The following is a 144179-nucleotide window of genomic DNA, read 5'->3' as shown; positions in this document are numbered from 1 at the left end:
TCCTCTTCAACCTATTGTTCCTGTAAGTTTTCTTGTAATTGTCCTATTTATAGTTAACTACCCCCTCTTATAATACTGTAAAGCGCTGCGGAATCTGTTGGCGCTATATAAGTGGCGATAATAATAATAATAATAATTGAATTTCACGTGGGAGAGCTGCTCGGCATTTGGAGTTTGTACAGCCTTGTGGATAGGCTTAGTCTGATAAACAAATGATATAGGTCCTCTTTGTAATGATACATATGAGGTAATATATGAGATCACGTAGAAAATAACTGTAGATCGAGCTACATAATGTTTCTTCTGTTATTTCCAAAAGGAGCACAAATTAGGGGAATTTCTACAGTCACACTGCATCATGTATTTATCTTATGTTTATTCAAATTTTTATTGAAGTCTTAGTGAGAAATTCTCAGAGGATTGGATAGACCCATAATCACCTCTATTTATTATGTTTTATTGTCCTTCAACATTATCATAAAGGCTTTTACGATTTCTCTGACTCACATTAACCCCTTAACGACGAGTGACGGACGAGGTCCGTCACTCAGGGGAATGCGTTAATGACGAGTGACGGACCTCGTCCGTCACCCGTTAAAATTAACCCCAGATCGCCGCAATCGCCCCAGAGCACCGGATCGGGCTGTCAGAGTACATGTGCCCGCTCTGACAGCATGTCTGAGCGGGCACATGTGCTCTCTATACTCACCTCCGCCTCCCTGCACTTCCTGGTTCTGTGTGAAGTGCAGGGGGACGGATCTTCAGTGATCCTGCCCCCTGGTGTTAAAAAAATAAAGTAAAATTAAAATCCCACCCCCCTTTACCCCCCCTTTACCCATTTTAATAAAAAATTAACCCCTTCCCTGCCAATTGATCACTGACTACAGTGATCAATTGGCAGGGATTACATTTTACTAAGATCTGATTTTTTTTTTAACCCCTGAGGGTTAATTCTTTTTTTTTTTAACCCTCAGGGGTTCAATTTATTTTATTAATTAATTTAAATATTTTAAAATTATAAATTTAGCTAGCTGGGGAGGGTGGAAGTTAGTGGGGAATTGGGGGATTTAGTATTACGCTAACTAGGGGTTAACGTTAAAAAAAGTTTAAAAATAAGCTTTAAAAAGTTAAAAAATTAAGTAAAAAAAAAAGTTTTAATAACATTTAAGTAAAAAATTTAAAAAAATAAACCCTTTACCCAGTCCAAATAAAAACTAACCCCTTCCCTGCCAGTCGATCACTGCCTACAGTGATCAAAATACAGATCACAGTATTATACTGTTCTAATTTTTTTTTTAACCCCTGACGATTAACTTTTATTTATTTTTTAACCCTCAGGGGTTAAATGTATTTAATTAACTAATTTAAATATTGTATAATTAAATATTTTGCTAGCTGGGGTGGGTGGGAGTTATGGGAAAATGGGGAATTTACTGTTAGTGCTGCTTACTGCTAGTTAGGGGTTAACGTAAAAAAAAAAGCTTAGAAAAATGTTAAATCTGTAAAAAAAAGTTTTACGAAAGTTTAGGAAACTTTAAAAAAATGAATAATCAAAACAAAAGTTTAAAAAATAGTTTTAAAAAGTAAAAAAAGGTTTAAAAAGTAAAAAAAGACATTTAATAACGCTCATTACCACTACACCTGGTACAAGCTAGCGGAAAAATGATCCCACGCTAAGGTTCAAAATATGCATTTTGAAATACCCTGGGATGTCTTCTTTAAGAAATGGTATGGCTTTATGGGGTATTTGGTTTATATAGCCTGGTAAAATACTCTAAAATGTGACATGGGCACAGCGTAAAAATTCAAAATTTGAAAAAAAATGGAATGGCTGTGTCCCAAATGTGCCCCTCCGATGTCCACATATACCTGGCAAAGGTACATACGGGGGTATTTTTGTACTCAGCAGACATAGCTGAGCAACATATGAAGTATTATACAGTGGTAGTACACATAAGGTTTGCAAAATATACTGTGCAAACTCACTTTGTGTGCCAAAAAGGCAGAAAAAACGCTTATTACCACTACACCTGGTACAAGCTAGCGGAAAAATGATCCCACGCTAAGGTTCAAAATATGCCTTTTGAAATACCCTGTGATGTCTTCTTTAAGAAATGGTATGGCTTTATGGGGTATTTGGATTATATAGCCTGGTAAAATACTCTAAAATGTGACATGGGCACAGCGTAAAAATTAAAAATTTGAAAAAAAATGGAATGGCTGTGTCCCAAATGTGCCCCTCCGATGTCCACATATACCTGGCAAAGGTACATACGGGGGTATTTTTGTACTCAGCAGACATAGCTGAGCAACATATGAAGTATTATACAGTGGTAGTACACATAAGGTTTGCAAAATATACTGTGCAAACTCACTTTGTGTGCCAAAAAGGCAGAAAAAACGCTTATTACCACTACACCTGGTACAAGCTAGCGGAAAAATGATCCCACGCTAAGGTTCAAAATATGCCTTTTGAAATACCCTGGGGTGTCTACTTTAAGAAATGGTAGGCCTTTGTGGGGTAGTTTGAATTTAAAACCTGCAAATATGCTTGGAAATTGCACATAGGCCCGGCGTCAAAATTCAAAGTTCGGTCAAAACTGATATGGCTTGGTCTCCTATATGGCACTGTAGCTTCACAAAATAGTGCCATAGACATACAATGGGGGTGTCCTTTTACTCAGAAGACTTAGCTGAGCATAATTTGGGGGTTTGAACTTAGTGGCACACATGAAATATACAAAATGCCCAGCAAAAATGCAATCCGTATGTAAAAAATGCACAAAATTATTTTTTACCACATACTTTGGCATGTAATGGTAAAAAAATGGGGGCATGTTAAGGCACAATATGCACCTTATGAGATACCCTGGAGTGTCTTCTTTTACAAATGGTAGGCCTTTGTGGGGTATTTTGAACAGTCAAACTGTTATAATACCCCAAATGGAAGCATAGGCTCATTAAATCCGTCTCTCAAAATTCTACTGTGAATACTGAAAAGGACAGGTCTCCTGTATGGCACTGTAGCTTCACGAAATAGTGCCATAGACATACAATGGGGGTGTCCTTTTACTCGGAAGACTTAGCTGAGCATAATTTGGGGGGTTTGAACTTAGTGGCACACATGAAATATACAAAATGCCCAGCAAAAATGCAATCCGTATGTAAAATATGCACAAAATTATTTTTTACCACATACTTTGGCATGTAATGGTAAAAAAATGGGGGCATGTTAAGGCACAATATGCACCTTATGAGATACCCTGGAGTGTCTACTTTTACAAATGGTAGGCCTTTGTGGTTTTTTTTTGAACAGTCAAACTACTATAATACCCCAAATGGAAGCATAGGCTCATTAAATCCGTCTCTCAAAATTCTACTGTGAATACTGAAAATGACAGGTCTCCTATATGGCACTGTAGCTTCACAAAATAGGGCCAAAGACATACAATGGGGGTACCGTTGTACTCAGCAGAAGTAAATGAACACATAATAAAACTTTGTACAGGAATAGCACACACCAACTTTACAAAATACACATGAGAAGTTCTTTGTTATAAGTTTGTGTGCGAAAACCACCAAAAAACAAAATTTTACTCCAATATTTAGCAGAGGTTGGCGGTAAAATGGCTACGTAGAAAGTGTCAAAACAACCTTAGGTAAATAGCCTGTGGTGTCTACTTTATATAAATATATACTTTTGTGTGGCAATTTTGTTTTCTTTTATGGTTACAAGACAAACATACCAAATTCTAAAATCGCTCCACATAAAAAGTTTATTTTACTCCTTGTGCTTTGTGACCTGTAACTACCAAAAAAAACTTAAAATCCCAGACACATTATATATTCTGTAATTCAGAACAACTAAATGAATTTATTTTTAATTACTTTCCTTAACCTGCAAGCTTGAAAAAGACCTTTGTTGGTCGAAACGTTGCTTGGCGTTGCATTTTTTCCTAATAAATCTGCATACGGTTTCAATTTGGAGTGCCTGTGGTCCTTTCTTCTTTCGTGTATAATTCTGGGATTGCTGGTCCTGATCCGGAGCACCCTTGGCCGCTGGGATTGAGTGCGGTTCCCACCATCTACTTTGCGTAGTAGTTCTATATAAATAATCACAATGATAGCAATAAATTATAATAAGGTCATATTGTTTGATGTCCTTGTGAAGTGGAGAAATAAGAATCACTATTTTACGATCAATAGTATGATTTTTAGAATTAGACTTGGATTAGAATTTATTCTGGAAAGTATCTCGAACATTCGGTATCGGTAATTGGCAGATTCAGATTAATTTCCTTCTATACTTGGTAATAAGACTTTCTTCATTTCCTCTGATTTTAAGACCCTGGGAATAGGAAAAAAAAAAAGATTTTCATGGTTTTAAACTGTACAAACAATGACTCCCTATGGTTGAATTTATAAAAAGTCCTACACAACCATTGATTAGTCTTAGAATGTATCAAACTGCAAAGTATGTCGATCCTTTACTAATAAAGTATTTAGAATAGATTTATCCACATTTCATAAAAGAACAATGAATGAAATACAATGAATTATTATTTTAGCCTGTCTTTATTAAAGCCACCATAAATAACCATTTAACATTTTGGCTCCAACAGAGCCTTTATCACTGAAAATTACTTCTGCTATTGTGAGTGCTGATTTTGCCCAATGTTTAGATGTGCATTGCACTGATAATTGGGACTGTTCTGATATTTATATTATTTCCTTTGTTATTGCCATTTATTGCACAGTCCTGTTACAGAAGAGGTCAGCAGAGAATTCTTTGCATTGACCATATATATATATATATATATATACCGTATATACACTTCGAAATAGTATTCTATGCAGTGTAAAATGTCCGCTACCTAGAGCACGTTATATTCTTCCTTTTTCGTTCATCTCGTAGAATATTATAAAACATATGGGCAAAAATGATCTTAACGACACAGTGTCTAGATTCATATATATATATATATATATATATAGTTTCTGCCCATTTACCATCTGAATATGCCCGTCAAACCCAAGAATCTGGCTAGGCTTGGGGCAATGCATAAACTGCTTTTTTTATTCATTTTTTTTATGCAAGTTTTTTCTTCTGAAGGCTTTTTGGTTATTGTTCATTGGTTACATGTTTATCTTATTTTGATATGAAACTAAAACTTGGGTTAACGTAACATTGAGTAAACTCGTATCTAACGGGGCCTTAAACTGGTTCCCTAATAAATTTATAGAATAACGGGTTGCTCCTCTTGAAAGCCTGAGACGTTGGCCGGCTATCCAGGAAAATATGATATGAGTGAGTCAAGTAAGAGACTCTAGAGTGGAATGCCCAGTACGAAAATAAACAATTGTTTATTTTGTGGCGATTTTCATACATCGGGCTTCACGATTTCATAATAAAGTGTGTTTTTCTAATGAAATTAATAAAGTAAGCATTTTATCTGAACCTGATCTTTCAACTCTTCCTTAATTCTTTTTTTTTGTTAGATCCCATGATGCCCCTCATATTATTAGTTTATCATATTCTCCTGTCCCAACCCAGATTATGTCCTTTAGATTGCAAGCTCATTTTGTGTAATAGTGCTACAGGATTCCTTATGTCCTCACCAGCATGTCAAATGATGTCTCACTTTATAGCTGGTAGACTATGTAACATGCTCTGGATAACAACAGTACACAAGAACTATTGGATAACAAATAATAACTAAATATGAAGAAATGGAATAGTAAAAGATCCAACACTCAACGGATGAACATTACAACCCAGTTCCTTTGAATTACCTTAGATAAAGGCTCATCTTAGAATTTTTGCACACGGAGTCTCTGGACCTTTCACCACAGCAGCTGTAGGATCCATTCAGATAGGCACGATCATGATTCATGTACTCTGCAAACGCTGACTCGATACAGTAATTTGTACGGGGCAGTAGTTTTCGATGAGTAAACTGTTTTTCCATTCTGCTTCCCATGGTCTCTTTAACTGTGTGCATGTATCCGAGGAAGTGGGAGACTTCATGAATTATTGTTACTAGACAAGAGTCAATTTTCAGAGATTCACTTCTCTCCCAAAAAGGCGGGCATAGATAAATTATTCTATCACCTAATCTTGGATGAACATAAGCGATTGTACCTTTCTGATCTTTGCCTCTCATGAAGGACACTTTCTGGAGTTCACTAATTAGATCTTCTACTAGACTTGGGTTAATTAATGGAATTAAGGGATTGCTATTGAGGTCTTCTGGTTTCTCCACCAGCAGATGGTCCTTTTTCTTCAGAGTATCATTCAGGATATTCAGGGTTCTCTGTTTTGCTTCCTCTGCCAGTATCTGCTCATCCTCACTCAAAGGAGATGGCTTGTTTCTATTAAGAAAATAAAGTTTCATAATGATCTTACTGTTTGTAGCAAAATGAATGCCCTAACTACACTTTTATTCCCTTTTGTTTGGCTGTCCGTGCACCAAATCGTTTACCAAATCAACCAATGCATGGGTCCCCAGATTCCTTTTGTGTTTTGGGCACCCTGTGCCCATTATTGTTGCAAGGTATGTGGAATGTATTGCTTGTCTGTGCCTTTTCCCCTCCCCCTTTTTCATGTCCTATTGTTTTCCCAGCAGGGAGATGATCCAGGGACATTGCCAGACCAGTTTAATCTAGTTGCCCTGTCCCTCCTCAATCTCCCACCAGTCCTTGCTATTCTCTGACCGCACCCTTCCATAAACTTTAGTGCTCTATGTACCCTATTGTATGTAAATGAGGCTGTTGGGGGCTTAAATATGTGTGCTATGTATATTAAAGTGAATTGCTGTTTGAACCTTCACCAAGTGTCGTCTGGTGATTGGTCCAGCGTGGAAAAGGCCCTCAGTGATCCCAGTCAAGCCTCGTGACTGGGTCTGAAGTGCTCCAGGATCCCTGATAGCTCCGAGGAAGCAGACTTGGTGCCGGTACTTGGTCAGAGTACTGGAGCTCTGTCACACTGTTCATTGAATACATCCCGAGAGTCTAACACAAAATAAGATTAATTTAATTTAAATATTTAGCAAATGATATAATAATTCAGTTCAAACATTGCAGATAAAAATAAAAAAAATAGAAGCGTTGTTTAATTCTCAATGTAATCCAAAAAAGTGGAAAAGCATCAATCTGTGCATGTGTCTATATACATTCCAAATGATTGCTATAGTGAACAGTGCCACTTAAACTGAATATCAACAATCTGTGTTTCTATACTCTATAAATAATGTCAAGAGTGAACAGTGCCACTCAATCTGATTAACAATCCGTGTTTCTATACACTATAAATATTGTCAATAGTGAACAGCGCCACTGCAAATCAATATCAATAATATGTGCAAGTGTATAGTACCAGCAGCAAGCACACCAAAGTGACACATAATATCATAATAAATACCAGAATTAACAGTGGCGGACTTAGCATTAACTTAAATACTTAGACCAATAATTCTTCATAAATACAAATCTAATAATGATAATACAGATATATAATAATCGATAATAGTACTTTAATGTGATAAAATTAGTGAACATCTGGAGGTCCAGCTCATATTTACCAGAGCCCTGTCGCCCTGGCTCTGGGTATCCACAGCTCCACTGGAGAAGAATATAATCTATGGGTGTAAGAGTATTATGGGAGATGTAGTCCACAACATCTGGAGTGCCCATGGACGTATCAGCTGAGCTAGATTAAGGGTAGACTTGACTACGTTTTGAGGTGTGATTCAGTAAATGCACATTTTGTCACTCCTGTTAATTATAGGAACATAGTATTTTATAAAGGAAATCACACAAGTCACACATCAGCTCTGAACTCACCATGGTCACTTATTGCAGCTGGCATTAGTTTGCATTAGAGTAAGCACCACCGGTGATTGATATGATATCAAAGTTTAAAGATGGAGGGGCACTTGGCTCTACTCCTGGAATTTGGATCTGTCCTGTGACTTGTTGGGCTCTTCCCATTTAACCCCATGTACTACAAGTGGGGCACCCCGAGCTGCCTCCTGATACCCCATGAAAAAGGAACTTTGAAGGTCAATGAGGCCTCAGAAGTAGTCTGAAACGTGGGCTGCCTACCACCACTGAGGAGCTGCAACATCCGGTGCACTCACCACAGTCAACTACTTGGGACCCAACGGGGAAACTCTGCATCCACAGCTATAACTTGAACTGCTAACCTACACCTAAACCAGTTATTATATTGTTTAGTTTATAATTTGTATATCTTGTAGTTTATGTTTTAGTTTCACTAGAAAAATGCATGACGATGAATTTACCTACGGACACGTTCCATTCCATTACCTCCTGGGGGCATTGGGGGTTTAGTTCCCTATAATCTCCTTCACACCCCTCACCCCCCACCCATGTACGCTATACCTAAATCTCTCAACTTGATCTAGCGAAGTAGGCGATAGCCTCTTGTTGTGCTTATTGGAAGTGTACACTGTACAACATCCATATCTTGGTACAAGGCACATAGCCTTTTCCACCCCTGTGCAGCTTTAAATTTTGCTTTTTCCTTTCCCTTTCGGGGTGACAGGCTCAGTTAAACTTTATTACAACTACATATATATATTTTATTTTTATTGTATTTAAACAAAAAACTCTTAATTAAACCACTCTAGCCATTGATGCTCTTGGCATAACACAGCGGTTTTGTTTTTTTGTCTGTATTTTATGTGGATTGAAAATAAAAAAAGACTAACAAAATATAAATATATATAAATTACCTTTTGTAATTATCCCACATTCATTAAAGAAAAAAAGAACCCATTACATTATAAAAACATTCTTTAACTATTTACAGTAACAATGCACTACCTAGCTCAACAAAACACTGAACACAATTACCTTAAATAAATGCTCATCTCAGAGTTATCACAGACGGAGTCTCTGGATCTCTCTCCGCAGCAGCTGTAGAAACCCTTTGTATAAATCCCTTTATGATTCATATAGAGGGCAAACGCTGACTCGATACAGTAATTTGTGAGGGGCAGTAGTTTTCGTTGATTAAAATGTTTTTCCGCTCTGTTTTCCATGGTCTCAGTAATGGTGTGTTCGTACCCTAGGAAGTGGGAGACTTCATGGATTATCGCAGCTGGCCGAGATTCAGTACCTAAAAATGTACTTCTAAACCAAAAAGGTGGGCAGAGAAAAATGATTCTTCCATCTGATCTTGGATAAACATAAGTGATCCAGTTATCACGTACATCACGACAGCCTCTCACGAAGGTCACTTTCTGGAGTTCACTAATGAGATCTTGTACCAGACTAATTAATGGAATAGACTTATCCGAGGAATGGCCAGTGAAGTCTTCTGGTTTCTCCACCAACAGACGGTCCTTTTTCTTCAGAGTATCAGTCAGGATATTCAGGGTTCTCTGTTTTGCTTCTTCTGCCAGTATTTGCTCATCTTCACTCAAAGGAGATACATTTTTTCTTTTATGTTTAAAGAAAAGTGCTGTGGCCATTGTAAGACACTATTACTGGAGATCCAAGGTATTGTCTGTGTAGTCTGTAGGAAGTCATTCTATATAATGGGTGCATGTGTCATGGGATAGTCCCAAAAATACTTATTATATACAGACTGATCTATCAATCCAGTGAATTCCATTTTAAAACCATACTTTCACTTTCATTATCAAGTGTTTTCAAGAAAATTAGTGTCTTAATCATAAATTAATGTGGGGAAAAAACTCTTCGGTATATGAAAAGCCAAATTTTAAAGAGAAACTATAGGCAATTAGACCGCTTCAGCTCATTGAGGTGGTCTGGGTGCAGTGTCCCTATTGCACTTAGTGCTGCAATGTAAAACACTGAGTTGCAGAGTATCTGCAATGTTTATACTGCAGCACTGAGTCTGTCGCTGCTGGATGAAGACTTGGGGGGGAAAAACATGTATAGGAGTTGGTTTGGGAGAGAAATTTGGGGGGGGAAAGAGTGTAAGAGAAAGAGAGTGGGGAGAAAGTAATGAAGCCCATGGAACAACGCAGTAGGAGGAGTGTGCCTTGACAGAGCCAGGAAGTGGGCAGGTGCTAGTGTTTGGGGGTTGGATTAGTTTAATGGAGCTTGGGGGCGGAGACAGGGAGTATAAAGAGCAGCCATTTTAGAATAGGGGCCATTTTAACCAGAGCCTTTCTTACCTGTAAATTGTGTCAGGTCGGCGAGGTTCTTTTTCTTTGTCGTTTCTGCAGGATTATGGCGTCGCTAGATGAGATCCTGGATGGTGTTCGGGCAGCTGTGAAGGATAGAGGACTGGATTGGCTTCACCAGCAGTTGGGGACTGCCGGGCCTGCTCCTGCGGTACCGGCCCGTCGACCGGCGAGGAGGACGAGACCACCTCAGTGTTTGAGCCCGGGCGCTGGGCCCGCAGCGCGGCGGAGGAGGAGCCCTTCGGCGGGATGTGGTGTGACCGACGGTCCGGGTGAGGCCCGGTCAACAGAGCCAGGCAGGCGCACGGCTCGCTCCGGTGGGCGCGGCAGCGGCCTTGCGAGGACGGCCGCAAAGCGCATGGTGGCGGAAGGATCCAAGCCTCGCGGTTCCGCGGCTGGCTGGAGGAACGGTCCGGGCGGATCTCAGAAGATGGCCGGGACGGAGGCCAGGCCGGCTGGGAGTCATGTGAGCGGCGGCACGAAGCGGACATGTCCCGGTGAGTCAGCCACTAGTGCGAATGCTGGAGGGCAGGGGAGTGATGGTGATGGCGGATGTATGACGGCCCCTCAGGCCGTGGGGGGAGGCCAGGACAGCGGAGTGATGGCAGGGACGTCTCAGGCTGAGGCAGGTCAGGGAGACAGATGCAGGGACAAGGGGACCTCACAAGAAGCGAGTGGGTCTGGGCACACGGCAGGCTGCCAGGATAGCGATGATGAATCTGGCTTGGGGCAGACGGCCGAGGAGAGGCCAGGCTCGGCACTGACAGTTGAGGGACAGGGTGCTCATACTGTTAAGCTGGTTCGGGATGTCAGCGGTAGGCGAGAGGGCCCATCTGGCCGCTCCCAGGGTCAGCTTCATGACAGGGAGGCCGCAGGGAGTGAGTGGAGAGCAGAACGACGCTTCTCTGGCGTCAGGCGCAGCTTTTCGAGGAGCAGAACAAGGAGTTCAGGGAGCAGGGAAAGATCACCTGCGCGGAGCGGGTGCAGCGTAGCAGGCTCCTGTTGCAGGAGGCGTGATTCCAGGGATAGCAGGAGGAGGAGTCAGCGGAGAAGATCAGGTTCGCCGGGAGAGAGGCTCAGTGATCGGTGGAGGGGACCACCTCGTGAGGGCAGTCGCCCTGCGAGACGCAGCGTTGCTGAGGAGGATTGGGAGGAACGTAGGGAGGAAAGGCGGGTGAGGAAGGTTCAGGACAGACTACCCAGATTTCCTTCTCCCTACAGGTCTCGGAGCAATACCCCTACGGTCTCGAGGCGAGTCCAGGCGGATGGGAGTCGGCGACAACGGGATTCTCCGGTGCCTGAAAAGGTGGACGGAAGGACGGCGCCTCTGCAGCCAGCTGCGGCCAGAGGTTCGAGTGGTGAGTTCCCACACACACGACACCCAGGACAGTTGTTAAATGATTTAAGAACATTTTTAGATTCTTGGTATGGGACAGAGGGGTCGCCTGCGCAATTCGGGAAGGTGTGGGCGCGAGAGAGTAGTCGGGACACGGCTGCAGGGCTCGGGGGGACACAGCTGTCCGCGCACGGCGGAGGTGAGTCAGGAACGGGGGCTGAGTTGTCTGGGTTGGAAGGAGGGGGCGGGGAGCGTGAGGTAGGTGATGTCCCGGATGCGGCGCGGCAGAATGTGCACGTGTCCTTCGCGGGCCCCCTCGGATGTCATTTAAAAGTGGAAGTGAAAGAGAAGATATGGAAAGGTGAGTTTGTGGAGATATTTTCCCTCCTTCCCCTAGAGGAGTTCTTAGACTTGAAGGAGGAGGATAAGAAGGATGCCAAAAAGGAGGAGGAGGAGAAAAGGCGGAGGTATCGCAAGATACCTAAGACCTTTGGGAATTGGTTGAGGGCCTTCTCCATTCTAGCTAGTGTAATCGGGGAGAAGGCTCCGGGGCGTTGCTCAGAACTATTTTGTTATTTGGATGGGATAGGTGATGCGTACCGAACCTACGGAGGTTTGGCTTGGTGGAGGTACGACGAACAATTTCGTCAGCGGCTGGCAGCGAATGCGAGCATGCGGTGGGACCAAATGGACCTGCCGTTATGGATGCGCCTTATGATGGCCCAGAAGACGGCGCCCTTTCCTGGGGCAGCCGGCACGGCCTCAGGGGCCGGGTCGGCTGGGCAAAAAAAAGGTTTCTGTTGGATGTTCAACGAGGGACATTGCAAATGGGGAAATAATTGCAGGTTCCGGCACGAATGCTCAGGCTGCGGGGGGACCCACGGTGTCAACCGTTGTTTCAAAAAGGGTAAGTCTGGCGGGGGAAGTGGGCCCGCAGGGGCGGCAGCTACCGCAGCTTCCGTTGGGAGTGTCTCCGGTGAAAATAGACGTGATGTTGCCTTGGCTAAGGCGATACGTTAACAGGGAAGATGCTATTTTCTTGTGGCGGGGTTTTCGGGAGGGGTTCTTTATTCCCTACGTAGTTAGGGGACCTGGTACGTTATGTGGGAATCTTAAGTCAGTGCGGGAACACCCAGAGGTAGTGAAGGACAAGCTAAGTAAGGAAGTGCAACTGGGGAGGATGGCGGGACCGTTCTCGGCACCGCCATTGCCCGATTTGCGAATATCCCCGCTGGGCGTGGTCCCCAAGAAGGAGGCAGGCAAATTCAGGTTGATTCACCATTTATCGTACCCGAAAGGGGCTTCGGTGAATGATGACATCGACACGGCTCTTAGCTCCGTCTCTTATACGTCATTTGACAAGGCAGTCGAGTTGGTTCGGAGGCTGGGGCATGGTGCGCTGATGGCAAAGGTAGATGTGGAAGCAGCATTTCGACTGCTCCCGATACACCCGGACTGCCATCATCTGCTCGGTTGCTGTTTTGAAGGGGAATATTTTGTTGATCTGTGCCTGCCTATGGGGTGTTCGATCTCGTGCGCCTATTTCGAGAGGTTTAGTACCTTCTTGGAGTGGGTTGTGCGGACGGAATCGGCAGGGGGTGCGGTGGTGCATTACCTCGACGATTTTCTTTGCGTGGGCCCGCGGGACTCGGACCGCTGTAAACAGATATTGGACGTGTTTCAGTGGGTGGCGCACAAAGTAGGGGTTCCCCTGGCGGAGGACAAGACGGTAGGGCCTACGACGTGCCTTAGTTTTTTGGGTTTAGAAATTGACTCCAAGTAAATGGGAATGCAGGTTACCGGGGGACAAATTATCACGGCTACGGGAGCTGGTGGCCACGGTAGGGAGGGCCAAGAAGGTGACACTGCGTGGGCTCCAATCGCTGGTAGGGAGCCTTAATTTCGCGTGCCGGGTCATACCCATGGGGAGGGTTTTCTGTAGGCGCCTTGCGCAAGCTACGAGTAAGGTGCGTCTGCCGTCACATTACATTAGGGTTTCGGCGGATATGAAGGCGGATTTAATGGTGTGGGACCGGTTCTTGCAGGATTTTAATGGGACGGTGATTTTTCGAGAGCCGGCGGCATCAGGGGAGGTTGTTGGTCTATACACCGACGCTTCTGGTAGCATAGGCTTTGGGGCTTACCTGGGGGGTCACTGGTGCGCTGAGCCATGGCCCGAGGCCTGGAGGCAGAGCTCGCTGATTAAAAACCTAGCGTTTCTGGAGCTATTCCCGGTGGTGGTAGCGGTGAGTTTGTGGGGGCGGGTGTTGTCCAACAAGCATATTATATTTCACTCGGATAACATGGCGGTAGTACAGGCGATCAATAGTTTGTCGGCGTCGTCTCCCCCTGTTTTGTGTTTGCTGCGGCGTTTTGTCCTTCTTTGTATGTCTTTTAATTTGGTGTTTAGGGCTAGGCACATCCCTGGTATGTTGAATGTGGTAGCTGATGCGCTTTCTCGTTTTCAGTGGGAACGATTTCGGGAAGCGGCGCCGGAAGCTATGGCACAGGGGCAGGCTTGCCCTGGCGAGATGTGGCAGCTCGGGACCGCATGCTTGGGGAGTGTATAAAGAATTCTCTGGCGCCGAGCACTTGGTCAGGCTACGTCAAGGTTTGGAAAGAATGGGACGAGGCGGTACAGCAGGTAGGAGGTGACAGTTCGCAGGGGCAGAGGGTGGACGTGCTGTTGTGGGTACTGTGTCGCTTGTTTTCTAAACAGGCGTCACCGGCCGTGATAGATAGGTGCATGTCTGCCATGGCGTTTTTGTTCAAGTTCAACGGGTGGGAGGACATTACGAAGAATTTTCTAATACGCCAGGCTTTGAAGGGCTTTAAGAAGGGTAAGAAGCTCGCGGACCCGAGGCGACCGGTGTCGTTTTCGGTCTTGCAAAACCTGTTAGGGGTGTTGATCGATCTGTGTAATTCCCCTTTCGAAGTAGCACTATTTTCTGGGGCGTTTGTCTGGGCGTTTTTTGGTGCTTTTCGCATTAGTGAGCTGGTGAGTGCCAACAAGTTGGGGAACGGCGGTTTGATGTTCGAGGACGTGGTCATAGGTAATGATCAGGTGCAGATATGGCTGCGCCGGTCTAAAACGGACGTTTACGGCAAGGGACGTGCGGTGGTACTGTATGAGTTGCCAGGATCAGAGGCTTGCCCGGTGGCTTGTGGCACAAGGTACTGTGAGGTTCGGCCGGAAGGTAAGGGTTGTTTCTTTTTACACGCCGATGGTTCAGCGTTGTCGCGATTTCAGTTTCTGCGGGTCTTTCGAATGGGTTTGCAGAAAATGGGCCTGGAGCCGAGTCAATTTGGGACGCACTCCTTTCGCATTGGGGCAGCGACGGAGGCTGCGCGTTTAGGTTTGGGGGACGAGAAGATCAAACAAATAGGGAGGTGGGAGTCCATGCGATTCCGCTCGTATGTAAGGCCAGATAAGTTGGTGTAATTGCTAGGGTGCAAGAATATGGGATGGGGACGTTGCCTTTTTTCTGCCACTAATTTTGTCTCTTTTCAGGTTTGGAAGTTTGGTTGCTGGGCCACTCGTATGTGTACTGGGCGGAGAAGAGAGCCGCAGTTCGCAGAAGCGGATCACAGCTGGGCTTTCCTTTGGAACGAGTGACTCTATGTTGGTTTGGTTTCAGGGGCGCTAGTTGGCAGAGTTTGTGTAATTTCTTGTTTCAGAAAGTGGTTGGTGGGTCGGTCCCGGATGTGGTATTGATTCATGGAGGGGGGAACGACTTAGGTGGGATTCCGCAAAGGGAATTGGTGAGAAGGATGAAAAGGGATGTGGATCGGCTGAGGGAGCTGGTTCCTGGTGTGGTGGTGGTGTGGTCTGAGATGGTTCTGCGCTTTGCGTGGCGGCACGCCAGGGATCCGGCTGCAATAGCTCGATCGAGGGGTAAGGTTAATAAGATTATGTCAGTTTTTATTAGGCGTTCTGGGGGCGTAGTGGTGCGTCACAGAGAGTTGGAGGGCATGTTACCTGGGTATTTCAGGAGGGACGGTGTACACCTGTCAGACGTGGGGAACGATTTGTTGAACCTTGGGTTCCACGAAGGTATTGAGCAGGCCCTGTTTAGGTGTGGTGGGGGTCGCACATGCGCTTAAGGAGGTCAAGCCATGTGCTGTGGCGGAACAGGGCATAGTAGAAATTGGAATTTGGCGTAGAGTTTGGACTGGACAGGCCGAGGTGTAGGCCTGATGGAATTAAGGACTGGTTGGTTCTAGCTCTTCGGTGGCGACGAACCTGTGGGTGTAGGGGTGTCTGAGGTACACCCCTACAGTTAACAATATGATGTGGGGCCTCTTTGGTAGGCCGTGTTTCAAGTGAATTGTTATTTGTTATATATTGTTCAATTGGTAGGGTCATTGTCAGGGGTACTGTGTGGGGGGTATAGTAATTTAATGTATAGTTGGACAATGACCCTAAATTATGTTAATTATGTTAATTTATGATAATTTAATTAATAATTTAATTAATAAAAGCTGTGGACTTTATACTCCAACAGAATTAACTGTGTCCGTGTCTTATTTAGTTTAAGGTTATAGTGCATGACGAATATCGTCTGTACAAAGGTTTATATAAAAGTTTTAGCACATGCCGAATAACGTCTGTGCAAATGTCATGAAGCCCATGGAACAACGCAGTAGGAGGAGTGGGCCTTGACAGAGCCAGGAAGTGGGCAGGTGCTAGTGTTTGGGGGTTGGATTAGTTTAATGGAGCTTGGGGGCGGAGACAGGGAGTATAAAGAGCAGCCATTTTAGAATAGGGGCCATTTTAACCAGAGCCTTTCTTACCTGTAAATTGTCCCACCCACCCTCCCTAGGTTTAGCAGTTCCGTTTCAGTCACAGCGGCGGAACAGGGCATAGTAGAAATTGGAATTTGGCGTAGAGTTTGGACTGGACAGGCCGAGGTGTAGGCCTGATGGAATTAAGGACTGGTTGGTTCTAGCTCTTCGGTGGCGACGAACCTGTGGGTGTAGGGGTGTCTGAGGTACACCCCTACAGTTAACAATATGATGTGGGGCCTCTTTGGTAGGCCGTGTTTCAAGTGAATTGTTATTTGTTATATATTGTTCAATTGGTAGGGTCATTGTCAGGGGTACTGTGTGGGGGGTATAGTAATTTAATGTATAGTTGGACAATGACCCTAAATTATGTTAATTATGTTAATTTATGATAATTTAATTAATAATTTAATTAATAAAAGCTGTGGACTTTATACTCCAACAGAATTAACTGTGTCCGTGTCTTATTTAGTTTAAGGTTATAGTGCATGACGAATATCGTCTGTACAAAGGTTTATATAAAAGTTTTAGCACATGCCGAATAACGTCTGTGCAAATGTCAGGTGCTGTTAAAGAGAGATTAGTAAAGAGACAGTGATTTTATGTTGCTGGAGAGAGGGTAACATGTAAGTGACAGACAGTAACACAGAGACGGAATGAGAGAATTCATTAAGACTTAATTGGGGAACAGGAGTTGGAGAGTATTCAGAGAACAGAACATACAAAAAAATCAAACAGTGTCCTAAGCAAATTACAGGATTTATTGAGTAAATCGTGAATTACAGTAGAAAAATAAATCTTTGCTCAGAATTGATCCTGTATTTTCAAAAAACATACAAAAAATTAAATTAGAATGATGAAACAATTTACAGCACTTGAAAGACCGAAAGGATCCCAGTATGGAGGCATTCTGATATCACGGTTATAGCGGGGCAATATATTGATTAAAGGACCACAAATAACACAAATAAGTATGCCTAATGCTATTGTGTCCTCGTGCTCCCCCCACCATTTCACCTGTAAAATAGAAAAAATAAAAAAGAAGGTTGTATTTATCTTTGTCCAGCGCCGAGGCTCAGTCATTGAGTTGAAGTGGTCTAGGTGACTCTAGTGGTCCTTTAAGGAGAGTATGAATAAACACCCCACCCCTGCATTGTGCTGTGAGGAATGTTTCATTAGTCGTATTCGCGTTGGATTGTAAATTAATGATTCATTGTAGAAAGTTTTCGTAACAGTCTGTATCAGCCATCAGCTATTCTATTTTCACTTCCGGAATGTTGTAAGCATTGCCGAACAATGTTTTCTTCGATTCAGCGGTTTGAAGGGCGATTTCAAGTTCCTGTTAAAATAAAATAAAAAGTATGCTCCTGGTTTTATCCTGGCATACTGTAATTACATGAGATTAGAAATCCAGCACCATTTACTGTGTTAATGCCCCTGTCCCCTATTCAGTGTTAAATTATTTTCAAGTAGTTTACCACTGAATGAGGGTCCTTGGCTCCTCACAGGCCAGCCACCACTATACACTTCCTCCTAGTCATACCAATTCATACTAGCAATGGGCGCTGTGATAGGCTGAATACAGTCAGCTGACACTCAGCCAATCAGACCACCCACTACTGCTCACGTTAATGCTACTTCATTACCCCAAACAGCACAGAGGGGGGTGAGCTGCTGTGGACCCTCATTTAGAATTAAAACATTAAAAATGGCTTGACACTAAATGGAAGGATGGCACTACTGAACTCCAGACACTATAACCACAAGATTGTGACCACTAATATCTGCACAAACATTTCACTTTTATTTGTAATTGCAGGTTAAATAAAACATAGTATTTCAGGTAGAGACGAAAACTGAAGTCCTTCAATGATCATAATCTTTTTTTTTTTTTTTTTTTTTAATTTGTTTGCAAATTTTTGGAACTTTTATTATTCAAAAATAGTAAACATAATCTATTTGCGTCTTTACCTCAAAAAGGAAAGACATCTCTTCATATCTCTAAAATGTCAGATTTCTCTCTAGATCAACAGGTGATTCATCAGAATGTCCATAATAACTATTATAGCATCCAGTAGCTATTATCCATAAATCAGTACTATACATCGGAAAAACAACCCATTTCCCTTTTACCTTAGATAAACGCTCATCTCAGAGTTATCGCACACAGAGTCTCTGGATCTCTCACCGCAGCAGCTGTAGGAACCAATCGTGTAAGTTCCCTTGTGATTCATATAGCGGGCAAACGCTGACTCCATGCTGTTATTTGTAAGAGGCAATATTTTTTGTTGGTTTAAATGATTTCTCTTTACGTTTTCCATGGTCTCCTCAACAGTGTGCGCGTACCCCAGGAAGTGGGCGACTTCATGGATAATAGTTGTTGGACGTGAATCATTTCCCAGAAATACACTTCTATTCCAAAAAGGTGGGCAGAGATAAATTACTCTTTCATTGGATGGGTAATGAACGTAAGCGACCCAATCTTTAGGAACATTATCACTGCTTTTCATGAAGGTCACTTTCTGGAGTTCACTAATGAGATCTTGTACCAGACTTGGACTAATTAATGGAATGGACTCGTCTGAGGAATGGCCAGTGAAGTCTTCTGGTTTCTCCACCAACAGACAGTCCTTTTTCTTCAGAGCATCAGTCAGGATATTTAGAGTGCTCTGTTTTGCTTCCATTGTCTGTTTCAGCTCATCCTCACTCAAACGACTTGGATTCATTCTTTCACTTAAGAAAACGTAATTCTTTGTACAATGTAAGTACCTTAGCGACCCAGTCTACTGTCTGTATAGAATTTAGGAATTCCCACAATATATTAGTCATAGTCAGGGGCAAGTCCCTAAATGTCATGGACCTATCAATCTATATGTATTCATAATATAAAACTGTTTTGCTTTCATTGTTTGTCTGCCCCCTTCCCAATCCCCAGACAATGTGTGTTTTGGCTAAAAAAAAAAAGCAAACAGAAAAAAAATGTTGATTTATAGAAACTTTCCAAATTAGTTATTTTGGGCTAAAATAAATCATTTTTCTTTAGATAAATACTCCCGAATATATCAGCTTTTGTTTTGTACCTCCAGGAGTCTCTTTATTGAATTGCCATAAATAAACAACAAATAAACACAAAAAAACCAAAAACAACAAATAGAATTGCCATAAATAAACAACAAATAAACACTGTTTTATTAAAATTAATTTGTAACATTTGCAAATATCTGAATTCTGAAAATATGTTCTGGGATTCTTGACACAATTACCTTGATCATAATGTCTCAGTGTTCATTCACTAAACAAAGTGGTGATGAGTAAAGTGTTGTTCCACTTGGTATATTGATCAAATAAACAGCAAACAATATATTATGCCTGCATATGGACGGTATTATGCTCGATGCCCCTGAGGAAGTTCAATTTTGAAGGAAACGCGTAGGGCTTGTTCATTACAGTGCTTAGAGTATTTTATTGCTGATTTTATTTTATTTTATTTCATTTGTACATCTGGTTTTCCTGCTCCATTGGATTCTTCCATTGGGATTCGCTATTCCACCTGAGCTTGATGTGCCTGTTTGACACTTCTATTTTGTAAGTGTATTTGTGAATAAAGCGTGTAACTTTTTTATTTTGATACTCTGCACTATTATTTCTCTTTTTCCTCCTATGCATGAAATTGATGTCCCACAAGTCCTGAAGTTTCCACATCATTATATTTGATATGCCTTCAATCAAACTATGTTTGTGAGTGCAATTATCTATATCACTTATTTTCATTTTCTGCGACAATATTGCGCTATGTCCGTCTCTATTATTTCTGTATTGTAGATTGCCAATTTTTGGTGTTTTGTTGTTATCCACTTGGTATATTGGCCTGTATTTAGCATATCTGACATACGTCACCCAAATCTAGAAGAAGAAGAAAAAAAAAAAGATGCTTCACAGAAATATTTAAATTTCACCAAAAACCTCTTTATAATGACTGACGAAAATGTGGCTAATTTGTCTTTAAATCCACGCAAGCTTTTATTCAGACAACTTTTTGGCCAGTGCATTTGCATAACCAGTAAAAGAAAGATTTTTTTTTTCCTTCCTCGTCATCCTTATTTGAGTAGAGATTGTAGCCGTATTAGTCCGATGATGTAGATGTAAAAAAACGATAAAATGTGTGTCTTGTAATACGTTTTGTATTGGACTAACATAAAAAAAGCTCTGTTAGTCCAATGAAAAGGTATTACATGATACGAATTTTATCTGTTTTTTTATTTTATAGTTTTGCAGTGCATAGTTATACAGTCAGGCTTTTCATGCCCCAACAGTAAGTAACAAGCATAATAGGTCACATAAGTGTTTTGTAGGGCAGTAGAGAAAACATGCACAATTTTATATTTTAACATAGGCAAGCAGAATATGTCAGCATTAAGCAGTGACAGAATTCAGGCTAAGATAACGGAGTATACAAAATTCTATAGATGAAGTATTATGCTTTGTCTAACGTGAAGTATACTTGTTATCTATCTGCAAATATACAGCAATGCATCACAAAATTATGTTGGCACGTTAAGACGTCTTTCTCTGTGGTCAGGGTGAAGCAAGGCTTTTAAAACAAAACAAACTGAGGGTTCGCAAATAAAACGAAGGCAATGTTTCTAGAATGATACGTAGACATTAGAGCTGTGCACAAGAGTGCTGAGGACAGTTAGTGTCCATGTTTCAGCGGATACCAAAATTGAAGGTTAAGTGGGCTCCATTTCTGCTGTCTGGTAGGGAATACTGGGTTGGTTTTACCACAACCACCGGACCGTGCATTAAAAACACCCAAGGCATAAGGCTCCTGATGTCAGTGTGCCAGGGCCCTTAAGTAAGCCGATGCCTTCACACCACATAGCCCACCATCTCCAGTGGTAAGGCTAAATTCCTGCAGGTCAGTATTCCCACAGGGATGTGGGCAGCTTATAGGCAAAGCGTCCATCTTGGTTCTGAGCCCAGAAGACGAGCAGGTTGTCGGGAGGGATTCACTGTGCAGAGCAGTGTGTCAGTATACAGAGGGATTCACTGTGCAGAGCGTGTGTCAGTATACAGAGGGATTCACTGTGCAGATCAGTGTGTCAGTATACAGAGGGATTAACTGTGCAGAGCAGTGTGTCAGTATACAGAGGGATTCACTGTGCAGAGCAGTGTGTCAGTATACAGAGGGATTCACTGTGCAGAGCAATGTGTCGGTATAAAGAGGGATTCACTATGCAGAGCAGTGTCAGTATACAGAGGGATTCACTGTGCAGAGCAATGTGTTGCTATACAGAGGGATTCACTGTGCAGAGCAGTGTGTCAGTATGCAGAGGGATTCACTGTGCAGAGCAATGTGTTGGTATACAGAGGGATTCACTGTGCAGAGCAATGTGTTGGTATACAGAGGGATTCACTGTGCAGAGCAATGTGTTGGTATACAGAGGGATTCACTGTGCAGAGCAATGTGTCGGTATACAGAGGGATTCACTATGCAGAGCAGTGTCAGTATACAGAGGGATTCACTCTGCAGAGCAGTGTGTCAGTATACAGAGGGATTCACTGTGCAGAGCAGTGTGTCAGTATACAGAGGGATTCACTGTGCAGAGCAATGTGTCGGTATAAAGAGGGATTCACTATGCAGAGCAGTGTCAGTATACAGAGGGATTCACTGTGCAGAGCAATGTGTTGCTATACAGAGGGATTCACTGTGCAGAGCAGTGTGTCAGTATGCAGAGGGATTCACTGTGCAGAGCAATGTGTTGGTATACAGAGGGATTCACTGTGCAGAGCAATGTGTTGGTATACAGAGGGATTCACTGTGCAGAGCAATGTGTTGGTATACAGAGGGATTCACTATGCAGAGCAGTGTCAGTATACAGAGGGATTCACTGTGCAGAGCAATGTGTTGCTATACAGAGGGATTCACTGTGCAGAGCAATGTGTTGGTATACAGAGGGATTCACTGTGCAGAGCAATGTGTTGGTATACAGAGGGATTCACTGTGCAGAGCAATGTGTCGGTATACAGAGGGATTCACTATGCAGAGCAGTGTCAGTATACAGAGGGATTCACTCTGCAGAGCAATGTGTCGGTATACAGAGGGATTCACTATGCAGAGCAGTGTCAGTATACAGAGGGATTCACTGTGCAGAGCAGTGTGTCAGTATACAGAGGGATTCACTGTGCAGAGCAGTGTGTCAGTATACAGAGGGATTCACTGTGCAGAGCAATGTGTCGGTATAAAGAGGGATTCACTATGCAGAGCAGTGTCAGTATACAGAGGGATTCACTGTGCAGAGCAATGTGTTGCTATACCGAGGGATTCACTGTGCAGAGCAATGTGTTGGTATACAGAGGGATTCACTGTGCAGAGCAATGTGTTGGTATACAGAGGGATTCACTATGCAGAGCAGTGTCAGTATACAGAGGGATTCACTGTGCAGAGCAATGTGTTGCTATACAGAGGGATTCACTGTGCAGAGCAGTGTGTCAGTATGCAGAGGGATTCACTGTGCAGAGCAATGTGTTGGTAAACAGAGGGATTCACTGTGCAGAGCAGTGTGTCAGTATGCAGAGGTATTCACTGTGCAGAGCAGTGTGTCAGTATGCAGAGGGATTCACTGTGCAGAGCAGTGTGTCAGTATACAGAGGGATTAACTGTGCAGAGCAGTGTGTCAGTATACAGAGGGATTCACTGTGCAGAGCAGTGTGTCAGTATGCAGAGGTATTCACTGTGCAGAGCAGTGTGTCAGTATGCAGAGGGATTCACTGTGCAGAGCAGTGTGTCAGTATACAGAGGGATTAACTGTGCAGAGCAGTGTGTCAGTATACAGAGGGATTCACTGTGCAGAGCAGTGTGTCAGTATACAGAGGGATTCACTGTGCAGAGCAGTGTGTCAGTATACAGAGGGATTCACTGTGCAGAGCAGTATGTCAGTATATAGAGGGATTCACTATGCAGAGCAGTGTGTCAGTATACAGAGGGATTCACTGTGCAGAGCAGTATGTCAGTATACAGAGGGATTCACTATGCAGAGCAGTGTGTCAGTATACAGAGGGATTCACTGTGCAGAGCAGTGTGTCAGTATACAGAGGGATTCACTGTGCAGAGCAGTGTGTCAGTATATAGAGGGATTCACTATGCAGAGCAGTGTCAGTATACAGAGGGATTCACTATGCAGAGCAGTGTCAGTATACAGAGGGATTCACTGTGCAGAGCAGTGTGTCAGTATACAGAGGGATTCACTGTGCAGAGCAGTGTGTCAGTATACAGAGGGAGTCACTGTGCAGAGCAGTATGTCAGTATATAGAGGGATTCACTATGCAGAGCAGTGTGTCAGTATACAGAGGGATTCACTGTGCAGAGCAGTGTGTCAGTATACAGAGGGATTCACTGTGCAGAGCAGTGTGTCAGTATACAGAGGGATTCACTGTGCAGAGCAGTGTGTCAGTATACAGAGGGATTCACTGTGCAGAGCAGTGTGTCAGTATACAGAGGGATTCACTGTGCAGAGCAGTGTGTCAGTATACAGAGGGATTCACTATGCAGAGCAGTGTGTCAGTATACAGAGGGATTCACTGTGCAGAGCAGTGTGTCAGTATATAGAGGGATTCACTATGCAGAGCAGTGTGTCAGTATACAGAGGGATTCACTGTGCAGAGCAGTGTGTCAGTATACAGAGGGATTCACTGTGCAGAGCAGTGTGTCAGTATGCAGAGGGATTCACTATGCAGAGCAGTGTGTCAGTATACAGAGGGATTCACTGTGCAGAGCAGTATGTCAGTATACAGAGGGATTCACTATGCAGAGCAGTGTGTCAGTATACAGAGGGATTCACTGTGCAGAGCAGTGTGTCAGTATACAGAGGGATTCACTGTGCAGAGCAGTGTGTCAGTATACAGAGGGATTCACTGTGCAGAGCAGTGTGTCAGTATACAGAGGGATTCACTATGCAGAGCAGTGTCAGTATACAGAGGGATTCACTATGCAGAGCAGTGTGTCAGTATATAGAGGGATTCACTATGCAGAGCAGTGTCAGTATACAGAGGGATTCACTGTGCAGAGCAGTGTGTCAGTATGCAGAGGGATTCACTGTGCAGAGCAATGTGTTGGTAAACAGAGGGATTCACTGTGCAGAGCAGTGTGTCAGTATGCAGAGGTATTCACTGTGCAGAGCAGTGTGTCAGTATGCAGAGGGATTCACTGTGCAGAGCAGTGTGTCAGTATACAGAGGGATTAACTGTGCAGAGCAGTGTGTCAGTATACAGAGGGATTCACTGTGCAGAGCAGTGTGTCAGTATGCAGAGGTATTCACTGTGCAGAGCAGTGTGTCAGTATGCAGAGGGATTCACTGTGCAGAGCAGTGTGTCAGTATACAGAGGGATTAACTGTGCAGAGCAGTGTGTCAGTATACAGAGGGATTCACTGTGCAGAGCAGTGTGTCAGTATACAGAGGGATTCACTGTGCAGAGCAGTGTGTCAGTATACAGAGGGATTCACTGTGCAGAGCAGTATGTCAGTATATAGAGGGATTCACTATGCAGAGCAGTGTGTCAGTATACAGAGGGATTCACTGTGCAGAGCAGTATGTCAGTATACAGAGGGATTCACTATGCAGAGCAGTGTGTCAGTATACAGAGGGATTCACTGTGCAGAGCAGTGTGTCAGTATACAGAGGGATTCACTGTGCAGAGCAGTGTGTCAGTATATAGAGGGATTCACTATGCAGAGCAGTGTCAGTATACAGAGGGATTCACTATGCAGAGCAGTGTCAGTATACAGAGGGATTCACTGTGCAGAGCAGTGTGTCAGTATACAGAGGGATTCACTGTGCAGAGCAGTGTGTCAGTATACAGAGGGAGTCACTGTGCAGAGCAGTATGTCAGTATATAGAGGGATTCACTATGCAGAGCAGTGTGTCAGTATACAGAGGGATTCACTGTGCAGAGCAGTGTGTCAGTATACAGAGGGATTCACTGTGCAGAGCAGTGTGTCAGTATACAGAGGGATTCACTGTGCAGAGCAGTGTGTCAGTATACAGAGGGATTCACTGTGCAGAGCAGTGTGTCAGTATACAGAGGGATTCACTGTGCAGAGCAGTGTGTCAGTATACAGAGGGATTCACTATGCAGAGCAGTGTGTCAGTATACAGAGGGATTCACTGTGCAGAGCAGTGTGTCAGTATACAGAGGGAGTCACTGTGCAGAGCAGTATGTCAGTATATAGAGGGATTCACTATGCAGAGCAGTGTGTCAGTATACAGAGGGATTCACTGTGCAGAGCAGTGTGTCAGTATACAGAGGGATTCACTGTGCAGAGCAGTGTGTCAGTATGCAGAGGGATTCACTATGCAGAGCAGTGTGTCAGTATACAGAGGGATTCACTGTGCAGAGCAGTATGTCAGTATACAGAGGGATTCACTATGCAGAGCAGTGTGTCAGTATACAGAGGGATTCACTGTGCAGAGCAGTGTGTCAGTATACAGAGGGATTCACTGTGCAGAGCAGTGTGTCAGTATACAGAGGGATTCACTGTGCAGAGCAGTGTGTCAGTATACAGAGGGATTCACTATGCAGAGCAGTGTCAGTATACAGAGGGATTCACTATGCAGAGCAGTGTGTCAGTATATAGAGGGATTCACTATGCAGAGCAGTGTCAGTATACAGAGGGATTCACTATGCAGAGCAGTGTGTCAGTATATAGAGGGATTCACTATGCAGAGCAGTGTCAGTATACAGAGGGATTCACTATGCAGAGCAGTGTGTCAGTATATAGAGGGATTCACTGTGCAGAGCAGTGTGTCAGTATACAGAGGGATTCACTGTGCAGAGCAGTGTGTCAGTATACAGAGGGATTCACTGTGCAGAGCAGTGTGTCAGTATACAGAGGGATTCACTATGCAGAGCAGTGTGTCAGTATACAGAGGGATTCACTGTGCAGAGCAGTGTGTCAGTATACAGAGGGATTCACTGTGCAGAGCAGTGTGTCAGTATATAGAGGGATTCACTATGCAGAGCAGTGTCAGTATACAGAGGGATTCACTGTGCAGAGCAGTGTGTCAGTATATAGAGGGATTCACTGTGCAGAGCAGTGTGTCAGTATACAGAGGGATTCACTATGCAGAGCAGTGTGTCAGTATACAGAGGGATTCACTGTGCAGAGCAGTATGTCAGTATACAGAGGGATTCACTGTGCAGAGCAGTGTGTCAGTATACAGAGGGATTCACTATGCAGAGCAGTGTCAGTATACAGAGGGATTCACTATGCAGAGCAGTGTCAGTATACAGAGGGATTCACTATGCAGAGCAGTGTCAGTATACAGAGGGATTCACTATGCAGAGCAGTGTCAGTATACAGAGGGATTCACTATGCAGAGCAGTGTCAGTATATCATTCTTTTAATTTTGTTTGTCAATCCTTTGGTACAGCTTACTATCCATATTCTTAGTGACACATGCCACTGAGCTCATGCTACCTTTATTAGATATCTGCTTACCCCATCATGCAGTGTTCTAAAACACGCATCGCGTGCTGCATCAAGTGGAAAGGAGTGGCTGGCATTTTACTGATAAACCCAGACATTTCAGGTGCTTTCTACCAAATTACAAACGTTTAAAATAGTTTATCATATCTCGAATACTATTTACTGATGTCCTAGTTAGGAAAGTCCAATGACAACACCACCTCTCTTGTTATCACGTGTTATTGTTTTTTCGACCTTGTCTTTAACAAGAGGTGTTTTGCTGGTTTGTACATTATTTTAGGAATTCCACGATCACACATCTGGTTTCACTTTTCACGGAGCGGAGATTGTTAAATAATAAACTTTTTTTTTTCTACTTCTCATCTGCAATAGAAGCGAGAGTTCTAAAATACACGGTTTATATTATAATATTTATTTGGATTTCATGAATCAACATATAAAACCAAAAGGTGTGATCTCTGATTTGGTTCATAAACATTATTAAAAAGAAAAATGAAAAAATGGCAAAGAACATGGGTGGGGAGAAGGACAAAGGACAACAATATTAAAAAGTGGTACAAATAAAAGTATGCGCAATACCTCAATATAATAGACATAAAAGATAGTTCCCCAGATCTTGGATTAGAGTACGATAATAGGCTAATAGAGATCACACCCCATCGTTGGTTAAGTACTAGTTTTACATGTCATGTGCCCCATCTGCTTTGCGTGGGCTGGGATAATACACACATCTTCTGTGTTACTGTCATTTTGTTGTTGCTCTGGTAACTTTCACAGATATAAAAATATAGAAAATAAATTACACAAGGTTTTTTTGTCATGAACAGAGGATATAATTAGAACATTTTCGTTTCTATATTGAAAGTAGATACAAATGCAATGTACTTTTATAGAGGTCATAGCATTGAAAGAGAGAGAGGTTAAAAAAAATAAAAAATTAAATATATATATATATATATATATATACACACACAAAATAAATATTTTTGTAAAAAAATAATTCTATAAAGATTTAGAGCAATGATAAGGGAAACGGATGTAAATTATCCTTTAACCCAGCACTGGTCCATAGTTGTAGATCAGAACTGTCTCAGCTGATGGCTTGGCTTGGCTTGGCTTGCCCCAAACTAGATGATTGTAAAACCGAAATTATCAGCAGCCAAAACATGTTCTTACACGGTTTTAATTAGAAAGAGAAAGATAGAGAGAGTATGTCAGACTGCTGAAGCAAAAAGGGGGGTAACCCCTACTGAACAACTGAAAAGGAAAGAAAAAATACAGAATAACCCCGAGGGTACACTAATATCAGAAAGCACACCTACAGGGTATTCTTATCGTAACAGCAGACCATAAATGATAAAATATAACTTTTAATAGTCAATTTAAAAGCAAACAGGTCTGTAGACTAATAATAGGACAGAAATAATAAATGAGTAGAAAGAGTTGAAGTCAAGAGATGGCTCAAATAGGAGAAAATGGAGATAATTAAATAAACTGTCTGTGCAGAAAACCCCAGCGTGTCCACTCCCATACCGGATCCCAGCATAGCCATATTGACAAAAAACACCCCACTTCCCTGTATCACACGGCAAGAAGCTACCTCAGACGATAATCACTACTCAAACGTTATTGTATTCTGTCCTAGCTAAAATCCAATATAATAAAAGAAAAAGTTAATGGTCTAGAAGAGGGTGACTATCTGTACGATTTCCATGCAGCATCATTGCTATCTGTCCCTTTTCCCTCTCCTATACTAGTCCCCAGTCCCGACACGCGTTTCGCCGACTAACGACTCATCAAGGGGAACCGAATGCGGACGTGGTCTTTGTTTAAATATCCCGCCCTCTCTCCTAATTGGCTATGTATCTTGCCAGTGTGAGAGAGGGGGGTGGAGCCTAGCCTCCTCCACAGTTAAACCGAAGGGGTCCGTGATACGGTGAAGGAGGATCGGCTGATTACCATATTAACCATTTGTACTCATATAGAGTGTTAGTCACATACTTGTATGTAAAAATTCAAACGGGCTGACAGTACAATTTTGTCGATAGTACCAAATACAAATAAATGAACAATATAGTGTTACTTCTCTAATGTTGAGAAGTTGATACATGTTAGTTTATCTTCAAAAGAAACAAAATAAGAAGATGATTGCAACAGATTAAATTACATTGTTATGTCCAATAACGAGCTTCTCACAATAATAAATGAAAGAATGAAAAGAAGCAGTATTTTCTATTGCCATATTTTTCTGGAATATCACATAATGACAAGTTTTACACTTGATGAAAATGCCCATCTCAAACAGGAAAAATCCAAAAAAGGGGGATAGTAACATAGAATGTGACGGCAGATAAGAACCATTTGATCCATCTAGTCTGCCCAGTTTTCTAAATACTTTCATTAGTCCCTGGCATTATCTTATAGTTAGGATAGCCTTATGCCTATCCCACGCATGCTTAAACTCTTTTACTGTGTTAACCTCTACCACTTCAGCTGAAAGGCTATTCCATGCATCCACTACCCTCTCAGTAAAGTAATACTTCCTGGTATTATTTTTAAACCTTTGCCCCTCTAATTTAAGACTATGTCCTCTTGTTGTGGTAGTTTTTCTTCTTTTAAATATAGTCTCCTCCTTTACGGTGTTGATTCCCTTTATGTATTTAAATGTTTCTATCATATCCCCCCTGTCTCGTCTTTCCTCCAAGCTATACATGTTAAGATCCTTTAACCTTTCCTGGTAAGTTTTATCCTGCAATCCATGAACCAGTTTAGTAGCCCTTCTCTGAACTCTCTCTAAAGTATCAATATCCTTCTGAAGATATGGTCTCCAGTACTGTGTACAGTACTCCAAGTGAGGTCTCACCAGTGTTCTGTACAATGGCATGAGCACTTCCCTCTTTCTACTGCTAATACCTCTCCCTATACAACCAAGCATTCTGCTAGCATTTCCTGCTGCTCTATTACATTGTCTGCCTACCTTTAAGTCCTCAGAAATAATCACCCCTAAGTCCCTTTCCTCAGATGTTGAGGTTAGGACTCTATCAAATATTCTGTACTCTGCCCTTGGGTTTTTACGTCCAAGATGCATTATCTTGCACTTATCCACATTAAATGTCAGTTGCCACAACTCTGACCATTTTTCTAGTTTACCTAAATCATTTGCCATTTGGCTTATCCCTCCTGGAACATCAACCCTGTTACATATCTTAGTATCATCCGCAAAAAGACACACCTTACCATCAAGACCTTCTGCAATATCACTAATAAAAATATAAAGAGAATGGGTCCAAGTACAGATCCCTGAGGTACCCCACTGGTGACAAACCCAAGCTTCGAATATACTCCATTGACTACAACCCTCTGTTGCCTGTCACTCAGCCACTGCCTTACCCATTCAACAATATTGGAATCCAAACTCAAAGATTGCAGTTTATTGATAAGCCTTCTATGTGCAACAGTGTCAAAAGCCTTACTGAAATCTAGGTAAGCAATGTCTACTGCACCACCCTTATCTATAATTTTAGTTACCCAATCAAAAAAATCAATGATTAGTTTGGCATGATCTCCCTGAAGTAAACCCATGTTGTCTCTGATCTTGAAATCCAGTTTTTAGATGTTCAACAATCCTATCCTTTAACATGGTTTCCATCACTTTCCCCACTACTGAAGTAAGGCTTACTGGCCTATAGTTGCCCGACTCCTCCCTATTACCTTTCTTGTGAATGGGCACAACATTCGCTAACTTCCAATCTTCTGGGACTACTCCTGTTAACAATGATTGGTTAAATAAATCTGTTAATGGTTTTGCTAGTACACCACTAAGCTCTTTTAATAGCTTTGGGTGTATTCCATCAGGTCCCATTGACTTATTTGTCTTTACTTTTGACAGTTGAAATAGAACCTCTTCCTCTGTAAACTCACGTGTAATAAATGACTCATTTATCCTTTTTTTTAACAGAGGCCCCTTTCCTTCATTTTCAGCTGTAAATACCGAACAAAAATATTCATTGAGGCAGTCAGCTAGACCTTTATCCTCATCTACATACCTTCCTTCTTTTGTTTTTAATCTAACTAATCCTTGTTTTACTTTTCTTTTCTCATTTATGTATCTAAAAAAGTTTTGTCCCCCTTTTTTACTGACTGTGCTATTTTCTCTTCTGTGTGTGATTTGGAAGCTCTTATAACTTGCTTAGCCTCTTTCTGCCTAATCTTATAGGTCATTCTGTCTTCCTCACTCTGGGTTTTTTTATAATTACTAAATGCTAACTTTTTGTTTTTTACTATTTTGGCCACATCTGCGGAGTACCACAGTGGTTTCTTGAATTTTTTGCTTTTACTGATAAGCCTAATGCAATTTTCTGTTGCCTTCAGTAGTGCAGCTTTTAAATAATCCCATTTATTTTGGACTCCATTTAAGTTGCTCCAGTCTGATAATGACTCCTTTACACATATTCTAATTTTAGAAAAGTCTGTTTTTCTAAAGTCTAAAACTTTTGTTTTTGTGTGGTGTGACTCAGTCACTGTTCTTATATTAAACCACACTGACTGATGATCACTGGATCCTAAACTTTCACCTACAGTAATATCTGATACCAAATCTCCATTTGTTAACACTAAATCTAGTATGGCCTCTTTACGAGTTGGCTCCTCAACGACTTGTTTTAGAGACAATCCCAGTAGGGAGTTTAGAATATGTGTGCTTCTGGCACAAGTAGCTATTTTTGTTTTCCAATTCACATCAGGAAGACTAAAGTCACCCATGGTGATAACTTCCCCCTTCATTGTCATTTTAGCTATTTCTTCAACTAGTAGATTATCTAACTCTTCAATTTGTCCTGGGGGCCTATAAATCACACCTACACGAACTACTGTGTGATTACCAAATTCTAACGTAACCCAAATGGACTCTATGTTCGTCTCACTAACCTTTATTAGGCTAGATTTTATGCTATCCTTCACATACAGGGCCACCCCTCCCCCTTTCTTGCCTTCCCTGTCTTTTCTATATAAAAAGTAGTAAGCCTCAGAGTAATGTATAATCATTAGTCAGAAAAGTGTGTCTAGGTATTTTGATATACGGTATACATTACGAACTAGTTCCTTGCTGTATAAGTAGTGGCTTAATGTATAAGGACAACTCTTGAAGTGTTCCTGGGGGTTGTTAAAGTAATACATTATTCCAATATGTACCCAGAATGTTGGAAAAATAGTAGTAATCCATATGTATTTAGGAGTGAATAAAAGGAGTAAAGTTAAACTCCTCATTTAATCCTTTTGGATATAATGTTTGGATTGAATAAATCCAACGGGACTCAGCCTTTAGTAAGGAGACATTGATATCTCCCTTCCGGTGATTCTGAAAGATTTTTTGAATTACTTGGAACTTTAGTACATTTGTTTTTGAAGCATGGTTTAGTAGTCTCTGTAGTTTGTGCCGGTTTAAAGTGGCTATGAGTTAGATGGTCTGCCAGATTTTTTGCTCTTCGATACGTCATAGAAGGCTGATTTGAAATTGTATTTTTAAGGCACGTATCGTATTGTAATACCGGACAATTCCTACTTAACACCTGTAATGCCTGGTTCCAGTTTTTGTCGTATGTGCCTATGAATCTCGTTACCCCTGGGGAGGTAGAGGCATTCCTAGGGGGTCTGTGTAAGCTTTCTGCTCTGTCCACAGCCCTAGTTTTTTGATAGGCTTTCTTAAGAATTCTGTTGGGGTAGCCTAGATTTTTAAATCTAATTTTTAGTTCCTTTGCTTCCTTCTCATAGTCTTCTTGGTTAGAGCAGTTCCTTTTGGCTCTTAAATATTGGCCATAGGGTATATGGGCCTTGACATGATGAGGGTGGAAACTTTGCCAGTGAAGTAAACTGTTGGTTGCCGTAGGTTTCCTAAAGAGTGATGTGGTGATTTGCCCATCATCCTGAATATTAATCATCAAATCCAAGAAGACCAGTTGTTTCTCATGTATAACATGGGTCAATTGGAGGTTGATATGGTTGCTATTGAGGGTGTCTACCATTTCTTTAAACAATGAGAAAGAGCCCAGCCAAGAAACCATTGTAATACAGATGAAGTGTAAATTGTATTGGAATTGGTGAATACCATAGTTTCTTCCCACCATCCCAGGTAGAGATTGGCGTAACTGGGTGCACATGAAGACCCCATGGCAGTGCCCCTTAGTTGTAAATAATATTTGCCATTGAATGTAAAGTAATTGTGTGTTAACACAAATTTTAACAATGACAAAATGAACCGTTGTTCCTGTTCATTGAAAAACTCAGTCTTTTCGAGAAAATAAGCCACCCCTGCTAGGCCTTTGTCGTGTGGGATATTATTGTACAGTGCCACCACGTCCAAGCTCGCCAGGGACGTATAAGGTGGCACCGTAAGGTGTTCTAGAACCAATAAAGTCTGTTTAGTATCCCGTATATGGGACTTAAGGCCCTGTACTAGAGGTTGTAACAACTTGTCTAGAAATTGACTTGCTCTCTCTGTTAGGCTGTGATTGCCAGAAACAATAGGTCTCTCCGGGGGATTACACAAATCCTTGTGCACCTTGGGGAGACAATAAAATGTAGCTATAGTGATTTTGGACTGAGACACAATGTATCTGTATTCATTTTGTGTAACCTCCAGCGTCGCTCAAATCCCCATAGGAAAGCATTGAAATTCGTTTTCAATGCTTTCCTATGGGGAGACGTAATGCGCATGCGCATTAGGTCTCCTCGGCCGGTGGGTGGGATCAGTCTCGCCCACCGGCTGACGGAAGAACAGGGAGGAGGAGACAGCGGCGAGGGACATCACCGCTGCCTCAGGTAAGTGACTAAAGGGGTTTTCACCCCTTCAGTAACCGGGGATTGGTGGGTGGGAGGGAGAGGGACCCTCCAGTGCCAGGAAAACGGATCGTTTTCCTGGCACTGGAGTTTCCCTTTAAGGAGTGATTTGAGGTATGTGGACGGAATTTTGGTCAAAATAGTGAAGCATGAATGAATCTTGAACTCAATGCCAAATCGATAGCTTTCAGACTGAACTTTGTTCTACATTTTTAAATAAATTGTCAACTATCCACCACAGCATATTGATTAGTAAATAGACCAAACAACTTGCACAAAATCCAATTAAAACCCCAGGTCAGCATGGATCGCAGAATAGTGTGCTTGGAGAACCGCTGTGTTTATATAAATGTCTGAAACATGTAATAATCCACCTGGGGCTACACAGGCTTGTCTTTATATATCAAATATTCTTCAGTGCAGTGATAAACAAATTATGCAGGGATCAAACCCACCTGAGCTGTCCTGACTATCGGAAAATGTCAAAACATACAATTTGTCTAGCAAATGCTAAACTACAGGGACCCGAGAACGATTTACATAAAAAAATTAAATAGTAACTAAAAGAGTTATGAACGTGACCCTTTTGTAAAACAAGCGAGAAATGAGCGAAAACAGATGGGGTACGCATTTACATTCATAATTTATTTGGTTGTTATAAATTAAAATAAGATAGCAGCTGGAAACGCAGTGTTCAGTTATAGTCAGGAAAAGCAAGGAGAGAAAGCCAGTTTTTCCAACTTTTACACAAGTTGATAATCACAGCATCAATGGAACATGTCATTGTAAACAGATTTCTGTCCTTCTGCATCATTAAATAAAAATAGAATAATATGCATATCATTTATACAGAGTTTGCAGGCTTTATAATGCATGTGGGGTACTTCAGCAGTATAAGACTGGATACAGAATAATCCTATATGGAAAGCATTGTTAGTTATAGTGGCCAGAAGTCAGAGTATCAGTGTGCTACACAGGGACAAGCGACTTTCTGCCCTCAAGCAGCTGGTGGAATCCAACTCCCAGTGCCCTTAGTCTGCTAATGTGGTTGCTGCATTTCCACTACACACAAGAGTTTTATAACTGATCGATCTAAATGTGCGTATTCAATATTACAACTCCTAGAACTCTTCATACCATCCCTACCAACACTCAATTCTGATTTCATACCCGCCAGAAATTAAGCCGTTCTAATGCTTGGTCATATGACATAAAACCAGTAACAATATATATATATTTTTTTTTAAAGTGTAACAGTGCTGCCCTTCATTGTAATTAAAATACAAACACAGCTGTAAACACACAAAACATAGAATACATAAACGGGTACAATGTTAGACACTTTGATAAACAAAAAAGTGAAGTTGGGATAATCACTAACAAACATGCTTACATTATAGCTAGAACATGGCTGGCCAACTGTGGTCTTTGCTGCTCGTCTGCAACTTCTATCATTATCCATGGCTCCATAGAATGGCTGAAAATGATGGGAGTTGAGGTTGAACAAGTAGAAGGTTGCACAGAGATCCCTGATCTTTCCATTTGATGAGCACAACATCAACAGCACCTACATCAATTGTGGATCTCCAAACTCAAAAACAGATGGGAAGATGGGAATTGTCGTTCATCAAGGTGGGTATATGTGAGACTGGATAAAGAATACTTTGTTATCCACTCAACTAGGACATTTGGAGAATTTACATATTTAGACTAAAATAGAAAAGATGGGAAAATGCACAGTTGCATATTTTCCGACTTGCTCAATTAAGTAAAATGACTACAAATTTGAATTCAATTAAAAAAATAAAAACAAACATTCTTGAAAGTATGACTGTGGTTGAAGTTTTTACAATTGCTAGCTGATAGCCGAGCTGAGGATCATGGGACATCTAGTCTACAACAAACACAGTGCCAAAGAATAGCCATCACTGTGATGGATATACAGACTTATTATCCAGCAGTAAAGGATTTAATTTTACAATCAAAGGGAGCTAGTGGGAGTCAATCTACTAGTCGGACCATGTCTATGCAAAGACAATCTGCGTGTAAATCAATCTCTCAGGATCAGAGTCCTGTCTGATGTTAGGATTTTTTGGATTTTTCCAATTTATAAAATTATACTTCAGCAATGTGCTAAATATTCACCTGCTGGATTATGCACTAAACTGCAAATTACCAGGAACTGATCAGGGAATTTCTTGAACCGCACAGGACAGATTCGAACGATAACTAGTAGAAATCTCTTCAGTTTGCCAATTTTTTTTTTAATCCCGACCATTGAAAATTTACTGAATAATCTTGTTTAAGGATCATTTGGATGAATTACTAACCAGTGATTTGACCAAAGAAGCTTTGAACTTGGCTACTAGGGAATAAACCCAAAGGGCTGTCTTTGACAGGGGTAAGCAGATTCTAGCATTCCCACTAATATCTCAATGCTAAACCAAACTTTATGGGAATAATAAAGCCAGCAAACATCATGGTGCCTGTGGTTCTTTAATCCTTGCTTGTGACCCTTCAGGGCTTGATTTGAATAGCCCAATGGTCCATCTTCATGTGGGAGCTTAGTTCTCAATTTTCAAAAAAAGTCTATAAAAAGTTCAGCACCGTATATATCGTTGGCTTCCGGTCAGGTTTACACAAATATTGCCTTGTGTCAGGAATGGTTCAGTGCGGCTTTCTTTTTTGCGTAATAAGGCGCAGTTAGTGTTTACTGGCACAAACCCTGAATTAGCAGACTGGCTGCACATTTAGCATTTCTTTGGTTGTTTGTGGCCTCCATTACTCTTGCAAACCACACATGAAATCAGAGGCCCAGGGTCAGCACATTCTGAACAAAGACTCTACAGCTGATGTGTATTCTACACATGGAGAGCAGCAAATTGTGTTTTAAGACGGTCCCCGGTGGTATATTCGCTCTGGCGGAGCTAGGTCTGGTAAATCTTGCATCCCTTACATTAAATGATCCGGTTGAGCCCAGTGTTAGTTGATCATCAAGTTCTGCGCTAAGACAGGCTGCATGTACTCTGTTTGGCATCCCGAGTTTGTCCCTGAATGGAGACATGAAAAGAAAAGTTACCAGCATTATATCAGAGCTGTAATCTGTTGCACATAATGCTGGGATAGCGTGTTCAAAGAGAAAAAAAATTATTAGACATGTTTGCTGTTTAAGATCTCTATCCTTATCTCTGAAGGACATGATACGGTTCCTTTAAGAAGTTTGGGCTTTGTTCAAAATCTTGTAGAATCCACGCTATTGCAAATACACAGCTCACATTTTGTTATGAAGTGTACTCTACATATCAGTACTGAATACAATCAGGGTTAATCACCAAGGTGAGAACTGTCGTACCTTTAAAAAAATGACGTTAAAAAGGAACACTCTGGACACCATAACAACTTCATCAAAATTAAGTTGTTATGGTGCCAGGAGCAGCCTAGTCCTTTCTTACCTTTTGAGGTTAAACCTTTTAGGAACAGGTTAACCCCTAAGCTGGCTTTCCAGTGTCGTTCCTTCCTGTAAGCATCCACATCTGCTTTCACTAATTCTGATCCAGGAAGCACAGAATGCTGTCAGGCATGCACGCCGCTGATTAGCTTAAAGCAGGCAGCTGATGCTCTAAGCCAATCAGTAGCTCTGCATTCATTTTATGAACTTATCTGGATCAGAATTAGAGAAAGTGGACAGTTACAGGGAGGAATGGCACTCAAGAGCAAAATTACCATTCATGTATGGTTTAACCCCTAAAGCTAAAAAAGCACCAGGGGGCTCCTGGCACCATAACAACTTGATTTTGATTAAATTGTTATGGTGCCCGGATTGTTCCTTTAAAGTGAATACCAAAATAGACAAACTTAAAAATGTTTCAAAATCAACCATGCTTCCAGTTTGGCTAGGTTGGCCTTGAAATTTAAACACAATTTAAACTTAATTTCTGAACAGTCTCACTTTACTGAATAAACATCACAGTTATAAATAAATATAAAAAATAAAAAAAGAGAAAAGAAAAGAAAATATTGGTTACACATCGAGCGGAGGATAGATATTCTGGGTATCCTCTAAAATGGGTATCATTTTATATTAGTGCCCTGCAATAAAGTAAAAGGTAAGGTGGTAACATGAAATAATTTATCAACTGCCAAAGTATAAAAATACAATATTTACATACTGTAAAACAATACACAATGTAAAAAGCACCGCCAGAAAAGTCCTATATCCTTTATAATGTACAAGGTAAATGTAATCTTAAAATCACATATGCCAAGGCAGAACACTGGCTCTAGCTCACCAACCCAAACTCGTAGAGCTCAGTCAGCTTCTGGGATGATAACAGCTGCAAGTAAGTCACTGGGATCCATTCACTAAACAATAAACCCATACATTTAAAGCACTGAACAATTCCAGCCCCTCTTATATCTCTTCACTGATCCAGAGGTATGCCCCTCCTCGTACCCTCCGCTCTGCCCGCGACCACCTCCTGACCGCTGCTCGCACCCGTACGGCCAACTCGCGCTTGCAGGACCTCTCACGGGCGGCTCCTCTCCTATGGAATAACTTGCCTACTGCCATCAGACTAGTCTTCAATCATTTAAGAAGGGCCTTAAAACCCATCTCTTCAGGAAAGCGTATGGCCTCCGAGAGTAATCTCTCTCTTACATACCTGTCTCTTGCTCTCTCCTATGGGATAGTGCTTTGCTCTCTCCTCCAGCTCTGCTTCACTCCTACTTGATATTTCCTATCCTAATGTTTCTAATACCCCACCTCCTATAGACTGTAAGCTCATTTGAGCAGGGTCCTCTTCAACCTATTGTTCCTGTAAGTTTTCTTGTAATTGTCTTATTTATTGTTACATCCCCCCTCTCAAAATATTGTAAAGCGCTACGGAATCTGTTGGCGCTATATAAATGGCAATAATAATAATATGCAGAAACAGTGTTTACTGTGACGATGAATACCTTAAAATATCAAAGAGAGAAGATTGACAGTTCCTCTAAATGTAAAATGAATTGTAGATTACTGATCCTGCTGTCTGCACAATAAAATCCTGAGAACTGAAGTTCCAATCACTGATTAATAAAATGAGCTGCGAAAGTTCAAGATGGACAATTGGCTTACTTTTTAATAAATCATACCTTCCATGTTTCGCTTTTTGCAAATTCCTCTACACCCTTCTCTAATGTCTCCCATTCTGGCCGGCATCCTCCAACACCTTTAAGAGCTGAGGTTGTGTAATAAGAGAGGATGGGGTGAATGTTTGCAAAGTTGTGATTTTTAGTGAGAAGTCAATAGGTCATGAAAACGAGATGCATAAATGCTTTATCTACAGTGTACTGAGGTCAGTGTATAGAATTTGTCATTTTTACCACTATTTTTCCCTTTACCCAACAGATGTGATCCTAGTGTGGGCCTCTTTACTGAAAGCGAGAGAAAGGGACCCAACAATTGCTGACACAGTCACAGCCGTCCTACCGCCTGATAAGCTGTGAGAGGCGTTCTGTATGTTTTCAACAGACGTGCTTTTAAAGACACAAAAGTTGATTTTAACTTTTGTATTCAATATTTGCTCCAGCTTTATGACACTAACAGACAAAATATTATAGTGTAGAAAATGTTTATACATATATTTATTTGGATTACTCACTGCCTGCTGTCTCCTGTACTCCTCCTCACTGGCTGACAGAGCTCTGGCCAGAGCCAAATCCTCATCTTCTTGGGAGCTGGGAAAAAAAAACCCAAACCAAACAATAGGTTGGTAACAGAAAAGAACAAGGAGAGTCATTATGTGTAAACAATATATTTCCATTTTCGGTCTCCTGTCTGAAGCCGGACATGGAGTTTCCCATCATACACTTGATTCCCCGTCCTTATTAACTGCCCATTTTCTCAGTTTGATTAGAGAAAACAAGCATAGGGGATGATTTCCTCATAAGCTTAAAATGCAAAAAGCAAGAGAGGAACCAAAAAATAAAAATAAAAAACCTAGCTGACAAAGAGTTTTTGGAATCTGTTCAACAATTTGAAATTCACACACTACTGAAAAACTCTGTATGTAAATTGGCTGACGTCCATCAAGTTAAAAAGCAAGTGAAGACAATTCGAATAAGGTCAGCTTAAACTATTTATACAATGTGCTGAAATGCACTGCCTACATATGTAAACATTTAGAGATCCTGAAAATCTATTCCACTAAAATGTTCTCTATAAATCAACGTGGTGGGTGGCTCTGTACTCCGCTGTCCAGTGCGCAAATTATACAAGTGAAAACACCCATGGGCAATCCTAAGAATTGCGGTATGTTGCCTTATCATTTGAGGACATTAAAAATACCCATAGTGCCATATTTCTAGTCCTTACATGTATGCAGATTATATAGAACACAGTGCATTCAATTAAGAAATCAACATTATATTTACAATCAAATGAAATGTATGCATATCAAGTAATTTGCCAATCACAGCCAAGAGACTGATTTTTTTTTTCTATACAGTGGCACTATGTCAATTTTTCATATATACTGTAACTTTAGAAATAAATAAATAAAATATAGCCAGAATGGTGAATTTCACACATAATTGTACTATGATTAAAAACACAACATGACTTTGCAAAGATAAAGTGTCAATTTGGGTTTTAAAAAAAAAATAAATAAAAAAATCATGAAAGATGATCAGGGTCATCTTTAACATTGATTGGACCCTGGGCAAGCATTTGCTTGGGCTCCTGGACCTGCCCTCCCCCCACACACTTCCACCCAGTGGCATGCAATCACGCCCTCCAACCCAACACAGTGGCAGAACTAATGTAGACAGGGCCCTGGTGCAAGATATTTTTTGGGCCTCCCCTCTAGCACAAGAGTGGAGAAAAGATAGATCCTCATCTGTTGTACAATTCCCACGATGCTATGCCAGCTGGGGATCTACCATTTGACCATTATTGCAGGGCTGTATTTGTGAGCATGTTTGTGCATTTGAATGTGAGCGTGTTGTTATATAGAGTATGGTGTGCATGTAGGGTGTAGTATTGGTATTTGTGTGAAGGGGTGTGTTTTTATATACTTTTTAAATTTGAATTCAGGGGTTTGTTTGTTTGTATGTAATGTTTACATGTTGTGTTTGATTGCTGGGATGTATGACATACATTCACAGATATACATACACATTAACACACAGATACATGCACAAATCTGGACACATGCACAAAACGGACATAAACAGACTGGCGAATACACACACACACACACACACACACAGATAAAACCCCTGGCACATTCCCACACACTAAGATACACACAGGAACACAGGTACACGTGTAGTAGTGTATTTGTGTGCAGTGTTGGTACAGGAATGATGGGATGTATGCATTGCACACGCAAAGATACACACACTGACACTCATTTACACACACAGGTACACATACACAAACACACAAGTACACAGACAGACACAAAAGGTACACACACACTGACACAAACACAGCCAGGTACACACACACACCCACACAAACACAGCCAGGTACACACACCCACACAAAACACAGCCAGATACACACACCCACACAAAACACAGCCAGATACACACACTGACAGAAACACAGCCAGGTACACACACACTGACAGAAACACAGCCAGATAGACACACACATACAGTCAAATACACACACACACACACAAATACCAATTTACATAGTTTAGCCACCCTCCTGTCTCCTTACCTTTACAGAAGGGTGGCTTCCCTGGGGTCCAGTGGGAGCCCGTAATGTCGGAGGTTGATGGTAGTCTGAGGAACATGGCTACCCCAGTCCCTTTCCTTCTCCTTTTTCTCGGTGTGTGCCTCCTCCTCCCCAGCAGCACCCTTTTACTTGGGAGGAAGTGACCTCACCTCACTTCCTCCCAGCAGGCAGGAAGACAGGGGCCCGGTCCAGAGCACTCTTAAAGGGCCGGGTCCCCTGATTACCTCACCTGCTGCAGCCCACCAGGAAATTTCTCAGTATCACAGTGGGCTGTTCAGTCCTGGTTGCGAGCAGGGGGCCCATGGGGCAGCTGCTTTGGGCCACCCAGGAGTAACTAGGCCGGGGCAGCTGCCTTGTTTGCTCCGCGTTAAAGACAGCCCTGAAGATGGTCTTTAAAGCGTGTCAGTTTACACCAAGAGAATAGGGTTGCTTAGCACAGAGAAAATATTTAGAGAGATATTTTGTTCTGGACACCTTGATGCATGGATCCTTTTATTTATTTTTTATTAAGGTTCACCCCACCTATCATGTTTCTATAACAAAGACACTAATAATACGCCAACAGAAATGGAAGTCAGAGATTTTTACCTGCTCTGATGCGTCACGCTGGCTGCAGATTCGGCTAGTGACATTTCCAAAGCTCTCTGAAGAGCCTCTTCTTCTGACTAAGAGAAAGAAAAATACTAGAATTCAGACACAATCACAACCATAGTCTGCCGGCATACACGGTGCAAGGGATGCAGTTAGAAACCAGTGTGTTACAGTAAGACTGCAGGGATGACAGGTGGAATGGAAAGACTGAAGGAACAGTGTAGTAATGCTTTATTACAGAATCAAATTTATAAAAAGTATAATAAAAACAGATACAGTAGCATTGGAGAGATCAGTCTTTAAAAGTAACAATCTAGAAGCGGACTATACAGGGGTACCTTGGTTTACGAATGTGAAGAAATCCCTCTTTGTGTTCGGTATTTCTCCCCTTTTTCATTCGGTAGATGTAACTACCGAACAGACCACCCCCCGGCTCGTTAACTTCACAGCATGCCTCAATTGAACCCTCTACCTGTGCATCTTTTTCTGTGCGAACAAAGGCAGCGGGACTTGGTCGTTGAGTGTCTGGAACTAAAATCGGACACTCTACTTCCCGAACACCGGTCCCAACATACGAATGCTGAATCTTTATTTCCCGAACAGCTAGAAGAGAGCTGTTCTGTACTTTTATTCATTCCTATGAGGGGAACAATCGCTGCTTAGAGCCAAGGGGAACCGTTCTTGGAATTATTCGTTTTTTGCAACTTTACGAACTAGACCGGCAAAAAAAAAAAAAAAAAAACTCGTGGAACGGTTTTGGGCAGCAACCTCGTGGTTAGCCGGGCACGAAAGACTTCCATACTTTTTGAGAACCCCTGAACCGATCTGGGTGAAATTTGAATATGTTGGTCACCCAGATCGGGGCTATCAGGGGACATATTATTTGTGGGGATACCATATGTATAAAGGGGTGTTCAAAATATTGGGTAAAACTGTATTTTTTCTGCCTGGAGATAATTCAGTTATTACTTTATCAGACTTGATTATCTCCAGGACTAGGGGAGGGAATTGTATGTTTGTGCTGGGAGTGTTTTATGTTTTCCTTGTTAATGATTGGATGTACCATGTCCCTCCCTGTGGGACTTGCATAAAAGCCAGTGTGGCATAATTAAAGGTCAGTTCTATTGCACCCTTCTTCTTGATTCCGGCTGATGTTTGGGTATTCGTATGCTTTACTAAGGGAATCGTCTGGTAAAGCTATTTCATTCGCATGGGAAGCGTTTATTTTATCTGCTGAACTGAGAGTTATAGTCACTGATGCTCTGGCCGTTCGGAAGGACGTTTCGTATTGCAAAAAATGTGTAAACCAAAACGCGGTTTCCCATAGAAATGCACTGAAAACCAATTAATCCGTTCTGGAGGTCAGAAAAAAGTCAAAATGAGCTGGCATGGAAACAAACTCACAATGCAGAACACACAGTAAAAGGCATGCAAACGACGAAGCTCAGCTCCCTACCTTTCCACCGCTTGAGAAATGCACGAAAAAAAAGTTCCAAAAAGTCCCAAAACCGCTGCAAAATATTTCCAGAATGACTCCAAATCTCAATGCAAAAGTCGCTCCAACACCTCCACACTCAATCCCACGTGCTACCCACAGACTCCAGCATGGACTGGGCGGCGCTATAAACCTCCCAGGCGCAATGCATCCTGGGGAAACTTGCTTTGTATTGCAACAAAAGTTTGTAAAAACCGAGGCATTATTTTCAATGGATTTTCATTTGTAAACCGAAAATTATGTTAACCGAGGTACCACTGTAATTTGAAGATATATATATATATATATATATATATATATATATATATATATATACACACACACACACACTTGGGCTTTGATTTGTTACATTTGTTTCCCCTATTTTAATTAAACCACGGTGAATATACTAAAACAGGCTAAGTTAGATTTCAGAAGAGCAGTGTTTTGGATAAACACAGGATATTATACAACTCCATATCATATTGCTTCTCTTGAAAACAAAACTCTATCTAAACAGTGAACCCAGAACAGCAATTATGAAATATTTATCTGCCACAACCAGATTGAACACTGCACAATAAGTCAATGGAGAGGCACCCAGTATTCTTACAAAATAAAATAGAATGCTTGAAATCGTTGGTAGAATCCACTTTATATTATCGGATACATATTGTTAAAGAGTAAATGCAGAAAGACTGGTTTTTAAAAAAAAAATTAAGCAAGATTTTCACGGCATAGAAGCCACAGGCCTACAACGTTACACACATCTGTTCACAAACAACCAATTGGTATCCTACCAACACCTGCAAACTCTGGCCCCACTAAAAACAAGTGACTTCTTCAGATATGTCCAGATTAGGGACTTCGCACAGACTAGAGTAGTCAGAACGGCAATGGCCAAGCCGATCACTTTCTTTGAGAAAATATGCTTACAAGAGCGTATGCCAACCAAACTAATCTCACTACTATACAATCATATATGCCTAGAATCAGGGACCTGGGGCACTCAAACATACACCGACAAATGGGAGGCGGACCTAGGGGAGACACTAGAGGGGACAGATTGGCAGGATATCTGGGAGGCTAATGCAAAAGTTTCCATATGCACGGCCCTTCAGGAACAAGCATACAAAATACTACTTCGGTGGTACACGACCCCTGTCAAACAGTGCCACATGCAATTAAGCCCCACAGACACCTGCTGGAGGCTCTGCGGAGAAAAGGGCACGTACATTCATATGTGGTGGCACTGTGCCAAGGTTAAAGTGTACTGGGGAAATATTGCAGACCTAACCTCGAATATACTACAACGCAGGATAACACCAGATCCTTGGGCGTGCCTGCTATCGAGGCCCACAGAGGGACTAAATAAACACGACCAAAAACTACTAAACATGCTTAACTTGGCAGCTCGTAGAGCGTTAGCACAATACTGGATTAAACACGAAGTACCCCCGATCTCCCTAGTTCTCTCCAAAATCAGGGATAATTACCTGATGGATAAGTTAACCGCACAGGTTCGCGACTCTAGCGCCACCTTCCAAAAAACTTGGGCCCTCTGGGAACAATATGACGTATAACATACTGAGCTTAGTCCCAACTCCGATAGTTCAGAATTAAGAAAAATTAATAAACAGCATGACATACCCACTGTTACAGGTTTTAAGTATTATGTTTTATACTGTATATATATTATATTATATATTATATTTTGTTTGTAATTTTTTATTTATCTATGTCTCGATGCTCAATTGTCACCGATGTTTGCATGGAATCAGCGTATTGAGACAAAACTTAAATACACGTGGACTTGGCACAACACAAAGATATCCTTGAAAGGCTTCTGCGCAAGCCTCATGTAAAGTATCATTATATGCACTAACGTACCCTTCCTTTCTATAATACACCTATTAAGATGCTTCTTGTGATTGGGCCTCTGCGCAGGCCAAAAGTACTGTGATACAGTGTGCCGGTCGGCGTTTAAATAAAGAATTGAAAAAAAAAAAAAAAAAAATTAAGAAGGAAATATGTGAAATGCAGATTTAAAAAAATAAAAATGTGGGGGGGCGGGGCCGGACCGCCTGGCTGGACGGTCGCAGGCAAGAGAAGCTCCTGCTACACAACTCAAAAACCATTAAAAACCTACATTTCTCGCCAGAAAAAACTGACCGACAGCAACACTGACCAAAGCAGAAGGCCGGCTGAAACCAGGGAGAGGCTGGCTTACCAAGCTGCAGTCCCCTGGAGGAGAATACTCCGTGGTCCCATCTGGGGCCCTCTCCGGTGGTGAGTGGGGCGGACGGCCGCCGCCGCCCCACTATCCTGTCATACAGCGCCTAGCCTGGAGCATGAACCTGGGCGGACCCGGCCCTGTTTCCCCCCCATGGACCGGGGGGGTGATCCCGGTCCCCACCCGGAGATCTGACCACCGGAGCTCAAAGGTACTGCAACCACACTTGAGGGTCCGACTGCACCACCTAAGATGGCAGCTGCCGCGTGCGCCGGAGTCCTCAGAGGGGCCTTCCTTCCAGCGGAGCCCGAAACACTCAGCGTGACCGACAAGCACGGGCTCATGGGACCAGAGGAACTGGTGGCTCTGCCTCATCGCTGCCCAACAGGCAACCTTAAACCTGCACACGCCACGAGACAGGCGAGCAGCAGCACAGGCCTAAACGGAAGCCTGCCTCAAGTTACACACACCGCACGACCCACAGCTACCAACAACCCTGCGACAGCCAGGAAAGATGGCGGTGAATCGAACTGCCCGTTTACCAGCACAGAACAGCGGAACCACAAATGCAGCCGAAACAAAGAGCAGGAGAGCAGCCTTACCCCGGATAAATAACCCACCTCAACGACTCCCATCACGCCCAGAGATCTACCGCACCGAACCGCCACCGCAAGACTCTGACATCTGGCCACAGTGAGACCTGCTGGCGACAAGCACTGGGTGACCATAGGACTCTGGGCACAACGCTAAGCCCGCTAATAGGCGCACATAATCTGCAGCCGGTGGACTTCCTCTGGGTGGTAATGCCCTCATTTATCCTGTAACTAAATTCGCCTGCAAGGCTAAATCTCAATACTTGTGTACAATCTGTTTTTAGCTAGACTAAGTTTAATTTCGTCACTATCTAGAGTCGGCAGGAATTGTATGTGTATGACTACTAGATCAGGCTGACTACAACTGTACATATTGCATATTACGACTAACTAGCGTCTAGTTTACTTGAAAACAGCACATGTACGCAATCTTGAGAACTTCAGCCTACCACACATTTAAGTGTAACTAAATCTGACATACTCACTACTAGCCTAGCATGCTTAATGTAAAATGCTAATGATACACACGCTGTTGTTTTCATGTCCTTTTTTAAAAGACAAAACAATTTGTGTTGTTTAACCTAACGTGGGCAGCAACTGATAATTCTATTGCAAAGCTATCTTCCTGTTTTTTCTCGTGATGTTAATAGAATCTCAATTTATACAATGCCTAAACAGCGTGATTTAAGCGTGTTCATATATATATATAAATATAAAAAATAGTGCACCGTACTACTATACCCTAATGCTCTCTATGCTATGTATTCTTTGTTTTGAAATATGCATGTGGATTGCCTTTGGGGTACCATGTGCCTGTATGTTTCTCATGTGCACTGCAAAAATAAAGAATTAAAAAAAAAAAAAAAAAATGTTTTTAAAAATAATAAATTATACAACCAGAGGACTGCTGGAGGGGATAGACATCTTTGCAATGTGTCGCTGCTGTGAGTGGTTGGAGATTGTGTAAGGGGGGTTGTTAGAGAATGCTAGAGGTAGCTGGAGGTTGGGTAGTGGGCTGCATATTATTATTATTGGTATTTATATAGTGCCAGCTTATTCCGCAGCACTTTACATTAAAATTTAACAAATGAGGCAATAACGAAATGTTACAGGATCAATAGGTAGATGAGGACCCTGCTCAAATGAGCTTACGGTCTAGGGGAGGTAAGGCATACTAACCAAACCATTCTGCAAAGAGGCTGCTGCTACAGGGACCGCAGGCTGGACGCTAGGGAGCCTAGCAATAGGAACACTGGCCCTGAAAAACATGAAGATATACATTAAATTATCAATGGAAAAGGCATACATATGGTGAACTGCCACCTAATGGCTTCTGTGATATTTTCTTTAAAGAAATCCTTAAAATATATGAAGAATATATATATATATATATATATATATATATATATATATATATATATATATAAAATCTATATTCAGTTTAAGTTCACTCTTTAAAGGGTAAACACTGATATATCCCATGTGCTGCCCACTCCTTGAGCTAGTTCACTTGATATGTTCTTGCTTTGCTCGCTACTTTAGGGGGTTACTCCAAGCACCATGACTACTTCACTGATTTGAAGTGGTAATGGTGCATAGAGTCTGCGTGTGAATCACTGAACATACGCCTGGTGCCGTTCGAGGTGTAACTCCACCTCTAGAAGTGTAATTACACAGGCCGGCTAATGTTAAATCTGTGTATATTTAGTGTCTGTGGGAGAATAGCATGCTGGCTACAGATGTCCAATGGTGGCAACCCTATATACTGCACTAGTCCTCCCGTCAGTCCCTCCTACCAATACAGTGAGAGGGAATGGCATCACCAGAGAAGAATCGGGCTAGAGGGAGAACTTGGCTTTGGTGTGGGATCACAGGTATATTATTATTTCTTTCTTAATTATTATTTTTATGTCTTGTGAGCATGCCACTAAGGGGTACTCTAAGCAAAAACAGTGTTTTATTAAAACCTGACATTTTGAGTTACTCTGTCTGCTACACTAAGTGTTCCGCCTACATACGAAGGTACTCTACCTGTTGCGTTGCAGCTGGGCAGCAGGTCGGGGGGCTGCGGAGCTCGAAGATACAGAAGTCTTTGAAGTCGAGGCCTGATTCCTCATAAATGCTGCATGTCTGCAAACAAGTTAAAAGTTACCAGCTGAAATATTATTATTAAATAATAGTTCACTTTTATTTTATTCAATGTTAATTTAAAGAGGAACTGTTGCTTGGGAGATTTATTTGTAACGCAACATCTGACTAAAGTTTTTGTTGGCAAAATACAGTTTTTTTTTTTTAAATGTGTGGCTGTCAAGATTTACACAATGTTTAGATATATGTGATCTAAATGCCCATGTAGGTACACAGAATTAAGGGGGGATGCCTGAGTGCCCAGCATTAGAGGAGGAAAAGGCCAGAGAGAACACAAGCACGTAGAGAAGCTATGTTGGTAACACAACACAACACAACACAACACAACACAACACAACACATGTTGCAGAATATAACCCAGAGAACATTTACAATGTGCTTATTGAGGTTTGGGAAAACTGACTGTTCTGCTACAAGGGACTGTCTATAGCAATCATTATTTGACAATTCTATACAGTTTTTTTGTTTTTTTTTTTGGGGGGGGGGGGGTGGGGGAGGATAAACACAAACTAACCTAATTATTTAAACAAAGTCAGCAAATCACAAAAAATTAGGGTTATATGAAAAAAACATGTTTGGCAAAGTTTCAGCAGTCTAGAGTAACAGTAACTATTTGTTTCCATAGAGATTGAATCACTTTTAGAATTTTGCCCACGTTCTGCCTTTACAAGGAACTTTCAATATGATTGTGGCAGATGGTCACACTCACCCAGCCATGGAGGTTGGGGCACTCCTCCCTTTGCAGTCATGATCAAGGGGGTGCCTGTGTTTGAGGCAGAAGTTTCCATGACAGTCGTTACAAATCACCTTCATGAGCTCTTTCTGCTTGCAGCCCAGTTTTCCACACTTATTGGTGAAAATCTGAAGAAGAAAACAAATGTTCATAGTAAAATAAACAACCAAGACCAAAAACTATAATCAAAAAGTGTAAGGAAACATCAAAGGGAGATCATGGTTCTCAATTAGACTCTGATCACCCAAAGAAGCTACCAGTAAACCACTCACCTTGCGCTTCTGCTGCGCTGGGTCAGATTTGCAATCCCGATCAATATGGTCGCCAACTACAATATCAGGAGTCTGTCCCCGGGTCACAGGGATAGGGATATTGCAAAGAGGACAAACAGGAACTTGTACATCCTGCAGAACATATTAGAAATCTATTAGGAGAACCTAACACGTGTCTACACTACATACATGTAAATATACAATGAATTACCTTCTTATATGCGGAGGTACAGTTGTGCAGGACATATGTGATGTGATCTTTGCAGAAAATTTGTTCACAGGCATCACATTTTAAAGGCAGGAAATCTATGAAACAAAAAAGTGAGATTTTACATAGTTTCATGACACAAAATAATTCCAAAGAACAATTTCCTCATTAGATTCCATATTTACCACTTTGTTACATGCAGCAACAACAAACAAGAAAGAAAACAAGTTATAGATAAAACAAATACTCTGTAATCCTTTTTGTTTGTAGCTTAAATAGGATTCCTTGTAAAACTGCATTTACAAGAAACGCTGAGGGTAAGTATCCTTAATTAATATTTTTTATATAGTGCATTGAAAAATTGGAGGTCATTTTCTACCAATCTGCATGGGCCTTGCTTAGCCTCAGGTGGAAGTCACACAAGATAAAATTCTCTAGATTATCTAAGCAATAACTTTAAAAAGAAGGCATATTCGCTCTCACGATGGCAGGGGATCTCTGGCTCACAGGAGGCTCGGCGGTGGATCGGCTGGAGAGAGGCCTTCTACTCCTGATTTGACCAAGTATGTGTGCAATTCTGGCACCAGCTTGAGATGAGGGCAACACACGTTTACTCACCAGCTGAGCCTTTACCTCCCAGCGCTCCCGTAGACTGTTCCTTGCATTTGGGGCCCAGCAGCCCAGAGGGGGCTCCAACCTGAGCACTGTCAACATGCCCAAGAGAAATCTCCTCACCAGGATCTTGCCCGGGATCGTACCCTAGTTGCTTGGGTCTGTGGACATTGTGCAGTGTTTCCCTTACTGGTCCAAAGGGCAGGATGGTCTATGGAGAGGATGGGGTGCATGCTCAGTGGATCTAACCCACATGCAGTGTCTGCAAGCCTTCTACAGCATGGGCATAGGCTGATTGCCTCTCAAACATTCTCACTCGCCCGCTGGACCATCAAGCTCTATTGCAAACTGATTGCACTGCGTCTCCTCTGTTTTACTTAATTTCTGTTGATCACTCATTCTCTTAATTTTGCATAGAAGTAACCGAGCTCTCGCTGGTGTGGTGGTATTAACCTTTAATAGTCTGGTTTTAGGCTTGGCCTATAACTCTCCGGCAGCATCTCAGCAACATATATTGTAAATTACCATATTATTACGTATAAGCTTGGTTATAACTAACAGTAATTCTCATGTGTCCATCTTAAGCCAGTCTCTGTGCATATTCTGTATAGAGTGAAGATGCTAATCTTATATTTGCTGCTACCAGACTATTTGTTTTCTCATTTGATTTTTTAAAGATTTCCTTAACCATACCTATATAACTTTTAAAAGGGCACTGTACACTCATTATCTGTGACTCTATTACGCTTCAGCCATATTGTATCGCAATGTCTTAAAATAAAATTGCTGTATAAATGCAGTGTCCACAAAAATAAAGAATTTAAAACATAAAAAAAACAAGAAGGCATAATTCAGAAAAAAAACAAAAAAAAAACAACCAACAAACTGCCAGATTTCGATAATGACTTATCGTGTTACATAATAGATTTCTTTAAATAAACAAACAAACTATGTGTTGTCTGACCTACCTAGCTGTTTGCAAGTGGATTCTGAGCAATGCTTGCCAAGGTCAGGAAACTCCATTCTGTGTCTTTCCCAGAGAATAGAAATAATTATTATTGCAAATAGAGGATGAGTCATAAAACTGTTCATTTATAATTATTTACTTATTTTTTTTCAATCACAGCAAAATACAAAACCTTCCCTTAACACATTCCCTGGTATATTGTGGAGATTATTCACTAAACAGAGAGCAGTATTTTAAAAATTCACAACACAATTGAAGATTTTTACATCGAGCAGTTTTCAACTGAATTTTGCACCTTACAGATTGGTTATAGGTGTAAATGGAATAGACCACCCCTAAACAGGAATCGGGATCGACCGATATTGATTTTTTTTAGAGCCGATACCGATTATCTGTGAACTTTCAGGCAGATAGCCGATATTCTGTACATTTACCATTTTGAAAAAATAAACTATTTCTAAAGGTAAATGCACAAAATATACATGCCACATGTAGTGGATGCAGTGTGTTTAGACAGGGGAGCAGTGTGTATATAATGAATGCAGGGTGTGTTTGTGTAGTGTGTATAGTTAATGTAGTGACTGTTTGTGTAGTGTGTATATAATGAATGCAGAGTGTGTGCAGTGTGTGTATAGTGAATGTAGTGTGTCATGTGTAAAGTGAATGCAGTGTGCGTAAAGTGTGTGCAGTGTGTATAGCGAACGCAGTGTGTGTAGTGTGCATATAGTGAATGCAGATTGTGTAGTGTGTATATAATGAATGCAAAGTGTGTGTGTTTGTATAGTGTGTGTATATAATGAATACAGTGTGCAGTGTGTATATAACGTAGTGTGTGTGTATAATGCAGAATGTGTAGTGTGTGCATTATATACACACACACACACTGCATTATATACAGTGTGTAGTGTGTTTATATAGTGCCAAGTGTGTGTTCCTGAAGGGATGTGATTTGTGTAAAATGGGGGGAGAGGGAGGGCATTTTTTATTTTAATGTTTAATATTTATGTTTTATTTAAATTTTTTGTCCCCCTTCCCTGCTTGTTGCCTGGCCAGGGAGGGGGGCTATGGCATTCCCTGGTGGTCAGGTGGCATGGATGGGCAGTGGGGGCCGGCAGCAAGCTGTGACTTACCTTTCCAGCAGCTCCCTTCCGCTCCCTGTGTAAATCTCGCGGCCTGTGTGCCGCGCGGAGCGTTGCCATGGTAATCTGTGGCAACGCTCTGACGGCCGCGTGACTCGCAAGATTTACACAGGGAGGGGAAGGAAGCTGCTGGAAAGGTAAGTAAGTGCTTGCTGCCGGGCCCCCAGGACCGTCCTGTTATGTATTATAGGCAATATCGGTATCTTTATTGGCCGATACCGATATTGCCAAAAAACACAGAATATTGGCCGATAATATTGGTAAAACCGATAACTGGTCGATCCCTAAACGGGAAGTCTAAGCACCATAACCTGCGTCCTTGCAACATTTACCAGGGTGAGTAGTATAGCAGTGGAGGCAAATAAAAAAATAAAAATGCTCATGTGACATTTTTGTCGGCGCTATACATGTGCGTGTACAGAGTGTTCAGCACTGCAGGGGTTGACTGATTTGCAAAATTAAATAAAACTGAACCTAATCAAATTTAGCTAGCCATTTGTTTGTGCAAAGATCTCAAAACTAAGAGTGCCTCAATGTAAATGTTTCCCAACCTGAGTGCTGCGGGCGACCTGTAAGTAGCCAAGTCTAACTTGGCTTTTAGAAGTGATCACAGAGCAAGCAATCTGTATGTGCAGTGTTTCTGCTTGAGACGCGTCCTGTACAGAGTAATTTGTACTTCTGTGCTTGGGTCTAATTGCACCCCTGGCACACTCCGTTCAGGGCTGCCGAATGATAATTCTGTGCAAAAATGACATCTGTTGTCAGCAAGTACTGCAAGATAGCGACAGATGTAATCAGGCTCTACACTTGCTGTTAGCTACCTGCAAGTAGAAGTCTGTGTGTCCTCTTTCTTCCTCCCTTGCTCGTGTGCTCCTTCCCAGCCTGCAAATACTGTCCTGTATTAGTTTGTATTTTGTTTTTATTCCCGCTCACCCTAAAGCAGTGACTACAGCTTTGCCAGGCCCTGCATTCCAGGTTAATGTAAATTTAATAATGTTTTCAATTACAATAGAGTTTGTGAGGCAAGTAACTAGAGCCCAATACAACATACCGGTAAGTATATAAATAAAATAGTAATGAAGAGTTGGACTAACACTTTAAGTGGCTCTTTAAAAAAAAAAAAAGTAAAATAGATTTCTGCTGTAATTCAAAAATTGTTAGGAAGCAAAGTACTGTGTAGTTGGTTACAAGACACATCTCATGTAATTATAGCACATCGCAAAGGAAACAAACTCCGTAAACTGCTGATGACTTACTAAACACCGATTGTGCTGGTGTTTGCCAATTAATATAAACTAAAAATCAGTACTAAAAATAGAATTTTACTAACCAGTTTTGAAGACTTTAATTAAAGGGACACTCTGGGCCATACATACATCAGCTGATTAAATTTCTCAATAAGTTTTTGTGTGCTGCCCATTACTTCACTATCAGACTTGCTTGTTTAGAGTGGTTTGAGAAAAACTGGCTGACCCCAGAAATCGAGAAACAAAACAAAAAAAACACAGACCCTTTGCAACCTTTTAGTAGTTCAGAAGTTTAATCTTCAGTTCAATGCAGTCTAATCTTGGAATGCAAGGATACTGAAACTAAAACGCTCAGGATCCTTTGCCAATCGAAAAGTTGGCAAAGGGAAGCTGGGTATCTGATTAAATTCTATAGTCCTCAAAATCAGCTGAATGTCTGCAAATACTGTCATTCTAAGAGCAGAATAAAAATAGCCGGAACAGCAGAGCAGAATGACTTCAATCCACCAAAAAGGTTGGATAAACCTGGCAGAGGGTCTTACGTTTGTTGGAAATTAAGATGCTCCAATCAATGCAAGCCTGGTGTGCGGCTCCAAATTCTTTGCTATCGTCTGCTTTTGGGACTTTAGGAGATATGGGAAAATACACCCAGCAACCACCTGGTTGAGTGTTAATCTGTTTACTACTAGAAGTAGGAAGTTCATGAAAACACCTTCAATTAATGGAGGGTCATAGGGATCGAAAAGTAATGAATTTTGTGTTTATCGTATTACAAGATCCACACAGGAATAAAAAGGATCACTAGGATTCATCCTATTTATAATATTTAAACATCACAGAATATATTTTTTATGATAATATTTAGTGAAATAGGTTTAAAAATAGCATGAAGGTGTTAATGAACAACAACATCTGGTGAACATGGAATCAACACCCTTGACATATTGTGAATGCCAAGATTTATGCTGCCCACTGCGAGCATGGCAAGCACACGAGGAGTGATACTACAGCTCTTAAATTATAATTACGGTATGTTATTAGGTAATAAAACACTGAGACTCGGAGAATGCTAAACAATATGAGCCTATTTCATGCAACAACTATCCACAATGACTAAGCATTTCAGCCTAGGATCCATAGCTATCCAATCAATCAGTGGTTTATTAGTAAACACCAAAGAGCTGTGTGTATATATATGGGTCTAAAGAATGCAATATCGAAGAATCAATGTTTATCTGAGTTGGTATTTATTTAGTAAAAGGGGAATTGAAAGGGGAAAAAAAAATGAAATAGAAATTTTTAGATAAAATACTAAATGTGGACCACCTTTCCAAACTCAGCTAACATTCCTATGGGTTATTTAGGCCCAATATTTATCAATTTCACAATAAAATGTTTAATTAATAACCACAGTTGTATAAAAAAAAAACTCACTTGCCAAATCATGGATATAGGTTAATTATTGCTGCAAAACAAAATAATAATATATATATCTTGGGTGGCAAAAAGGTGGGTGTCTGTCAAGTGATTCCATAATTTCTAATATGACAGAAGACAGACAGACAGACAGACAGACACACAATATTTTCATAGTTTGTGCAGGCAGAGTTATTACAAAATACACACACATTATGGACACTGAATAGAGAATGGGGGCCAGAAAGGCAGTTCTTCTGACATTTAATAATAACATTAAATTACTGATAATAATAATAATAATATTAAATTGCTGATAATAATAATAACATTAAATTGCTGATAATAATAACAATAACATTAAATTGCTGATAATAATAACAACATTATTCAGAATTAAAGGGGGGACACAGATAACCAACACCCACAGCCAAGCCTCGCCCCATACTACCCCCACCATAACCCTTTATTATTAAACCCCCCCACCACACTCCAATAAACCCCACTGACACTCTGACACCTATAATAAGCCCCCAAAACACTCACTCACCAAATCCCAGGATGGAACTTCACACACCCGGAACTAGCGTCACTTCCTCTTCGTTACCCCGGGGACTGGGCACACGTTTGCGGCTTGTCCAATCCGGTAGCTCGAAAGAGCTGTCAATCAAGTCGGGGGGCGGGATAGTCGGCCATCTTGGTACTCCCAAAGAGTGCTGTTATTGAGCAGCTTGTTTTTGTCCTGTGACAGGCAATCCATGGTGTCATGGAAGAGGACACACATTCCAGGACACTAGTTAATGTGTTTATTTTCTATGCTGTCTGAGGTAGATTCTTATAGAGTGATTTATTAAATTGAGCATTTAAGGTGATTTTAAAGTGAATTTCTAATTGTAGGTCACTAGCTGAATGCAAATCACAGCTAGACTGAGAGAATTCTGACAATGTGGCTATTTGGACCTAAATTTAAAATTTACTTTGAATTCCTCATAAATTACCACTTTGCTGGAAAACCTGGTAGTGTTAAGTGGGTGTTAATAAAATAAAAGACAAGGGTGCGTGATAAAATAGAAATTCTTATAGACATTAACAGGAAATAATATTCTAATTTATTTATTTATTGTCCCCTCTGCCAGGATCAAGCAATTTGCATTCCCACCACTGTAGATACTGTTAATAACTTATATAAAATGTGTTGCAAATTAGAGAACGTGCTGTGTAGAGAACTTCAAATAGGAAACGAACTGCTGCTAGTGTTAGGGTCCTTTTTGACTTATTATTTGTTAGATATTAATCCCCTTTCATATTAACCCCTTCAATGACCATATTATCCCCTCTTTATCCCCTTACCCTTCATGTCACCACAATCCACACATGAACCCTTTCCATACAGCAAATTGCCCTCCCCCCATGTGTAGCTTAATTTCTAATGTAATCTCTTTTAATGTATACAGATACCCTTTATTCTGCAGTCCACACACTAAAGAATAATGAAGTGGTTATGGTTCCAGGGGGTGCAGGGCTTATCTCATTGATGAAGTGGCTATGGTTCCAGGAGGTGCAGGGCTTATCTCATTGATTAAGTGGTTATGGTTCCAGGAGGTGCAGGGCTTATCTCATTGATGAAGTGGTTATGGTTCCAGGAGGTGCAGGGCTTATCTCATTGACGAAGTGGTTATGGTTCCAGGAGGTGCAGGGCTTATCTCATTGACAGATGCATTGTAGGGCTTGGCTCAGGCAAACTAAAGGAAGCTCCTGCTTAGGAGGTTGGTAGGGGCAATTTTTAAGAAGCCAAATAGTTCTAAAAGGGTTTGACTACTTACAGTAGGGAGTACCAGAACACTCCTGGCAGAGAGCTGTATTGTTTATGGTGCGTGGAGTCTTCCTTTCATCCTTCAAGTGGGACCACTTCTCTATCACCCCCCACCCCTTATTCTTAGCAATCCCAAAAAGAATCCCATTTTTCATTCCCCTGCTCAGCTCAAGCTTTAATCCAGGTAATTTAATTTCTAACCACAACCCCCCAATTCATCAGAGTGACCCTTCAGAGCCACTTACCGCTCAATCCTTACCCCAACTTTAACTCCATCCTGCAAATTGTTGATCAACACTGTGCTTTTCCCATAAACCCATCCCACACTGGCAATAACACACCTCTCCACTGTACATAAACACGTCCTAACATTAACCCCATCCTGTGCAGTCCTCACATATACCTTTTCCATGTAGCCAGTTGCTTCCCATTCCAACGGATGCAGTTCCATCCAAATTCTGTAGGCACACTGGAGTTCTGACTGAGTGGGAAAAGCAATATTACCTTGTAATCCTACAAAGTGTTTTAGCATATATAATTATTGTAGTGGAAACAAGAGTGAGGATATATTTACACCTGGGAAGGTCTTAAACGCTCTACAGAGATAGATCTGACATCCTGGGCAAAACAAAGTTTACATTGCATTCCTATTAAATAGTATAGCGTATTTAAAGGGACACTGTAGGCACCCAGACCACTTTAGCTCATTGATGTGGTCTCGGTGAAAACTCCCATCACCCTTAACCCTAGAGTGGTAATTATTGCAGGTTTTATACACTGCAATAATTACCTGCTAGGGTTAACTCCTCCTCTTGTGGATGTCTACCAAACTTCCACTAGAGCGACTTCTGGATGGTTAGGCGACTTCTGGTCGCCCAAACGACGCTAGACATCCTCACGATATGCATGAGGACTTCCAGCGTCACCGGAATCCTCATAGGAAAGCATTGAATAATGCTTTCCTATGGGGAAATCCTAATCCTAATGCACATTAGGTCTCCCCCACCGGCAGATGTTATTAACCACTTCTGCACCACAGGGGAAAGCTATAGTGCCAGGAAAATAAGTTTGTTTTCCTGACACTATAGTTTCTCTTTAATTATAGTAGGTCAGTTAGTAACAAAAGGAAGGGACATAGCTGCACATGTATGGAGAAACGTGAGCCACCTTGAATGACATCTGACTGGGTGGAGGCAGTCTACGCACAATAGAGGTAACCGTACATTTCTATCAAGAATTTTAGAAGATTTAATTATCGTAGGTGAGTGAGAACAAAGAGAGAAGATATAGGTACACCCGGGAGAGTGGGGTTTCGGATACTGTAAGAAGGGATATAGGCAAACTGGACTGGCATTTGCCTTGCTTTCCTATCAAATGTTTCATCGTATTGAATTACTGACACTATCAACTTTCTATGAACAACTGTGTTAGAAGAACTAGTAGGCACGCTTTGCATTGCAGAGAAGATAATGTTGGAAGTATTTAACAATTTATTCAGTATTTATTCAGCAATTTAACAAGGCCACCAAATCATATGACCAATTATCACCTCTTTAGCAAATCTGAACCCAGGACACAGCATAACCTCACACAGCAATTCTGGAAAAAGTAATTCTGTGTAAGTCCTTGTAGAGGAGCTCCTGCACTCCGACTGAGTACCTCCACCAGGTCAGCTTCCTCTCTGCTACCATGGACTCTGGAGCACTATAGAGCCAGTCGCCAAAGCTTAACTGGGGTCACTGAGGATCTCTTCAACCGCACCAGGCTGCAGCTCTCTCCTTCCAGGCAGTTATTGCCCTCTCTAACTTGGCCTTTCCCACAGGCACTTGTGGCTCTCAGGCTTAGCTCTCTCTTAACATGTCCCTTAGGATCAAGAACCAGGCAGCCAGCAAACAGGTCCAAAAAAACTCTGTTACTGTAATCCTTAAACAAACCAAACACGCAGTTCCCAATGAAAAAAAGGAAAAGTGTAACAATTGATTGCACATATATGTCTATACATACACACACATATACATAAATATTTAGTTAAACCTAATTATTACCTACTGTAATTACTCTATTATTTTTGCCTAGGTTTTTATTCTGTGAGCGTTAACCCCTTAAGGACACATGACATGTGTGACGTCATGATTCCCTTTTATTCCAGAAGTTTGGTCCTTAAGGGGTTAAAGTTGCTGTTTAGTGAAAGAGTGAGTACACTGGATCTTGAATCAATCAATCTATCTACACACAAACAGATAACATTTGTAGTTAGGGTGTTTAGAGAGTCTCTTTAAAGTTTTCCAGTTAGGTATATTTAACATCAAATCAGATGATCTCCGAGTACATGGGAGTCAAGACCCAGGACATACTTGAAAACGAGCGAAATCTCAATGTATCTTTCCTGGTAAAATATTTTACATATAAAATAAATATAAATAAATAAGACACTGAAGACATCAACGTGGTACATAGTTAAAGTGGTTAAATTTTGTGAGTTAAAATTTCCAACAGCATTTCAGCTCTATTACGGTCTTATTTTGGAGATACAAGTAAAATAAATATCTGAAATGAAAGAAATATTATCAGCATATATGAAGAATCAGTAGGCGCAAGAAAATAGAGAGAAAGCCTCATTGAAGACCGTACATATAGTTAATCTTTATTTAGATTTTTTTTTACAATGGTACAAAATATGCAATATACAATTTCTATACAAAACATTGCAGAATGTTTGTGCCTTTTAAACATATCAGTGTTATGGAGGTACGCAGGAAAACAGCCTCACACAAGCATACAGGCCCACAGTGTCTGGGTTAGGAGTAGACTTCCTGTGGGTATAGAACCTTTGACTACAATTCCAACAATCCTCTGCTACATACTATGTCCATATAAGCACCGCACTCCTATCATGCAAAAAGATTATTAAAACACTCATTTGCGGCCTCCAACAAGCAAACACACTAAAATGTCTTGCATTCTGTGTAATGTATATGGAGAAATAGATTTTCAGTGCTGAATTAGAATAGATAACATTTACAGAAGTAATGTACACAATGGATAAGCAGCAAAGACATCTGTACAATATTTCTGCCACGTCAGTGCTTTCTGTTCTAGTACTCAAAGGGGCACTCCAGGCACCCACAACATATTCCGGATAATGTGTAGGTTTGATTATGCTAGATGAGGTTTTAAATTAATATTCATTAGGTTTTTACCCCCCAATAATTAGATTTGCTAATTACTGAAAACAATTTCCTCTTTTCCACACAGGGTTTTTCCTCTATATGGTGAAATGCTGATAGATCAAAGTGAATTTAAACTTTTAGGCTAAAATAGCCAAAACAAAAAACATTGCTGACTTGGAGACGTTTTCCAGCTCAGCTAGTTTGGCAAAAATACTGCTGTACATGAGGTCATGATGTATTTCTAAAATTGTAGCTGAACTGGTAGTTTAATAGATAGCGGACAAATGAACTAAAACTCCCAGGATACATTGCTCTCATAAAAGAACTGTTTATGGGATGAGATCAGCAGTTCTATAGGACATTATAGTGTGCATGACTGGCATTTCGGTGTATTAGCAGACCTCATTACAGGAACAACAATGACTGAAGTTATTCATTTAATGCATTTTTATGATTTATTTTTTTACATTGTTTCTCTTTTGCATATTTTTATGCATACTATCTATATAATTTGTTAAAACACAGAATGGGTCAAAGCCAGTCTAAAGCGTCCCTTTAAAAAGATCCACAATATGCATACAAACCAATCACGTGGAATCAAGCAGCATAGTCACTCATCCTGGCACACGAATACACAATGAACAAAAAGTTCCTACTTTCTCTCCTGATCAACAAGAAATAAAGCAATGAAGACGATGTGGGGAAATGTCGACAGACATCCTCTTCGGAGGACTTCTTGATGTCTACAACTGCGATAACAATTGCAGAGGGTAAGTTATAAAGAAAAGCTGACATAAGACACACATGATGCACAGAGTTTTTTAGGTTAACTCTCACAGTAATACGCTTATAATGCTTATATTATTAAGATGTTAAAGATGAGTTTGAAAATTTACCTTCTGGACCTGCGGTGGCAATTCATCGTCAGATCCCTCCTCTGGTACAGATTCCGGGTGTCTGCTTGATTGTCCTTCTTCACTCCACCCTCCCATTGGCTGTCTTGCTAAACTAGATGTTGGTCTTGACATGGATCCCATATCTAAAGGTGACAAAAAGAAAAATATTATTTTAAAAGAGTTATTTAGGGCGTCCAGTAGCTGTCGGTCCAATGTAAAATCAAAAGTTATGGCAGAAATCCTGTTAAAGCTGTCTAAGCATGTCTAAGGGATCCAAAAAGAGAGAAAAATACCCCCAAAATCTTGAGAGGATTAGTTGCATAGCATCTTTTCAGTTTCTTCTGCCATCACTAAGGGTTTAGATTTACAATTATTCCTTACTACACCAGTAGATTTGTTTTTCATTTTTAAACAAATCAAAAACTGGATGGGGGAAGGGTGCTGCCCCACCTGCCTCTATGGACACTTTGCACCACAGCGAGCTGACATGGTCAAGGTGCTGGGTGTGCATTGTTTAAATTCTTGCTTTTTTATGTGAAATGAATTGTCTTGTACAAGTATGGTGACTATCTGCCGCTGACTGCATCTTCTGCTTGCTTCTAAATTTCAGTAAACTTTTCTACGTGACAGAGCAAAAGCACCAAACATTAAAAATCAATCAACCCCCCTTAATCCAAGTGTAGTTTGGATTAATACTCCCTTTATTAATGTAGCAAACACTATTTTTAAGATTGTGTTTTTAATTATTAACTAAAATATCAGTACCTGTGCTGGCACTAATTCTGTGTGTGCCCAGTGATGGCAACCTCTCTTCCTGAAAAAGTGCTGCAGGTGACGGACAGCTGGCAGAGGATGGTACATTAGATGTAGTGTGTACAAGGGTATCACCATGCATGCTCTCACCACTCTCATCACTCTCCTGGCGGTGCCAAATGTGACGACCTGGTGCCATACGTGTGTGTTGCTGATGCAGCTAAGAAGAGAGAACATATAAAATAATGTAAAAATTCATCAACATTAAGAAAAAATATCCATTAACATAAAAGGTACATGTTACCAAACCCACACCCCTGATCACTCACTAAAAAGTAAATAATTTGAAGATGGCATGATTTGATGGAGGAGACTGGTTAACGGAGCAAGTAATGAAGATTGAAAATGCTTGGGAATAAAGAGAAAGTACGTAAAAAAAGGAAGACTTGAAGGATCATCACAACCTATATTTTTCTGTGATTTCCAAACCAGTCTTTATGAATGCCCAATGTTTATATTATATAATTGAACTCCCTGGAACAACACTGAGAAATCCCCAATTTCGGAACCCTTGCAGTGCATGAGAGCTACTGGAGGCCCACCATTTGTTTCTTCCACCCATAGCTGCTAAGACATTCACAGGCTTTGGAATCGCTTTAGTATTTTCTCAATAATCCTGGTTCAATTTAATTAAACTTTGCCTCTTCGTTATACCAACTACCAGCCTCAGACCATGGATTTCCTCTTTAACCCCTTAAGGACACATGACATGTGTGACATGTCATGATTCCCTCTTATTCCAGAAGTTTGGTCCTCAAGGGGTTAAGTAGATATTTCAAGCCACAATACCGCAGCCTACATTTTTCTGAAAGTCAAATTTTTGGTGGTCTAAAGGGGAGCAGCTTCCTTAAGTTGTCTTCTCTTTTCACTCATGACTGTGTAGGCCTCACCGACCTAGTTTCCATACACCCAAGACACCCTTACGAGCAGTGGAAATACCATCCTATATCTTGATATACAACACCCATGGTTGGGGGCTTCTCCGACCTTACCTACACCTGTTTATCCCACCCACCCTCGCCTGACATGAGTCGGTATAGCTAAATGCACACGTGGCATCAGGTGAGAGGAGACCCCTGTTGGGGACAAATATAAGCTAATAGTTACAACATATACATAGACAGGGGAAAAATTAGATACGGCTGTGTATAATCTAGAACAGGAACAGAAAAAGATACATAGTGTGATACAGTAAAACACAAAGTAATGCGCCAATATAATAATGCACTCACGAGATCAAAGTGAATAATGCGCCTGAACAGGTGCCTGCCCCGATATATTTGGGCGGCTGAGAGTCTCCACTTTCCACTGGAACTCCAAGCGGACCAAAAAATGGAATGAGACTTCAGTAGAGGTAGATAAAATAAATATGCAGATTTATTGTAGAAAAAAAGGCTACAGATGATAGCCGCATTCAATAGAAAATAAAAGCAAAGGGAAGAGGTAGATAAAATAAATATGCAGATTTATTGTAGAAAAAAAGGCTACAGATGATAGCCGCATTCAATAGAAAATAAAAGCAAAGGGAAGGACCTTCCCTTTGCTTTTATTTTCTATTGAATGCGGCTATCATCTGTAGCCTTTTTTTCTACAATAAATCTGCATATTTATTTTATCTACCTCTACTGAAGTCTCATTCCATTTTTTGGTCCGCTTGGAGTTCCAGTGGAAAGTGGAGACGCTCAGCCGCCCAAATATATCGGGGCAGGCACCTGTTCAGGCGCATTATTCACTTTGATCTCGTGAGTGCATTATTATATTGGCGCATTACTTTGTGTTTTACTGTATCACACTATGTATCTTTTTCTGTTCCTGTTCTAGATTATACACAGCCGTATCTCATTTTCCCCCTGTCTATGTATATGTTGTAAAAGGTCGGGAACTGGGCAACGACCTTGAGAGGCTGTTTTTACTTTATCAGATAAGTATAAGTATATTTAGATACCATTGTTATTTACTTTGAGGTATCACACATATATATATACTGTTTGTACTTTTGCATAAGCTAATAGTTACCTGAACCTTAGGTTGTACCCCTCTACTCTGGCAACAGACAGAAGTGCTATTAATGTCTAACGCGTACCTCATGATACAACTATTCTGTGTGCCTCTCTTGTATGTCTTCCCAACATAAATATATTACACTACACATGTCTATTTCACACTCCAGATATGGCACACTCACTGACTCCTCCAGGATCTAGACTTGCCTGGCTTACTGGTTGACACCACGACTACATCTCTTTTATATAAAACTGTGCTATGAATACCTATGCCAAACCTATGTTGATACATGTTCAAACGTATGCCTATATCTGCTGTTGTGGCACTGTAGGCGCTTATGTTTCTCTTGCACAATAAAACACAAAAATTAGTCTAAAGGGGGAGCAGCCATCTATTACAATGTCTCCTGGCTAAAGGATAGGATGCGAGGTCTGGCTTAGAGGTACTCACTTCGTGCATGTAAAGTGCGTGGAGACTCATCTCGGTGGATGCATATTCAGACAAAGTGCCACTGTTCATGGGTCCTTCCCACACGCTGCTCCCAAAACTGGCATTCCTGAAGTCAGCGCTACATGGAAACGAGACAGACATTCTTAATTCTTAATCACTCTTAAACAAAAGTTTCTAAAACAAAACAGATCAATGGAGCCATGTACCAGAAATTACTAAATATTATTTTATATTAACCTGCCATATTAGAAGAGGATTCAGTGAAAAGCTAAATTAAATCATTAACTGTAATAAACATTTTAGATTACTCTGCTGAATTAGCTGAGTATTGGGGAAGGATCTTAGCCAGACTGTAGACACAAGAAATCATATACTGAAGCTAATATTTATTTTGGCAATCTGGCCCATAGCCTCCATTGTGAACATTGTCTTGAAACTCAGTTTAAACACACACAATTATATTAATTCCTTCTTTGAAAGATGTTCCACTTTTTCCTCACCCTGTTCCACTCTGGTTTTGTACTGGGTGACATGACTGTTGAGGTGACAAAGAGCGCAAGGCAGTAGCCACTTCCGACACAGCTGAGACGTGCGGGGAGAATGGCACATCGGCATGAGACAGGTGCCCTCCAGTAGACATACCAGAAACCATGTTCACCATAAGACTGTGCGGCTGGAAGAAAGGGAAGTAAATAAGACAAGAAGAGGAAAACTCGAGCAATATAATAAAGGTCATGTAGAGTAGACGACTCAGTAATTGTCAAGTTATAAGGTTCAAAATTAACCAAGGGCCGTACACTGTAAAAAAAAAATCAAAAAAACAAAGTGCATTTTATTGCCACAAAACTTTTAGACAGCTAAATGACCTTACAGAAAGATACAGAAAAAAAAGAAACACTAAAATTCACTGCTGCATGCTGACTGCAAATAGGAATGCAGTTACAAATCAAATAAAGGGCCACAAACAGAAAATGTAATTAAAATTATCTGACACGTATGTCTTGATAAAGCAGAAAAGGAATACCTTTATAAATCTATTTCTTGAGACAATTTTGGTTATAGTGGCAGCTATGGCACTACAGGTCCTCTCTCCCTCCCACCCCCCATCCCATGTTGCTGAAGGGGTTAAAACCCTTTCAGTGACTAACCTGTATCCAGCGCCGATGTCCCTCGGTGCTGGGTCAGGTTCCGCCTACGCTCCTCCCCTCAGCCAGCGGGGGAGACCTATAAAGCATGCGCGGCTGGCGGCGGGGGAGACCTAATGCACATGCGCGGCAATGCCGCGCACGCACATTAGACCTCCCGATAGGAAAGCATTGAATAATGCTTTTAATGCTTTCCTATGGGGATTTCGGCATCGTTATAAAACACTTTTCGTGTTCTATGAACACGGAAGTGGCCTCTAGTGGCTGTCTAGTAATATTTTCTAGTAGACAGCCACTAGAGGAGGACTTAACCCTTCAAGGTAAATATTGCAGTTTATAAAAAACTGCAATAATTTCACTTGCAGGGTTAAGGGTAGTGGGAGTTGGCACCCAGACCACTCCAATGGGCAGAAGTGGTCTGGGTCCCTGGAGTGTCCCTTTAATTTTGTTGTGCACAAGAGAACAAAGAGTTTTGTAATGCCACAATAGCATGTACAAAAGCCTTCAAATAACACAAGAAAACACTTTGCATAATGTCATGTACATTGAAGAATGTTGCTTTACATTGAAGAATGTTGCATTTTGATGGTACTGCACAATTTTATAATCTATTACAGATATCAGGTGAAAAAAACTGTGTACAAAAGGCGCTTATAAAATATTGAAAATCGTGTAGATGCTACAACACTCTTGTGGGGGTCCCTCACACCCACCTCAAATTGTAGAAACTAGAAGAAAGGTAGAAAAGCCAGAGGCAGTTCACCTATATGAGTGGAGCATACAGTGATAATAATGGATACCTACCCTATAACAAGGGTCGTCTAGTCCTGATATTGTAGCAGTATCACTTTAAATTCAGCGTATATATACATAGAAAGAAAAACATATACAGGGAAATAATAGTGCAAATCTGTATGGTAAATAACCGTTGTGCAGTGATCAAAACAGAATGCTAACTCACATTTTTTAGAGCCTAAGATGGGATAGGCTCAAATCACTTGCGCTTTAGTACCGTCTGGTGGTACTTGTCCCCTTTTTTTGAAGCGTTGGTGGAATCCCTCAGAGATAATCTCTTATCTCTGAGGGATTCCACCAACGCTTCAAAAAAAGGGGACAAGTACCACCAGACGGTACTAAAGCGCAAGTGATTTGAGCCTATCCCATCTTAGGCTCTAAAAAATGTGAGTTAGCATTCTGTTTTGATCACTGCACAACGGTTATTTACCATACAGATTTGCACTATTATTTCCCTGTATATGTTTTTCTTTCTATGTATATATACGCTGAATTTAAAGTGATACTGCTACAATATCAGGACTAGACGACCCTTGTTATAGGGTAGGTATCCATTATTATCACTGTATGCTCCACTCATATAGGTGAACTGCCTCTGGCTTTTCTACCTTTCTTCTAGTTATTACAGATATCAGACTAGGTAAACGGTCTGAGTGCACAGTGATGTGAAGAAGATCGAGTTCTGATATGTCTAGCTATTAGATATAAAGCAGGCCAGTCCTAACTACCCTAGATAAACAAGTCAAATGTAGATCGGAGCTGCAGTTATGTAGGACTACTTAGGCATATAGGCACAAGACAAGATAAACAAGGAACTGTGCTTTTCAGGAATAACTAAGGATCGAAAACAAACAAAATATATAGACCACTGTGTAGTCCCCACACACCCGCACGCTACTGAGGCTACAGCTTAAAGTAAGCACTGTGTAGATCTTCTATGCCACAGTTGCACTGCACCGTTTATATATATATATATATATATATATATATATATATATATATAATAATAATGCAAGAACGCAAAGCTAAATTAGTGTAAAGATACAAAATGTATGGCATATGAATGTGGGATGGTGGTATAGGCCAAGTAAATAAAAGCCGAGTGTAGCTGGGGACTAGTCCTGCAAAGTGAGTCCAGCCTCACCCGACACCAGTACTCGGGAGCCCATAGAAACAGCTGTGGAGCGGTGTCAGACAGGTGCAGAGAACGGCGTCTCTCCAGCCCCAGATGAGAGCTCGCATCTCAGTTTCACGGATTCGAGAGCTTGTGTTTCAGTCCAAATCCTTCCCAGGTTGGGGATAGCTGAAGTTCTGGATGTTTCTTCGCCGCCTGCTGCGTCGTGAAAACCATTTTTAACTGGTTTGACAGAAACTCTAGGTTCCCTTGACACCTATTGATTAGCAGTTTGCTCATGACTGCTACTGTATGAGTTCCACTTCTGCATTAACAATGTCAATTTTGTGCATATTTGGATGACTTTCACTGGTTGAGTGGACTTCAGTGGATTCAGTCATTGAATGCCATCCAAACTGATATTGAAAATGTGGAATCCTAATATCCACAGTAGCAATATGGAAGGCTAGTTATGGGGTAAGGGGGGAGCTGTGGAATCCTTGGTTAACATCATATTTCTCAAAAGGGGTTTCACACAGAACCAGGAAATGGCACCAAATATAATCTCTTCATAAGCCAACTGGAAAAAAACAGAGAGACTTCAAGTATTGGTGTTTTAACTGGTTATATACGCTGAATTTGCACTATTAAAAATTGCTTACTTTAAGGAACACTATAGGATCAGGAATACAAACATGTATTACTGACCCTATAGTGTAAAACCTCCATTTAGGTGGCTTGCCCCCCCTCCTGCCCCCTACCCTTGCACCCTTAGAAATGGTTCAAACTTACCTTATTTCCAGGTCTCCATGGGGCTGCAGGCGCTGGCCCCGTCCCTGATCCACCTCTTTGGTTAACATCAGAAAGGAGGATAGCCAATTCAATGCTTTCGCACTTACAGGGATAGCATTGGATTGGCGGAGATCGTCAAGGAGGTTTGGACATAGTCAAATGCTGCCCTGGCCAATCAGCATCTCCTCATAGAGATGCATTTATTCAATGCATCTCAAAGAAAAGTTCAGTGTCTGCATGCAGAGGGTGGAGACATTGAATGCCGATGCTGCACACTGTGCAGCACTGCCCCAGGAAGCACATCTAGCAGCCATCTGAGGAGTGACCACTAGATGAATCCCTAGGCTGTAATGTAAACACTGCCTTTTCTCTGCAGGGACTGACTATACTCAATAGAACAAATGCATTAAGCTGTAGTTGTTCTGGTGACTATAGCGTCCCTTTAAGTGTGAGTGTTAAGTCTTCAGAGTTCTAATAAGGAATAAGTGTTAAACATTATGGAGATTCTTTTTTCTTTATGGTGATTGTTCAGAGATGGAAACTTTGGAAATGTGACTATTTTCTATGTATGCAACCCTTGTTAAATGCTTTGGAGTCAGATGTAACCCTGCAGGGAACCTAGTTAAGTGGAGTCAAAGTGCAACAGCAGACATTTTATCAATGTATTGTGCTAGTCATATCACTTGCAAAAGTGTATATACATGAAATTATTCAACTATTTATTTATTTGACCTTCTTAAGCTTTACCACTGTGAGATTTGTGAGAACAGACATAGGGGGAACGTTCATACCTCAGAGTCAATTTGAGTCGATAAATGAGAGTAATGCAGGGGATGTGCAGGTCCGGTGGGATTTTTGGGAGTTGCTACTGTGCTGTCTCTTAGCACTTGTTCCCTTAGATGACTCAGGAAAGTGGAGCACTCACGGGGGGGCTGCCATCGCGGGTTTGTGATTGCGAAATGCATGAGGGAAAGCTCAGTCTTTCCATCTTCTGCCTGCTGGTATACGGATGCCTCAGTCTTGCCTGCAGACATCCACTGCAAAAGGTATACACATAGTGAATCACTGTTCATTACAAAACAATAGTGTCAGGGTACCTGTTCCATCTCTGTGTCAGTCCATTACTCAATGCGATACCAGCATCTAATGTCTATTATATACTCAATCCACAATGACCTGTGCTCTGTAATGGTCTTTAGAAGCCTGCGAGTGTGTTATATAATAATGCCACAATATTATTGGTTATGAACTTTGGCTTGTTCTCTGACCTTTCTGATTTCGCCTATCCCAAACTTGGCTAGTCTTATTGTCTTGTTGTCCCTTGACCTTGGCGTGTCTTTGGCTAGTCTCACTTTTGGCCACTTCTAAGGACTAGTAATAGGCAACTTCCTCTGTTTATCCTATCTAACCAAAATGTGCTTGTTGTGACTACCTACCAATCCTGACAAATACTAATGGTGAACATAATTAATTACATTTTATTCAGAAAACAAAAGGAAATCAGTGCTAATTAACAAACAATATGTAGATAGGCAGCAACCCAAACGAAGGAGACCCTTCAAATCCTTCAATAGATGAGACAATAAAAAGAGATGGGGTAGGGCTGCATCAGCGGAAGGGTAAAATAACTTAAAATAGTCCAAAAGAGTCTCACTAGAGCAACAATGCTTGATGGGATATAGATGAGTAGTTGTTTCAGTAGGGGTGCGTCTTACTGTCTCAGGGTATTCGCATATATGAAAGACAAAGAAACAGGGTCAACCAGTAGTGCAGTACATCTAAAATCCAATGGGTAAAATAGTAGAAGGTAGAAAACTCACATTTAAAAGAGCTATGGCCAGCTCTGCTGTGAAGGGCATACGATATAATACCAGTTGTACGCCTTTTTGAAAAAGTATTTTTGGTGAAAGGCGTAAATGGTTATTTTAAATTGTGTATTTTAGTTCAATTAAAGGTTTTTGGTAAGTTTATTGTGCCAATTCTCTTTTTATTGTATTTTTATGCACTTCTACTATTTTTACTTTCCTGGCTTTTTATTATTGTTCCTGCACTTAAAGAAATCCCAGGTGGGGATCTATACCTGTAAGTATTATTCTAGTTACTTTTACTTACTTTTATCCAATTGAGAGCACTATAGTCGCCTCTTTTTATTTCTCCTGGAGCTTCGGATGAGCAGACGGCGCTGATAGACGCATTTCCTTTACACATCTCAGCAGCGGGGATTGTATTGTTGTACGCCCTAAACACCAGAGCTGGCCATAGCTCTTTTAAATGTGAGTTTTCTACCTTCTACTATTTTACCTATTGGATTTTAGACGTACCTCACTACTGGATGCCCCTGTTTCTTTGTCTTTCATATATGCGAATACCCTGAGACACTAGGACGCACCCCTACTGAAACAACTACTCATCTATATCCCATCAAGCATTGTTGCTCCTTTTGCTGGTGCAGCCCTACCCCATCTCTTTATAATTACATTTTAGTTCCACCACTTGAAGCAGGTACTTTGTCATTTTACCATTGTGCTTTTGTCGGTTTTGAACAGTGTAATTGTTTTAAGATATATTTAATTTAAAGGTTAGGGGCTAGGGGTAGTTGTTATGTGAAAATCTTCAGTAACATGTACCTATTGCTCCTCATTCAGCCCACCAAAGCTGCATTATCCAGCTTGTGCTTAGAACACATAATATGCCTGCATGCACTTAACCCTCTCACCCCGATTGACTGCTCATTTTTGATCTTTTTAAATAATTATATCTAGATCAATGAGATATATAAACCTGAACAGGGTTGGAGACATAGCTGTGAGACCTACAGCAATGAGTTCCGTGGCAGAGAGGTTAATCTTATTATTAAAAATATATATTTTGCATGCCACTATTAGTTCATTCAGAGAACTTGTGACTTAGTGGTAGTAGCAATGTGAGTACTGGAGAACTGTTTGGTTCAGGGCTAACTACGCCTGAGCTGGAAAGCAAATCACAATTTGATTCACTACTGTAATTTATAACTTTTCGATACCCAAACTGTTTTCATGGCACGTTGGCTTACCGTAGGATTACCGTGCTGACGGACGTCCATCTGTGCAAATGAACAGGTGTCTCCGACTCCCACCACCTCCACTGTGAAGTTTCGGAAAAAATCGATGATCTCTAGCGCCTTGGGGCGAAGCCGAAAAATTAGCACCAAAGGTGTCAAGAGAGGGCTGAGCAACTCTTCTAGTATAAATACCTACAGGGAAAATATTACATTAAAACCAAAAGGGATTAAAACAAATTTAGATGGCTACAACAGTTAATTGAAATGAAAGTAATTAGGACCTCAACTTCCTACAAATGTTTCTAAAGGCAGATTATTCACCTAAACAGGAAAGTGTGTGGATAATGGTAAGAGAACTGTACATCATGTGAATAATGAAATAACTATACAACTTACATACTTATCGAATGCAAAACTGAAATTTACTTTATGAATCATATATAAGGGAGTGGGAGGAGAGAAGCAAAGATTGTCTACATTATATGAAATTTCAATAAAACTTAAAAAAAAAAAATATGCATTTGTGCAATTTGTACAATGCTTTCTGTATTTTTGGGGAATAATTTCTGAAAATGCAGTTGTTTGTTATCTGTGATTTTTCTTTTCGATTATTTGGATAACTGAAATCCCTTAATACAACTAACCAGAAGCACATGTGATTTTAATTTCTAGAAAAATAAGTCTACAGCCGTTGGTCATTAGGTCTTGGTCATGTGACTCACTGCCTTGTATTGGAAAAGCTGAGCAAATTCTCCACGGGTCTCTGAGCGGTGTGCACTGCGCTGCCAGTGGTCAGGCATGTAATGGATATGAGCTAGAATCACCCGCAGAAGCTGCTCTGGACAAAACACCAGATGCTGGTCTGGAATGAAAGACCTGCAAAAATAATTAAACATTATCATCTCCTGTACAATCCAACAAGAAGCAGAGAACATTAGGGACATATTGCCACAGACAGGCAAACATATGGTACTTTAACTGTTGGTTGATTAAATCCTCATCCTTCTATGCCATTTATATAATAGCTGTAATATATTATTTGCCCCACACACCCTGAAAATTTGTATTTATAATATTCAGGATGTTTATTTGTGCAAAGCATCCCTTTTCTGCTTCCTCATGCACTGTAACCTGACCTGCAGACAGTTACGACAACACCAAGTAGAGTAACAGCACTCAGCACGTGTTCCACAGCAAGGACGTCTTCATCATAGACAGTGAGTGCTATCAGCACTGCCAATATGGAGCCTGCCAGGAAACCCAAGTGTTTGGCAGCCACAGCCAAAAGGGGGGATAAGAAGCAGTTCATGTACTTGCTGGCTGGCTTGTACGCTCGGCTCAACCTTGCTTGTAACTGATGATCCAGCTCATTGAAATGTCGGAGGTAGCAGCGACCATACAAAGACCAGCAACGTGCCCCTAAACTGCCAGGTTCCCGCCGCAGCACTTCTGTGTAGCAGAAGAAAGCGTAAAGTATCTGCCAGACAAGTACCAGGGGGCAGAGAACTAAGTTTGCAAGTCCAATCCACAAGATACGTTGGGAAAGCTTTTCTGCCAGTTCAAGACGTGCTCCTGCTCGCTTATATTCGGGTTTAAGGCTCCACTCATTCTGAAAGAGACAGCCAGGCCCCCAGAAAAAGATAAGCTGGAAGTTGTACTTCAGTCCACGGGTGTAGAAGACTGTATCTCCCAGCAGAGGTGCGCGATGCTGTAGTGGGAGCAGGTTCTTATTAATCATGGCCACCATATAATTCTTGAAACGCAGGATTCTGTGAGACACATCCAGCTCGGACAACTCCTTCTTGTGGATACAAATCTGATGTTCTTTCTGGATTTGCACAATGCGACTCTGAACCTCTTCCCAGGTGTAATAAGGAAGTTCACACTGTAAAACAGTGGAGAGAAAGAAAATTGAGCATTAGCATTTGATATACACAGAAAACAAAAATATTCTGGGAGACCAGAAGGAGAAGTGAAAAACAGAGAAATCAACACAGTTATTGATTTAACTAATGAACTAGCTACTCAGGATGGTTAAAGAAGTTTCATGATTTACATGTATTTAGACCAGTAATTTCGCTGTGTGAGGAGCAAACCTAACCTGGAAAAACTCTTTACAAATTTGCAATATGCATAAATACAGCTGTGTACATATTCATCCATTTCCTATTTTAAATATTGAACAGATTGAGTAACATTCAAACAGGATGTCTGTGGGTAGAATTTATTGGTTTACGCATTTTCACCCATACTTTGCTCAAACCCTGAGTTTAAAAGTGAAAACAGAAACTTAAAAGGGGGTCCTCGTTGAAATCTATTCTAGCAACCTACTTTTATACCCTACCCTTACCTTTTGTGCCACCCACTCCCTCTTGCATGTAAGCTCATTGAGCAGGGCCCTCAACCCCCTCTGTTCCTGTGTGTACAACTCGTCTACAAATACAAATACTTGTCTGATAGTCCACCCATTGTACAGCTCTGCAGAATATGTTGGCGCTTTATAAATATTAATAATAGTAATAGGGCAATGCAGTGACATGATGCCTGAAGTGGATCCTGACCGTCGTGAAATTTAAAAAATAAAAAATAAAAAGTTCAATGAAAAACATGAATAGGTGGGAAGCAACACCTGAAACCTAAACACAATAAAAGGTTTGTGTAAAACAAACAAAAAACAAAAAGCCAGATACAAGGTTACATGGTCTGTAATGTTTTCTTGTTTGCTAGTTTTTGTGTGCTTTATAGTCATTTCTCTAGGAACATATATTTTCGTAAACAGCCTAACACAATCTAACGTACTTTTAGAGTGGGTCTAAATAAATACAAGTCCATGTCTTGCAGACCTTTAAAAAAGAATTACCTGGAGACCACAGTGGAATTTTCGTGACATCATTTTCTATAACCCTAATAAGTCTAGATAAGAGAACATTAGACGGCTATTATAGTGACTGGGGAAAAAAAACTAGTAATTATGGCTCTATATTGTTCACCATGATTTGGTTTTAAGCATTATAACACAAATCTGGATAAATCATTGATGGTGTAGGGTTCTCATGAATACTGCTTACTTACCATGGGAATGCGCAGAGCTTGTATGTAGAAGTTGTGAATCTCCCAGTTACAGCAGATATTGTAAATAAATTTTACCAGTCTGTGAATCCAAAAAACACTAGCAATGACCAGGAGACTCATAAGGAAACCATTTTCTTGTATTCTGTGATGGAGAAGGAAGATACACGATCAATGACTGATTATTCACTCACGTTAACTGTATGTGAAAACCACACTATACCCCACATCTAAGCCCCCCAATTAATTCTGAAAAGCAAAACATGTGAATGAATTAGATAGGTGGCTAATTTTCTTGCAATAACTCTAGAAAACGTATCTTTACCTGGCTTGGCAAACAGTGGGCGGAAGAAAGGCATCGGGCAAAGTAACTTTGACATTGTCAGTATGACTGTGGTTGACCATCTTGTTGGCGAAAAGGATATCATAATCCACACAACTTACTAGAAATGTGGTGAAACTGACCACAAAGATGAACTGCCTGCAAAAAGACAGTAGAACAATGTGTAAGAGCAGGGGTAGGAAAGTGTGCGTAAGTAACAATAGAAAAGTGGGTGAGATAACCCAGTGGTTATGGCTCTAGGTGCTCTCAGAGTCATAGATTTGAGCCCTGAAAAGGACAATTCAACTTTCCATCCTTCCAAGACTTCCCAGACTTTCTGTAGCTGTCCAATCACAGACATTCCAATGCAGCTCAATGAGAAGTCTTTGCAAGGCAGGTGCTCTGGACAATTGCTGCCTCTTGAGTTCAGCTCCACTGAACTAACCAAACCAGGAAATAACAGGACTGGTTTTCTGATTCATTGTCATGGGGTGTAACAAAGTTCATTTGTAAATGTAACACTTGATATAGTAACAGGTTGGCTATTTTAGCCTGACTTTTGCAATTCTGAATTAAATTAACTTCCCCTGGGAGGACTTACTCCTTCTCTCACATTACCACATAAATGTGCAGCAGAGGTATGTATCCAAACCTCAATCCCTCGTATACATGGTTCTCATCATTTTAACAAACTGTAAATAAAATACCTTTTGAATTCAGGATTTTACCACCATTACTCGCTATCTCATTTGAGTTAATTTAGCCAGGATCAAATAAAGATGCTGTTTTGTCATTAGAAGGAACACTTGCTAATCATGCAGTGTACTCTATGTATGGGAAAGGTATCCCAACACAAATAAACAAACTTACAGTAACTCGAAAAGTTCCCCAATCAGCATGCAGGTAAAGCCATTCTTCTGATGTAGATTGTACACCTGATATTTCTGAGTTAAGAAAATAATAACCAGATGAAGAAAAAGCAAATGGTTCTACATAAATCAGCCATTTGGTGACATGCAAATATAAAAAAAAAAAAGATATCCATGATTTTAGCAATGTTAAATAGGATCTATTATATCAGACCATAACAATGCCATGGAATTAATTCTCATAAATAGGGCATCATCCGACAGTTTTAGTACCATACTTTTATTCTTCATCAATAAGGTAAATAACTCTGCAAAACTTATGTATTTTTTCACCATCAAATATTATTAGTTTCCCTCTGTTCAAAGGATACCCGAGAGAAGAAGAGATCCAGGTTCTCGATATGATGCCACGGGGCTGGTGAGAAAAAACATAAAAACAGGCATTGATAATGTAAATTCCAGGTGGTGCATTTAGTGTAAACGATTCCCAATCTGACAACCATAACCTTCATTCTATATTTTATCATCCTACAAATAATTTTTCCTGCTCGGGACAGCATGACTATACTAGGTATTCCTACTCACTTCCCACCTCTGCTGGGAGGACATTCAGTGCATCCACAACCAGCTTGTATTCTCGTATCCTACTTATTCCTTATATACTGAAAACTATGCAAAGTAAAATCAGAATGAAACATAAACTTCCTCAACTTCATATGTTCTGGGAAGCGTTGAGAAACCAGAAAACTATTTCAGAGAAAGTTATTTGCCGCAGAAATATAGTGCAGATCTAGGTGGTGACGTGAACCTAATTATTCACCATTAGGTGAGAATTCTGAAAGAAGGTAAACTGACTGAAGACAATTTCACAGATGATTGAATTAAATACCTGGTTAGTGCTTCCACCTGGCTTAATGGAAAGCAGACACTGAAAATGTATACTTGCCCCAGTTGGTCCTAAATCTAATTAAATGGAAGAGGCTCGTCTCTTTTTGTTATATCTTTAAGGCACTGACAGTCATTCTTATCACTTTAAATCAGGGATAAACCTTTCATAGAGAAAATACATACAAAACAAATTGCTAACACAATATAGGCAGCTGCTCCTTGGCAAAAATTATTGTCCTAAACAAACGATGTGAATATAATTTCATCATCGTGATCATAGCACGTCTTAAAATATATTAAACAACCTGTCAGTCATTTCAACAAGCAGATCACATGTTCAAACCGTACAGTCGGTGCCATTATTGGCCTAAGTAATCCTCAAGCAGAGGGTCTGAGTGTGACAAAGAAAGACATCTTGATACCGGAGAAACTGACGGAAGCCAAGCACAGAGAGATGGACACAGGTTTCTTCAGGAAGGAAGAGATTCTTTATTCGATTCACCGACCGGGGCTCAGAGGGACTTATGTCACCAAAATACAACAAGATCTGAGCCCAGAACTAACTGTGTAAATGCATGATATAGACATATAGCTCCTCCTATAGTTAACTCTACCCCCATATACTCTTTACACAATCAGCTGAACAAAGCCTAACTTCCCTTACTTATTAGACCACATGGCTCACCCAGAACAATGGAGGAGGGGGGAAGTGTTTTCAGTTTCTGCATTCCTGCATTTTCTCAATACGGTGTTGATTGTATCTTAGCTACGTGAAACTAACTAACTGATACAACATTTACACATATGCCACATGGCAATCTTGTCCTAGTAAATTTATTTTTACTGAGATTCCACCACATTCCCCCCTTTGATGCTTCTGATATTTCACAATTCCAGATGCATCACTTAACCATAGTTTGCTTACACCTCAGGTTGCCATGAATCAGAACAGACCTCGTAAGCATCTTAGCATCCTTACAAATTCCTTCAGCACTCCTCATTCTGAATATATTCTCTCTGGGCTAAGGGTTCATACTTGCAAACAGCCATTACATGCGCAGCTGGTTTCCTTTCTGTCGTGCTCTCTATGACACTCTGTATGGACCTAATTACCAATGGAACCAAACATGGTAGAAAGAGACACACTATAATCAACATGACTCCTCCTACCAATGTCTTGATCCCTCCAAGCTGCTCGTACCTACTTCCAAACCAACTACTAGAATTGTACCCGTTCCAGGCTTAAGTCGGTACATGCGTCAGTTTAGCCATGTGGCTTGTGAGATCAGCCACTGCCTGCCCTTCATCATCTATGTGCAGACAACAGTTGCTGAGATTGAACTTTCCACATACACCTCCTTCTATTTGCACTGGAAGTGAATGGAGGACTTTATCAACAGCCCAACTGGTTTACCTGGTAATAAGGCTATGTGCTTTACAGAGCAATCCATAATTGCCTAATGGTAGAATGAGGCTTGAATCCCTGTATTAGAATACAATAACACTTCATGGGCATACAGTTTGGCTGTTAACCAGTTCCCTCACATATTACATCCCTCCTATTGGCAATGAAGCGCGCTAAGGTAGCCAGTGCCACTCATTATCTTCCCAGCTACCTACATTCAAGGATGCTAGCTTCTTTTTATGATTCACATCATAAACTTTAACTCTCAAGGTCTCTGCTGTTTCAATTGGCAACAAGAAGAAGGATGGTTTGAGCATACCTAATACACATGCCCCTTCCCAGTCCTGTGGTAACTCCGAATATACTTTCTTACCACAGATCCAGTACAAATTTGCTGGGGCTCTCCAGGTAGATGTGATGGATAGGTCAAACCACACATCCTTTAAATTGGCGTATCTAGCAAACGGGTTAGATGGTTCTGAGACATTTGAAGCCGACCACCAAGTTGTATTCTTCGTATCATCATCATAAGCTTTTTGCCCTAGACAAGTTAATTCTCCTACAGAAGTATTATACATCATTCCTTTCCTCGCTATGCAAACATAACCTATGATGGAGGTCTTTAATCTCCACTCAGATTTACCTCTAACACTCATATGATAATCGGCTTGTGTAGATATTAATTGGTCAACTGCCTCAGAACCGGACATTACCTCCTTTGCTTCCCAAGGCCATTGGTCTCCCATGTTAGTACCTCCACACACATAGCAGTTGGTAACATTAAGACTACCGGCAATACTTTCGGCTAAATCTATGAACAGGTTTTTAGCATTATGGGGGATCTTATTATCTATACTCATCTTTTCATAAAAGGAATGGTATACTTGATGAGTTTGGGAGGTTACCGTATCAGTCTCTATCCCTATAAACAATACTGTCCCAGGATCTAAACCCGTCCCATATATTTGAAACCCAAATAAATTACCATATTTATCTAAGAACTTGTCGGGGTTATTTATAAGTATATGGATTGGATTGCATTCCATAGACTTACAGTATGGACTGGTAGGCAACTTAGTCACAATCATGTCCTTGTCTGCTGTCTGTCCCCAAGTTGCCCACCCCACACAAGACCAATATGGGCAAAAATTATATTCTCTATTTGGGCATCTCGGACTCATACTTATTTTTACTACTGGGACAAATATATTTATCATTAGACCCATATGTTCTCTCCCACTTAAGATCCCCACATACATTCCACGGCTTTCTACCACTTGATATTGCTTTACATGCATCAAATAGCAGAACACCCGAAGAATGTACGGTTTCTAACTCAGTTTTATTTATTAGGGTCCCCTGAGGATCTCCATTCCCGAGGGTCAACCAAATTGTACGGGGTTGATACTCTGGACTGAAGCACTTAGGTTCTCCTACTCCTAAATGGCACACACTATATTCTATATTTAAGTATCTACATCTTGATACATCTCCGTTACATTCATATTGTGAATGCCAAATTAGGGTCTGGGAAATATGGTTACCTGTTCTTGTAGTCTTAATGCATACCTCACAGCTAGGAGTGTCGGTACCTCTACCTTCCTGAATATAAAAAGACACAAAAATACATATTATCAAAAACACTTCTTTCGACGTCTTCATCCTCAGTCTTCGTCCGTGCGATGGCACCTCAGCTTCCAGGATGTAAGGGCTGCAGGGAATGGAGTTCTGCTCGTCTTCACAGGGGTCCCTTCGAGACTTTCCTGGCTTTTAATAACACGTTGGTGAGCGGACAGGCATTATTATGGCCGTCAAAAACACTCCAAAAACACTCACTTGTAGATCTTTGTTGATGTTCCCTTTTAACAATATTATCTTCGCAAAAAAAAACACTTTTAATCCAACTCGGTCACACGCTTCAACTGGATCTTGCAAGGATTCTCTGGATCTATGGTAGCTTGTCAGGAATCTGCCGCTGTTTTTTTTTTTACCCTAGAGTGATGAATCCACGGAGTCACTTCTACAACCTTTACAACTGTTGGGGTAGATAAAAGAACAACATAGGGACCTCTCCACTTGGAACCTAATGGAACAGTGTTCCATTTTTTTATCCACACTTGATCCCCTAGATGGCAAGAATGAACAGGTGGATAAATATTCACAGGTAATCTATCTTGTACCCATTTCTGTACCTCCTCCATAGTTTTACCCAACTCTACAACCTGCTGCCGGGTAATTCCTTCTCCCAACTGACTCAAATCCCCCGTTAAGTTACCAAGTATGGAAGGTGGATGCCCATACATAATTTTTCAGCAGTACCCCAGAAACAAAAGAAAGCATCTTTGAGGTCTAGGAAGGTATAGTAGGTTGCCCCACCTGGTATTAAAGCAAGCAGATTATAGGGGATGGGTACCACTGGGTGTATATTGACTACTGCATTATTAACTGCGTTTAGATCTTGTACAGGATGATACTCATCTGATCCCGGCTTCTGAACAGGTAATAATGGAGTGTTCCAAGGGGAGGTACAGAATTTTAGGATGTCATACTTTGCACACTTATCCACATAGGTTTGTATATTTTCCTTAGCCCTCTATAATATATGGTACTAACTAAGGCTAACAGGATATGCTCCAAGCTTTGATTCAATGTGTATTGGTGGAATATTGCGAGCAAGTCCTGGAGGATTATTCTCTGTCCATATTCTTGAAATGTCAAATAAGGATTCATCACTCTTAGGGTCTGTATTTGTTATTATGGAGTAGAAGTGCCATTCTTCTTCCCTTTGCACCGATACTGATATTATGCCTGGTGATCTATTAAACTTCAGAGACGTTGATCCGTTGGGTTTAAAAGTTATCTGGGCTTGAAGCTTTAATAATAGATCTCGTCCTAGAAGCTGAACTGGACACTCCAGCATATATAGGAACTGGTGCTTAACCAAATGGCCTCCTAGAATACAAGTATGACTCCTGAGAATTGGTCTAGCAGCGCTTTTCCCAGTAGCTCCTATCATAATTATAGTCTTCCTGAAAGAGGAGCAACTAGGTTAGTTACCACAGAGTACTCAGCACCAGTGTCAATCATGAAAAAGCTCCTCTTTCCCTCTATTGATACATCGACCATAGGCTGCACTCGGCTAAAGGGGGATGGAGCCCAGTCGGTATCAATAGTCTTCCATGACAGTGTCAGCCAGACCGACAAAATCTCTATCTTCTCTATCCCTTAATCTCTGGGTAGGGGAATAGTATCTACTTCCCTGAACACCTCCTCTGTTACTACTGTCATTACCTCCAAGACTTTCTCTATAGCCACCTCTGTAACCATCTCGTAACCTTCTCTCTTGTCTTATCTATAACTTGCTTTATATTCCCTCTGTGGGCAGTCACTTTTCCAATATCCTTCCTCTCTACAATACGCACAGTGATTCCTACTTCCTCCCTTACTCAGGCTATTCTCAACTCCTCTATTCACCTCCCTTCCCTGTCTCTCTACACTTATGATAGCTACAACTAGCATATCTGCCTTCATCCTCATTTTACGTTCTTCCTCCTGCTTTGTTTCAATCTCCCTGTTCATATACACCTGAACTGTGATATGGACATTCCTACAAATCCCTTTAACTTTAGCAATTTTCTTTTGATATCACCTTGGGTTTGGCTGACAAATGCTGAGTTGTTCATTCGAGAGTTCTCAGGGGCCTCTGGATTAAAAGGAGTATATAATCTATATGACTCCAGCAATCTCTCATAGAAAGCATTAGGTTACTCGTCTGCTTTCGTAAAGGAATTATGGGTCTTCCAATTAAACAGATCAGTCATGGTGAACGGGACATAAACAAATACAGGGTCTGCCAACTGTAATTGACCATTAATATCAATGTGTGGTGGACCAGGGGTAAGCTACAGTGGCATTTGTAAATGTCAAAGTTGGAGGGCACCGGTCATTTGTCAGGTTAGGGTGGGACTTAGATAGGGTTGTTTAGTCATAGGTTCCGGTCGGGGAGTGGTGAGGTAGGTGGAAATGGATAAATTAATTTTACTGGTCAGTAACTTGGTTAACAAAATGTTTCGGACAGGGCTAGGAGGAGCCTGACCAGTAACCAAAAATGGTAAAAGTGTATTCCAGCGTCCTATACCATTGACCATTTCATCCAGTTGTATTTCAAAACTAATTTACTGTTACTAAAGGCACACAAGGCTCAGTAATTATAGTGTTATGTCAGTGGTTATGGTGTTTTCAGTGATTATGGTATTATCAGTGGTTATGGTGTTTTCAGTGGTTATGGTATTATCAGTGGTTATGGTATTATCAGTGGTTATGGTGTTTTCAGTAGTTATGGTGTTTTCAGTGGTTATGGTATTATCAGTGGTTATGGTATTATCAGTGGTTATGGTATTTTCAGTGGTTATGGTATTTTCAGTGTTTTCAGTGGTTATGGTGTTTTCAGTGGTTATGGTATTATCAGTGGTTATGGTATTTTCAGTGGTTATGGTATTATCAGTGGTTATGGTATTTTCAGTGGTTATGGTGTTTTGTAATTGCTGAGAATTATCTGATTTCAGTGGATTCAGTTACTGTTATTAAGAATTCTCCTCACAATTTTGACTGCTAATAATAAAACTGAATACAAAGAACCAGTTGGGGGGGTAGGTAGGCACAGAAAAAGGAGGGGACAGGCATCTGAGAGCCAGAGACAATTAGAGCACAGGGGGACATACCAGCTGCACCAGTTTTTGCTAAAGAATTTAGTTGAGGGATGGTCAGATGGGTCAGATTCCATTGGGGATGGACAGACCAGTTTTGATAACCATCTAGTAACACAAACTGTGTTAACAGTCAAAAACTGGTCATTCTCTACTACATAAGGTAGTCCCCAAAATCACACACATTATATCCCTTTTTAAAGTTATTTAGCATACATTCTAAGGGATCAACAATCTTTAAATCGGCGCTGCCATACTTAGCAATGGAGCGTCTAATTCAAAGAAACACAACAAACACACCTACAACAGTCACATTTGTTTCCCTGGCAACAGCACCATGTGGCACAGTTACTAGGTCAAACTCATACAACAAAACATACAGGGAATTCCCGTACACACACAGCTGTTACACCAGTCACTAAGTAACTAATACTGTGCCCTTTGGCGAAACTATACAGTCACCCACGCTATAATTCTCTATATATGAATTACCCGTCTATAACACACCCCAGTAACATCGTCTTTTACAAATAGCGGTTACAGTACGGTTAGCATAAGTCAAAGCACAATTTAAGGTCACAATACAATTATTAGTGGTTATGGTGTTAAACATGCATTAGACGACAAGGATTAGTACTTATATACAGTGTCAGTAAATATACAGGGTTATGGTACCGTGCACTATGATACAGCAACACACTATTAACACTCTCGCTAGACGGCTGAGCTCGCGCTATCTAACAAGATATACACTTTACTAAACAATCTTTAGCACATTTACAATCCCAACTAAACTATTGGCCAGTACCTTGAATGGACTACCTAAAACTATATACATCCGTTTTGGTTAGCCACACTGCCCAAGCACCACATATAGCGAGCTAGAGGACCGAATTTACACAGACGCCTCTTAGTCGATTACTATCAAAAATCTAGTGGGTTCCAAATTTACACGCCTTCCCACTTAGCCAAGATAGGTTGAGAGCTAGCGAACCGAATTTACACAGACGCCGCTTAGTCTCCCGGTCCCTCCGACCTAGCGAACGTAATATACACCCTAGAACGCTAGTCTAGACAAGACACCGGTGTCCGGCTAGGGCTATTTACACCAGAACCCCGCCTGACTAACCAAATCAAACGGTCTTACTAAAGAGCGTTCGATTGAGCGGTGCGCCTTCGCTCCTTCCCTCCGACAGAGGGGGCAGATTCCATACACAGATTTAAACCCCTTTTGGGCCTACCGCACAATCGGTATACCCCTAGTGGGTCTGCCGTCTAAAACAGCAGTTGTCTTACCTCCTCGTTCCTGAACCTGGGTTCACACTCATCGACGGGGACACCCCAGCACTTACTACGTAGAGGCCGATGATCTCCTGGACAAAAGACCAGTGGCGCCGAGACGAAGGGAGGTCCACGCAGAAGTTCAGGGGTGCAGCCGTAGAGAACGTGGGCAAAGATAGACCGTCTCACGCCTCTGCTTCTCAGCTACCGTTGAACGATGAGCTTCCCGGCCCAATGCACCAAATGATACCGGAGAAACTGACGGAAGCCAAGCACAGAGAGATGGACACAGGTTTCTTCAGGAAGGAAGAGATTCTTTATTCGATTCACCGACCGGGGCTCAGAGGGACTTATGTCACCAAAATACAACAAGATCTGAGCCCAGAACTAACTGTGTAAATGCATGATATAGACATATAGCTCCTCCTATAGTTAACTCTACCCCCATATACTCTTTACACAATCAGCTGAACAAAGCCTAACTTCCCTTACTTATTAGACCACATGGCTCACCCAGAACAATGGAGGAGGGGGGAAGTGTTTTCAGTTTCTGCATTCCTGCATTTTCTCAATACGGTGTTGATTGTATCTTAGCTACGTGAAACTAACTAACTGATACAACATTTACACATATGCCACATGGCAATCTTGTCCTAGTAAATTTATTTTTACTGAGATTCCACCACAATCTTTCACCAATTGTATGGAAGGCTGTCAGGAGGGAACAGGAAATTGTCACTTATTTTCCAATGTCTGCACCCCAGCAGAAGAAGGACCATTAAAGTGTGTAATCCTTCAACTGACTCTGTGAGGTTGCTAAATCAAAGAAAATTGCAAGTTTTAGGGTAAAATAGCAAAGCTGGAGATTTGTTTTCCAGTTCGCTATTTCGGCCTGTATCAGTTATCCACCATAATTGATGATTTATTATTTTTGGATAAGCTTTGCAAATGCAATAATATAAGATTTTTGGATGAAATTTTAAAGTGATTTCATATTTTGAATAATATTTTAATATACTCCAATTTCGACACATTGGTATATTTTTATATGTTTATATATGTATTCACTTTTATTTGCAGAAGACCAATAGATTGTACAATACAAAATAATGATGTACAGACTTACACTTCCTGCCCTCAGGCACATGTACCAGCAGATCATCTTCCCCCAGAGGTGAATCAGTGTAGGAAGGCTCCAGCCGCTGGTATGGGGTGTCAAACACAGCCATTTCCTTTCTAATCTCACATCCACCTCTCAAGCTTCGTAGAGCAAAGACACTGGCAGGGAAGAGAAAGAAAGAATTCTCACAGATCTTTAACATTACGTGATCTAATAGCTGCTTCCACCATAGGGTGATTTGCCACAACTGATTCTGCAACACATGTAACTAAATGCAAAAACATATTCAGATTGCTTGAGTCTCTCAGACAATACCTTTCCCTAAGACAGGATCAGACAGCACTGTGCTATATCTATTAGGAAGTCAATAAGAGAATCAAAGTGTAAGAATGGTTACAGTAACCGATAACAATCTCGCTCAGCCTGTACACGCCAGTGACTACTACCTGTGCATTATGGGAAATATATCTCATATTCTATAATGGTGCAAGCTGGGTCATCACACTGTTAACAGTCCAGTTCATGCACTAAATATTTAAAATCCTTTGACTCTTTACCTCAGATCCCGTGATATGTACAGAATTTAATTTTCCCACAACATCCTCATAAGAGTGAGACAGAAAACGAATGGGAAGTGCAGGAAATTGTTAAATAATACACCTTCAATATCAGTGTGAAGAGACTTTAGAACCTGGAGAGAAGGTATTTGCATTGGGACAAGCAGTGAGATCCTCCACCTGCTCTCTATGCATTCACAATGTATCCACTGAATGAGTGTGAATGAATGTCCTACTAACCCTTTAAAACCACTATTTTATCTCCCGGCAGTAAATGAAACTGTTGGGAGCCTCAAAAGTCCAAAGTCAGCTTTTTTATTTGCTTAATGACGATTGTCTTCTAGCTGTGGTTTCACTCACTAAAAAGAGCTGGAGAGTCCTGGAGAGTCAGCAAAACAAGGTTTTTTTACGATAATTCTTGTAATCCTACAATTACACTTTAATAGTTTTGTTCATTGACTCACAGTTTAAAGAGACTCAACCAACTCTGCCTCTGGGGTATTCACCAAAGTGAGAAATGTCAGAAATGTCATAGTGAATTTCAAATTTTAGGCCAAATATGAGAAAAAGAGATGAGTTTGAGAATTCTTTCAATATATATCTTGCACTAGCAAAATAGCGAGCAAATACTGCCATAACAGAGAGGTATTGGTAAGGCAGGTGTACAAACATATGTTTCTGTAATGCCTTGCATTAAAATACAAACCTTAAAACTAATAACTTAAAATTATTATATTCATAGGAACAACATGCTTGCCATTATCCACTTAACATACAAATAAGTGAAGCAGCTGTAGATTTTGTGTTTGGGCGTAGGCGTCCAATTGTGAGTAATGTGCTACGACCACCATCTCCACCTCAGCTTTGTCAATCTTTGCGTTCAGCTTCTCAACCACAAAACATCAATGTCATCAAAATGTGCCGCCTGAAAACAAACAAACAAAAAACACAAAGGGAGAAATTACAAACTACTTACATAGGAGCACACAACTCTGCTCACTGAATTGTGAGCACAGGAGACAGGAATATTTAATTTGGCAAGATTTTTCCATACACAGTTAAAATTATTAGGCAGGCATTTGTATTGTGGCTTGTAAATTAAGCAATTCTTATAACAATGCATTTGTGAGGGGAAGGGGTATGCTAAGTTTCAATATAGCTCAAGTGGCACAATGATGCCTATAGTTATTAACCTATGCATGACAAAAAAAAAAGAAAAGTAGGTTCAATTCTCTCCATCCAGATTTGTAATAGTGCCATCTACAGATATGAAAACAAAATAGCATCAACATTAGGAGAAAAAAACGTAAAGTAAGTCTCACATTTGGAAGCATTTTTCACAATTTCTAAAGATCAGTATTTTTTTGTGATAAAAGCAGTGCATAGTTCTTTTTTTTTCCTCAGACACACCTCCATAAGCAAATTTCACAGACATCTGACACAATAGGTTAAATGTAAAGTAAAACACTAATGTTTTGTGTTAAGAATGCTGTGATCAAAATGAAAAGTCATAAGCCCAGCAATCACTCTGCCTCGGGTGAAGTAATCAATTCTGATTATTTCTGTCTATTGCAATCATTCTTAGGTGATTCTCCTATATCTTGACCACGGAGGATATAAGCAGCTATCCTGTTTCAATATATTGCTTTTGCTGCCTCACGCCACCACTACCTCCGAAGGAATGTGCAAAACTTGTCTCACTGGCTAAAAGCAATTAGCTGAAGCACCCTGCAGTAGTTATGGTACTTGGAGTGTTCCTTTAAGGGAGTGTCTCTCTGTACTCACACGAGGGTGTGATTGGCATTACTTTCAGTTTCATTCTGGTAGAAATGAAAGAAGTGTTTAACTGTTTATGTCCACAAAATTACACCTTTGTTTGTTTTACATAATTAGTTTTTTTTTTTTTTGCAAATAGGAGCACTAATTATTACTATTTTATAGAATACAATGCAAGGAAACGCATAGCGTCTGCTATCACATAACCTACAACAAAAGATTTGTGTGTAAAAAAACAAGACACCTATTTTTTCAGGGTCTGAAATGACATTTTTTTTAGTACAATTAAACCAAAGTCCCAATACAATGTGAAAACAATTTTAAGCCAAACGAACATGTGCGTGTGAAAATAGTTAAGAGAAATATTCTACCATAATTTGGCAATTTTTATATTTAAATGGAAATTCCTCTAATCCCTATATTGTTCTTTTTAGCACTATGTTCTGCAATTAACGATACAAAATCCTACCAAATGAACAAGTAAATGTAACACATATCCTAAAATACTCACTACGTTACAAATGTAAGCGATCTTTACAGGGGTCTCAAATTCGGACAATTCAACACATCTCTTACAATTAGCCTCGAACTCCCTTCATTTTCTGCAAAAATAAAAATACATTAGTAAACAATAACAAATGACAGTTGGTAGTATTTAATTCCTTGCACATTACATGCAGATATGCAAACAAATTATATCTATATTAAGCGCTACGGAATCTGTTGGCGCTATATAAATGGCAATAATAATAAAAAGTATGAGATAGACAGACAGATCTCAGACCCTTCTTTTTCCCTAAGTGAATGTTACAGTCTCCCCTCTCTTTCCCATCATTGAGCGACACTCAGTAATCTCTGTCTCTCCTCACTGAGTGTCACTCAGCCCCCTCTATAGTTTCACTCACTGCGTTCTAAAAACTCATCATTGTGTGTGACTCAACCTCCTTTATAGCCTCTCACTGAGTGTCATTCACTGCCCTCTAACTCTCATCATTGAGTGTCACTCACTGCACTGTATGTTCCTCAGAGTGTCATCCAGCCCCCTGTATATCCCTCACTGAGTCTCACTCAGCCCCCTATATCTTCCATACTGAGTGTCACTCACTGCCCTCTGTCTCTCCTCATTGAGTGTTCCTCACTGCCCTCTGTCTCTCCTCATTAAGTGTCCCTCATTGACCTCTATGTCCCTCACTGCCCTTTATATCCCTCATTGAGTGTCACTCACTGCCATGTGTCTCCTCTCATTGTCACTCACTGCCATGTGTCTCCCCTCATTAAGTGTCACTCACTGCTCTCTGTGTCCCCTCACTGCCCTCTGTGTCCCCCTCACTGAGTGTCACTCACTGCCCTCTGTGTCCCCTCATTGAGTGTCACTCACTGCCCTCTGTCTCCCCTCACTGAGATTCACTCACATCCCTCTGTCTCCCCTCACTGAGTGTCACTCACTGCCCTCTGTCTCCCCTCACGGAGTGTCCCCTCACTGAGTGTCACTCACTGCCCTCTGTGTCCCCCTCTCACTGAGTGTCACTCACTGCCCTCTGTGTCCCCCTCTCACTGAGTGTCACTTACTGAGCTCTGTCTCCCCTCACTGAGTGTCACTCACTGCCGTCTGTCTCCCCTCACTGAGTGTCACTCACTGCCCTCGGTGTCCCCTCACTGAGTATCACTCACTGCCCTCTGTGTCCCCCTCACTGAGTGTCACTCACTGCGCTCTGTCTCCCCTCACTGAGTGTCACTCACTGCCCTCTGTCTCCCCTCACTGAGTGTCCCTCACTGCCCTTTATATCCCTCATTGAGTGTCACTCACTGCCCTGTGGTTCCCCTCAATAAGTGTCACTCACTGCCCTCTGTGTCCCCCTCACTGAGTGTCACTCACTGCCCTCTGTGTCCCCTCATTGAGTGTCACTCACTGCCCTCTGTCTCCCCTCACTGAGATTCACTCACATCCCTCTGTCTCCCCTCACTGAGTGTCACTCACTGCCCCCTGACTCCCCTCACGGAGTGTCCCCTCACTAAGTGTCACTCACTGTCCTCTGTGTCCCCTCACTGAGTGTCACTCACTGCCCTCTCAGTCCCCCTCTCACTGAGTGTCACTTACTGCGCTCTGTCTCCCCTCACTGAGTGTCACTCACTGCCCTCTGTCTCCCCTCACTGAGTATCACTCACTGCCCTCTGTCTCCCCCTCACTGAGTGTCACTCACTGCACTCTGTCTCCCATCACTGAGTGTCACTCACTGCCCTCTGTCTCCCCTCACTGAGTGTCACTCACTGCCCTCTGTCTCCCCTCACTGAGATTCACTCACATCCCTCTGTCTCCCCTCACTGAGTGTCACTCACTGCCATCTGTCTCCCCTCACGGAGTGTCCCCTCACTGAGTGTCACTCACTGCCCTCTGTGTCCCCTCACTGAGTGTCACTCACTGCCCTCTGTGTCCCCCTCTCACTGAGTGTCACTCACTGAGCTCTGTCTCCCCTCACTGAGTGTCACTCACTGCCCTCGGTGTCCCCTCACTGAGTATCACTCACTGCCCTCTGTGTCCCCCTCACTGAGTGTCACTCACTGCGCTCTGTCTCCCCTCACTGAGTGTCACTCACTGCCCTCTGTCTCCCCTCACTGAGTGTCACTCACTGCCCTCTGTGTCCCTCACTGAGTGTCACTCACTGCTCTCTGTCTCCCCTCACTGCCCTCTGTCTCCTCTCACTGAGTGTCACTCACTGCTCTCTGTCTCCCCTCACTGAGTTTCACTCACTGCCCTGTGTACCCCTCACTGACTGTCACTCACTGCCTTCTGTCTCCTCTCACTGAGTGTCACTCACTGCTCTCTGTCTCTCCTCACTGAGTGTCACTCACTGCCCTCTGTCTCCCCTCACTGAGTGTCACTCACTGCCCTCAGTCTCCCCCTCATTGAGTGTCACTCACTGCCCTCAGTCTCCCCCTCACTGAGTGTCACTCACTGCCCTCAGTCTCCCCCTCACTGAGTGTCACTCACTGCCCTCTGTCTCCCCTCACTGAGTGTCACTCACTGCCCTCTGTCTCCCCTCACTGAGTGTCACTCACTGCTCTCTGTCTCCCCTCACTGAGTGTCACTCACTGCCCTCTGTCTCCCCTCACTGAGTGTCACTCACTGCCCTCTGTGTCCCTCACTGAGTGTCACTCACTGCCCTCTGTGTCCCTCACTGAGTGTCACTCACTGCTCCCTGTCTCCCCTCACTGAGAGTTACTCACTGCCCTCTGTCTCCCCTCACTGAGTGTCACTCACTGCCCTCTGTCTCCTCTCACTGAGTGTCACTCACTGCCTTCTGTCTCCTCTCACTGAGTGTCACTCACTGCCTTCTGTCTCCCCTCACTGAGTGTCACTCACTGCTCTCTGTCTCCCCTCACGTCACTCACTGCTCTCTGTCTCCCCTCACGTCACTCACTGCTCTCTGTCTCCCCTCACGTCACTCACTGCTCTCTGTCTCCCCTCACGTCACTCACTGCCCTCAGTCTCCCCTCACTGAGTGTCACTCACTGCCTTCTGTCTCCTCTCACTGAGTGTCACTCACTGCCCTCTGTCTCCCCTCACTGAGTGTCACTCACTGCCCTCTGTCTCCCCTCACTGAGTGTCACTCACTGCTCTCTGTCTCCCCTCACTGAGTGTCACTCACTGCTCTCTGTCTCCCCTCACTGAGTGTCACTCACTGCCCTCTGTCTCCCCTCACTGAGTGTAACTCACTGCTCTCTGTCACCCCTCACTGAGTGTCACTCACTGCCCTCTGTCTCCCCTCACTGAGTGTCACTCACTGCTCTCTGTCTCCTCTCACTGAGTGTCACTCACTGCCCTCTGTCTCCCCTCACTGAGTGTCACTCACTGCTCTCTGTCTCCCCTCACTGAGTGTAACTCACTGCCTTCTGTCTCCTCTCACTGAGTGTCACTCACTGCTCTCTGTCTCCCCTCACTGAGTGTAACTCACTGCCTTCTGTCTCCTCTCACTGAGTGTAACTCACTGACATCTGTCTCCCCTCACTGAGTGTCACTCACTGCCCTCTGTCTCCCCTCACTGAATGTCACTCACTGCTCTCTGTCTCCCCTCACTGTGTCACTCACTGCCCTCTGTCTCCCCTCACTGAGTGTCACTCACTGCCCTCTGTCTCCTCTCACTGAATGTCACTCACTGCCCTCTGTCTCCCCTCACTGAGTGTCACTCACTGCTCTCTGTCTCCCCTCACTGAGTGTCACTCACTGCCCTCTGTCTCCCCTCACTGAGTGTCACTCACTGCCCTCTGTCTCCCCTCACTGAGTGTAACTCACTGCTCTCTGTCTCCCCTCACTGAGTGTCACTCACTGCCCTCTGTCTCCCCTCACTGAGTGTCACCCACTGCCCTCTGTCTCCCCTCACTGAGTGTAACTCACTGCTCTCTGTCTCCCCTCACTGAGTGTCACTCACTGCCCTCTGTCTCCCCTCACTGAGTGTAACTCACTGCTCTCTGTCACCCCTCACTGAGTGTCACTCACTGCCCTCTGTCTCCCCTCACTGAGTGTCACTCACTGCTCTCTGTCTCCTCTCACTGAGTGTCACTCACTGCCCTCTGTCTCCCCTCACTGAGTGTCACTCACTGCTCTCTGTCTCCCCTCACTGAGTGTAACTCACTGCCTTCTGTCTCCTCTCACTGAGTGTAACTCACTGACATCTGTCTCCCCTCACTGAGTGTAACTCACTGCTCTCTGTCTCCCCTCACTGAGTGTCACTCACTGCCCTCTGTCTCCCCTCACTGTGTCACTCACTGCCCTCTGTCTCCCCTCACTGAGTGTCACTCACTGCCCTCTGTCTCCTCTCACTGAGTGTCACTCACTGCCCTCTGTCTCCCCTCACTGAGTGTCACTCACTGCTCTCTGTCTCCCCTCACTGAGTGTCACTCACTGCCCTCTGTCTCCCCTCACTGAGTGTCACTCACTGCCCTCTGTCTCCCCTCACTGAGTGTAACTCACTGCTCTCTGTCTCCCCTCACTGAGTGTCACTCACTGCCCTCTGTCTCCCCTCACTGAGTGTCACCCACTGCCCTCTGTCTCCCCTCACTGAGTGTAACTCACTGCTCTCTGTCTCCCCTCACTGAGTGTCACTCACTGCCCTCTGTCTCCCCTCACTGAGTGTAACTCACTGCTCTCTGTCACCCCTCACTGAGTGTCACTCACTGCCCTCTGTCTCCCCTCACTGAGTGTCACTCACTGCTCTCTGTCTCCTCTCACTGAGTGTCACTCACTGCCCTCTGTCTCCCCTCACTGAGTGTCACTCACTGCTCTCTGTCTCCCCTCACTGAGTGTAACTCACTGCCTTCTGTCTCCTCTCACTGAGTGTAACTCACTGACATCTGTCTCCCCTCACTGAGTGTAACTCACTGCTCTCTGTCTCCCCTCACTGAGTGTCACTCACTGCCCTCTGTCTCCCCTCACTGTGTCACTCACTGCCCTCTGTCTCCCCTCACTGAGTGTCACTCACTGCCCTCTGTCTCCTCTCACTGAGTGTCACTCACTGCCCTCTGTCTCCCCTCACTGAGTGTCACTCACTGCTCTCTGTCTCCCCTCACTGAGTGTAACTCACTGCCCTCTGTCTCCCCTCACTGAGTGTCACTCACTGCTCTCTGTCTCCCCTCACTGAGTGTCACTCACTGCCCTCTGTCTCCCCTCACTGAGTGTCACTCACTGCTCTCTGTCTCCCCTCACTGAGTGTCACTCACTGCTCTCTGTCTCCCCTCACTGAGTGTAACTCACTGCCTTCTGTCTCCTCTCACTGAGTGTCACTCACTGCCATCTGTCTCCCCTCACTGAGTGTAACTCACTGCTCTCTGTCTCCCCTCACTGAGTGTCACTCACTGCCTTCTGTCTCCCCTCACTGAGTGTCACTCAGTGCCCTCTGTCTCCCCTCACTGAGTGTCACTCACTGCCTTCTGTCTCCCCTCACTGAGTGTCACTCAGTGCCCTCTGTCTCCCCTCACTGAGTGTCACTCACTGCTCTCTGTCTCCCCTCACTGAGTGTCACTCACTGCCCTCTGTCTCCCCTCACTGAGTGTAACTCACTGCTCTCTGTCTCCCCTCACTGAGTGTCACTCACTGCCTTCTGTCTCCCCTCACTGAGTGTCACTCACTGCCTTCTGTCTCCCCTCACTGAGTGTCACTCACTGCTCTCTGTCTCCCCTCACTGAGTGTCACTCACTGCCCTCTGTCTCCCCTCACTGAGTGTCACTCACTGCTCTCTGTCTCCCCTCACTGAGTGTCACTCACTGCCCTCTGTCTCCCCTCACTGAGTGTCACTCACTCTCCTCCTCCAGCAGTGCGGCCGCTCCTGTATCCCCAGCACGGTTACCAGGGCTGTCAGTTACACTCAGTGACATGGAGAGAGGCCAATCAGGAGCTGGATTGCAGTGAGCGGAGGGACTCACGCACCAATCAGAGAGAAGACGATTTGCCAGATAGGGGGCGGGGCTCGGGTTTTGTTTTGAGTCGGGAGCGCATCGTTAGAGCTGTCAAGAACGAGCGGAAGTGACGTCATATGCGGAAGAGCCCTGCTGATGCCCACTCCATGTGCCCAGGATGGATGGGTGAGACTGTGCCTCCATTCCCATTGTATTCCTCTAAATCCGGGCTGGCAGCTGGTTACTGCACAGACACTGAGAAATCAGAGCCCACAGACAGGAAACACAGGATAGTGCTGTAACACAGGGAAATAGTGAGCCATATGGTGATAGTGCTGTAACACAGGGCAATAGTGAGTTGTACAGTGATAGTGCTGTAACACAGGGCAATAGTGAGTTATACAGTGATAGTGCTGTAACACAGGGAAATAGTGAGTTATACAGTGATAGTGCTGTAACACAGGGAAATAGTGAGTTATACAGTGATAGTGCTGTAACACAGGGCAATAGTGAGTTGTACAGTGATAGTGCTGTAACACAGGGCAATAGTGAGTTGTACACAGGGCCGGATTAAGAGCACACTGGGCCTGGTGCTGACAATTATGATGGGCCTAATTACGGAATCTTATTGACCAAAAACACTAAAACAGTCATACCTCCCAAGCGTCATGTATCTGATAGAGATGGTGCTGGAGGGAAACTCATAGGATGCGGCTATAAGAAAACACATACTCTATTCTAATCTCTCTCTAATTTTTGCTTTCATCTTTCAAGTAAATCCATAACCCCTAACAGCAGTGTCCAGTGAAGCAGGAAGTCAATGGGCGGGGTAAAAGGTGGGCCACTGGTGCGAATCACGTGACCAGACCTGCCAAAAGGGGGCATGTCTGTCCAAAGAATTTGAAGGACAGCCTGGCATGAATGCATGTCAGGCTGCCCGCCAATCCTGCAGGCTGTCCAACTAAGGGCATACTATGCAGGCAGCACCCTAAGCTTGACATAAATGCGTCTAATGTTGCGCTCACTCCATGCTTTCTAAGGACTGTCCCCTAGCACTCACATGTCCACTTGTCTCCTTACCTTCTTACTAGCAGGCAGAAGTTCCTGGTATATATTCTGAAACAGAGAAAAGGTGTATGTAGTGAGTGTAGAAGAAAGGGGACATGCCACAGTGTTAGAGAGACCAGCGTCTGCATTACCTAAACTAATTTTATTGTCAGCCAGTCCACACAAGTTTTGTTCCCATACATCCCTCTTAAGCTTTCAAACTTAAAGGAACACTATAGTCACCATAACAACTACTACCATAACAAGTAGAATCATTCCATTCGGGCCTTTTGCAGTAAACACTGTCTTTTCAGAGAAAATAACTCCACTGGCCACTCCTTAGGTGGCTGCTAGAGGTGCTTCCTGGGGCAGTACTGCCTATTGTGCAGCACTGCCATTCAGTGTCTCCACCCTCTGCATGCAGACACTGAACTTTCCTCATACAGATGCATTGATTCAATTTATCTTTATGAGGAGATGCTGATTGGAATTGTGCTGGTTCTGCCCCTGATCTTCCTAGTTGACAGTCTCAGCCAATCCTATGGGGAAGTTTTGTAATTTGCTCAGACCACCACTTCTGATGATGTCAGCAGACAGTCAGTTCAGAGGCAGAGCCAGCAGCTGCAGACTTGAATACAAGTTATATTTTACTATACTTAGGCAGGCAAGAAGGGGCCAAGGTGGTGGTTTTAACATAATAGGGTCAGAAATACATGATTGTGTTCCTGACCCTATAGTGCTCCTTTAAGCAAGAGTATGTGAAGAGTAGTTAGGGTTGCCACCTTTCTTGGAAAAAAATACCAGTCTTAATCATTTGTTTAATCACAAGGAGTGACATCAGAGAAAATTCTGTAAAATCACCAACAAACTACTCACAGTTTGATTCTGCTGTATAGATGGATTGCTCCCAGTGTCTCAGTCTCGCAAGTCACCCAGTGTCTCAGTGTCCCTATGTATAACAGTGTCAGTGTCCCCATGTCGCCCAGTCCCCTAGTCTCTGTGTCCCCATTTCTCCCAGTGTCCCAATGTCTCAGTGTGTCCCCATGTCACTAGGATACTGGGGACACTGAGAGACATGGGGACACTGAGAGACATGGGGACACTGAGAGACCCGGGGACATAGAGACATGGGGACACTGAGAGACATGGGGACACTGAAACATTTAGGGAAACTGGGAGAAATGGGGACACTGAGACAATAGGGACACAGACACTGGGAGACATGGGGACACTGAAACATTTGGGGACACTAAGACACTAGGGACACAGAGACATGGGAACAGACACTGGGAGACTAGGGGACACTGGGAGACTAGGGGACACTGGGACACTGGCTGGGAGACAGACACTTGGGGACAATGGGAGACATGGGGACAGTTGTGGACATAGACATGGGGACACTGGGACATATAGGGAGACATGGGGACACTAGGCACACTGAGACACTAGGGACACAGACACTGGGAGACATGGGGACACCGAAACATTTAGGGACACTAAGACACTAGGGACACAGACATAGGGACACTGGGAGACATAGGGACACTGGGAGACTAGGGGGACACTGGCTGGGAGACAGACACTTGGAGACACTGGGAGACATGGGGACAGTTCTGGACATAGACATGGGGACACTGGGACATATAGGGACACTGGGACACATGGGGACACTAGGAACACTGAGAGACATGGGACACTGGATGGGGGAAATGGGGACACTGGGAGAAATGGGGACATAGTGTCTCTGTGTCCCAATGTCTCAGTGTCTCCCAATGTCCCTATGTCTCACAGCATCCCCATGTGTCCCCTAGTGTCTCAGTGTCCCCATGTTTTCCAGTGACCCCTAGGTGCTGGTATTGCAGAGTAATCTCCATTTATTCTGAGAAAAATACCTGTATTTATACCTGTAATTTGTATTGCCAGTATTACTGCAATACTGGCATGGCCAGGCAGCCTCAAATACCAGTCAGGTGGCAAACCAGTAAAATACCAGTCAGATGGCAAACCTAAGAGTAGTGTGTGTAAAAAAAAAAAAAAAAAAAAAAATTTTTTTTTTTTTTTTTTTTAATGGGCCTATTCCATGGGCCTGGGCCTGGAGCTGCAGCTCCATCAGCCCCTATGTTAATCCGGCCCTGGTTGTACAGTGATAGTGCTGTAACACAGGGCAATAGTGAGTTATACAGTGATAGTGCTGTAACACAGGGCAATAGTGAGTTGTACAGTGATAGTGCTGTAACACAGGGAAATAGTGAGTTATACAGTGATAGTGCTGTAACACAGGGAAATAGTGAGTTATACAGTGATAGTGCTGTAACACAGGGCAATAGTGAGTTGTACAGTGATAGTGCTGTAACACAGGGCAATAGCGAGTTGTACAGTGATAGTGCTGTAACACAGGGCAATAGTGAGTTGTACAGTGATAGTGCTGTAACACAGGGCAATAGTGAGTTGTACAGTGATAGTGCTGTAACACAGGGCAATAGTGAGTTGTACAGTGATAGTGCTGTAACACAGGGCAATAGTGAGTTGTACAGTGATAGTGCTGTAACACAGGGCAATAGTGAGTTATACAGTGATAGTGCTGTAACACAGGGCAATAGTGAGTTATACAGTGATAGTGCTGTAACACAGGGCAATAGTGAGTTATACAGTGATAGTGCTGTAACACAGGGAAATAGTGAGTTATACAGTGATAGTGCTGTAACACAGGGAAATAGTGAGTTATACAGTGATAGTGCTGTAACACAGGGAAATAGTGAGTTATACAGTGATAGTGCTGTAACACAGGGCAATAGTGAGTTATACAGTGATAGTGCTGTAACACAGGGCAATAGTGAGTTATACAGTGATAGTGCTGTAACACAGGGAAATAGTGAGTTATACAGTGATAGTGCTGTAACACAGGGAAATAGTGAGTTATACAGTGATAGTGCTGTAACACAGGGAAATAGTGAGTTATACAGTGATAGTGCTGTAACACAGGGAAATAGTGAGTTATACAGTGATAGTGCTGTAACACAGGGAAATAGTGAGTTATACAGTGATAGTGCTGTAACACAGGGAAATAGTGAGTTATACAGTGATAGTGCTGTAACACAGGGAAATAGTGAGTTATACAGTGATAGTGCTGTAACACAGGGAAATAGTGAGTTATACAGTGATAGTGCTGTAACACAGGGAAATAGTGAGTTATACAGTGATAGTGCTGTAACACAGGGAAATAGTGAGTTATACAGTGATAGTGCTGTAACACAGGGAAATAGTGAGTTATACAGTGATAGTGCTGTAACACAGGGAAATAGTGAGTTATACAGTGATAGTGCTGTAACACAGGGTAATAGTGAGTTATACAGTGATAGTGCTGTAACACAGGGAAATAGTGAGTTATACAGTGATAGTGCTGTAACACAGGGAAATAGTGAGTTATACAGTGATAGTGCTGTAACACAGGGAAATAGTGAGTTATACAGTGATAGTGCTGTAACACAGGGTAATAGTGAGTTATACAGTGATAGTGCTGTAACACAGGGTAATAGTGAATTATACAGTGATAGTGCTGTAACACAGGGCACTAGTGATTAAACAGTAATAGTGCAGAAACACAGTGACCTAGTGAGCCATACAGTAATAGTGCAGAAACACAGTGACCTAGTGAGCCATACAGTAATAGTGCAGAAACACAGTGACCTAGTGAGCCATACAGTGATAGTGCAGAAACACAGTGACCTAGTGAGCCATACAGTGATAGTGCAGAAGCACAGTGACCTAGTGAGCCATACAGTGATAGTGCAGAAACACAGTGACCTAGTGAGCCATACAGTGATAGTGCAGAAACACAGTGACCTAGTGAGCCCATACAGTGATAGTGCAGAAACACAGTGACCTAGTGAGCCCATACAGTGACAGTGCAGAAACACAGTGACCTAGTGAGCCCATACAGTGATAGTGCAGAAACACAGTGACCTAGTGAGCCCATACAGTGATAGTGCAGAAACACAGTGACCTAGTGAGCCCATACAGTGATAGTGCAGAAACACAGTGACCTAGTGAGCCCATACAGTGATAGTGCAGAAACACAGTGACCTAGTGAGCCCATACAGTGATAGTGCAGAAACACAGTGACCTAGTGAGCCCATACAGTGATAGTGCAGAAACACAGTGACCTAGTGAGCCCATACAGTGATAGTGCAGAAACACAGTGACCTAGTGAGCCCATACAGTGATAGTGCAGAAACACAGTGACCTAGTGAGCCCATACAGTGATAGTGCAGAAACACAGTGACCTAGTGAGCCCATACAGTGATAGTGCAGAAACACAGTGACCGAGTGAGCCATACAGTGATAGTGCAGAAACACAGTGACCGAGTGAGCCCATACAGTGATAGTGCAGAAACACAGTGACCGAGTGAGCCCATACAGTGATAGTGCAGAAACACAGTGACCGAGTGAGCCCATACAGTGATAGTGCAGAAACACAGTGACCGAGTGAGCCATACAGTGATAGTGCAGAAACACAGTGACCTAGTGAGCCCATACAGTGATAGTGCAGAAACACAGTGACCTAGTGAGCCCATACAGTGATAGTGCAGAAACACAGTGGCCTAGTGAGCCCATACAGTGATAGTGCAGAAACACAGTGGCCTAGTGAGCCCATACAGTGATCGTGCAGAAACACAGTGGCCTAGTGAGCCCATACAGTGATAGTGCAGAAACACAGTGACCTAGTGAGCCCATACAGTGATAGTGCAGAAACACAGTGACCTAGTGAGCCCATACAGTGATAGTGCAGAAACACAGTGACCTAGTGAGCCCATACAGTGATAGTGCAGAAACCCTGTGAGCCATATGGTGTTAGAGCCAGCTGGCTAGTTGGTTTCCTTGTATTCTAGCTGGGCCAAATCTGCACCAAAATCTATAGTGACCGTGTTAGTCCATGGGCAGTGTCTTGTAATATTTTATTTACTATTAATTGGTTTAGCAGAATTTTTGAAATAACGAGTTATCAGCAGACCTTTCCTTTACGAAGTCAGAGGGCATTTCTGATCAAAATGATAGTTATGGTACTCGGTGACCTTTTAACTTCTTTCACGTCTGCTGCTGCTGTGTTGTGTAAATCCATAGATTGCCGAAGAGGCCTATTAAAGTTTCTGTGTGGTTCTCTTACGTATTTAAAATTGTTGTTAAACCAGAGTAGGCTTTAAACACTGTACCATACAAAGTGTCAGTTGTGTATGTCTAATGTGCCATTTCTCCTTCACAGAGCACCTTCAGTGCAAAATGTTTCCCTCTTTGGACTGGCTCTGGAATGTCCCCTGCTATCTGGACTTTCACACTGTACCAGCAATGGAAGGTTGGAAGTCTCTGAACATCTTAAATCCTCAGGTACAAACACGTGAAAAATCTAAATTATCCAAGGCCATTTAATCTTCACTACTGATCCCGTGCTAGTGTTCCCTCTAAAGACAAACACATTTATTATGACTACTACAATCTAGTAAGAGGAAAACTATGTGTGAGAGGGAGAAGTTGACTGTTTTGACACATGTATATAGTTACATCAGTGAAGTAAAGAGAGAAGTTACTTAGAAAGATACGTTTTCCAAATGAACTGAATTTGAAGGGACCAATTAAAGACTGTAGACTAGGAGTCATGGTAAGGAATTTCATATCATTGAATGTTGCTAGGAGAGTGATTGACAAAGGGTTTTCTTGTGAATTGCTATATTTTGTGCATTTTATATATATCTATACATACACACACTACACTGATCAGCCACCACATTAAAACCACTTGCCTAATATTGTGTAAGTCCCAAGACCCTGTTGTCAAGCCATCATTATTTGGCCCTTGTCAAAGTCACTGAGATCTTTTCACTTGCACGTTTTTCGTGCTTCAAACACATGAAATGTAAGTATGTGTGTGTGTGTGTGTGTGTGTTCTGGAAGAACAGTTGCACTTGTGAAGACAGTGTAATAGTAACCAGTTTATTGTGAGTACTTGCCCAGAAATGGAGGAAAATGATGCACCAGTTCTAACCAATGAAATTGGATAAAGGCTTAGGTTTGGTACCCGACCCAAAGGTCAAGGGTTTTTAAAGGGACACTCCAGGCCCCCAGATCACTTCTTCCCATTGGAGTGGTCTGGGTGCCAACTCCCACTACCCTTAACCCTGCAAGTGTAATTATTGCAGTTTTCATAAACTGCAATATTAACCTTGCAGGGTTAAGTCCTCCTCTAGTGGCTGTCTACTAGACAGCCACTAGAGGGACTTCCGTGTTCATAGAACACGAAAAATGTTTTAAAACGACGCTGGACGTCCTCACGCTATGTGCGGACCTCCAGCGTCACCGAAATCCCCATAGGAAAGCATCGGTGCTGGACTCCAGGAAGTCACTGAGAGGTTTTATCCTCTTCAGCAACTTTGGATGGGGGGTGGGAGGGAGAGGGGCACTAGAGGGTCTTGCAGTGCCAGGAAAACAAATATGTTAAGCATTACTTTGTTCCTTACCTTCTTTGTTTGTTTTTCAGAAATCCTGGCCAGCGAGAATATGCGGAATGTAGGAGTCCCAGAGGTTTCAGACCGTTTAAGCTGCAGTACCTGCCAGTGCTTATTTGATAACAGGGAGGAGCAGGTGAATACATTAAAAAAACAAACACCGGTCTAGCCTGATTGTATGGGCCACAAAGGATTAGCTCAGAGGAAGCTTAAAGGAACACTTCAAACAGCACACTGAAGTGGTTATAGTGCTTGGAGTGTTATTTTAAGAAATCAATGTATATTTATAATGTTCTAAAAACTGTTCTTACCTGGGTGTTCAAGCAGATTTACACATCCATACCAGGCGTTTGTGGTAACCGTATTGTCGTCATACAAGCTCACTAAAACTCCTATGCAGCTACGCTCACCATTGGCTGGCAAATTAGTCGTTGTAGTACTTCAACAGATGGCAATGAACTTTCTGGCTGCTTGTGTTAATAAGGCTTTCTGTTTACTAATGTATTAACTGCTGTGTATTTCAGAAAGAGCATTACACATTGGACTGGCATCGTTTTAACCTGAAACGTAGAATCAAGGGTGCAGCTCCACTCAGTTCAGAGGAATTCCAGGAGAAGACTCGAGACGGTACATAAACCTTTTAATTTGCAGCCCAACCTGTCACTGTTAGTGCTGACCTCAAAGATCATTAATCTCGGGGGGTCATTGAAACATTGACTGGTCAGCACAAAGGCTTAATGTTTACATCAGGGCTAGTCAACCTATGACCACCTAGATGTGTCTTGGCTGGTAAGGGTCATTTTACACTGCAGCTGGGGGTGGTATTTATATCAAACTGGATCACAGGGAAAATCTGTCCAAAATGCCGGTATATTTCTTTATTCCAGATAATTAACTGTTGCAAATAAATTAATTTACTTCAATTTGCATGGTTGTTGTGTAAGCCCTAAAAAGTTAGGTTTTTTTTTTCCATTCGATATAGAATTGGCCTCAGCAGCTAATAAAGATTTATTCCTATATTCCCAGTATTTACTTCCTTATTACTGCTGGGCATTGTCTAACCGAATGCTTTTCATAAAGAATCATTCAGGACAAATGTCAATTCCAAAGCTTCTCACGAGATGGGTTGTTTTACTGCGGTTCAGGGTTTTGTTAAATATTCATTTTAAAGAAGCACTATAGGGTCGGGAACACAAACCTGCATTCCTGACCCTATAGGGTTAAAACCACCATCTAGCCACCCTGAGCCCCTCATGCCTCCCTAAATATAGTAAATCTTACTTGTATTCAAGTCTGAAGCTGCAGGCTGTGTGCCTGTTTCCTTTAGACCTGCCCACTACCTGCTGACATCATCAGAAGTGGTAACCTGATCCAATCCCAATGCATCCCCATAGGATTGGCTGAGACTGACAAGGAGGCAGATCAGGGGCAGAGCCAGCATGATTCAAACACAGCCCTGGACAATCAGTATCTCCTCATAGAGATGAATTGAATCAATGAATCTCTGAGGAAAGTTCAGTGTCTGCATGCAGAGGGAGGAGACACTGAATGTTTGGATGCATTTTAGGCAGCCATGACCCAGGAAGGATCTTTACCAGCCATCTGAGGAGTGGCCAGTGAAGTTATCACTAGGCTGTAATGTAAACACTGCATTTTCTCTGAGTGTTTACAGCAAAAAGCCTGAATGTAATGATTCTACTCACCAGAACAAATTCAATAAGCTGTAGTTGTTCTGGTGACTATAGTGTCCCTTTAATGTGTCCATTAAATAGTGACTTGTCATATAAAACTATTGCGGACTGAGATTCTTATCAGGCTCAGCCCAAGACTGGATGAGGTTGATTGGAATTATATTCCACATAATCTCTTTGGCAAGTGGTTGTCTCACATGCTGGTAGATGTGTATTTTATTTTTATTTTTTAGACAATACCAGCCTAAGAAAAGTGTATAGTGCTTCTTTATTTAAGGCTTGGGTATATTTGTCATCATGAATATTTGAATCTGTTTCTTTCCCTTCCCTCTCCCTCTCCTCCCTTCCTATATTCCATTGTTTTAATATAACATATTCCTAGTCACCAGGCAGATGTAGCCTTATCCAATTGTGAATATTACCGTATTTGTGAGGCTAGTACTATTTGCCTGGTTGACAGTTTAAATAACGTGAGGAAGAGGGAAAAAAATAAATAAATATACACATACCTACATCTATATAAGTATACACGTATATATCTCTATGTATATAAATCCATCTAGTATTCGTAATACAAAGAAAAAGACAACATAAATACAATAATCCTTCCATAACTATACCCATTCAAAACAAGTACAGTAAATAGTTTATTCCCTCTTTCTATCCTTTTCTCTTCCTTTTCTTTATATGTCTTTTTCCTTTCCGTTTCTATCTCCTGTTCTCTCCCTTTTCCTTTCTTTCTTATCCCCTTTTTCGTTTTCATTTAGATGTGTATTTTAACTCCCACCAGCCTCATCCAGACTCTCACTGAGTATAATAGGCATGTCTGCATAAATCTGTCTGTGCTGTCATTGTTTGCACTGAGCTACCTCTGGCAATGTGACAGTTACAGAGAGAAACTTTGTAGCCTGACCCCTATGTCTGTAGCCAGCATGCCGTGTCTACTGACGTCAGGCACAAAAGATGCCTAAAACTTATATTACGAGCAGGTAGAGTATACTGGCTACCTGATTGACAGCGAAGGAAGGTGGCCCTACATACAGTAAAATAAAAGGCTTATATTTCTAAATTGACACATTTTAGAAAAGAGACTACAAGGACAGGGTCTTTGCACCATAACCAATTTAGTAAGATGAAGTGTTTATGATGTTTAGAATGACCCTTTTACTTGCCCTTCTACTGTATCCTCCAGGGGATGTTTCCAGCATCTCTGGCTCCGACACTGAAAGCTCTGAGGATGATGATGATGATGTGGTCATTACTCCTGAACCTGAGGAAGATTCAGATTCCATTCCTTATCTCACCAGCCGCTCACAGAGATGCTTGTTCAGGAACAGCCAGGGACAGCTGCTCTCCGTGTACCGCTGTGTGCTGGGTGAAATTAAGGTCAGTTTCCAGAGTCTGGTAATCCAGATTTATTGTGGCTGTTAACTTTTTGTTTTTTTTTTCTCAATCTTTCTGTTATTGAGGCGTAAAGTTGCAAGGGTACAGAATAATGAAGGGGAGACGATAAAGATACATACAGGATGGGGATAGTACAGTGCAATATATATCCTCTCTGAGAATTGTCAGCCTCTTTTTTTTTAATATTAAGTAGATTAATGGCATGCCCATAACTATAATGCAAAATTATTAAAACATTACTGAGGCAGCGTTTGTAACAATACGATTAATGTAGTAACAATATGCTGATTGTTATAACAAGCTAGTGCGGTTAGATTATTTAATTGCTGAGTATTTAGAAACATGCTAAACTGCTGCGCCTTAACTGTATGCGAACATGAAGAACGTTAAACATGCTGGTTAAGCCTAGTGTAGTCATTGTCTTGTGGTCTTCTAAGTTAGGGTGTGAGGCTTTACACATGTAAACTATGGTTGCCAGTTAGGCGAAATGAGGCCTATTGGTATGCTGAGTAAGTATTTAATAAACAATAACCTGGGGGGGGCGGGGCCTGACCGCTATGCTGCATGGTCGCACGAAACAACAGCTCCAACAACTTCTGACTTTTTAAGCCTAAAAGAGTTACTCCTGAACATGCCTGACGACCAAAAGATATGGACTTACACCCATCGGAGCTCCGGTCCTGAGGAGAGGCTAGCAGCAACTGCTTTAGTCCCTCAGGGAGATACACACTGTTCTCACTGGATGAGGCCTACTTGGGCGGTGAGCGGGGCGGACGGCCGCTGCCCCGCTATCCTGCACAGTGGCATAAAGCTGGACTCACCTAACCGTCTGTACCAGGCCCCGTTCCCCCCCCTTTGGGCCGGTGGGGGTGATCCCGGCCCACGCCCTGGGGCTGCTACCGGGGAGGAGATCGTGGGACCCCAGAGGACTGCCGACCCACAGCCCAGGCCGCAAGCCACGGCTAAAATGGCGGCAGCCACACACTCACCAACTCGCCCTAAGGAAACTGCTAGTTGCTACACTTTGAGGGATACAATTACCACAAATCCCAGACGGGCCCTAAACACAGGCGAAGGGCAACCAGACCGACGAGTACACAAATACTCACTGCATTGCCACCAGCCCAACTTAGGTTCCCGAAAAAGCCCGGGACAACACGCAAAATGGATGCCGGGGAGGAGGTGAGCAGCCGCAAACAGCTCCGATCCAGCTCACACTAATCAGACCCTGCAGATATGCCCCCAGGTTGGCCCGGGCTGCAGGCAACCGGTGCACAGCAACGCTCCCTCTCCTGGAAATTACCCGCAGCATGTCCATTGCGACACCGCAGGGACTGACGGCAGACGCGCAACAAGACAACCCTAGCAGCTGGAGGATATCGGACGAGGCAAACATCATGCAACCATCATGACAAATAGGAACTCTCAAGTCTTCTGTCTCCATAACATGGACTCTATGTAGTACCTTCAGCCTTATTAAATGTTAAACGCATTACACATTGATTGGGGTACTGGTAGTCAACCACATTTCCTAGTAGCTCCCTCAGCCTTATCTCATGTGAAACACATTACACATCAATTGGAGTACTGGTGGTTAACCACCTGAGGTGGGGGTCCTGGGGCGTTCACACACGATAAGCAGACACTCATTTATAGCATCTCAGCATTTATACTATAGAAGTATATCCTCAGCCTGTGAAGCGCAACGCATAGTTAGAAATGTTTTATTCTGTTTAAATCGACTACTCAGCGACATTTTTTTTTTTTTTTTTTTTTTTTCTGCATGTATAATCTTACTTGTACACCATACAAAAAAAAAGCGCACAACATCCTGACATTCTTAGCATAAACCTGTGATTATATTTCTTGTTAAATGCCTATGTCATATTTTGAGCTTGTACTTACCATTGCGCTTCCAAAAATAAAGAATTATAAAAAAAAAACAAAAAAAAAACCAATAACCTGGTGTAGGTATTTAGAGAAGTGCGTGTATCGCGGTAATAAACATGTTAGGTTGCCCTCCAACCCTACGGAGCTAGTCAAAGGGATACCAAACATAGAGACAGCAAAATGAACGTGTCTGCTCAGTGGTAGTCTAATAGTGAGTGTCTGCTCGGACAGTTCAGGTTGAGTCCCGGAGAGCTCTCGGTTTGGAGCGTTATGTAGCGGGACTGCGGGCTAACGAACAAGCAGTCAGCCGATTCCCCAGCTGGGAAGGGTGGTACCTCGAGCTGGCCGAGTCCACGGGAGGACGGTGAGTTGCAGGTACAAGGACGGAGCTTTCCAACCCCAGGCCGGTGTGAGAGCCAGCGCCTGCAGTCCACAGACTCAGTGTCTCGTAGTTGAGGCCGGGTCTTCCCTCTGTGGTGCGCCATGGAAAGCTTGGATGGTCTGTCGTCGTCAGCGATGGTCGGGCTTCCGGCGGTGTGGACGGTGCCGCGGAGGCTTTCTCAGAGGGGCCCTCAGCCCAGGAGGGTGTCTGGGGTAGCCAGTGTTAGTCGCTCTGTGGGGGTTCATCCAATGGAGGCCTCCCCCAGCTCCACACCTTATCTCTCCTCACCGCTTCCATAGGATCAGGCTGCTCCTGTCTGCAGCGTTGCTCCAGACGCTCCCAAAACCTCTGGAAGATACTGTCCGGTTGTTCGGTGTACTGCTCCACCGGGTCATCGCTCTGGCTGCCTTGGTGTATTGGCGCGAGCTTCTGCCTCTGGTGTGTGGGCGCCATCTTGTGCAGCCTACTGGCCGTGTTGGTCAGGCTGTATGGTGTAGTCGGGGCTTGTAGCGTCCATTGCCCTGGGTTGGTGGATAACCCCCCACTGGTCCAAAGGGGGGGGGCAATGGGGACCCATGCTGATATTGTGGTGTGGCCGCAAGAGAGCGGCCGTCTCTCCTGGGGCTCCCCTGCTTGTCTCGCTGCATAGCAGGCCGCACTGCTGGGCTCCGGTTCCCGCTGTCTGAGCTGCAAGAGTCTGGTACCATTTTATGCCGCTTTGAGAGCAGATCAGCCCCCTGAGTCCGTTATGTCGCTGTGAGGGCTTAGATTGTGCCTGTTGCTGCCCGAGCTATTTGCAAGTGTGTCCAGCCATCTTGGCTGTCAGGCCCCACCCTCGTGGCTGTTTACTTTTGTATATTATTCTGAATGCGTAAATTCCTTTCTAGTGTTTGAGGTGCATGCAGCGTGCATTCTATATATTCTATATGTGCATTCTATATGTGTTCATAAACATTCACAACATTTACGGCAAAATTAGTGAATGGTAAATATTGCAGGTTTGGTTATTTCTTTTTGTAGTTCTGCTTCTTTGCCAACTTTGCCAAGCAGATGCTATTTGCTGTTTAGTGAATAAATCACTATATCTAGATAAGTAAAAACGACATCATGTTGAAAGAGTTACCAACGAAATCTTTCATTCCATTATCTTGTCAAACAGCAGAAACCTTACTTGCGTGTGATCACCAATAGCGATTACCAATATTCCTTTTAATAAATCAATCCATTGTTTCAAACTATTTCAAATAACTGAAAGAAAATAAATTCTCTACCAAAATGTAAATCTAGAATTGTTCTGTGTGTGTATATGTTTTTATTTTCCTTATTGAATAAGCAGTAAATATAAATTTTGGAGGTCATGTTGTTTGATCTCGATATTTTTGGTCTATGTCTCACGATGCTCAACAACCCATATGTGTTCTAGAATACAGATGCGGAACCGGGACAGTTGTTGAATTGTGTAAAGAGTATGCAGGAGCAACCGATCCTGGTGATTCTCATGGCTGGCGGAGGACATTTTGCTGGAGCCGTCTACAAAGGGTATCAGTACTAAACTACTTTCTATCTGAAACAAGCCCAATCTAGTTTTCCTGTTTGAAGTGTATTTTTGCTTTCTTGAATTTACCTGCTCTAAGTTTTTTGTTTTGTTTTTTTCCATTTCAATTGTAGAAAAGAGATTTTAAAACACAAAACCTTCCACCGGTATACTGTGCGTGCCAAAAGAGGGACTTCTCAGGCAGTACATGATGCTCAGAATCGTAGTCACATGCCCAAGTCTGCGGGGGCTGCCCTACGAAGGTATAATCAGGCTGCTCTGATCACGGTAAGGATTGTGTTCCGTTTTACAAGTCTTTGCCTGAAAGCAGTTTTGTATTGAATCTACATTTTGTTTTGAATGTATTTTAATAGGGAAAAAAACATTGCAATTTACTTATAAAGAGCTATGTGCTAAATTAATTACTCTTAATAAAGTTTATTTGGAATCCATGCTAATAAGCAGGGCTCTCTAAAATGGAGTGTGAATAGGGATTACTCATATGGACTGCTATGTAGAGCAGAGAGAGAAAGCGGTGTGGGTTTATTTTAATGAACAGAACATGCATAAAATCCTGTAATTCACAGTGATGACATCATACTATGAATTACAGGATTTAGCATACCCTCAGCCAGCGCCGTGTAGGGAATTGTTGTAAGGCTACTTCTGGGAGAGAGAAAAAACATCATCCCTCCACTTTCTTTGCATGCCAGCACTGACATCTGCTGGTGGCTGTGGAGACTTGCTGCCTGTATGACGAAGAGCAAGCAGCCATAGTTGTAGATGAAAAAAACGACTTCTAGTAAGTATATTTTTTTACGGTTATTCCAAGTGTATATTTTAACCTATGCATTTGCTGTGGATTTGAACCATATATTTCACACTTTGCGTATGGCAGGTCCACTTAGATTGTTGCCATTGGAAACCTGGTTTATTAAAGATTTATCTGAAATAAAAAGCGTATTTTTGGGTACATGTTGCATTTAGTCTCCTAATTTCCACACACAGGATATCACTCAGCTGCTGCAGAGCTGGGCAGACCACGTGAAGGAGGCACGAGGAATCTTCCTGCGGGCCCCTCGCACTGATAGGACTCTGTTTTTGGGCCGTGACTCTCCCATCCCACGGAAAGATCCCCGCGTGCACGGTGTCCCCTTTATAACCCGGAGAGCCACCTTCAGGGAGGTGCAGAGAGTTCACAGCCAGCTCTTCACTCTGCAGGTCTATGGTGAGGACATGCTGCTAATTTTCTAGACTTTTATTTATTTCTTTTTTTATTCGTGGAAAGCCAGACAGACCTTTATTAGTACCGTTAATCTTTATTGTAAATTATTATATAAAATCCTGTATGAATAACAATGAGTCTGCTAATGAAGTACCATGGGCAAGCCACTCTTCGCTCTACTTGTCATTGAACATAACTATTGTTACACTGAGTTAAAGGCAAAGTGTTGTTAATATGTATTTCTTTATTAACTGCATGAAATCTTTATTCTCATCACAAGCTGCTATTTAATATTTTTATATGTTAGCAAAACAAATAGTATGATTTTTTTTTTTTTTTTTTTTAAATAAAACATTTGTGATCTGGTTTGTGTAACAGATACACCTAGTGTGCTTCCTAAGTACAGAATACAGCAGTTTAAAGGGACTTTGTTATCCTCAAAAAAAAAGTGTAAAGCATAGACTATGAATCATTTCCTGCACGAGACGTCTGCGTCCTCTATGACTGCGGTTGCAGCAGGCGCAAGTGGATGATATCACATTTGCCCTCTCGCAAATTACACCAAAAATGGAGCAGATGAGTTTGGGAATTTTGGGACTTCCACTATATAGGGTAGAAGTGTGGAGATAAGAAAAAATGGTATCTATATATCTGTCATTATTTTTACGCTAACACAATGTGTAGATAAGATTGTTAGAAAGTGGAGTCAGAACTGTCACATTGATTGTACATGACAGAGGGTGCAAAATAAATTTGCTCTAAAATCCGTTCTGTTTAGTCAAGAAACGAGAACCCTAAATATAGTTCTCTATATGTTACCAATGCTTCTTCCTGTCAATTGGCTATGTGTTCATTAACCATAGTGTGTTTTGTTTTGTGTTTTTGCTTTTAGATAAAGAAATATCACTGTCATCATTTACTAAACCCAAAGTAAAAATCGCTAAAGCAAAAAAGACAGACAAGCCTGAACCAAGAGAAGAGAAAACAGGTAATCACAAAATGTCCTATTTATTTATTTTTCTTTCATATAAAATGACAGATGCTGCCCCTTGCCACGCTGTAAACATAAATCTGTGGTCTTATTGTTGATCAGATCCCAGTGTGCTGCTATCGGCAACAAAAAGTTAAGGTTTTTCTCATGTGTTCATTCACGTACACGCTTTCTTTCACAGTGAGTCCAGATTTATCTGAAGACGAAGAACCTGTGACGGTAAACCTTGTTACTGAAGAGCTGACACTCAGCACTCTAGACCTTCGTGAATATGAGCTGTATCCCAAACGGAAACGGAAAAAGAAGAAGAAGAATTACACAAAAGGTACATTGCGCATGGGAGTAACGAGCGCGTTGGTAGATGCCCATATTGTGGCTGTGAGATGTGATTGTGCTGCAGTTCATGTGACAGATTTCACTGCCTGTTATTTAAACTGGCAAAGTAGAAATAGGGAGGGTCCTAACTGAGTATTAATAACATTAACTTGTATCCCTTGTGAAATATCATTCTATTAGCTCCATCAGAATGCAGTGGTTATGGTCTGTACATGCCGGTGTAGATAACCGAAGAACAGATTTGGGACCAAAGTAACAGAGCCCAAACTTAAGATCTGTTGTTCATGTTCTACCAGCTCAGGATACCTATTACCCATATTATTATTCTTAATTTATTGTAAAGCATCAGCATCTTCTGCATCATTGTATACTGTCATGGGGAATTAGTAGTAGTAGGACATTCGGGTAAGACGAGTAGATTTATGTTCCAAACTGTTTTCTTTTCCTAAAGAATTGGACCTTAATTGGTCCAAGGAGGCTGTGGGTTGTCTTTAGATTATTTCTGTGTTCCAGGGTTTGTACTAAACTTTCTAAGAGCAAGTTGTGGTTGTGTATGCAGAATTGTCCAGGATATTTCTAACTGAATGGCTGCTTGGTTAAGAGGACAGGACAATGATATGTTCTATACACACAAACACACAATATCCATCTAGTAAATGCTTGTTGTTAAACTCCCTTCACTGCCTGTGTATAAGGGAAAGCACTTTCTCTCTGTAAATGTAAGCTGTTTTCAGATGATTCCAAAGAGCCTGATGGAGAAGAGGATTCCGCAAACAGAAATCCGCAGATGGAAACTTATGAAGACCTCCCGATGTCTGTACCAGAAGGTGAGCAGCTGTGCAAACGTGAGCTTGATTAACATTATAATCCATTGTATTATTATTGTAGAGGTTATGGTATTTGGAAGATGCGAATGCAAGTTTTTTCCCACCAAGTGTTTTTCGCGTAGTTTGACACAAGTACAGAGGGATCCTCGGTTCTAAAATCACTACCCCCTTATCTTGCAACATCAGAATGAGGAACTCTCATATTGTCATTATCCATTGTCTTTGTATGTTGTGAAAATCTAAAAGGTAAATGCTATCCTGTAGGATGATTTTTAGCTGCATTAAATCATTGCTGAACCTTACTTTGCCACAGAATCGGTGCAGGTTCAATGTGAAGGTTTGGTGCTAGTAAATGGGTCCATAGAAATTCAACTACAGTAAAAGTTTTCCCAACTCTTTCAGCCTCTCTGTGCACGGTATGGACACACATACAAAAACGGATAACGAAAGTGAGACTTCCTCATTATGACGTAAACCATTTAGGAGCAAAACTTGGGTTTCTGGTAACACTTTAAAGGTTTTGTCAAGCAGGTTGTAAACCACTTGAAAAGAAAAATGAGGCATTGTATCATAATCACTACAATAAGCTGCATTGGATATGGTGCTTGTAGCTTCCCTTTAGATATCTAAGGACCACAGGGAAAAACATTTTGTAATTGGAGGAAACATTTGGTTGAGATCTTTTTTTCCACCCAACCTTTAGAAGACGAATTATGCCAGATCCGGAACACCTTGTTCACCTGCTGTAAGACTGGGGATAGCCAGAAGGCCAAAGAGATTCTCCAGGTTCTCCTCAATGCCAATCCTGAGCTGCCTCCATCAACGAAAACTTTGACAATCAGAGAGATGGAATCCCTGGTGAATGAACGGCTCCCCCTGGAGGGACGCACTCTGCTACATGTGGCGGCATCTTCTGGACACGGAGAAGTTGCATGTCTGTTAATGGATGCTGGCTGGGACCCATCTCTAAGGTATTTATTATTGAACTTCTTAAGATGATTGATGTTGGATTGAGAAGAATATTTGTAAACTTCACAAAGAGCATTCTTAGTACTTATCTAATATTATTATTTCTTTGTTATGACGTGTAGAAAGTAAACTGTTCCTGTGAGATTACAATTTAGCATTGTAGGACTTTTATACAAAGTTCTGGCAGGATAGATTGTGAGTTTACTATATAGAGAAAAGAAAGAGTGAGGCAAAACTGCAGTGGAAATTGAAAAGTCGAAGAGTAGGGGCACAGTGAGCTCTGTGGAGGTTAAATGTGGTTTAAGAACGTTGTTAGTGAGGAGAACAGATATCTGAAATATTTTACTGCAAAGTAGACCGCAACCAGGTTCCCTGGGACACTGGTTGCAGTGATAAGAGTCTGTTAATGAAATGAAAGAAAAGATAAGAAGAATGGTAAAACAACACAATTCTTTAGAGACTGAATGGGAGGAGCTGGAAATTATAGATTAAACGGGGCTGGAGGGGGGGGGGTAGGAATGGGGGGAAAATCACTGCATTCAGTTTTATTTAGAACAATGACTGGAGAGTCTGTTCTTTGGTGCTGGACACATTGTATTTCACACAGGAAAAAAGGGAATTGGGGAGCATTCTCAGAACATTTGTTTGTTAATACTGATGCTGCTGTAGCGCTGTACAAAATGTGTATTAATGGAACTACGCACACACAGGTACAGCTTCATGTCCTTCAAGGCTACTTAAAATAACAAATGTTACCATGTGAGATAAACATGCTAACTGCTACACTTCCTAAATCTGCTTCCAGAGGTTCTACCCAAATGTGTGCATACCTGTGATCGCCTCTAATGGCACACCTATGAGTGGTGGAGAGGGTGCTGATAGATAAAACACATTTAAATATGGCATTTTAATATACACCCATTTTGCAACTTTAGTTATAATTATTGCAAACCAGCATTTTAGTAATCATTCAACACATTCCGCTCCCGTATATAAAAGATTTAGATTAACTCTGACTCTCCGTTTCTAGGGATTCTGCTGGACAGACTCCTTATTCTCTGTCACCCAACAAAGCCACCAGGAATAGATTCCGTAAATATCGGGAAGACAATCCGGAAAGATTTAACTACAGCAAAAGCCAGGTAAGGAGAGACAAATGTGGCCGCCCAGATTCTAGTCTTTACTTTAAAGTTTACTTTGTGTTGTGTCCAATTCCAGATCCCGGGGCCAGTATCCAAGGAGGCTGAGGCACTGAAGGCCAAAAAGAAGCAAGCCTATAAGGCACAGAAGAAGCAGAGGGAGAAGGAGGAGAAGGAAGAGAGAAAGATGAAGGAAGAAGAGGAAGCAGAGAAGAGAAGGTTTGCAGCTCTAAGTGATCGAGAAAAGGTGAGAAAAGGCCAATACACATTTCATTGCAGGTTGCCCCCTAGTCAGTTCTCAAAGATTGAATAGACACGAACGATTGTTTGAGCAGTTTGCCAAAAACTGGGGCTCTCCTTGCACCCCAAGACTGGCCCTCTGCTGCAGTCATTCCTTGTTATTCAATCTGTCTGAATTCAGATAGCAGTGGCAGTAGAGGGGCCAAATATTGGGTATTGGGAGAGCCCTTGTTTTTGTCAAATTTCCTAAAACCATACAAACTGCAGGGACTCTACCTAAAATGTAGTCTAATTTCACAAAGAAAAAAAACAGTATGTGTGTATATATATATATATGATACCTAAAATTGTATTGCAATGGTATCTAGATATACTTATCTGATATAGTCAAAAACAGCCTCTCAAGGTCGTAGCCCAGTTCCTGACCTTTTACAACACATATATATATATATAGACATAGAAGGAAATGAGATTCGGCTGTACATAATCTAAAACAGGAACAGAAAAAAATACATATTGTAATACAGCAAAACAAGTAATAATGCGCTGATGTAATAATGCACACAAGATCAAAATGAATAAGGTGCCTGCCCCGATTAAACTTGGGCGGCTGAACGCCTCCACTCTCCACTGGAACTCCAAGCGGACCAAAGTGTGGAATGAGACTCCAATATAGGTAGGGTAAAATAAATATACAGATTTATTGTAGAAAAAAGGCCATATACATTAGCCCCATGAAATAAGATAAAACAAAAAGGAGGTCCTACACGTTTCGTTCCTATAAAAAGGAACTTCCTCAGGGACCAAAAACAAATATGACATGACAATTAAAAGCAGTCAATACAGAAATGCATACAATCATACAAACCTTTGTATGCATTTCTGTATTGACTGCTTTTAATTGTCATATCATTTGTTTTTGGTCCCTGAGGAAGTTCCTTTTTATAGGAACGAAACGCGTAGGACCTCTTTTTTGTTTTATCTTATTTCATGGGGCTAATGTATATGGCCTTTTTTCTACAATAAATCTGCATATTTATTTTACCCTACCTATATTGGAGTCTCATTCCATACCGTAGTCTAATTTCAGCCTTAGTCTCTTTGTTACACTTTTTCAGCACTCCAGGTTTTTTATGTGATATATCATGTGTTTAATAGTAATATTTTGTTTTATCGGGCAGAGAGCTTTGGCTGCCGAACGACGATTTGCTACCCAGCTCAACAACACCAAAGGAACAGAGAGCGGCAGAAGGTAAATACCTGTATAAAGTGTGTAAACCTTTTAGCTAAATATACCTTGTGCAGTGTTCAATATTAGATCAATGTGTTGCTCATTAATATGGAAGTGAAAAAATTTAACTCAACTGATCTGTATTAGGACTAATTTTTGAATGAAAACAATTCTTAATAAATAGCATGTTGGATTTTTTCCCCCTTTCATTTATAATTGACAATAAAGTTTGTTTTTATCCAAGTATCAAATATGTTTGAAAATGTCCAATCTGAGATATACCGGGTAGTGCTTTTTTTTTTAATGTGTAAATGGCAGTGACGTGTATACTGGGCTGGAAATGAGTACATAGCAACACAAAGTGACAATCTAATGGTATTATAAGCTTGTAAATTATTTGATAACTTTGTTTTTGTTTATTTATTTTATTAATTTTAATCTCATTGTGTGTAATCAATTCTTCTAAATGCCTCTATTACTTGCTTCTCCGTGATGCATGGTGAGATTTATATGATGTAGACAGAATACACGTAATGTGAGTGATCTCATATTTCTTGGTCTTGCTCCTTGTTTTACAGACGTTGCTGGCAGTGTGGGGAGTCCCTTCTAGGCAAAGTCCCATTTGAATATCTAGATTTCGCCTTCTGCTCTACTCTCTGCTTGCAAGAGCATCGCAGGAGCAAAGCTGCTAAATGAGGATAGACCGTGCGGTTGCACAGGAGATGACATCACAGGATTGGGATTCACACGAGCTGGTTGGAATGAGGTCCCATTGCCAGCTGAATAGTGTGTCACCAAACAAGATTCGTATTAAGCACAGACAATGGCTTTCACATGTAATGGATATCTAGAGCCTGCAAACAAGTGGCATTGTCTTTTTTTTTTTGCATTATGTAGAAATCTGACAGTACCTCATTTTAAAGTCGAATCAAGGTGCTAAACATCCACTTTAGGTTAGAATCTTTGTCCGTATAAAATGAGTGCTGGGGTTGAGCACCAGGACAAGCGTCTGGTAATGTGACATATCTACTACATTCCCAAGTAGAGAAATAAATAGAAACTGTAAAGGAGCTCATTGCAATAGGAATATCGAATTTTACCATTCCTATCTTGGGCAAGTGATATCACTAAAACCACATAAACACTGGATGTTATGGTTGGGGAATAGAATCTGCTGGGTGGGGGCACAGAATTAATGTTGGCAAGCTGTAAAGTCAATAGGAATCTCTGGGCAGCGTTTCACCCACTGACTGTACTCCGTTTTATAGTTTAAAATGGGTGAATGGTTCATTATGCCTGTGAAAACAACCCGGACCCTCGTTTGTTATTTCTAGACCAGAAAAATAACACTAAACTAATTTTTCTTATTTGTTAAAATCTTTCAATGGACTGGTGTAAAGTTTGCCTGAGTTTTACATCCTCTCCGGTTTAATCTATTAATGAGGCTTGGAATGCTAACCACACTGAAATAGAATACTAGCAAAGTATGTGCTTCATACTCTGCATTAAAGCAGCCCTGTGCTCCTCACCCAGTGACCGGTGAATACACTTTTAACCCACCTGTACTAATGGATCCATGATGAAGAATGGGAGATGTTGTGATACATGTATCATCTGATGTAACTGAGTGTTACTCATATGTCCGTGTAATAACTTAAAATATTCATGACTAATTTATTTTAATTATTTTATGTGTAACATTAAACATAATGTGGTAAACTATACATTATGAAAAGTAATGGCGTCAAGGTTCTGGCAGGATTCATAAACAACTCTACCATTTGGTCCCATGGTTTATGATGTCTTCAGATCTCACTTATTACCCAGTACTTTGGTATGCATTCAGTATAATCTATTCCCTCCGCTAGCAAAATCACTAGCCTGTGAATAGATTAGAGCAGGCTTCCCCCAACTCCGGCTCTCCAGCTGAGCTACAACTCCCATAATTCTCAGCCTATCTATTTCATTCATAGAACCATGGGAGTTGTAGTTCAGCAACATCTGGAGGGCCAGTGTTTTGGGAAGCCTGGATTAGAAGATATACTACTAATTTAATACCCATCCCCTCTTGCCTATGTGCCTCTTTCCTTAAGCGCTACAGGCATTGCTGGGGAACCCTGCCCAATTTAGTTTTTATAGATGCTTACACCATTGCAAGTGCACCGATGTTAGAATGGCTTCTCAGTTCTTCCGGCAAGTGCAAGCTAAGCTCACTAGTGCACATGCGCTGTAGTTGCTGTGACTGTAGGGAGGTTTTCCTGCTCTCTCTTTTCATTCTTTGCAATAAAAGTGTATTATCCTGGCAATGCACCTTATGCAGGATATTGATTGACCGGAAAGACTAGGGGTGTTCGGTTCATTGCAAACAGTTAAATTAACTTTACAGGATCTTTAAATTTGAAGGTGGTGTAACGTGGCCAACATGTGCAGTTTAAGAATACTGCAACAAACATGACGTGTACAGCTATGAATCTGGTTCCATATCACAGTATCTGCAAATAGTTCTTGCAGTTAAGTGTAGCCCATGCTAATACCACCGCAATCTGGTTATTCTCACGTGTTTAACCCTTTTATATTTATGAATTAATATTAAGTCTAAGGGGCGTAGTTTAAAACTGGGACAAGTGGGAATCGCAAAATTGGAAATCTGTTTACTGCTCGGCTACTTTGGCCTGAAAGCGCATTTCTCCCATCTTCATCATACTCCTCTTTAGTGAAGAATTACATACATGATTTTTTTTTTAATTCTAGGTATGACCCAATAATGTTAAACTGTTAAAATATACTCTATAACTATGATATGTAAGTGCCAGGCTAAACAGTATTGCTATGTAAAACAATGTTGTGCAATGGGAATTACTGATCATGCAGACCCCTAAAGTCTATTTTAATACGTTTTTTTTTTTTTAAATAAATTCAATCTCTGACCGTGTGGCCGTGTTGTGCTAAACTTTCTTATGAACATACTGAAATGATGTTTCTACTTGCAAATGGTTGTTTGAGAAATTTATTTAAAATTGCAGATGATTGGGAGGGGGAGGGGGTAGCATGTGACATTAAAAAAATAAAATTATCAGTACCAGCCTGAAAGTAGAAAGGTTCACTAGTTATCTTCTGTGTTTGATACAGATTTCTGCTTCTCTTCCACTGTGACTGCTGGGGGCTCAATTCTCATTTATCCTGAATATTGTCAGTGTTTTCTTGCAGCACATATAAGACATTGTGAGCTGGAGATTTAATTCCTGAAATTAAGCCGTTCACTCGTGGACAGAACCAGCACTATTAACTAACGAAGCCGTGCTGTGCTGATTTAGGCTGTAACACAGATCAGTAGTTGTAGCAGTGAGTGTCAGAATCCCTTTTTGTAACTGGTGCAGACTCAGAACCCGTGATCATTTTTACTTATGATGGGTCTGTCTATAAGAAAGATCAGTAATATCTCTGGGGCACTCTCCAGCTCCAGAACGGTGATGTTGTTCATTTCTCTGTTGCTCAAAATGTTTCCTGGTACATAGAGCGTAACCTGTGGTCCTCGATCCGGCCAGTACCGGCCAATGTTAAAGCCATTTATCCATACCTGTCCCTGAAAAATATATATAAGGAGATAAATAAATAAAACCTCTATAACAAGAACAGGTTCCACCGAAAGAGCAGTTTTTAATGTGTTTATTATTCTAGAAAGTGTTATGTATACTTTTAGCTATATAGCATATGCTGGTCTCAGACCCCAACAGATTATCAAAAGAACATGTCATTGATTTTCTTTTTACAATTTAGTAGATATACCACAACAGAGCATGCATGTATTTTTTTTTCCTGCCTGTCTTCTTTTGGTGGTGTGTATATTTAAAAGAAAAAAAAATATGCAGCAGGCGCCTGCTTTCCTACGCTTCTCAACGAGCTGCAGTAAAGCTCTGCGAAGGTGTTGGTGGGGGGAGGGAGGGGGGGCTAGCAAGCATGCTCTAGCTCTGTGCTCTAGCTACTCCCACTTCTGTTAGTTCTGTTTAACGAAACGGAAGAATAATAAAACCGCTGTGGTTGTATGATTGACAGCAAGGGAGCTGTTTTTACCCCAGTTATAAGAGTGCCAATTTCAGACTCCAGACACACAGCAATTCAGCGAGCTTTCTGAAGTGTTTCTTTAATGCACAGACACACTTGTGAGATCATGGTTGTGAGTTTCTAAACAATGTTTTACTGAAAAAAAAATAAAGCTTCTAAAATGTATCCTGACATAATAAAAATCATTTCCTGGCTAATCATGGCAGCATCACTTATGGGTAGCTCCTCCCTTAGCAGTCACAGGACAGGAATTAATTAGATTAATTAATTAGACTGATGGGTATAAAGAGTCCCTCCTCCCCTTACACCTCTGTCTTTTTTCCTGTCCTTAGCAAGTTCTACAGGACTTTTTACATTTTATTTTATGGCCGCCTTGCTGCGTTTGTCGTGGGTTCGTTCCAAATTAAGTTCAGCCTCTCTTCATTTGAAGGACCCAGTAAACAGCCTGCATGAGCAGGACTAACTGGGTCAGGTTCAGCGTAAGTACTGAACTGCAGCGTGGGATAAATGTCAGGTGTTCTGATGGAGACACTGTTCCTAATTATCATGGGGTTGGTTATCCTTAAAAATTCCCCTAGTAATTGGGGTCTAAAATCCCCCCCTTACCTTGTTGGCAGTGCTTTGGAATCCATACTGCAGGGGGTCATACTGAGGGATGGCTAAGTGTAATCCGGTGGTGTTTGATTGTCTACTCTTGGAGTGTTTTTCCTATCAATCTTCCCTGGGTTGCCTCCTGGGTGCTTGCTGTGAGTGGCTGTGCCTGTAAGGGCTGTACGCTGACTTTGTTGGCTGTTCTTGGGGTCCAGCGTTGTTAGCGTGCCGGCTGCGAGGTTTGGAACGCATGGCGTGTGTTACAGTGGTCTGCGCATGCGCGGACCGGACGCGGCTATATTTAAACTGGGTGATGCTGACACTTGCCTGTGCGCTGTGTCAGCTGTTCAGGACGTCTGGATTTCGGTCTGAGTTCTTTGCCGTTCCTCCTGTACTGTTGTGTCTTGGCTGCCTGGATTGTTTCCTGTCACCATAAGGTAGGATTGCCTGTTTCTATGTTTTTTTTGCTTGCCAGTTTGCCTCTGATTTCTTATTGGAATTGTGTTTTGAATTTTCCTTTTCCTCTTTAGAGTATGGATTCTCCCTCTCTAGAAAACATAGGTGAGCCATTTATTTTTTTAAAGGGGGGTTGTTAAAAAGAGTGCCATACTGAGCCTGTAATATATGTTATATATGGCTTAATTTCAGCCCCAGCAAACAATTGGATTCTCCAGCAAGAAAATCAAGGGAAAAGACCAATAAATGCATTAATCGTTCATCACCGGCTCCGCATGGAAGGAACCTTTGCAGGGAATGCTTGTCGGAAGCGGCTAATGTCCCCAGTAGGGGTTCCCCGCAGGACGATCTTAAACTTTGGATTTCCCAAGCTATTGCTGAGGGCTTTAAGTCTACCACGGGGTCTGGTGGTCCGAGTAAGAGATGCAGAGCGGAACCTCAGTCTTCCAGCTCTGGAGAAGACCCTGACCTGTGGGAGGTCTCGGATGATGGGGAGGAGGAAGTTGACCGGCTCCGCATGGAAGGAACCTTTGCAGGGAATGCTTGTCGGAAGCGGCTAATGTCCCCAGTAGGGGTTCCCCGCAGGACGATCTTAAACTTTGGATTTCCCAAGCTACTGCTGAGGGCTTTAAGTCTACCACGGGGTCTGGTAGTCCGAGTAAGAGATGCAGAGCGGAACCTCAGTCTTCCAACTCTGGAGAAGACCCTGACCTGTGGGAGGTCTCGGATGATGGGGAGGAGGAAGTTGAATATGCCTCCAGGTCTCTTGACTCGAAGTCTATCGATAGACTTATTACCCTCCTCAGAGACACTCTTAGTCTCACGGAAGAAAAATCTGAATTGAGAGAGGCTGACAGGTTTTTTGAGGACTTAAAACCTAATAGACCAACTTTCCCAGTACATTCCTCAATTAGGGACATGATCCTTCAAGAATGGAATAAACCAGAAAGGAAATCCACCTTGAAAAATAAATTCACTAGGATTTATCCTTATTCTGCCATGGACTGCTGCCTATGGAATTCGGTTCCTAAGGTTGATGCTGCAGTGATCCATATGGCTAAGAAGACTACGCTTCCTATTGACTCCATTGCATACCTCAGGGAGCCTATGGAAAAGCATATGGATGGAGATTTGATTAAAGCCTACTTGGCGCTAGGCTCTGCCCTTCATCCGGCAGTAGCGCTGACCACTCTCTCCAGGGCCTTAAGAGTATGGCTCGCTAATTTGGAGGAGGACATTGGTCAAGGTGGCCGTAGAGAACATCTCTTGGAGAGTCTCAAGGACTTGAGCCTTGCCACTGAATTTTGTTCGGAGGCCTCCCTGGACATCACTTGCATGATTGCCAAAAGTATGGCCCAGTCCGTGGCCTCCAGAAGGGCTTTATGGCTTCATTCATTCATGGGGGGGCGGACTATGCCTCTAAGGTGTCCTTGTGTGGTCTTCCATTCCAGGGGGATTTCCTGTTTGGTAAGATTCTGGAAGATGCTATTCAAAAAGCTGCTGATGGGAAAAAAGCATTTTTACCACAAGTGAGCAGAAAGAGCTTTTCCTCCTCCTGGAAAACTAAGCGATTCAAAGATCGGTCCTTTTGGGACAGCAGAAGCTACAAACCCGGAAGGGAGTATTCCAGAAACTCTTCGTGGAAATCCTTCTCTCACTCTTCATCCAATAAGGCTTCCAGAGGCAGAGGTGCCAGAACCTCCGGGAAGACTTTCTGAAGGTCCTCAGGCCCATCCGGGAACGGTAGGAGGAAGACTGAAGTTCTTTTACCCGGTGTGGGCCACAAATATCACAGACGTGTGGGTCACATCCATCATAAAAGAGGGTTACAGGATGGAATTTTCTTCTCGCCCAAGAACTGCTCTCTTCAAAAAAATCAAGGGTGTCGGCAGGTGTCAAACGAAGGGCCATGAGGACATGCATTTCCACTCTTCTGGAACAGAAGGTGTTAGAGGAAGTCCCAAAACACGAAAGGTTCCGGGGGATTTATTCCACAGTGTTTTGGGCTCCAAAACCCCATGGAAAGTGGCGTCTCATCCTGAACTTGAAAGGAGTGAACCCCATGCTCGATGTGAGGACTTTCAAAATGGAATCCTTACAGACCATCCTAAAAAGCGTCAAAAAGGGAGATTGGATGACCTCAATAGACTTAAGGGACGCCTACTACCAAATCCCTATAAACCACAATCATATGCAGTTTCTTCGGTTCTGGGCTTTGGGAAGACACTTTCAGTTCCGAGGGCTACCGTTTGGCCTCAGCTTGGCGCCGAGAACATTTTCAAAGGTCCTTGTCTCTTTGATTGCCGTCATAAGGATGAGAGGTATCGAGATCTTCCATTACTTGGACGACATCCTCATCATAGGTCCATCGCGAAGGATAGTGGCTCATCATACATTGGTGGCAATGAACATCCTTCAAGACCACGGGTGGCTTCTGAACATAGAGAAAAGCTCCCTAATTCCATCTCAGACTATCGTGTTTCTCGGAGCAGTAATAAACACCATCTCTGCCCATGTGTTCCTGTCTCCGGAAAGGGTCATAAAGATCAGAAACAAATCGAGAAGCTTCAAGGTCTCAAAATGGCCTCGGCAAGGGAAGTCATGAGTCTCCTGGGTTCTTTAACATCTACGATAGGTTTAGTAAAGTGGGCCCAATGGAAGTTTTGCCCGGTCAAGCATTGCTTCCTTCTCCAGTTCGACAGAGGGGAAACAGATTGGGAACAGAAGATATCTCTGCCCCTGCCAGTGAGGAACGAGTTGGACTGGTGGAAAAACAGGAAGAATTTAGCAAAAGGCTTCCCGTTGGAAGAACCTCCATGGAACATTATTACAACAGATGCCAGTTCTTTTGGATGGGTTGCCCACTTCAATTCCTCGTGGACTCAAGGGAAGTGGACACGAGAAGAGAGTCAGCTACACTCAAATCTAAGAACTGAGCGCTATTTCCAAGGCTGTCTTGGTATTCCTACCAAGGATCAGAGATTCCTGGGTGTTGATCAAAACGGACAACCGAGCAGTTGCTTCATATGTAAACAACCAGGGAGGCACGAGAAGCAGACTGCTCTTGAAGGAACTAGCTCCTTTAATGACGATGGCCATGACCTATCTCCAAAGACTGAAGGCAATCTATCTTCCAGGTTCAGAGAACGTGACGGCGGACTTTCTCAGCAGAACAGAAATTCTTCCAGGAGAATGGAAACTTCACCAGTCAGTCTTGGCATGGATTGCCCATCGGTGGGGCATGCCCCAGATCGACCTGATGGCATCATTCCAGAATAGTCAGGTGTAGAATTACTACTCCCTCCACCCGGAAAGTCAGGCATTGGGCCAGGATGCTCTCTCTCTTCCTTGGTCGTTCGATCTGGGGTATGTGTTCCCTCCCCTACCCATGATAACCAGGTTCCTGCGGAAAGTTTGGTCGGAAGGAAAGAAAGTTATTGCCATAATTCCGATTTGGCCTCGGAGGCCGTGGTTTCCCCTATTGTCTATGATGAGCCAGGAACAGCCTTGGCCTCTTCCTGTTATGGAGGATCTGCTAACGCAGGGCCCAGTATTCCATCCTCATCCGGAACGCCTCAAATTGGGGGTATGGGTCTTGAAAAAGAAAGACTTCAACGATTAGGTCTCTCAGAAGCAGTGGTCAATACCCTCTTGCAATCAAGGAAAGCTTCTACTTCCTCATGCTGCCATAGGATCTGGGATGTATTTCAGGAATGGGCTTTGGCCAAAAATATTGACTTCCTGCATCCTCACAACACTGAGATCTTAGAGTTCCTACAAGAAGGTCTGGATAAGGGCCTTAGCCTCAGCATTCTTAAAGTTCAGTCTTCGGCTCTTTCGGCTTTGTGCAACATCTCTTGGTCTTCAGATCCATTGATCTCCAGGTTCTTCAAGGCGGCTTTCAAGTTGAGCCCTCCTTCCAGATCTACTACCCCTCCTTGGGACCTTCCGCTAGCTCTCAACTACCTGACTGAGGATCTGTTCGTTCCTATTGAGAGTTTGGATGCTACCCTCCTGACGTACAAAACTTTGTTTTTGGTGGCAATTACTTCCGCTAGGAGAATTTCAGAGATTAAGGCATTTTCTACCTTATCTTCTTGTCTACGATTCTATCATGATAGGGTGTGCCTGAAGCCTAAACCTGAATTTCTTCCTAAAGTGGTCTCTCAGTTTCATCTATCTCAAGAAGTGGTCCTTCCATCTTTCTACCCCAATCCTTCTTCGCAAGAGGAGATTAGGTGGCAACATTTGGATGTCATGTACTGCCTGTCTATGTACCTTAAGCGTTCTGAGTCTTACAGAAAAACTGACCAACTCTTCATTTTACCTTCAGGGGCCAGGAGAGGTGAGGCAGCCTCTTTATCTACGTTGAAACGTTGGATTGCGCTAGTGATCAGGAAAGCATATATCGCTAAAAATCGATCTCCTCCACTGAAGATAAAAACTCATTGTAACGGATCACCTGGCACCCCGACTTGGTACCTCCGTTAATGGATGCTCCTAGCGCTTCCTGAGGACTCCAAGCACTCTGGCAGACACCACAATCACCGAATCCGAGAAACCTTTTAAATTCTCCCAAGCATATGAATGCTGTAGACCATTGAATAGGAACCATACGAATAGGCTTGTACTCCTAGCAGTCAACTGGAACAGCATGCAATAAATCCTTCCCCCCAATAATGAGACGACACATCACTTTGAGGGTAAAACAGGAACTCTGGACTGGCACATCCAGCCTGGCTTTTATTACACTAATCCACATACAGGCCACACCCAGGGGGAGGCATAAAATAACCAATCACATACATGGTTCAGCCCACACATCCCCTCCCCTCAGATAACATTAAACTCAATTATCCGGTACACTTTTTCAGCCAAGTTCTGGATGTACCCCAAAACCCGGGGGTACACCTTTAAATCCAGCATCGCTGGATAGCCCTTATTCAGGGGGACAACATATTCAAAATTCAAGTAATTCGGATGAATGGTTCGTGAGATATGGGGTTCCAAAGATTTGACCGACCGCATGGGTAAAGTATCCGAAAACAGTTCCATGCATTTTGGCCCTGCGGTCGGTCACAAACAAGGGAATGAAAACAGGCGAATTGCCTGTGTTATAGAGCCTGGAGAGGGTTTGAATGAATTCCCTTGTTTATGGGGCTCTTTCTACCGAACGGCGGGTCATTCGGTAGTTTCCATACGAATTTCTGGAAGTATGGAGGTCTCAGCGGTGTTTGCCTAGTCAAGTGTCCGATTTTAGTTCCAGACACTCGACGGCAAAACACCGCTGTTCGGTAGTTTAAGATGGCCGCCGCCACGTGTTTGTTTCCCGAATGGCGGCCACCCAGAGGACAAAGACCACACTGCACTGATTGCCAATTACCTGTTTGCAACATTGTTGCAAACGGTAATTGGAGGCACACTCATTCCTGGGTGGTCTGGTTGTTCGGTAGTTTCACTCAATATACTGAATGGAGTGATTCTACCGAACAATCAGAATGCTGCATACAAATCACCCAGGATAAACTTAACACATCTATAAATACATATATAATATTACAGGCAGTACACTTGAATATGCTTCACAATCTTAAAGGGACAGTAGTCCCAAAAGTCCCAATATGTCCATAGATGCTGTTAAAAGGGCCAGTAGCAGCAATATACAGTACAATATGCCCCAAATAACCCAGGGGCCATAGTCAGTAGGTAGGAGGCTAGCAAACAGGCTTCTCCAGGGCCCAGTGGCGAGGTTGGTTTCGCCACACTCATTCTACCAGAGCATTGTCAACTTCATGGGCTAATTGGGCAGAGGTTCCATGCGATGATATTTGCAGGGCAGCCACCTGGTCTTCCCCGATGACGTTCATGAAACACTACAAACTAGATGTGGACTCTCCTTCCACCTCATTTGGGAAGAGTGTCCTGTCTACGGTTTCTTTGTCCCGTTGATATTAAATTCCTTTGCAGCATAAGAGTCTGTTCAGTGTATTTTCTCGTTTTTTTATTTCCCACCCTATAATCTGTGAGCTTGGGTATTACCCATAAGTGATGCTGCCATGATTAGCCAGGAATAGAGAAAATTTATAACAAACTTACTGTAATTTTCTTTTCCTGGCTATTTCTCATGGCAGCATCAGGGTTCCCACCCATTCTTTTAATTTTCAGCTTTATAATTGGACTGAGGTGTAAGAGGAGGAGGGACTCTTTATACCCATCAGTCTAATTAATTAATCTAATTAATTCCTGTCCTGTGACTGCTTAGGGAGGAGCTACCCATAAGTGATGCTGCCATGAGAAATAGCCAGGAAAAGGAAAAAAAAATAAGTGGAATGTTACCTTTGTCCATTTAAAGAGTTTTAAGAAGGTGTCTCCTGTAACAGCAGTTTTTAAAGTCCCAGTGTAGACTGCAGGCCCAGTGCGGCTCTCTGGCTGTGCAGCCATGATGATATGGTTTCTGTGCATGTGTGGCCAGTTTTCTGCAATTAGACCATCTATATTCAAAGGATAAACCAACCAGTCGGTAAGGATGTCTCCTCCGAGGGTCAAGTTGGACACCAAACCCTACGCATGGAAAGAAAGTAAAGTTTACTAAAATTATTCATAACTGGTGTTTATGACCCACGTCGTTCTATGATCATCAAACAAGAAGCATTGGTGAATTATTCTGTCTTGATTATTCAAAAATATCCACCTGCTTTTATCAAATAGCCACCGGTGATTTACATCAAGATCTTATTAGGTGATACATTTTACCTTCAGGTCATTGACGAGTGATCCAAAGTTTATTCTTCCCATGTTTTCCACCAGAATATCGAGCCAGTCCCCGGCACTGCCAGTGACATTGATCATTCTCACATGGTCCCTTTCTAACACACCGGTAAAGCTCTGTATCGAAAAAAATTACAGTGATCATGACAGAACCTTTGATGGTAGATAACCATTTGGCATACATAATCCCTTGATTCTAAAACATCTTACTTCCTTGATTTTGCTACCTACGCACAACATTTTGTGTATTACATTCATTATTATATTCAGCTATTCTGTCTCCTTATTCAATGCGTGAGGATGTCCAGTGTCGTTTCACAGCATCAAACTCTGTGAAACAGCAGGGAACACCTCTACTAGCTGTCCGGTAGACAGCCACCATGGGCAGTCTTAGGGCTGCAATGTAAACATTGCGGTTTCCCTAAAACTGTTTACATTGCAGGGCTAAGGGGGTCAGGGTCAGTGCACCAATACCACTTCATTGAGATCAAGTGGTTTGGTTGATTATAGCGTCCCTTTAACTCTAAAAATGTAATTTCCCTATTGTTCTTAGACTAATACTTTCGAGGAGGGGGGAAATCACATTACTCTTCTATGGGGAAGACCCTGATGTAGTAGAATCAATGTGAATTTTTCTTACCCCATCAATAGTGATATAAGCCCGATCATGGACACTGTTAAAGGGATCCGAAAGAGTGGTCATATCTGGTATCTCCCAGGGCACTCGCGTCCGGTAGAGCATGAACCCAAAATACTGAGAGAGAAATGGAAAAGCAATACAGATTAAATAAACTAGAGGACCATTATAGATTTTTTTAACAAAATTAAAACGTGTGTGGATGCCAGTCGTAGAAACATTGGGTCTTAAGTATATTAAATTTTTAAGCAGATAAACTACCAGCAGTGATACGTATGTATACTATAAACAAGTTACACGTAGGTTCAGGGAATATAAGGCTATTAAAATCACAACATTCATTGATCCGTTTATAAAGACAATACAGTTGGGTTCAGAAGTATTTGGACACTGACACAAGTTTTATTATTTCAGATGTTTATCAAAATAAATTCAAGTTACAGTTAAATAATGAATATGCGCTTAAAGTGCAGTCTCTCCACTTTAATTTGAGGGTATTCACATCCAAATTGGAGGAATGGTTTAGGAATTACAGCTTGTTAATATGTAGCCCCTCTTTTTCAAGAGACCAAAAGTAATTGACTGAAAAGCTGTTTTATGGACAGGTGTGGGGTATTCCTTCGTTATTTCTTCATTAATTAAGCAGGAAAAAGGTCTGGAGTTTATGCCAGGTATTGGCATTTGCATTTGGAAGCTGTGGCCCCACATGTGGTCAAAGGAGCTCTCAAGGCAAGTACTGGCTATCCTTGGGCAGCAAAAAAACTAAAAACTCCACCAGAGAGATAGCAGAAACATTAGGAGAGACCAAATCAATCGTTTGATACATTCTGAGAAAAATAGAATGCACCGGTGAGCTCTGCAACACAAAAAGGTCTGGACATTCATGGAAAACAACAGTGGTGGATGATCGCACAATCCTTTCCTTGGTAAAGAAAAACCCTTTCACAACATCCAGCCAAGTGAAGAACACTCTCCAGGTAGGCATATCAAAGTCTACTATAAAGAGAAGACTTCACAAGAGCAAATACAGTCGGGTCCCAGGTACCTGTAGGCAGTCCCGGTGTAGTTGTTACGGTAGGTAGTCCCAGTTTGTGGAGGAACGATGTGGCTTTGTGCATGGTTTGCAGGACATGTGTGGTACCATCCCGCGTGACTTGGATGGAGTTATCAGTACCCCACCTGTATGGCAGGCCTGCCAAACGTAATTGGGTGGTGACGGGGCTGTAGGATTTTCTCCACAATAGGGTGGCCTTTGACAGATCCTGGAAAAATAATAATGTGGAGCCCTCGAAGGTAAGTGGCGCTTTTCCTTTTACAGCTTGCATAACCTGTATTTTTTCCTGGACTGTGTGGCACCTCAGGATGACATCTCGGTTCAGGTTCGGTTTCGTGTGGGTTGTCATGGGGGAGGCGGTATATACCGTCTGGAGTCAGTTTGCGGGCCGCCGCTGGGGGTAAGAGAGTGGCGAGGAGGCGTCTGGCGTAGTGGGGTAATTCTTCTGCGGACACTGAGGCCGGGATCCCCCTAAGTTTTATGTTTAACCGGCGGTGCCGGTCCTTCATGACCGCTAGCCGTCCCATCAAGATTCTTTGGTTTTGTTGTAGTTGGAGGACCGTGTCCTGCATCTCGGTGATTTTGGTGTGTGCCTCAGTTACTCCATCTTCAACCTCTCCCATTTTCTCCCTGACCTCTTTGAGCTCGGATTTGAGCTTGGCTGAATCGGCCTCCAGCAGTTTATGGATGTTGGTTAGAAGGAGTTTCAGATCTCCCTTTGTGGTCGGAGCGGAGTCGTCTGCGGCATCCCCGGTTGGGGATGTTGTTATGGTGGTGGATGCTGCCTCTGCCTCCTGCCTGTGCGGCTCGGCATCGGCCACATTCTGGGGCTCCTCCGATGAGGTAGGGGATTTGTTTTGAGCCGGCCGCTGGAGCATGGTCCCGATATCTCTGGTATCGGACCCCGCAGCCGGTTTTTGCGACCTACGGCCCATAGCTGGATCTTGTGTCGGCAACTCAGTTCCTGAGTGTCCCGCAAAATTTCTCCACAGGAGTGCCTCGAGGTCTGTGGGTGTCAGCAGGCGGTAGGCCTCAACTCGGTGGCGCCGCTTTTGTTGTCTTTGCGGCTGTAAAAAAGGCATCTGCCGGTTCGACCCCACTAGCTGGTTCAGGTTCTGTGGGTTTTAGGGTCGGATCGGCAGAATTTTTTTCGTTATCGGGTGGATTACGGGTTTCTCCGGGAGAGCTCAGCAATATGGCGTCTGATCAGGTTTCAGTTCAAGCTCCGCCCCCCAACCCAGGAGTTTTTTTATGGCAAAGAATGGAATATTCTGTAATGGCCCAATCAATCACCTGATCGAGCATGCATTTCACTTGCTGAAGACAAAAGAAAACCAGAAAGACCCACTAACAAAAAACAAGTGAAGACAGCCGCAGTAAAGGCCTGGCAAAGCATCACAAAGGACGAGCTGTCTGGGATCCGCGTGGCCTCCATATTTGGTAGGTCTCTCGTTTTTCTGGCAATCTTTAAAATTTCACCAGTTATGCCAGGAAAGCCTCACCGGGTGAATTAAGAACAGTTTTCTGGCTAATTACAGCATGATCGTTGCTGGCCAGCACCCATCACAATTGGCTTGAGGACATGCAGGGTGACCTTAAGCAGCCTGCAGTCCTAGAATCACATGATCATTCAGCCGTGTTGTTCTTAATCAAGTTAAAGGACTGCATGCTTCTCAACAGTCAGTCTGTAGTCACTAAAAATGACCCTAGCCGACAGAGGAGAGCCCAGACTATCTTCTAATACATGGGTTTGAGCAGTGGCTTCTTCACCTCTTAGCTCTGTTAATTTTTTTGTTAACTATCTCCATTCTACTATTGTAAAGTACTATGGAATATGTTGGCGCTAATAATAAATATATATATATATATATACATACACACACACACACACACACACACACATATTTTTAATGGGTCTATTAGGCAATTAATGTTCATCAGTTAGCTCTTACTCACAATGTATACATCTAGAGGGAGGTTCTTCTATAATAATTCTGATATACGGCCCAATTGTCCATATTTACAAACAGAAACAGACGTCCTTTGCAGCCAGGTATTTGAAATAAAAATCTGCAATAAACACTTGTCAATTTGCTGCCTGCACCAACTGTAACTATATCAGTACAAAATGTTAAAAGTGAAAAAACAAAAGAGGCAAATGTTACCTGTTTGGCATCCTCGAAGGTTATAGGGTATCTGGTCACAATCGGACCCCCTGGGCACAAAATATCCAAAAAATCTGTAATATCTCCAACCTAAAAGGTAGAAGGAAGTGGATTAAGGATGGGCATGGTGGTATCACTGTACAGGTAATATCATATAACACACACAAAACTTACCTTCTGCAACTTCACCACCCCATAATCATACTTCGGGGTGGGGGGAGGCATCGGACCTGCTGGAACTGGCAGAAACTACATAGATCAAATATATAAACGGATATGTCAGCGGTGGGAATCAATGCAGCAAATAAGCCCTGTATGCTAGCTCACATGACATAAATTGAATTTAAACCATGTATATTTGTGATGTATTCTTACAGCTATAATAAGGATTCATGCCTGCATGCATAGGCGTGCGCAGCCTATTGTATAAGGGTGTGCACCCTAAAGCACAAACACACACGCCGCATATATATATATATATATATATATATATATATATATATATATATATATATATATATATACACACACACACACACACACACACATATACTGCTGTGTGTGTGTGTGTGTGTGTGTGTAGGCGCTGTGTGTGTAAGGGTGCTGTGTATGTGTGAAGGCGCTGAGTGTGTGTGAGGGCGATGTGTGTGTAAGGGCGCTGTGTGTGTGTGTAAGGGTGCTGTGTATGTGTGAAGGCGCTGAGTGTGTGTGAAGGCGCTGAGTGTGTGTGTGTATATGTGAGGGTGATGTGTGTGTAAGGGCGCTGTATGTGTGTGTAAGGGTGCTGTTAGTGTGTATATGTGAGAGTGATGTTAGTGTGTGTGAGTGTGTGTGTGTAAGGGTGATGTGTGTGTGAGGGTGCTGTTAGTGTGTATGTGTAAGGGTGCTATATGTGTGAGGGTGCTGTGTGTGTAGATGCTGTATGTGGGTGCTGTGTGTGTGCTCTGTATGTTTGGGGGATTGTGTGTATTGTGTGGGGGCCGTTTAGTAAATATCCCCCCTCCCTTCTTACCTTATGTAGGGAGGGGGGACCTTGCTGCTGCTGCCTTCCCTGGTGGTCCAGTGGAGGTGGTGCAAATTGCTTAATATCCCCCCTCCCTTCCTTACATTATGCCTGAGAGGGGGGATCATTTCTGCTGCTGCCTTCCCTGGTGGTCCAGTGGAGAGTGAACTCTAGCCTGCGGGGCAAGAGTTCACTCTCGCGAGATCTGAGCGTTGCCACGGCAACGCTCAGATCTCACGAGAGGTACCTGGCGGAGCTGCTGGCAAGAGCTCCCCGGGTCCTCTCCTGCCCCTCTCCCTGCCTGTGGGTCGGTGGGGGGGGGGGGAGGCTGAGAGCAGAGTCGACGCTCGGATAGCTGAGATCTCCCCTGCTGGTCTCACTCCATAGGCATTAGGGTGTGCCCAGGCACACCCCGTGCGCACGCCTATGCCTGCATGATTTACCCTCACTTTACTGGAGAGCTAGGGGTTAGCCCAGTGGTTCCCAAATCAGTCCTCATGGCACCCCTACCAGTGCAGGATTCAGGTATTACCCAGTTGTGTCGAAAGAAAGAAAAAACACCTTATACCCAACTGGCTAATCCCTAAATCCTGGACTGATAGGGGTGCCTTTGGCATCCAGTTATAATTGATGACAATAAAATGGCCCTTTGAAACATAGTTACTCCTTTAGTAACAAGGATCATCTATCAATACCCATAAAACTAAGCCTACCTGGCTGATCACAGATCGTAATGCAAATAATTTTTCTGTGGGATCCCCAGCTTCTGTTAAGGGAGCATCGTAGTCATAGCTTGTTGTAATTGGCTTGTACTGTTTCTTGTAATCCGCTCCTGTAGATATAAGACAGATACCGGCTTCATTCATTTCCATCAATACTTATTCAGGGTTATTCAAGCACATATTAAATTGCCAGGAGTAATTTGTAGTAAATCATCTGACAGAAAGCATGCAATTCGGAGGACAAATTATGGAGGTTGTTCGCTAGATTTATTCTGTTCTGTGATTTACCAAACTACTTCCCAATTGATGCGAACTTAGCCGGCTCTAAAATGACTTAAATGGGGGGCGGAGCCTGGCTATGAAACTGTACAGACGTGTGCTGCAAGAGCTCCTGTGGCTGGCGCCTACCAGTGACCGGACCGAGGAGAGACGGCCGCTCTCCTACGGCGTCCACTGGCGGTAAAAAACGACTATGGCTGCCCCCCCCCCCCATGGACCGGTGGGGGTTATCCCGGTCCTCCCAAGCAAGCGTGACACAAGCGTGTAACCAGAGACTGCCACAGGCTACCAGCAACCACGAGACCCATGGGTGCCCAAAATGGCGGACGAACGCAGTTCACTCACCACAAAGTACTCCGAGGTGTTTGCCCGATTCTGGGCCAAGATGGAAGAATGGATGACAAACACACAGCGAATGCCTCAAAGAGGTGCTCGGCGGGGAACTGACCGGGGAATGGATGGCCCACCAGTGGGAGTGGAGCACACTCGGCACACAGCCAAACCTTAACTCACCTCGCACAGACCGAAGACCCCGAGGGTATCCACCTCGCAGCGTTCCCCAAGAGGACAGAGAATAATCCGCCATAGGCAGCGACCAAGCACCAAGACCCTCCACCGCCCACGTGGCAAACAGGACTTAGACTCCTCAGGCTCCTGGGCTCACGGCTCAGGGACACGGGCCCTCAATCCTGCTCAAGGCCGAAAAAGTGAAGAATGCTGCCCCCAACGCTCCGCAACCCGGGGGACGTCACCAGCCCTTGGTGAGCACATACCCCTGCTGCACATGCCTGCACCCAACCTGATCACCACGGGCATAGGCTGAGAGGACTATTTTCACCCGGTCCGGGACTGTATCAAGGCTAACCACTAATATTTTGCTTTTTAATATATTATGGACGCCCTGATAATAACGTGTTTTCAATGTTACTTTTACTATATAAGCATGAGTATTCTGTAGTTAAAATGCTATCCATAAATTGTGCAGACAATCAGACATATAATGCACACTACTAGTTGACAATCTCTGCTATCACACAATCCTATATGTTATATTGGAAAGCAAGTCTCACAACCCCGACCGAGTGACCTGCACCCAGAATCATAGCCAAGCTATGTGCACAGACACCCCACTCAACTGACAAGCAACATACCCTTAAAGGCTCAGAGTTGCACCAGAATTCACTAGCCCACCATAAGCACACACAGTGCATACACCGGACCCCACTTTCGGCAATCTACATGTACCGACCTACATGCACTAACTTACCCAAGACTTTACCAAGGTCATAGCCTGCTATTTTCCCATACTCGATCACTCAGTGTCAAACTACACGGCAAGGAGTTGTTAACCTCACGCATTCATAGTCACTGACACATCTTGTTTCGACACATACGTTACTTTTACTTTTCTATAAAAAAATGTGCACAGTATTGCTTATGCCATGTTGCCAATTGTTAATGTAAGGTCTCACATCGCTGTTGTGGCGTAACGGACCTAACTGTTAATTCATGCACGAATAAAATAAAGAATTTAAAATGACTTAAATTACTAACGATAAGTCTCAGTAGTTTATGATCACCTTCCCACGGTTATCAGTAAAAACCATTTTCCAGCAGTTTGACATAGGACGGGTGCTCAAGTACCTTGCCCTTCCAGCACCTCATCACGGGTAGCGCGTAAAAAAAATGTGTTTTTTATATATTAATTATTAATTATTAATCGTTGAAGAATTGCAGGTAATTATTTGGGACAAAGCTACAAAACACATAAATTGTGTTGGTGCCAAACGCTTTAAATTGTATAACATTGTGGTGGTGCACTGCACAGAGAGTCCCTTTGTCCTGCAAATGCCCTTTGCCTTAATATATATAAATGATGGTAAGCGTTGTGGATCTACCTATTGTGTACAAAGTAATGCCTGATCGTGGTTCTAGAGATATCCTCAGACCACTGGACCATCAGTATCTTGTTTTTTTTAGAATGTTTCCAGAACCCCTCAATGTCATTCTTCTCCCAGAAAACATGTTCCACCATAATGTATGAGATTTAGATTTTCAGACAACATAATGTTCTGTCAGAGGTTAACAGATATGTGGTTGAGCATTTGACATCACATAGAATAAATAGAGTTGCTTCTAAGCTGATAAATACATAACTACTCTCCATGTTATAAGTAAGAAGCTTTGAATTAGAATGTTATACTAAGTAGGGACTTGCATATTGTGCAATATAACCCGTGCTATGAGCATGCTGCTTGCAGTGTCCGTTTCACACAATAACTGTCTTCCACTTGAATATCCAAACTCATTAGGGTTTATTTTGTTCTAATTTTATATATCCTGTTTGCTCCCATGTGACTTTCTTGTTTTACTTCCTCATTTGTTTTCATGCACTCTCTTACCGTTCCAGTAGCCGAAATTTGTGCCTCCTTCAAACATGTACCTTAAGTGGAGAAGACAATCATTTAATTCACGAAATCTGGAATATTTTCTACAATCACAGCATGGAGCCCCCTTCCCGTCACATTAACAGAGTTATTCCCCAAAGTGAATTTTAATTTCTAGCCAGAGTAGCCGAGCTGAAACCATAGCGGACTTAGAGAATGTTTCCAGTTTGGGGGCTTTTGACCTTAAATTTGAAATTCACTTTGAATCTCAATGTAGTAAATAATCCTGCAATATGTCCTGGTACCTTGTACGTTTACACGGGCCCGAGTTATGCCACTGTTACAATTTACACTTTTTTATGGTGACCTCTGTCCCTGACTCCCTATTTTATCCTTACCCCCAATTGGCTAGTACTCACATATTGACATTCGCCCCCATTTCCAAAATAGTCTGTAGACCATGGCTAACCATCTGTGTGCTGACTGTTGAATGGTTTTCCCCCCAGTAATCCAGCCATCCTGTGTAATATTCAGAGTTTACCTGGAAGAGATTAGCAAATAATCATTGTAACAGGAGGTTACATTCAAAAATCAGACCACACACTAACAATGGTATGTGTACAGGTAAGCAGAAAAACTACCTTACAAGGTTACCTGCCAACAAATAATTTTAGCATAATAATAAAAACTCAAAGGTATACTGCAAGCGCTGTGCTGTAGTGGTTATGGTGCCAGGAGTTTTCTGGCAAGAACCTACTGTAAGTATTCACACTTTTAGAATTATTTGACCTCTTCCCTGGGGCCTGCCTGGCACAGCTCCTGGCCTCCTCTCTGCACCCAGATGAGCAGAAAGCTCTTGCTTTTGAGACTCTGTTAGATCTTCTGAATTAGGACCTGCTGTGCAGATATAGCTCATTGGCTGAGAGCATCTACTATTCATTCTCAGCCCATGAGCTAAGTCATGCACTGCAGGATCCTGATAAGAATTCATATCATTCTAAACCAGTTTGAGTACTTATATAGACACCATAACCACTACAGCATGCGTCAGAATAAAGGACTGCACTACAGCATGTTTTAAAATAAAGGACTGCTTAAAATAACTTTACTGCAGCCCCTAAATAAGGGATAAATATAGGATAGGCATAAATGTGATTAATATTGGGATATATAGCAAAGTAACATAGGTTTATTGGTGTGTGAGCTTATACGACACTTGTATTTAAGAGGGGAACACAGCATTATTTAGGAAATATGAAGGCGGGTGAATTGATGGAGTATGCGCTAAATATCTGATACCGAGTAGTAATTTATCAATGCTGAGAAAGTCATCTCATTCTCATACCAGAGGTCCAGTGGGCTGATATCTGCGCAGTAGGTCAAAGGCTTTCTTTGCGTCATCCGCTGCAGGAAGAAAAAAATATTTATTTAAGAAGGAAAAACCCCTTCAAATATGTAGTATACCTTTTTAAAAATGTTGACTACATGTGTAAAAAACTTTTTATGATAGATTTTTTTTTAAATGTAATGTGCTAGTTTTCAGGATGAAAAAAAAAGTTGCTTTAACAACGAATTATGAAAATACAAAAAAAACAAAAACAAAAAAACACATGCAATTGATCACCTGGGCCAAAATCCACTGTGGCCTGCATCCCCTGCAGACTCCCGCACTTGAGTTCGCGATCCGTATTTCCATCTGTAGTGAAAAGTACAACATCGTCTCCCAAATAGAGACGGAAGGTATGGAAAAGATGGCGCATGTAGCTGTAATCACAGGCCTGGTAGCTGCCATACTCATTCTCCACCTTCCAGGGTGAACGACACATGGAAAACAAATGGAAACGGATAACATGAACACATAGATACACACGCAAACAACTACATGGCAACATGTTCCATACTGAAATGACAGAGTACCACGAAATATATGTATGAGTAATTGGAACTGGTATTAAAATTAATTTAAATTAGAATATAACATATATAAATGGGGTGTGCTTAGTCCCACAGTATATAGCCCATATTGTGGTATTATGAGAAGGATTAGAATATTGCTGGCGATCAGCCGGTGTATTAGGCAAGTCTAAGATTCCAAAGCACCACATGTCTTACACACCAATCCTTGTCACTTCCTGCACCTAGTCAATTATGCTTTTTGTAAATTAAAGGTACATTGGTAAAGGAACCAACATTGTAGGAAAATAAACTAGATATGGGAGTGAATCGCAAACATTCACATCATCTGGAGATAAACAGAGAATAAACATGCGCAGGGAAGGAAAATGGGCCAAACCAGATAGATCTTGGTCCTTCTCTTTTTAAACACATAGCGTCTCCCCTCGACTATGTCTTTACCATATTACACATAGATAGACTATACGCTTTTAAAGGACATGGTGTGAAGTAATTTATCTTTGCCAGAGGTTTCAGACAGGCCTGCCTGCTGGGATTTTTGTACATATGAGTTTTTAAGGTAAGACTTGAGGGAGATTCCTAGAAATGAAACAGTTTTACAGGAAGAGTCAGTACAAGACATGCTATTTCATAGTCACAGGGTCAAGTCACCTGAACGCTAATTATATTCCCTCCATTGTTATAGAGACGCGGACGCAATCGTGGAAGCAGAACAGACAACCAGGAATTAACAGCGCTCAAATAGTCTGTAATTGGACCAAAACAGATATTAAATACAAACTAATAACGTCCAGAGAGGAATAAAGCAACAATCAGAAATTTAGAATTAATTTAGAATTTCAAGCAAAAACAGCCAAATTTTCCAAGTCAGCTACGTTTTATGTTCATCTATTTTGTCCTATAAATTTAAATTTGCTTTGAATTCCTGACAATTTACATGCTAGTGGTTAACCCTGAGGTTATATAATTATGGTGCAAATTGTGAAAATTAAAGAATTAGAGTATTATATAAAGAGAAGTGAAGCATTCTATTAATTATCAATAAAGCAACAATACCTTATGCGGCTCTATACCAGGACACTTACTGCCAATTGCATATTGATAATGGTAACAATAAGTCAAAGAGTTTGGCATAAAAAGTACTCAGTGCTGCTCTTTGGGTTTCATGCTTTAAAACAGAGTTTTAGATCATTTTAACATTTGCCACAATTTTCACCTGAACTTTGTTTGTTATAAGTACCTGGATCGGAGGTTCGCAAAACTATATCTTTCTTGTTTAATAGCCAGGCTGGAAGACCCCCCTGAAAGGAAGATTCAGAAATATCTTGAGCCTAATGCAAAAGCTGGCAAGCACAATGTATAGTTGCAATTATTAGACAATTAAGGTAGGACACTCATATGTTGCATGGCTGACTTTTAAAGTGTTCATCATTTGAAAAATATATATTTTTATACACGGTAGTATATGTTGTAAAATCCTTCACATTTACCAATTATCAGTCCTTCCACTTAATTACCATGTCAGGCTGCCTGCCAATCCTGCAGGCTGTCCAACTAAGGGCATACTAATCATGCACTCACTCCATGCTTTCTAAGGACTGTCCCCTAGCACTCGCTGGTCCACTTGTCTCCTTACCTTCTTACTAGCAGGCAGAAATTCCTGAGACAGAGAAAAGGTGTATGTAGTGAGTGTAGAAGAAATGGGACATGCCACAGTGTTAGAGAGACCAACGTCTGTATTACCTAAACTAATTTTATTGTCAGCCAGTCCACACAAGTTTTGTTCCCATTCATCCCTCGTAAGCTTCCAAACTTAAAGGGACACTATAGTCACCAGAACAACTACAGCTTATTGTATTTGTTCTGGTAAGTAGAATGATTCCATTCAGGCTTTTTGCAGTAAACACTGTCTTTTCAAAGATGGCTGGCTGCTCCTTAGATGGCTGCTAGAGGTGCTTCCTGGGGCAGTACTGCCTAGTGTGCAGCACTGCCACTCAGTGTCTCCACCCTCTGCATGCAGACACTGAACTTTCCTCATAGAGATGCATTGATTCAATTTATCTTTATGAGGAGATGCTGATTGGCCAAGGCTATGTTGGACTTGTGCTGGCTCTGCCCCTGAACTGCCTAGTTGACAGTCTCAGCCAATCCTATGGGGAAGTATTGTAATTTGCTCAGACCACCACTTCTGATGATGTCAGCAGACAGTCAGTTCAGAGGCAGAGCCAGCAGCTGCAGACTTGAATATAATTTGGGGACACTAAGACACTAGGGTCATAGAGACATGGGAACACAGACACTGGGAGACTAGGGGACACTGGCTGGGAGACAGACTCTTGGAGACACTGGGAGACATGGGGACAGTTGTGGACATAGACATGGGGACACATTAGGACACTAGGCACACAGAGACATGGGACACAGACACTGGGAGACTTGGGAGACATGGGGACATAGTGTCTCCGTGTCCCAATGTCTCAGTGTCTCCCAATGTCCCTATGTCTCACAGCGTCCCCGTGTCCCCTTGTGTCTGTGTACCCATGTTTTCCAGTGTCCCCAAGTGTCTCAGTGTTCCCAGGTCTTCCAGTGTCTGTGTCCCCTAGTGTCTGTGTTCCCATGTGTCCCCTAGTGTCTCAGTGTCCTCGTGTTTTCCAGTGTCCCCAAGTGTCTCAGTGTTCCCAGGTCTCCCAGTGTCCCCATGTGTCCCTGCTACCTTTCCCCCCATCCCTCACTTTCCTGAGATGTAGAGCTGCTGTCTGGACGCTGTGCTGTGTTGCTGCTCCCCCACGGATCAGTGAGTAGTAGAGAGAGGCAGGGATATGCTGTAACTTCCTATCCCTGCCTCTCTCCACATACGGTGCTGGTATTGCAGAGTAATCTCCATTTATTCTGAGAAAAATACCTGCATTTGTATTGCCGGTATTACTGCAATACCGGCATGGCCAGGCAGCCTCAAATACTGGCTGTGCCAGAAAAAATACCAGTCAGGTGGCAAATCTAAGAATAGTGTGTAAAAAAAAAATATGGGCCTATTCCATGGGCCTGGGCCTGGGCCTGGAGCTGCAGCTCCATCAGCCCCTATGTTAATCTGGCCCTGCTAGCGCCTGTCTCTCACCATATCCCATTCGGAGCAGATGTATGGTCCAGGCCGTATGATGACCAGGAGGCCCGTCTCATTGGCCAGATCCAGAAAATGTTCTAGAGCTCTGTCTCCTTCGAAATTAAACATACCGGGTTCTGGTTCATGGAAATTCCAGGGGACATAGCTGTTGAGGAAATAATTGCATTTTTTTACTAGTGCAGGTGAATAAAGACAAAAAATGGGTTAACCCCTCAAGGACACATGACGGAAATATTCTGTCATGATTCCCTTTTATTCCAGAAGTTGTGTCCTTAAATAGTTAAGTTAGAAATGGTTTGACAAACTACGGCCCACATAAAATATTTAGGTGGAATTGAGAAAGTTGTAGGAAATCTGGTGACAGACAAAAAAGAGACCATTGTTACCAAATTACCAAGTTTATAAAACAAAAGAAAGCCACCAGAGAAAGAAAGGTCTTATGGATGATCAAAAAGTAAAGTAATATATGTGACGATACTACTGTACTTAATTTAAAGGACACCTCATTTAAACACACAGTATCATAGTGAATCTAGTTCATAAACATCTGCAGATGCAAGATAAGCTTTAACTGACAAACAGTATACTAGAAGAATGACAATGAATATACAAATTATTTAGAATGTTCAGAATGTTTGTTGTTGTTTTTTTATGTAAACAATCTTACTAATTCTTTATTTTGTATCTTCACTGTAATTTCAATATTGAAATCATGATTACCTAAATCATTATGATTGATTGTTCCATGCTGTTCTTTATTATAATAAAAAAAAAAAAAAATTTAATTTTTGTTTGGGTAATCCTGTTGACAAATTAAAAATTCTCCATTGTCAGCTATGTTTCCAGTTCACATATTTTTGCCTAAAATTTTAAATCCAATTTGAATTCATTTTGAGTTCCCGACCACAATTTAGTGAATAATCCCGTGAGACCTTTTAATAAAAATGAGGACAGAGTCAGAAGATCATAACAGCAATATGAAAAGGGTGCTCCTTACATCTGAATGGCATTTAACCCCGTCATGTACATCTTCATCAGTCGGTCCTTCCAGTACATGGTCGGGATTCGGAAGTAGTGAATGCTTCCAGATATGTAGTGGAAACAAACCCCATCTTTCTTGAAGCAGTTTTGATCATCGTCAATTGTGAAAGATCGATCTCCTCTGGGCTGCAACAGTTAATATGAGAGGTCAATATCTGCTGAAAGTACAGAGCATCCTTTGACATCTGGAAACGAAAAAAAAATAACTTCCTCAAAATGAGGATATTTATATAGAAGATATTTGTAATTCTTTATTTATTTATTGGTCTCAATGCAGTTTGGTAAACAGGGACAATGAGTAAACTGTAAGAGTAAACTGGAAAGGTGCGCATAGTACTGGAGTAGGATAGCATATTACTAGCGGGGAGCAATGACAGACCCATTCTAATCAGTCTGCCTCTTTCTTGGGTCTCACTACCAGTCTACAAGGGTGTCAAACACTATATACCCCAATGGCTCTTCCATCCTTATGGATATCTGGCTGGTCCTATCATCAAGGTTACACCCTACAGCCAGGTCACCAGACAGGGAAAGTAGGTTTGGGGTATGAGAGATTAAAAATTAACTAAGGAATATTTGATGTGGAGGAGCAAAGTTCAGATCCATGGCCAGGCAGTGAAAATAGGAAAGGGGCCCAACATTAAAAGCATCATCCGGAGCCCATTAAAGCCTTAAACAGCCCTGGTCACTGGTTGGGGGCCCAATTTTGAACTCTGACCCTATAATTTCCTTAGACTTTACTTTAAAGCAGCCCTGGCTGAAAATCCATGATCTGGTGGCATGGAGTTATTAAAGAGTGTGGTGCTGGAATCTAGAGGGTCAGGAGCATCTGTGATATAATGAACAATGGCCTTAAATTTGCTCTAACTGGGCATTCATGACCTAGAGGAACAAGGTAAATCGTTCAGGCTGGACATCCCTGGGCTGAAGGGACTGGTGGGATGTTCATGATCTGCAGAGTCGAGGACATTTAAGCAGCAATGGTGGGATGTCCATGATCTGCAGAGTCGGGGACATTAAAGCAGCCCTGGTGGGATGTCCATGATCTGCAGAGTCGGTGACATTAAAGCAGCCCTGGTGGGATGTCCATGATCTGCAGAGTCGGTGACATTAAAGCAGCCCTGGTGGGATGTCCATGATCTGCAGAGTCGGTGACATTAAAGCAGCCCTGGTGGGATGTCCATGATCTGCAGAGTCGGTGACATTAAAGCAGCCCTGGTGGGATGTCCATGATCTGCAGAGTCGGGGACATTAAAGCAGCCCTGGTGGGATGTCCATGATCAGCATAATCGAGGACATTAAAGTGGCCCTGGAGGGACAGGGGCATTACTTTAGCCCTCAATGTTCATTCTCAGTGTGCTGGAACTTATGACATTGCCCATCAGATTCCATTACTGTATGGAATAGTGCCTCAGCATGTCTGTACTGCTGGCAGGATGGAATGCGTTAGGTTAGTACCATTGTATAGTGGTACCCTACCTGTGCCTGGAGCTGGATTAAGAGCACACGCTGCATTCCCTAGATTTTAAAGATTATAACGGCTCTTTTCCGGGAAATCTGGATTAACAGGTGCAAAGATTACTGTGTGACCATGTTGCCGAGTGTAAAACAAGCCTGCTGTGTTTAACAACATCCATCATCATGTAGTGCAACTGGACTGGATGCAAAATATCTTGTAAAACCTTGTACAAGCTAGCTTTTTACTTACATTACTGGGCATGGACATATTGAATAGCCCATGCTAATAGTGCTGAACCCTTTCACTGCCACAGCCACCTTTGGGGGATGAAAGGGTTAATTATTCAATACTGAAGGGCTTTAAATGCAGCAGGATGCTGGGACGGGATAAATTACATTAAAAATATCTACTGTCTATTTCTAGACCATAACAGAGATGCTTAGTGTCAGTGAGTGTTACTCCTATATTAAAGCCCCAAGGACCCAGTCAGTCCATATATTATACTGTACATTCCGGTAATTAGCCTGTGGCCACTTACCTGCTCATACAGTAAGCCCAACAGTAGGAGGCACAGGAGCCTGGCCCCCATTTATGGCAAGGAGAGAGGATTCACAGAGTCTTTCTTGGATCTTTAGATGGAATATGTATCCATGGAAAGTAATTGTATCACAAGCTTTCTGTCCCCTGTACTATAAACTCAGTCCAGCCCCACAGAAAATCACATGATCAACTTCCAGTCACGGGGTCCTAAAGCCTGAATCAGTGCCCCAGCTGTGATAATAGGCTGCATCTGGCACACAATGACAGGCTGAGTGAGTGCTTTCAGGAAAGTAAAGGTGGCAAGCAGTCTGTATTGTCAGTTTGCCAGGTCATATGATGCCACCTATTTACCTCTCTGGGTGTTTTACAGAAATAGTCAACAAGAACATGTCACATATTAACATTGAGAAGCTTTGTATCTCAGTCAGGGATGGTTAATCCTGCAGGCTGGCTAAGTGGCTGAGCAGCATCATGGGAAATGTAGTTCACAAACAGCTAATGGGGGCAAGGTTAGCAATGACTGCTGTGGGGTGGTGGAAATGACAGCCCCCTGTCCATATGTGCTTGGAAGGAAGGGAGAAGTCAATAGTTCACCCCTCCATTTCCTTCCCTCGTGGGTAAACGCTATGTGCATTGCGGCTCACGCTGTAACATCAACTTGTGATTGTTGTAAGATGCCACGCAGCAATTTTTCAAGGTTGGTAAGAAATAATTATAATATCTGCTTTGAAATGCAAATACAAAGATGTATTCCTAACACTAACGTGTCTCTCTACTCCCATACTGCTGCCCCCATCCATTAAAGGGTTAAAACCCTTTTTTCACTTACTTGATTCCAGCGCCGAGGTCCGTCAGAGCTGGGTCATGACTCACGCTCCTCATCTGCCGACGTCAGCCAACAGGGATAAACGTTCTCCCTTGCAGCGCTAGTCTCTGGCGTTCCGCTCTGCCTCTTTGGCTGAGATCATCGAGAAAGCATTGGGAGGCTGGTGCGCATGCGCAGCAAAATGCCGCACTCTGCCAATCAGATGGTTTCTCTCAGTGGAGTGTTACTAGACGCACGTTAACCCTGCAATAAAAATATTGCCATTCCTACATAACAGCAATATTTTCAGCTGCAGGGTTACATCGGCGGGGACATGGCTATGAGATGAAGTGGGCTGGTTGCCTATAGCGTCCCT

General features: G+C 42.3%; 5 protein-coding genes across 8 annotated transcripts; 1 reads left to right on the top strand and 4 right to left on the bottom strand.

Annotated features, from left to right (window-relative positions):
• Positions 1 to 4167: 4167 nt before the first annotated feature.
• LOC134570635 (uncharacterized) lies at positions 4168 to 9559 on the bottom strand. Its single transcript, XM_063428565.1, has 3 exons — positions 8878 to 9559; positions 5794 to 6372; positions 4168 to 4348 (listed from the first exon to the last, which is right to left on the bottom strand). The coding sequence occupies exons 1-3, from the start codon at positions 9495 to 9497 to the stop codon at positions 4291 to 4293; spliced, it is 1257 nt and encodes a 418-aa protein (XP_063284635.1). The 5' UTR covers positions 9498 to 9559; the 3' UTR covers positions 4168 to 4290.
• Positions 9560 to 34243: 24684 nt separating this feature from the next.
• ZFAND2B (zinc finger AN1-type containing 2B) lies at positions 34244 to 55598 on the bottom strand. 3 transcript variants are annotated; one of them, XM_063429331.1, is made up of 10 exons: positions 55532 to 55598; positions 51181 to 51242; positions 49604 to 49698; positions 49393 to 49524; positions 49097 to 49248; positions 48271 to 48369; positions 47419 to 47497; positions 41937 to 42013; positions 39262 to 39337; positions 34244 to 36669 (listed from the first exon to the last, which is right to left on the bottom strand). In XM_063429331.1, the coding sequence occupies exons 2-10, from the start codon at positions 51233 to 51235 to the stop codon at positions 36625 to 36627; spliced, it is 810 nt and encodes a 269-aa protein (XP_063285401.1). In that variant the 5' UTR covers positions 51236 to 51242; positions 55532 to 55598; the 3' UTR covers positions 34244 to 36624. The 3 variants fall into 3 exon arrangements, with proteins under 3 accessions (XP_063285401.1, XP_063285402.1, XP_063285403.1); XM_063429332.1 differs by lacking the exon at positions 55532 to 55598 and adding an exon at positions 54108 to 54126; XM_063429333.1 differs by lacking the exons at positions 34244 to 36669; positions 39262 to 39337; positions 41937 to 42013; positions 47419 to 47497; positions 48271 to 48369 and having other exon boundaries at positions 49093 to 49248.
• Positions 55599 to 59417: 3819 nt separating this feature from the next.
• ATG9A (autophagy related 9A) lies at positions 59418 to 93314 on the bottom strand. 2 transcript variants are annotated; one of them, XM_063429330.1, is made up of 17 exons: positions 93300 to 93314; positions 87518 to 87608; positions 86007 to 86155; positions 84680 to 84831; positions 75645 to 75688; positions 75275 to 75339; positions 74408 to 74563; positions 74086 to 74227; positions 72150 to 72898; positions 71736 to 71889; positions 71026 to 71205; positions 68765 to 69010; positions 64628 to 64800; positions 64128 to 64245; positions 61764 to 61833; positions 60861 to 61003; positions 59418 to 60713 (listed from the first exon to the last, which is right to left on the bottom strand). In XM_063429330.1, exons 4-17 carry the CDS (start codon positions 84780 to 84782, stop codon positions 60708 to 60710), a joined length of 2349 nt encoding a protein of 782 aa, XP_063285400.1. In that variant the 5' UTR covers positions 84783 to 84831; positions 86007 to 86155; positions 87518 to 87608; positions 93300 to 93314; the 3' UTR covers positions 59418 to 60707. The 2 variants fall into 2 exon arrangements, with proteins under 2 accessions (XP_063285400.1, XP_063285399.1); XM_063429329.1 differs by lacking the exon at positions 93300 to 93314 and having other exon boundaries at positions 61626 to 61833.
• Positions 93315 to 93511: 197 nt separating this feature from the next.
• ANKZF1 (ankyrin repeat and zinc finger peptidyl tRNA hydrolase 1) lies at positions 93512 to 117443 on the top strand. Its single transcript, XM_063429327.1, has 16 exons — positions 93512 to 93582; positions 99704 to 99825; positions 100973 to 101076; positions 101465 to 101567; positions 103824 to 104017; positions 107731 to 107846; positions 107976 to 108129; positions 108850 to 109069; positions 109959 to 110054; positions 110239 to 110382; positions 111128 to 111220; positions 111924 to 112191; positions 113220 to 113331; positions 113408 to 113575; positions 114750 to 114820; positions 115378 to 117443. Exons 1-16 carry the CDS (start codon positions 93575 to 93577, stop codon positions 115493 to 115495), a joined length of 2091 nt encoding a protein of 696 aa, XP_063285397.1. The 5' UTR covers positions 93512 to 93574; the 3' UTR covers positions 115496 to 117443.
• Positions 117444 to 117788: 345 nt separating this feature from the next.
• On the bottom strand, positions 117789 to 143209 carry GLB1L (galactosidase beta 1 like). Its single transcript, XM_063429328.1, has 16 exons — positions 142997 to 143209; positions 140956 to 141125; positions 139953 to 140103; positions 138078 to 138138; positions 137489 to 137583; positions 136548 to 136728; positions 136269 to 136327; positions 135343 to 135464; positions 134939 to 134979; positions 132249 to 132367; positions 130707 to 130781; positions 130533 to 130622; positions 127317 to 127430; positions 126662 to 126793; positions 126245 to 126469; positions 117789 to 118382 (listed from the first exon to the last, which is right to left on the bottom strand). The coding sequence occupies exons 1-16, from the start codon at positions 143045 to 143047 to the stop codon at positions 118179 to 118181; spliced, it is 1890 nt and encodes a 629-aa protein (XP_063285398.1). The 5' UTR covers positions 143048 to 143209; the 3' UTR covers positions 117789 to 118178.
• Between the last annotated feature and the right edge of the window lie 970 nt (positions 143210 to 144179).

The sequence above is a fragment of the Pelobates fuscus genome, chromosome 8 (genome assembly GCF_036172605.1).
Source record: "Pelobates fuscus isolate aPelFus1 chromosome 8, aPelFus1.pri, whole genome shotgun sequence".
Taxonomy (NCBI): domain Eukaryota; kingdom Metazoa; phylum Chordata; class Amphibia; order Anura; family Pelobatidae; genus Pelobates; species Pelobates fuscus.
Note: the sequence above shows the minus strand (reverse complement) of the source record. Positions and strands in the feature narration are given on the sequence as shown.

What these genes read in the sequence shown, in the direction of transcription:
- LOC134570635 (XM_063428565.1), bottom strand. Translation starts at nt 9,497, where the DNA reads ATGGCCACAGCACTTTTCTTTAAACATAAAAGAAAAAATGTATCTCCT. An exon ending in GAGATGAGCATTTATTTAAG is followed by an intron (nt 6,373 to 8,877) that starts GTAATTGTGTTC and finishes TTTTCTTAATAG; the next exon opens with AAACAAGCCATCTCCTTTGA. An exon ending in AAGATGAGCCTTTATCTAAG is followed by an intron (nt 4,349 to 5,793) that starts GTAATTCAAAGG and finishes TCCTATTCCCAG; the next exon opens with GGTCTTAAAATCAGAGGAAA.
- ZFAND2B (XM_063429331.1), bottom strand. Translation starts at nt 51,235, where the DNA reads ATGGAGTTTCCTGACCTTGGCAAGCATTGCTCAGAATCCACTTGCAAA. An exon ending in CAGCGCAGCAGAAGCGCAAG is followed by an intron (nt 49,249 to 49,392) that starts GTGAGTGGTTTA and finishes TTTCTTCTTCAG; the next exon opens with ATTTTCACCAATAAGTGTGG. An exon ending in AGCGTGACGCATCAGAGCAG is followed by an intron (nt 39,338 to 41,936) that starts GTAAAAATCTCT and finishes TTTTTTTCCCAG; the next exon opens with CTCCCAAGAAGATGAGGATT.
- ATG9A (XM_063429329.1), bottom strand. Translation starts at nt 84,782, where the DNA reads ATGGCTGTGTTTGACACCCCATACCAGCGGCTGGAGCCTTCCTACACT. An exon ending in AAGCTCTGCGCATTCCCATG is followed by an intron (nt 72,899 to 74,085) that starts GTAAGTAAGCAG and finishes ACTGTTTTACAG; the next exon opens with TGTGAACTTCCTTATTACAC. An exon ending in CAGAATTAGTGCCAGCACAG is followed by an intron (nt 61,004 to 61,625) that starts GTACTGATATTT and finishes TGTCACCTTTAG; the next exon opens with ATATGGGATCCATGTCAAGA.
- ANKZF1 (XM_063429327.1), top strand. An exon ending in GTGTGCTGGGTGAAATTAAG is followed by an intron (nt 104,018 to 107,730) that starts GTCAGTTTCCAG and finishes TATGTGTTCTAG; the next exon opens with AATACAGATGCGGAACCGGG. An exon ending in CTCTAAGTGATCGAGAAAAG is followed by an intron (nt 113,576 to 114,749) that starts GTGAGAAAAGGC and finishes TTTATCGGGCAG; the next exon opens with AGAGCTTTGGCTGCCGAACG.
- GLB1L (XM_063429328.1), bottom strand. Translation starts at nt 143,047, where the DNA reads ATGGGGGCCAGGCTCCTGTGCCTCCTACTGTTGGGCTTACTGTATGAG. An exon ending in TGGGCTTACTGTATGAGCAG is followed by an intron (nt 141,126 to 142,996) that starts GTAAGTGGCCAC and finishes TAACTGTTGCAG; the next exon opens with CCCAGAGGAGATCGATCTTT. An exon ending in CACAGTGGATTTTGGCCCAG is followed by an intron (nt 136,328 to 136,547) that starts GTGATCAATTGC and finishes TTCTTCCTGCAG; the next exon opens with CGGATGACGCAAAGAAAGCC.